We start from the raw sequence: 143,588 nt of genomic DNA, 5'->3' as shown, positions 1-143,588 counted from the left end.
CGCATTAGCTCCCCCATTCTCTTAATAAGAGACACACACGCAATGGCTCCGCCATTCTCTTAAAACACACACACACACAGCTTTATTCCAATTTGATTTTAACATTTTGAAATCAAATATCTCACTTGATTAAAGCTATTCAACATTTCTACTGCCTTCTATTACTACTACTACTACTACTCCTACCACCACTACTACTACCATTACTACTACTCCTACCAATGCAACTACTACAATTACTACTACTTCAGCTACTACCTACTACTTCAGCTATTACTACTTCAGCTACTACCACCTACTACTTCAGCTACTACCTACTACTTCAGCTACTACCTACTACTTCAGCTACTACCTACTATTTCATCTACTACTACTACTACTTCAGCTTATACTACTACTTCAGCTACTAAAACTTCTTCAGCTACTACTACTACTTCAGCTACTAAAACCTATTCAGCTACTACTACTTATACTTCAGCTATTACTACTACTACTTCAGCTACTACTACTTCAGCTACTACTACTTCTTCAGCTACTACCTACTACTTCAGCTTATAATACTTATTCAGCTACTACTACTATATTTCAGCTTCTACTACTACTACTTCAGCTTCTACTACTACTTCAGCTACTACTACTTCAGCTACTACTACCTACTACTTCAGCTACTACCTACTATTTCAGCTACTACCTACTACTTCAGCTACTTCAGCTTCTACTACTATTTCAGCTACTACTACTACTTCAGCTACTACTACTACTACTTCAGCTACTACTACTACTACTACTTCAGCTACTACTACTACTACTACTTCAGCTACTAAAACTTCTTCAGCTACTACTAGTACTTCAGCTACTATTACTTATACTTCAGCTACTACCTACTACTTCAGCTTATAATACTTCTTCAGCTTCTACTACTATATTTCAGCTTCTACTACTACTACTTCAGCTTCTACTACTACTTCAGCTACTACTACTTCTTCAGCTACTACTACTACTTCAGCTACTACTACTTCAGCTTCTACTACTTATACTTTCATATTCTGTTAATTTTACATTTCTTCATTTTCAGCAATGCTTTGCGCTTTTCATTCAGCCGTCAGCATTCACACGCTTTTTCTGCAGGAAATGTAATTTCTAGTTCTCTTATTCTTCTCCTGCCTGTTTTTTGGTCTTCAACTCCTCCGCCATACTTTCAGCTACAGAAACAGCTAGCAGAAATTCAGCTTGTTCTACTTTTTTTTACTTTTTTTTTTCAAGCCCATTTCCTCTGAAACTTCAACTGTTTAAGACGTAACTAAATCGATTTTCAACCGTTTACCTTTGTTCAAACCATTTAACAAATCTACACACTTACCTCTTCAATAATATCTGACTAATACTTCAGCTACTTCTACTACTACTCCAGCTTCTACTACTACTTCAGCTACTACTACTACTTCAGCTACTACTATTACTTCAGTTTCTACTACTTCTTCAGCTACTACTACTTCTTCAGCTACTACTACTACTTCAGCTACTACTACTTCTTCAGCTACTACAAATACTTCAGCTACTACTACTACTACTACTCCAGCTTCTACTACTACTTCAGCTACTACTACTACTTCAGCTACTACTACTTCAGCTACTACTACTACTACTACTACTTCAGCTACTACTTCTACTTCAGCTTCTTCTATTTATACTTCAGCTGCTACTACTACTACTACTACTTCAGCTACTAACTACTACTTCAGCTACTAACTACTACTTCAGCTACTAACTACTACTTCAGCTACTACTACTACTTCAGCTACTACTACTTCTTCAGCTACTACTACTTCTTCAGCTACTACCTACTTCTTCAGCTACTACCTACTACTTCAGCTACTACTATTTTTCAGCTACTACTACTACTACTTTAGCTACTACTACTTCTTCAGCTACTACTACTACTTCAGCTACTACTACTTATACTTCAGCTACTACTACTTCTACTTTCATATTCTATTAATTTTACATTTCTTCATTTTCAGCAATGCTTTGCACTTTTCATTCAGCCGTCAGCATTCACACACGTTTTCTGCAGGAAATCAATTTTTAGTTCTTTCTTTCTTTCTTTCTTTCTTTCTTTCTTTCTTTCTTTCTTTCTTTCTTTCTTTCTTTCTTTATTATTTTCTACAAACTTTGGGACCTATCTCCTTCCTCAATCTTTCACCTAGAGACTCCATTCAAATTTTAAAATATTCAGAATTGCTTGGAATCGCGCGCTTCTTTTCAGATTCTGTAAATATTTTATTCTTTTTAAGATATTCTACTTGTAAAATATTATCTTTTTTGTAACGTGGGAGTCAATGGGAGGACGGCAGAGCCGTTTACCTTCGTTCAAACCATTTAACAAAGCTACACACTTGTATCTTCAATAATATCTAAACGGAATTTCGATTTATTTAAACTTTATTCAGAATCACAGTTTTAGTTTCAAACCGTCATATTCTACAGTTGGTCCCATTAAAGCCGTCTGCCCATTCTGACACTTAAATTACTTAAGACATCATAACTTGGTCAAATTTCAACTGTTTAACATCGTTCAAACCATTAAACAAACCCACACACTTGTATCTTCAATAATATCCAAACAGAATTTCGATATAATTTAAACTTTATTCAGAAGAACAGTTTTAGTTTCATACCGGCTTCGTTTTCAGTTGGTCTCATTGATTAATGTTGACGCTGGAGCGTGAGGACGTTCAGCAGTGTTGCCAGATTGGGCGTTTTTTCCCGCTGATTGGGCTACTTTTGGAGGACATTCAGGCAGTGTTGCCAGATTGGGTTTTTTTTCCCGCTCCATTGGGCTACTGTTAATCACACACCGGCTCGCTATTCTCTTAAACGCACGCACGCACGCACACACACACACACACACACACACACACACACACACACACACACACACACACACACACACACACACACACACACACACACACACACACACACACACACACACACACACACACCAGCAGTTCAGGGCAATACATTTGACCTTTTACATTTCTGCATTTTTAGCAATGCTTTGCGCTTTTCATTCAGCTGTCACTTTTTTTGTTTCCAACCATTTACTTTTTCTTAAATGGTGTGCATGTTTACATTGTTTACTCCATTTAGACTTTTGAACTTTTGTTCATATCCCTTCACTTGATTTAAGCCATTTAACGTTTCTTTATGTCTTAATCTATGTGGCTTTATTAAAGAATATTTTCAACCTCACTTTGTACTACAGCACTGACCGCATTTTCTGCAGGAAATGCATTTTCTAGTTGAAATAACTCTAGTGTGTGTTGTTCTTGCGTCCATAGTAATCTGGGATGGTTATATTATGGAATGTTGAAGAACGACGGGACGGTAATCCTGGTGAACGTCATCGGAGCCTGCCTCCAGGTCCTGTACATCATCTCCTACTGCCACTACACCAAAGAAAAGGTTTGTCTTCACCACAGCTGAACTCACTGCAAATCACAAAACACACACTCAGTATTACAAACTCACTCATCCCTAATCTTCAACCGCTAATCAGGGTTTGGGTCGCAAACATACTAGTATTACAAATGTACTCTTAGTTACATCTTCGTTAATTTATATATATATACGAAAACACGGCTAGGTATGCCAATTAACCCTAACCGAGAAGGAACAAACAAGATTTGCTTACTCAAATAATACCCTAAAGCAGATCTGCAGGTAAGCGTGGAGCAACATGTCCTACCTCCTGTCAACGGTGCTTTGTGTCTGTGTGTGTGTGTGTGTGTGTGTGTGTGTGTGTGTGTGTGTGTGTGTGTGTGTGTGTGTGTGTGTTGTTCTATCAGCGCCGCGTGATGGGTCAGAGTTCAGTGGCGGCAGGGGTGCTGGCCGCAGGCTGGCTGTACTTCTGCATGCTGCTGTCCCCGGGAGAGGACCAGCTAGCCCAGCTCGGCCTCACTTGCAGCGTGGTCACTGTGTGCATGTATGCCTCGCCCCTCATCGACCTGGTAAGGAGCCTGGGAGCCTCCCTACGGCCATAGTGTGGTTTACTATGTCGCTAATCAGTTTCTGAACAGCTACATCGCAATATTTGATGTCAAATATCAAACAAACATGTTTGAGGAAAGTGATCAAATATGATGGAGTACCTGTCGTATTTCAAGTATGTAAATCATAGGTTTATGGTAAAATAGGTCTTGGCATATGATCATTTGATCTCAACAATTTATTGATTGAATTTCCATGCAAATTACTATATTGTGATATATTGTTATCATAATATGAAGCTACCTATGTTGTGATAGATGATTTGGGCCATCTAGCCCACCCCTACTCCATGAAATATGCAGCACTCTATAACCTATGGTCGCTGTAGGATACTGGAGGGGCCTGGGTGTGGTGTTGACTCCTAGTCCCTGCTGAAATGTTGGGAGTTCTCTTCCCCCACGTCTGCAGTCTACTTGTAGGGATAGTGTACTGGCTAGTGTGTTCCCAGACCTGAAACGTGCTATGGTTCGATTCCCCCAAGTCCACAACCTACCTGTAGGCACACTTTAGATTATATTTTCCTGATGACTGACCCTACCTGCTCCTTCATGATTTGTATCTGATTCAGTGTGAGTTGCTCTGGATACGATCATCTGATAAGGGCTCTGTCATTTGTTGGTAATTGTGAATTAGCAATTGTGTGAATGTTTCCTAAACTCCTATCTTATTGTGATTTTCAGACGGTATCTTTCAAAAGAATGAGAGTTTAGTACAAATTACCTTCCATTCGTCAAATCTTTGGACTCTTTTTAATGTTCCAGATGTCTTATGCTTATCGTCCTGATTTACTGTCCGTTGAGCCCGGATGACAATAGACCCCTCCTAGTGAGGCCCTGGAGGCATGAGGAAGGACAGTATCTCTTCCACATGTTGGGTCTCTTCTCCTGTTCCCAGGGACACTAGACCGGCTGGAAGGGCAGTCAGTCTCTATGATACACTGAACAGATGGTGCTATCTAGTTCTTTTCAAAATATTTTTATTGAGTTTTTCTTATTTCAACAAACGTTCCCGGGGTTGAGTAGATATATCACATTGATGTGGGTTGTACAACAGTAAAGTAACAGTGGCAGTTCAAATGACAAATGCAACCCTCTCCTCCCACCCGTCCCTCCCCTCCCACCCGTCCCAGCCTCTGATTATTAAAACTAGGTTTTAATAATTATATTAAAACCTAGGCACAATATGTATAAATACTTAGGCACAATATGTATAAATGGTAAAGATGAAATTTTGGGCTTTGCTATTTACATGACGTTTGGTGAAGTTTTCGTGTCAAGGGTAAAGTTACCCCGTTATGCCACTTGGTTGTTATTAAAGTATTTCAAAAAGGGTCCCCAAATGTTGTAGAATTTCTTCTCAGAATCTGGGATTGAGGCTAGGTACTAATATGTCTCGGTACTATCTATTTCTAAGGTGAGATTTAGAGGTGGATATGTTCAGGGGACCGGCTAGTAATCCATTTTGGAGTGGGTTCGCGGCAGGACTGTGCAATGCTCTCATTACTTCCTGGAAACGTTGGCGAAGAACTACTGTGATTGTGAAATGTAACATTTCTTAGTGGTGAGTATTGTATGCAGACTCTCAGTGATCAGAGGTGAACATTTAGCAAAGCCTTTCTCAAATCTAAAGTGCCAGAGGATCAGAATACAAAGCAGGAAGCGCCTCCCTGTGGGGAAGACCTTCAGAGGTACGCGTTGCCCAATCAGTTAACATGAAGCCCAGCATGCTTACTGTAAAACAATAATGATGGCTGCAGGCTGTGGGAGCAACCACCACCTCAGGAGAGTTACAATCATACCCAAACCCATCTGCTGATTGAGTCCTGTTTCTCTTCTTTCCTAGTACCGACACACAGCAGCATTAATGTGTGTCTAGCAAACCCTGGTAACTGCCCAAAGGAGCCTGTCAGCAGTGTAGAAACAAATGGCAACATCCATTCTCTGATTTGTCTCCCTCTGTGTCATCTCATGGCTCCATCTACCTTCCTGTTTGTCCTCTCCTCGTCCTCCCGCTCTCCATCTGCCTGACTCTCTGGAATGACCCCCCATGTTCATTTCCTCCCTTTCTTTCCCCCCATCGGTGTCTTCCTGTTGTTGTCTGTCTTGTGTGGGTGTGTGCGCGTGTGTATTGTTAGCCAATCCCTGTGGTTATATTTTGTACATTTTGGGTTCTCACTATAGGGTTCATGTATCTTATGTTGACACTTTGCTTACCCAAAGCACATGGAAGATGGATGGATTCTGTCTGAGAGCATAGATCCTGACAAAGCAAAATACCGGCCTTGTAACACATTTATTTACTGTATATGTTGTGTTCAATGTTTGTTTGTTTGTTTGTTTACTGACTTTTTCTTCTGTCTTTCTTTGTTGCCTTCTTCCTTCCTGTACCGTCTCCATCTCCTCCCTGCTGCCAGGTGGGGATAGTGCGCAGCCGCAACCTTGAGTGTCTGTCCTTCCCTCTGACCGTGGCCACCTTCTTCACCTCCACCTCCTGGGTGCTGTACGGCCTGCAGCTCCACGACAACTACATCATGGTGGGAGAGAGCACCACCTAATGCATGCACATGGCAAAGACACACCGTGGGATTTTACCTTGCTTTAACGTGTGTGTGTGTGTGTGTGCGTGTGCGTGTGCGTATGTGTGTGTGTGTGTGTGTGTGTGTGTGTGTGTGTGTGTGTGTGTGTGTGTGTGTGTGTGTGTGTGTGTGTGTGTGTGTGTGTGTGTGTGTGTGTGTCCTAGGTCCCAAACACACCGGGCATCTTCACCAGCCTCATCCGGCTGTTCCTGTTCTGGAGGTTCTCCTCTGTCGCCGAGTCGTCTTCAGGCTACAAGCCCCTCAAACAGTGAAAAGGTGTCTCTCTCATGCTCGATGGAAATGGCCTCAACAAGCGGACCCCTATCATGAGCGACGGGTTATGCTCTGTGAGCACACTGTTGTTTGATGAGAATCATCCTGTGCCACAATTTCTAACCGGCTGATGCCTCTGGGTGGATAAGGGTGTAACACAATGTGTTGTGTTGTTAGACCCTCTCTTGTTGGATTGTGTTGTTCTACCTCAGCAGAGAGATGCGGTATGCATCCATGAAATTGGGATTCAATTCAATGTATATGGTAATGCATGCGACCCATAACCCCATTTTGAATTGTAAGTCAACTTGAGGCATTCATATACAATGAAGGGACATATGTGCATACACTTGACATACTGAGTTGATCTACAGATGAGAGACCATTGTGTCTCCTTTCTGCAGTGGCCTCCTCAGTGTCTTCTGTTATGTCTTAAGTCACCAGGGATCGTTGCACATCCTGTTTACTGCTCTGCCATCTGATCTCTGCCAGCCCATTTCTCCCCAATGCCTTGTAGTGCCAAAAGACAAAGCTTTCTGTACATCCTCGTATCCTGTGTTTTGACAAGAGCACTAGATCATGACACTCGCTCAGAGAGAGTATTGGAGGTGTCTATTCAGACCTGCCATGTATACATTCAGTATATAGATAAATCATTTCTGAGGCAAAAAGATGTTACATAAATTATATCAGTTTATAAATGGATGTGGCTTTTTCTACATACACACATTGTGGATGTTATTTTTACATAACTGCTCTGAAAAAATGAACCATACTTCTTTATTGATTTTGTCTTGCTTAAGGACTGGTTTGCTGGTAGCTGGTTGTGTTTTTATAATTAATATAAACAATTCATGTGTTTGTGTTTCAGCTTTAACAGGAACAAAACCGCTAGATTTGGCAATAAAAGAAACAACTGCATTTTACTATTTAAATGATCTATTAGTGGATGGTGGTGTTTTTTTTGCATGTAGTAATGAGTTGACATTGGAATGTGTGGAAAGAAGAGGGTGAGAGGAATCCAGGCTAAAACTACAAGGGCAATATGGGACGAGAGAGCTTTTGTGTGTGTGTGTGTGAGAGAGAATGAGTACACTGGGGCAGTGGTGGGAAAGCCCATATCAGGGGTTCTCAGTGTGTGTGTGTGTGTGTGTACACACAGTGTCCTTCTAATCTCTAAAGTGTTGTGACAGGCAAACCAGTGCTGTGATGAAGTGGTATAAAAAATGTACATGTGTGTGTGTGTGATAGTATTAAAATATGCAGAGGGTATGTAAATGTATGTGTGCATGTTAATTGGTGTATACAGTGTGTGTTTTCTTTAAAACAAAGCTACTGTGTGTGTCCTTGCATATCTGTGTGCGTCCATGGTTGTGTGAGTTGTTAGTGTAAAAAGGTATTAAGGGAGAGAAAGAGAATGGGGACGGGGAGTATACAGGAAGGATGAAAGGAAGGAATAAAATAAAGACTTTAAAAGAATTGGACAGGATGGCCCCACACACAGCATAATAAAGCGTGGGCTGTGGAGCTGTGGTCCACAGGGATGGTGGGCCACAGGTGTGTCTGAGTTAGTCACCTAATCTCTTCTCTCTTGCTACATGTACAGACTACCAGCACAATTAGAGAGAAACTGTTCCAGTGAAAGCCCCGATCCATTCAGTGATGGCGTGCAGACGAGGGAGCGAGGCGGGAACAGGTTGGTCCTGACAGGTAAACAGGAAGAAAGGATAATTATGCTTTTTTAATTCAGTAAATAGAATAATGGACCCAACGAGCTGTAGGGGAGATCAGAGGGATTAATAGACATTAAAAGAGTCTATGGAACCACTTTGTATGGAGTCAGCCACGTGGGTGTGTATGCGTGTGGCGTGTGTACGCCTGTGTGAGTGGAGTGTGTGTGTTCGTGAGCGTAGCGTGTGTGCATCTGTGTGAGTGTGTGTATGTGCATGCGCATGCGTGTGTTAAAGGTCATGGAGAGATGGTGTTGTGAACTGGGTGTGGAATAACAGCAACATCACAATGTGTGTGTGTGTGGCTGTCTTTGGAAGAAAGCCAAACTTTTACGATATTTGTTTTTCTTCTGCGAAGGCATTTTGTACGGAGACATTCATGGCTGGTGTCACAATGTTGTGGGGGGGGGGGGGGGGGGGGGGGGGGGGGTAGGAGGGGGGTACCAGCTGAACAATGGACTGGAGTGCACAAACAGGATCCCTCTGTTTCCCGGACCACGGACTGTCCCCTTACAACACACACACACACACACACACACACACACCAAGCTAATGTACACACACAAATTCTAACTCGGATGGACAAACACACACACATACTCTCTCAGACTCATACACACAACATTAGTGTACACAGCGCATTTGAAGACACGCAGACACATTCAATGTGTTTGGGGCTTTGTTGTTATAATCCTTCATGATAAGGAATCCTTAAGCATGCCTTCTCCAAAGATGGCAGCTTGCACATGATGCCTACTGAAGCTGTCCCTGAAACCGTGGCAACCATGGCCAAATCAAATGATATACGGCCTTTGTTTCCTCGGTAATAACAATAATTTCAAAGTTTTCTCAAATAGCCTGTTCTGATGTTAAACACTGTGCAAACTCAGCATTAACACACGCACACATACACTCACACACAGACATACACACACAAACACACACACACACACACACACACACAGCACGCAGCGAAGGAGTCAGCAGTAAATATACTTTCTATCGTCAGTAAAAGCACACCTGTCCCAGCTGCTGTTTTGAAGAGACCATTGGGGAGAAAGAATGTGCTTCTCTGTGTTTCTGACAGTCCCTCCCCCATGTGACACACACTAGCACTTTACACACACACACACACACTCACATGCACACTCAAATGTGAACAACACACACACACACACAAACATGCACACACATACTACACACAAGCACACACACACACATATTTACATGCACACTCACATGTGAACACACACACACTTACACTCACACTCACATGTGAACACATACTACACTCACACACACACGCGCACACACTTACATGCACACTCACATGATAACACACACAAACACACACTCTAAGACACATGAACTCATACTTACACACACTCACAAACATACACACATGTGTTCCTGTTAACCATAAAATAGACGCTTTGTCTCCCTTGTCCCGTGCCTCTCTAATCCTGTCCTCTGTACTGCACAGGCCTCACATCTCGCTTCATGATTAGAAATAATTTATTTGATTTCCCTCCAGGTCCTTTATGTATATTGGAGAACCTTCCCCTATGTGACCACAAATCATTCCAATTGAATGATAGCCGTGCCCAGGACCTTAAAGCTTTCATTGAGATATCTGTAAGATATACGTGTGTTTTTCCCAAAGCGACACAGTTTAATTTAGATGCAGAGACAGTAGCAACCTGTGACAAAACACACGTCCAAACCGGTTTCCCTTTTCTAGGAAAAATGTAACATCATGAAGATCCAACCTTCGAAATAGATTCAGATGCTTTGTTTCTTGGGGATAATTTTTCTATACTGTGTGATGGGAATCTTTCCATTAAGCAGTTAAAAGTCACACATGTTAAAACAGAATAGATTAGATTGTATAAAATCTCAAAACCTTATTGTACATTAATAAGGACGGAAAATAGTATTTGATTTCAAACAGGATGACACTAAAATACATAATGGCATCAAGTCACAACAACCATTGAGAAACTACAAAAACACTATACTACTGTACTATTTTGGGATGATTCCTAAAATGCCAATCAAATATGTTTAAATGTAAATTTAAATTTGAATAAACTTAAATTAAACGAACGTGGAATGAAGTTTGATTCAGAGAATTTGTCCGATGTTTTGTGGAGGATCCTAAAAGCAGAGGGACTGAAGGTCGGGAGATGTGTCCACACACCAACAGCTCATAAAGAAAGATCATCCGCCACGTCCTCCTCCTCATGGCCTCGTGTGTTTACATGTTTTTCTCAATAGTAGTGCAGTTAGGGCAAAAGATATTTATGGACAACAATTTGCAAAGAGCAGCACACAATTGTCGGCCTATTCAAAGCTGAACTAGCTCACCCAGGAATACCAGTTCCTCCACCTCTCCTGGCCCAACCTTACTATGAGCCTTAGGAGGGGGACCTACCAGGCCTGGTTTTGCTCTACTTCAGTACCCCTACACACACACACACACACACACACATACAAACACACACAAACACACATATACACACACAACTACACAAACGTGCACACACATTCTCAGAAAACACATGCACAGACATAATTATGCTCACACATATACACCCCCCCCCCCCCACAAACACACACACAGACACACACACAAACATAAACACACACACACAATTTCACAAATGCAGCACTCAGCCAGTGGTTTAATTTTGAAATAGCTCACAGAGGTTTTTCTTGACCTATTAATATGCCGTGTGCTGAGCATTAAGCACCAAATGTAGACGCAGCAGGCCGGTCCAGCAACCTGTGTCTCCTGGAGGGCTTGTATGTTCTCATAGATCTATCCTGTCTCAGTATAACGCCTTCGCCCTCCTCATCCCTTCCATCTCCTGCTGCCCTTAATAATGGGAGCAGCTGGTGGAGTGACAAGTGGAAGAGACAGCCAGTCATTAAGCTGTCAGAGAGAGGAGCCTGCACTCCAAAAACACCTTGCCTCTCTCCTGTAAACCACATCTCAGGTATCTCGCTCCTGTGTTATGACCAGCACAACATATCACTTAGAAAGATGAATAATATTGAAAACCTGGTGAGTCTTAACCTCTAGCCAACCTTTGACGTCGTCCCTGTAGAGTAGACACTTTGGGAAGGCAGCAAATGTTCCACAATGTTGTTGTTGGGACTGTTAACTTGTTTGATATCTGATCTGTTTAAATCAACTCTATTATATGTACATCGCCTGGGGTTTAAGACCCTTAAATAACACTGGTGGGAGCCCTGCCAGGAATAACAAAAGGGGCAAAGCCACAGGTGGTGGGGTTTAGAGCAACAGAAAAACAGTGATGGATCTCTAATGTTTTTCCTGTCTGGGGACACTCATGGCCTGGGGGTGGCGGCCATGTTAGGACCTGCCTCCGTTCTTGGGCATCTATCCACAATGTGTGCGTGTGACAGTTACATCAGCTAAGGTGTTTCTTGTGCGTGTGCTTGTGGGTGCATGGGTGTGTGCGTTTGTGTGTGGGATTTGAATGACAACCAGAGAAAGTAGATTAGGATCATGTGACTGTGACGGCCAATGGGATTGCCTTAAATGCTGTTCGGAATAGGAACTAAAAGACTTGTCTGCCAGCTGATCTATTGAGTCTGACAGCTAGACAGAGATGGAGTTTGAAAGATTAAGAAGGAAAACGTATAAAAAAAGAGAGCGTTAACTGTTGGAACCTGCAGAGTTGCTCGGTCTCACAAGTTATGAGGGCAGCATGTGTGTGTGTGTGTGAGTGTGTATGTGTGCTATTGCATGTGCAATGTGTGTGTGTATGTGCGTGCATGTATGCCTGTATGTGCACGCTCATGTTCATTTGTCTGTGTGTGTGTGTGTGTGTGCCTCCGTGCATGTGTGTGTGTGTGTGCGTGCGCGCGTGTGTTTCTGCCATCCGAGTGTGATGAGCACAGGGACCAGAGAGGGGCGAGGAGACACAGCTGTTGGTGGGACAAGGCTTCTGTGCCTGCATTAGCAAACATTTCCACAGCATGGCCCTGCTCCGTGTGCACATTTCAAAGTTCACAACATCTCATGGGCATGTGTAGGGGGGGAGGAGAGGACTTTTATAATACAAGATCTAATCTACTGCCCTCCAGAAAAATAACTAATGCAGTATATTTAGTTCAATGTTAATATTAAGTATTTAAGTAACTCATCACACCTCATAAGCTACACTATATACTTCACATATATCATGACAGTTTAAAGTCCCTTACATCTGGATAACATGTAGTTTACTTTCATAAGCAAAGTAATATGGAATAAGTTATGTGCACAAGTAGTTCAATTGTAAAGAGCTTGAGGAGTTGAGGTAATGTGTTCTTCTGCATAGATCTGCAAGTGTTTAACCTTGCTTGTAATGAAACGGAAACTGCTTTTTATTGGCTTAGAAGGTTCCTTCTCCATTCGATCTTCCTCTTTATTCCTCTGGCTCGTCCCAGGGATACTGAATGGATCCCAGCCAGGTCAGCTGCGCCATACACCCATCTAGCAACTCTTCCTCCAGCTCCTGCAGAACATAGAACACACACACAGTCACACATACACACTATATACAGCACATATAGACACGTCGATGTACACATATAGACATATACATTTACACTTGGAGACATAAAGATTTAAACATATTAGACATATATATTTACACTTAGAGACATGTTGTTACGATGCTGACCGTAGACAGCCAGTAACCTAAGTCTATCCCTACGTGATGTGCTGAACTTGAGTAGTGTTCCTAATCTTTGCCTGGGCTAGTGCAATCTAACCTATCTAGGGGGTTAGGTGCGAGGTACTCAACACAGATCCGTCTCTCACACTCCGCACCGGCTCCTCGTCCCGGTTGAATGAACCTTCAGTCCCGCTGACCAGCCCGCGCCTAATCCAGTCTTTAATTCACCATGTATATATATCTAACCCAAAAGTGTTCCCTTCATGGAATGTCCGAGCAGCGTGAGTCCCTCGGGTTATTCTCCCTCTCCCGACTCTCACCTCAGTCTTAAACTCCCCGCCACCTGTCCACTCAGCTGTTGCTACTTACCTGTGATGAGCCCCTCAACACCGCCCCCTCTGTGTGAAGTCAGTACTGACCCTAACCCTAAGCCCATGCTACCCTATCATAACACTCTTCCCCTCATAGAGAAGGGAAAAAACATAACTGTGAACCAGCAAACCCATGTCTGTATATATATTTTTTCCCTTCCTCTTTTTCTATTTTTTATTTATTTTTTTAACTAACATTCCTCCCCAAAGCACGTTTATACTTTAGTACAAGCTAACCACAAATAACCTGTTCTAGTGTGATCAGGTCGGCTCCCCGACCGGCATACGGGACAGTGCATCTGCCAGGATGTTGTTTTTCCCTGACACCTGCTGCAACATAGATGCACCAGGCTTGTTTTGAAGCAACTGCTCTCTAAACAACTTCAGGGGACCCCTAACCTCATGGCCAATTACGAGTTCAAATGGAGTGAAACCCGTAGACTCATTCAATGAATCCCTCTGTCATGGCCTAGGGTAACCAGACAATGAAGGAGGACGGAGGCGTGATTCCACTTTAACAATAATCAAGGTTTATTTGATAAACAATAACGAAAAGAGACAAAACAACAGTTGCAGCGCAGCAAGCAGGTGAAGGTGCCAAAAAGGAAAGGGGCTGGCTTGGAGGAACAGGGCGCCCCATATAGGCCACAAACAAGGCGACTCCACCTTGTTTGTGTTTGTTGCTGGTGTGCCTTGAAACAGGCACACCAGTCCTAATTGGGAGATAGGAAAATCATAGGCAAGGCCTTGCGGCCATCACATCTCCCCCCATTAAAGAAATCCACCGGATTTCTTTTATGCAACAATTCAACAATTCTACCACCTACTGCTCTTAAATCAAACTCATTAACCAACTTTTTTTAGAAATACAAATATTCTACATCAAACAGTCAACAATACATCAACAATAACCCACACATGTGGTTACTCAATACAGTTCCATTTATTCTTTAAAAGAGAATAAGAGTAACCCTTTTTCTTTCAAAATACAGTACCCCGGATATCTATGATATCAAATATCATCGAAATGACACGTAATAGGTTATTTACCCATCCACAAACTGAAACCCATCACCAATAACATAATTACAGTTAGGCCTAAATCGCTTTCGCTTTCGGTTTCTACAGTCAATATCCATATATTACAACCTGACCAACAGCTCCTGGTCTAATACTGACCCCCATATTCCGGCACCTGGAATAATTAAGGACAATACAAAACGGGAGAATCATAGAAATGACTACAATTGCATGTTAGACACACTAAATGGCAGGAGCGCATGACAGCATGTCCGCAATCACGTTCTCTTTGCCCCTGATATGTTTAATGTGCAGATTGTATGGCTGGATGAAAATACTTCAGCGCATCAATCTCTGGTTCGGGTTTTGAAGCGAGTGAGGGAAAGTTAACGGGTTGTGATCACTATAGATGACGATGGACGTTGGGCTACCCCCAATGTTCAACTTCAACATTTTGCAAAGCACCAATTAATGCCAATGCTTCCTTTTCTATGGTTGAGTAATTCAGCTGATACAAATTGTATTTTCTCGAGTAATAGCATATGGGACGCTCAACGGAATCCTCATCATCTTGAAGCAAGACGGCTCCAGCTCCCACATTGCTCGCATCTACGTGCAACTTGAATGGCTTATTAATTTTTGGCGCCAACAGAAGGGGCGCAGATTAGAGAAGATCTTTCGCTCTCTCAAACGCCGCTTGACAAGTGGACGTCCAAATGAAAGGCTTGTTCTTTCTTAACAAAGTTGTCAAAGGCACAACGACTGAAGAAAAGTTCTCGCAAAAACTGCGATAGTATCCGATCATTCCGAGAAATCTCATTAGCTCTCACTTAGTGGTGGGTGGTGGGTAACCGTCTATGGCCAGGACCTTTGTGCGCACTGGGCGCACAAAGCCCTGACCAACCACTTTACCCAGGTATGTCACTGTCGCCCTGGCAAACTCACACTTTGCCAGGTTGACGGTGAGGTTGGCGTGTGCAAGTCGAGTGAAGAAGTGATGAAGTCGTTCCAAATGTGAACACCAGGTGTCGCTATATACCGCCAAAAATCGTCCAAATAGACTGCACAACCGTCCAAATTTGCCACTACCTGATCATAAGTGTTCGGCATAACCTTGTACTCATACAACCCACTAGAAGTAACAAAGGTGGATAGCTCTCGTGCCCGATCGGTCAACGGAACTTGCCAATATCCTTTCAATAAGTCCAATTTAGTGACAAATTTAGCTGACCCCACTGGGTCCACACAGTCCTCCATTCTAGGGAGGAGGAATGAATCGGGTTTTGTGACATTATTCAATTTCCTATAGTCGTGCAGAACCGATGCGTTCTATTTGCATTTTTACCTAGCAAACAAGGACTTGTCCAGCTAGAATATGACTTTCCTGCCAAATCATTCTTCATTAAATAATTCACTTCACCCTCTAAGATTTGCTGTCTCTCCCCACAGACTCTATAGAAGTGTTGCCGAATTGGGATGGCCTCCCCAACGTCAATATCGTGACTAATAAGATTAGTCTGAGTGGGTGTGTCGGAAAAAAGACACGGAAACTCCTTAATCAGTGCACCTAACTCAGATGCTTGATCAGGAGTCAAATGGCCCAACAGCAACGGTAAATTAGCCAAAGATTCAGTATTGTTGAGTTTTCCCAACAATGCTGCATCGTCAGGCTCACAGGCGTCCACCTCTTCCAGCGCTGCCAACACTAGCATGGAGGGGATGGAAGTTGCGATACAAGTCTGAACGCAGTTTGCACCGTCCTCATCCGGTGCTTCCACCACCAGACTGTGAACAGCGTTCAAATCAGGCCACACAGACTGCAACTCCACTTCCTCACCGTCTCGGTTAAAGTAGGGCTTCAGCAGGTTTGCATGACACAGCTGTGCCGTCTTTTCTTATCAGGTGTGGCCAACATAATTTTCATTTTTCTCTTGTCTAATCACTTTGTATGGCCCTGCAAATTTAGCCTGAAATGGAGAGTGTATGACAGGTAGAATGACCATCACCTGGTCTCCAGGTTTGAAAGAGCGACATAAAGCTTTCATGTCATACCTTGCTTAATTTTCACTTGCGCTTTTTGCAGTTTCAACATTGCAAATCCCCCAAGGGCATATAATCGTCGCCTGAATCCATTAACGTAATCTGTCAAAGACTGCGGTGGCTAGCTGCTTGCACTATCCAATAGTGATGCTACTGGCCCACACACTGTGTGGCCAAACACAAGTTCATTAAACTCGGTGCTTGCCTTAGTCACCTCCCTAACCGCCAGCAGCAGCCAGGGGAGAACGTCCTCCCAATCGCTGTCTAGTTGTACACAATAGGCTCTCAGCATTGACTTGTACGTTTGATGGAAACGTTCCAAGACACCTTGACTCTGGGGGTGCCGAGCCGACGCCTTATTGTGTCCGATCTTTAACAAGCACAATATTTGAGAGAACGTTTTGGATGTGAAATTCGTACCACGATCTGACTGTATCACTGTAGGCAGTCCGAATATGGAAATGAATTGGGACAGCGCTTTAACAACTGGCTTGACCTTGATTGAACGCAGAGCATATGCTGCAGGGTAACGGGTTGTTGGACACATCACTGTCAGCAGATAAATACAACCTGATTTCGAGCGAGGCAGTGGTCCGACACAGTCAATCACAAGATGATCAAAAGGTTTAGGTGTAGGAGTTATCAGCCGAAGAGGGACGGGCTTAATCCCCTGGTTTGGCTTACCAGTTAATTGACAGACGTGACTTGGTTTTCACGTGAGAAGAGATGTTTCGTTTTACTCGAGGCCAATAACAGTAGCGCAGGATTCGGTCATATGCCTTTATAACTCCCATATGACCCGCATCATCATGGGCCGTTTCCAACACTATTTTGCCCAGTGACGATGGCACTACCACCTGCCAGCCATATACTCCTGGAAGTCCGCTGCGTGCTGGACATCTGCGCATTAGGACATCCTCTCTAACCAAATAACCATGTACGGTATCGCTGTCCTTCACTCTAGTGCATAGAGGCTGTAACAAAGTCGTTGTGCATCGATCAGCTGTTCTCGCGGGATTGAATCAGGCAAACCAGGCAACAGTGCCAGCATAGGACGCAGTCTCTTTTTGGTTGAGCAATTCAAGAATTTTCTCCCCGAGGAGATGGCGATGTATATAACGGAACACCATGTGGCTACGCTGTCTGAAGCAGCAGTTTTAGCGGACGACTATGCGTTGGTCCACAAAACTAGGTTTTTTGGTGCGTAACTCGTCATACGACTCCACTTCCGATGACGAACACCAGCGATCCAACTGAATAGACAATTTGTCTACGAACACCCCATTAGTCTGACGAAAACGTCAGACTTATGGGGAAGCGCATTCCACAAATCGTTTGACGGTATGCTTCTGGCACGAGTTTGTAGGTTTTTAACAATGCTTTTTTCACGCACGAATAAGAAGACTCTCGGGCACACCGGGTGCTGCATAAGCTTCGGCCGCACGGCCACTCAAAACACACTGAAGCAGTAAACAGCGTGTCGAATCAGGCCAATCGTGCAGATCAGCCACACGCTCAAATAAAGTAAAAAAGGTATCTACGTTCGATTCTTCAAATATGGGTAGAAGTCTTATGTTCCCCGTAACATCCATATTGCCAGCATTAACAAGCGTAATAGGAGTCAACTTACCCTCCTCAATTCTTTAATTGAGGAGGGTTCAAGCGCTTGTGCTCAAGCGCCAGTTTTTCGCGTTCAAGCTCCTCAACTGACGCGTCTCTAATAATCGTTTGCATTATCCCTTTAGTTCTCTTTGCAGAGCTAGACAATGACACCTCATTATGTCCCGCAAGTAACACAAGCTGTTCCTTGGTAAATACCTCGAAAGCATCCACTGTGGGAGTTGCCACGAAATGATCAATCTCAGCCATGGCTGTGGCAGATGGCAAGATCGATCCACTCTTCTTAAAATAGATCAAACGGGAACCCGCAACGCGCAATCCTACCCATGTAACAAGACAACACAGAGCTCCCCCTAAACATTTACCCCCCGACTAATCGTACCTATTTTCTGACTGCGTCCGAGAGCCGGGGATTAGCAAGAAGAATCTGCCCACCAATACCGCTGGAGTTCCAGCCATCCCAACTAGGTCGATTCAGCCTTCCTTCCACGGCGGCCCAGCCCAGACGCAGTCGCTGGAACCTAGGCTTAAACGCCGGAGCATTCTAACTAGGGAAAACGTTGCTCCAGAATTATAATCTTGTCACACGAGCGCCAACAGCCACATGCAAACAAAATAAACGATGTATCCGAAAACACATCCCAATGCTAGAAAGTTGGTAGGATATTGAACAGTTATCGCAGACCACTCATGATCAGACCTACCGCGCCCGAAAATTACATTTTATGTTACAAAAAATCCCTTATAATAACCAATATCGCACACCTCTCGCCCCCCTAAAAAAGTAACGCTCTCGGCTCATTTACTACATAACCAACGTAAACAATCACTGGAGTTACTCATGTGATATGTCCATTCATTCACAAAATGGAACCAAACAAATCACCAAAAACGCGGAGCATGATTATAGTTTGACGAGCCCCCACATTGTCATGGCCTAGGGTAACCAGACAATGAGGGAGGACGGAGGCGTGATTCCATTTTAACAATAATCAAGGTTTATCTGATAACCAATAACGAAAAGAGACAAAACAACATTTGCAGTGTGGCAAGCAGGTGAAGGTGCCAAAAAGGAAAGGGGCTGGCTTGGAGGAACAGGGCGCCCCATATAGGCCACGCCGCCCCTCTTCGTCAGTCCTAATTGGGAAACAGGCACACCAGTCCTAATTGGGCGAAGGGAAAATCATAGGCAAGGCCTTGCGGCCATCACACCCTCATTGCAAAAAGTATGAACGGAAGGGCTACATCCCAATCCCTCGGAAACTGTATGCTGTAGGTCTTTAGCATGGTCTTCAATGTCTGATGAGCCCGTTCAAGAACACCCTTGGACTGGGGATGATAAGCAGGTGAAACTGCTTGTGAGATACCCAGCTCACACATGACCTCCTGGAAATCTCCAGACACAAAATTAGATCCCCGGTCATGCTGAACTTGCTTTGGCAACCCGAACCGTGAAAAGAAACCAATTAGCACTTCTATGACAGTCCTAGCCTTTATGTTCCTCAAAGGAATCGCCTCAGGGAAGTGGGTAGTTGTATCCATCACAGTCAACAGAAACTCATTACCCTTCTTAGTTTTAGGTAGGGGGCCAACACAGTCAATGACTACCCTAGAAAAGGGCTCCTCAACCACAGGCACAAGGCTCAGCGGAGCTACAGGGACTTTCTGGTTAGGTTTACCTACGACCTGACAGGAGCGACACAACATGACCACATCTTGATGGAGCTTAGGCCGATAGAAGTGTCTCATGACCTTAGCTTGGGTCTTACGAATGCCAAGATGGCCCGCCAATGGAGTCTCATGGGCCAAACGTAACACATCTCCCCGATAACCCTGCCACTCGTCAGTGGCAGGGCGCTCCGGGGGACTCCACTTTCTCATGAGTACTTCATCCCTAAGATAGAATCCCTCAGCCATAGTACCAATCTCCTCAAGAGTGACCGCAGCCTCCCTGAGGGAGCTCAGAGTGGGATCCTTGCTCTGCTCTACCACCAAGGTGTGGTGACTTAACGGCAGCTGGTCGACCCTACACCATTTAGCGAAAACTGAGTCTGCCAAGTCAACTGCAGGCCTCAACCCTGTCCTCAACATCAACAGTGGGAAGACTCCGAACTTTGGACTTAGACCGGGTGACCACGCAGACTGGAAACACTTCGGGGTACTCTTTCTCCAGAGCCCTGTTCTCTTCCACTTCACATGGCGTGGCTGACAAATGAGGAGTCAACACTACCTGCTTACGAGCCAAGTCATTCCCTAAAAGAACTGCAACGCCCTTCACAGGCCACCCTGATACCACTCCTACCTGTGCACATCCCACAAAAACGTTAGTTCGCACTAGAACAATAAGAGGTGTTTCAGCCATCCCTTCCTCAACAGCAACCATTCTACCAGACAAGAAATCGTCAAACATTCTCAAGTCGGTTTCCCCAACAACCTCAACCGGTCCTTGGAGTGGGCTCACCCCAAGAAGACATGGGACAAAGGGTCCCATGTCTGCCCTGTATTCCTCTCCCCTCTGTAGTGCCGGACACTGTAATTTTATGTGACCCGATCTACGGCAGTATTGACAGATTATATCACCTGGGGTAGGGGAAAGCCTGAACTGTCGCTCACCATTCTGGGAGTTCATGAATTGCCTCCGACCGCCACTGTTCCCCTCTCCCTGATTTCCCTCAAATTCCCGGGCCCTTGTGGTCGGGCCATTTGGTCTGTCACGACAGGAATCCCGATGAGTGAGGGCATAGTTATCAGCGGCCACTGCAGCGTCAAACACAGCCTTGACATCCAGATCATTCAGGTGGGTCTGCATGACCCTTGGCAAACTCTGCTTGAACTGCTCCAAAACCATTAACTCACGAAGTTGTTTGAAATCGTATACATCACTAGCTTTAAGCCATTTATCAAACGCTGCTTTCTGCTGTCGGGCAAAGTCCAAATACGTTTGTCCTTGCTTTACTTTCTCTGTGCTGAAGCTCTGCCGGTATGCCTCCGGAACCAAATCATAGGCTGTTAGCACCGTTTGATGGACCAGATCATAGTCACCGATCTGACTGAGATCGAGAGCAACATAAGCTGCTTGGGCCTTACCTATAAGAGAGCCCTGAATAAGGGTCAGCCACTCTTCCTTTGGCCACTGTCGCGGCAGAGCATTTTCTCAAACATCTCGAAGAACAGCTCACAATTGTCCGGATCGAACTTGGGCACAAAAGAGAAACACTTACTAACATCAAAAGTTTCTCGTCGTTCCTGACGTTGGCCATCTACAGAAAGCTTAGCTTTCTCAAAATCCAGTTTCACCCTCTCATGCTGTCGCTCCCTATCTCTCTCTTCCAGTCTATCCTGCCGTTCTCGCTCCTCGGTGTTACAGCCGACCAGAATAGAGTGTACGAGGGCTAGTATTTTTTCATCCTCTGGGGCCTCCAACTCGAGATACTCCATCAGGTTCCATAATCAGAGTTTGTCCAGTCTAGCCAACCGCAGCCTGGTCACCTCAGTGCCCAAAAACTGTTCCGGATCAAACTCCGCCGTTTCTCAAAACAACCCATTCAAAACACACACAAACCAAGTTAATTAGCCGACCACTAGCTGATGCCCCAGTAGCATGTATGCCTAGCCCCCTCCAAGCTAATAACATGTGCAACATATACTAATTACCCTCCACCAGCTACCGCACGAACCAAACACTCACGCCGAATCAGTCTCGGTATACCATCACACCGCTACAACCTGCTTCCTCTCTACTCCCTATTGAACATCCCGGACGAGCCTCCAATTGTAACGATGCCGACCGTAGACAGCCCGTAACCTAAGTCTATCCCTACGTGGTTTGCTGAACTTGAGTAGTGTTCCTAATCTTTCCCTGGGTGAGTGTAATCTAACCTATCTAGGGGGTTAGGTGTGAGGTACTCCCCACAGGTCCGTCTCTCACACTCCGCACCAGCTCCTCGTCCCGGTTGGATGAACCTTCAGTCCCGCTGACCAGCCCGCGCCTTGATCCAGTCTTTAATTCACCATGTATATATATCTAACCCAAAAGTGTTCCCTTCATGGAATGTCCGAGCAGCGTGAGTCCCCCGGGGTATTCTCCCTCTCCCGACTCTCACCTCAGTCTCAAACATCCACCTGTCCACTCAGCTGTTGCTACTTACCTGTGATGAGCCCCTCAACACCGCCCCCTCTCTGTGACGTCAGTACTGACCCTAACCCTAAGCCCATGCTACCCTACCATAACACATGTACATTTACACATATAGACATATGCATTTACACTTACAGAGATGTACATTTTCACATATAGACATATACATTTACATTTAGAGAAATGTACATTTACACATATAGACATAAACATTTACACATATAGACATGTACATTTACACTTAGGCCTCGTCCACACGAAGCCGAAACGGGCGAAAATGATCCGGTTTCGTTTTATGCGGTTCAGGAATATCTCCGTAAAGACGGAGTCATTGCGAAACCGCATCGAGCTGTAGAAACGCTGTAGTAAATATTCAAGGCGCTGATTCTCCACAGAAAAAGTGGAGCGCATCAAGCCTGCGCGCATACAGCCTTTGCGCTGTATACAAACATTCAGTCACGAGGAGATTCAACCTTTTAAATTGAGCAGAAATACGTTTTAATGTACAGTTAGTCCTTAAATTTATCAAGGGGCTTGATTTAAAGCTACAAAAATAATACAAATAAAACAAATAAAAAATTCTACGCAACTCTGACGTCCCCCAGCTGGTGGGGGGCTAATGACGTAATCGTTTGCGTTTCAGGCGTCCACACGAATCCTAACACGAAACCGCATAGGTCCGGATAGATTTGAAACCACTTCCGAGGGTGGTTTCGGAAATGTGCGGTTTTGGGGACCGGATTCGCCGGCTATCTGGACGGTCGGCCGAAACGCACTAGACTTATGTGGTTTCACGGAAAAAATCGGCTTCGTGTGGACGGCACCATACAGACATCATCACACACAGACAGACACACAATCACTTTGAAACGTCACATTAATACACACGCAGACGTGCACACACACACACACACACACACACACACACACACACACACACACTAATACAAACAGAAGACACATTGCTATTATAAGGACATACGCACACACCTGGACGTGAACTCTTCTTTGAGTTTCAATCTCATGTTTAGTATGGTCAAGTTGATCAGAGCTATAGCAAAGAAAGGTGAGTAGAGGGTAGAGGGAGATCTCACTCGAAACCCAACAACGCAAAATGCTTCAAGAAACAGTGATTCTACGTGCTTTAGTTGTATTCAAGTATGAAATTAAACCTTCCTGCGTAGTACTATGGACACTAGAGAAAGCACAGCCAATACCGCCCCCACGTGGTGACACTTCATCATTGCAACATCCTGAAGGAAAACAAAATGTATTACAGTCCATGAGGTCCTGCTTTTGTATTCATCACAATCCAGTTGTTTTATTGAAAATGTGAACCTCTTATTTAGCGTCTCAGCAGAAACTTTAAATATTGCATAACCGTGCGAAGTAGCCACTTGTTCAAATGAAATATGGGAATGAATCTGGGCCTATTGAACAAAACTATGACTAAACAAATATCCAAATTAAAGCAAATATCTGACTTGATGCAAAAGTCAATAAAAGTCAACGTGTCTATTTTGTCTGTGCCCATTGCCAAGCTGTCTATTCTACACAACAAAGGACGTCAGCCAGGCCTGTGATCAGCCTTTGTCCCTTCACTAAGGTAAATACTGTGTTCTCTGGCGTCACACGCCTCGCTAATGGCTTGATAACGTTGTGTCAAAACAATGTACAGCCCACCTACAGTAAGCCAACCAGATCTACTGGTTTGGTTCCTGCAATTGTCAATCGGATTCGTCGCCGTCCATTCGTCGCCGCTCTCTCTCTCTCTCTGTCTCTCTGTGTGTCTCTCTGTCTCTCTCTCTCTCTCACACACACACACATGTGTGTGAACATGTCGAAGTACTTATGCTGATCAATATTTACTCAAAGAATCCATTTTACTTGATCTCAGTCTATATTGTTAGTTCCTTTAGATAAGTGTCTGTCTAATTTCTAAACGTAAATGTAAATGAATACAGAGAAAAGTAAAAACACCAGCATAGAATGCAACGGAACAAGAAACTGCTCAATGTCGCCGGGATCACGCCATTCTACAATGTAGAAACTGTACAATTATTAGGCCATTTTAAAAGGGGATGTGGGGATAGGCTGGGTCTCTTACCTGTTCAAGGTGAGGAAAGGCGTGGGTGTGGGGTGGAGTCCAAGAGGGGGCTTGGTCTGTATTTCATATATCCACGGTCTACACAGCCCTCCTTAGTGCTATGGTTACAGCCCCCATCCCATCAGGGTAGGAGGGGGACCTCCACATCTCTGCAACCGCCACAGTGTCTGACATGTTACTTCTAATCAGTAATGGATCCTGGAGACGTTGTTTGACATGACCCCCCCCCCCCCCCCCCACACACACACACACACACATATATCTTTTCATTTAAATTATGCATTTATTGTTTTTTTGTTTGAAATGATCTGCCAGCGTTTTTCCTGAGTCGCTACAGTCAAAGATCCTTCATGTTTGGGTTTACCGCCACGGTTGAGACACATTCAACGGGACAGAAGAGAGAGACACACACATACATACACACACACACACACACACACATACACACACTCTCTAACACAGATACAAACACACACACCCACACACAAACACATACACAAACTCTCTAACAGATACAAACACACACAACCACACACATACACAAACTCTCTAACACAGATACAAACATACACAAACACACTCTCTAACACACTTACAAACACGTGCACGCACACACACACAGACCATCATACCACATATTGAAATAGAGTCAGAGTCTAGGTATTACAATATAAACAATCTCTTATAGATTGATAGGGCTTTGCATTTACATTCATCAGTGACATCTAAATAAAGTGATCATCCACGATAAATAAACCCATAACCTCCGGTCATTACCTCCACTATTTGCTTTGCTTTACGACCACACCGGTAAAATATTAATTGATCTAAAAGGTCTGGAAGACGGATGGAACATAAGCAGGATGGAGACTGTGTAAGATTCTGACTGTCCTACAACGTTAGAACGACCGATAGGTGTGAAGATGTTCTATTCTAGTGGCTCACACTCAGCAGAGTAAATTTCATGTGATCTTAAAATATAAAGGGAGAAATGAATTGCAATTAAACCTGTGTGACCATGATGAAAGCTGGAGCTATCATTATCAACATACTTTCAAGTGTATATTTGACTTTGGTTACAACGTCTCTCTTCCCGGTCCTACATGCAGCTGGCTAGTTTGCCAATGTTTTCTATATCTTTCCACAGTACTTCCACGTGTGTTGGTGTGGGATCCCAAAGCACCAGCTCTATGGCTGGGAGCTCCCAGTGTCTCTGGCGCTGACCGGCCAGCCTCATTCTTCTGGATGCTGCCTTCTCACTCAGACCTTGTTGCCCTCCATACTGACGCTTGTTGGTAACATACTCATTGTGGTCGATGTTTAGTACGGCACGCTGCATTCTGGTGTAGCACCCGTCCAGAGATGTCTGTAGAGAGGGCTTCAGGGTCTGGGTTTCACAGCCATATACTTTGTTGTGCCATGAGATAGAGCACTCGACTAAAATGTCACAAGTCCTTTGAAATGGCCACCAGACAGAAAGACACTGAGACACACCAATCCTGAGCAGACAGCAACATCTCCCCTCAGACATCGTCCCACTCTTCTGCACTGTGCACACCACAGGCCCATCGTTAACAGCTGTAATTAAAATGTAAGATATAAAAAGTGCACATGTATGCAATACATTTAAGGTGCTTTAATAAGAAAGAATCTGCTATCTGTTCATATATATATATATATATATATATATATATATATAAAATTCTGATAAGAGTAAGACTAGTTGCATGTGGCAAAAACCATGCAACTATTTATCATCTGACAATTCCAAGAGATCCTCAGTAGTTTTAAGAAGCAGAGACACACTCTAGTTTATATAATCTGCTTCAATTGTGTTAAGCATCCCAGTTGGTTTGGAGGTAAAAGGGATTTGTGTATAGTCTTAGATCAGCCCGTGCAAGCAACAGAGGAATGACAAGGGGGGCACGGGAAGATTGCGGTCACCTCAATTGAGTGCGGCCACAGGAGACGTATAAGGACAGGGTTTTCAGGCCATGTGCGGATGCATAATAATCACTTTCTATTATCAAATCCCCCCACATCCCAGTACTATACAAGCGGTTCTAGTGATGATTCAATCAAGTATCAAAACAATGATTTCAAGTGAGAACCTAAAGGTGACAAACACACTTGAAAAAAGATCAAAACTGTCCGCTGCTCTCACACAAACAGCTCGAGGCAACACAACTCCTCCCATCGTCCACAAAGCACGACGCTCACAAACCGCGCCAACCGGCTCCTCCCCCCCAAGCCGTCAGTCACTTCACTTCCCGTTGCGCGTAGCCTGCGATTGGATGGTGACCCTCCGCTGGGGGGGCTCCTCTATGCTCCGTTCAGCCACCAGGTCCTGAACCTGTAAGGCCCCCCCGCCTATGAAGCAGAAGGCCGGACACACGGGGGCGGAGCAATCCACATGGCCCTCCCACAGGACCCTGAGCGAGTGGGCGTCGTAGAAAGTGACCCGCCCCCTGTCAAAGTCGAGACACACCCCCAGGCGGGGGGGCAGCGGGGCAGTGTACTGGTGGGAGGGATTGCTGTGGCTGCTGAGTAGGGAGTTGTCACAGGCCTGGCTATGGCCCCCTGCCTGGCCTTGGCTGTGGGCTTTGGGCAGCAGGATCTTGCCCATGCCCATGGTGAGGAAGCAAAAGGGAGGGGCGTCCTGGCCGTCCTCTGCCCCGCTGTCGTGGCCACTGTCTGGGTCACACCTGCAGACAGAGAGCCTCCGTTGGATGAGCAAAGAAGGTTCTACAGTATGTTCTTGAGTTAATGTACTTGAGTATTTCAACTACATTGAAATTCTCTCTAATCAAACCTGTCTTTCATGCAATTTTAATGCAGGAGGTTGTCACAACATTTAAAGTAAAAACATATAAAGATGCATTAAGGTGTTCAACTTTCTAAACAACAAACAGCAGGTTCAGAGCCTTGAATTTACCTGGGGCTGGCCATGTCCTGGGGAAGATGGAACCATTCCTGGAGCTTGGCCTCCTGTCCTACGCCTACCTGTCATTCACACGGGGGGGGGGGGGGGGGGCAGTGGTTAGGGAGCAAGGTTCAATAAAACACAGGTCAAGCTCCATTTAATGTCATGAAACGATTCAGCATAAGAGTCTCCCCCCTGTACCTTGACAAGGTAGGAGCCCGGCTCCACGGAGCACGCCCAGTAGTGCCTCCCCTGAGTGACAGCCAGGTCAGCCACCAGCAGGTCAGAGGTCAGATGGCAGGAAGTGAGGGCGCGATCGGCGGCCTGCAGCAGAGAGAGGCCCGGCACACTGCGGGCATAGGTCTGCCCCTTCCCCAGAGCCAGCCTATCAGCATGGAGCCCCCAGCGGGAGTCCAATGAGAAGCTCAGGACTGAGGGGGAGGGAGGAGGAAGGAAGGGAGGAGAGAGAGGAGATAGAGGTTGGAGGACAATGAGATAGAGAGAGGAGATAGGAGAAAGGAGAGGAGGAAGAGGAGATAGAGGGAGGAGGAAGAGGAGATAAAGGAAGGAGAAAGGAGAGGGAGCAGGGGGACAGCAAAGGGGGGAAGGGGGAGAGGGAAAGCAAAGGTGTCCAGAAGGAGGAGGGATTTTAGATGCAGAAGCAGAAATAAATCCAGCAAGGAGTAGTTCCTTATAGGGAAGAACTGAGGCAAAGGGTTTAAACAACTAGAGCGATAGCAATGCGGTAAAGAAGAGATGAAGGGAGGCTACAACTTGTAAAATATCAACGCACATGTCTACATGGGTCGTGGATGAAACACACACCATGTTTCTCTAAAGCTACCACACTTTAATGGGAGAAGTAGATAGCTGAGTTCATGTGGACATTTACCTAGTCAACATGTTAAAACAGAGTCTTGGAGAGAGAAGATACAACCACTATTGTTTTGGAGCGTAAAAGGAAGGCAGAGTTGAACAGGGGTTGAGTTAGATGGGGTAAAATAGGAATTGGTGCAAGAGATCAGAAAGAAACATGAGCAAACAGAGCAAATGCTCAAGGATGGAGGGAATGGAGGAATTAAGTACAATTCTGCAGCCCTTTCTAAATGTATTATTGTTTATTGATCCAGTGCCCATTTTACGTGATTGCAAGATATAATCGAAATCTTACTTCAAACGTGGGAAGAAGTATCTGAGCACGCTTTTTATTTCATAATCAATAGCTACAAAATACATTTGTTTGCAGTACAGAAAATTCAAGCATATATAAACCTAATGTTAAACTCACCGGGCGCGGGAGGGGTGTGCAGGTAAACCTCCTCACTGTGATCCCCAAAGCCTGCCTTGTTGAAGCCCCGCACCCTCAGCACGTACACACTGTCCATCTCCAGCCTGTCAATCACCGCACTGGTCCCACCCACATCGTCCAGATGCTGCCACGCATTGGCCACGTTGGGCGACCTGGTCCCACCCCACATGGTCCCTACCACGCCCGTTCTCCGCTGGTACTCCACGGAGAAGTGCCATGCCGGGGCGGAGTCCAGGGGGAGGCGCCAGCAAAGAAACAGCTGGTCGTAGGCCAGCGTCTTCTGGGTGTCAATCACGGGAGCCAGGGGAGCTGGGAAGAGGAAGAAAGAGAATATCATCACTGTGCTTTAGAGGACATGCAGAGACACAGGATGAAAGTGTAGAAGCCCACCACAGATGAACTCCAGGCCGTTGAGGAGCTTCAGTTCTTTGGAAGGGTCCATGTGGAAGTTCCTGAAGGAGGGTTCGGCAGAGAGGGAGAATGACTGCATGTGCTCTATGGATTTCACTAGTCTAGGGAGAGGGAGAGAGAGAGAGGAGAGAGAGGTTTTAAAGCAGTGTTGACAAACTTTGAAAGAAAGTAAAACTATCGTAATTTCAAAAATATCTTTTAATATTTAAGGTCCAGTGTGTAGAATGAAACCCCTTCCTTACCATTGGCTATGGTGGCCTGTACTGGACTGCATTGTGAAAGGTGCCACCATTTTGCAAAAAAGCAACATTTCTGTCACGGTCTCTCCCACCAGATCCTAGTTTCCACTAGTACCGCTCTCTGTCAGTCTTGTCTGTCCCTGTTTGTTGCTGTCTCAGTATTTCATGTGCGGGGGCATTGCCTGCGCATTCCAGCACAGTTCCCCGATCCAGCCACGTTGATCACCCGCACCTGACAGTCATCTCCAATCAGGATCACCAGTATATCTACCCCAGCCTTCCAACCATTCCTCGCCAGATCGTCAGTAGTACTTACCCTGTTGAGTAGTTTCCTGATTCTTCATACCTGTATTCCTAGTGTTCTAGTTCATTCGTGTTCAAGTCTGCGCATCCCTAGTGCCTCTGTCTCTCTACCAGTCATCACCATCACAACCATAATTCAACCCTGCTCTACTGCCGGAGTTACCATCATCACCGAATCGTCGGGTGTGGCTGTCGGTTCAGCTGCCAGCCGACTCATCCAACCCCGGTTCAGACTACCTGGTCCGTGGATTCAGGATAACCCCTAACGGACGCAACCACCAGCACCAACCTTGATCAACCGTGGACTAATAAACTGTTCAACCGTTTCCGCTCTCGCCTGTGGTAATTTGTGCCGTGCGTTTTGGTCCACCCCGTCTTGAATTGTAACAGTACGATCTGGCCAAACATGGACCCAGCCGACACAGATGATGCAGCCGTTTCCTTGGCCACTCGCGTAGCGAGTTTAACCTTGGAGGTACACCGCCAGGGCGCCCTCGGGGAAGAACATTCCCGGAACCTGAGGGAGGTTTCTGTGAGCCTAAGCCGGTTTGCCACTGCCTTGTCCCTCGAATCCCGGGTGGCACTTTTGAGTCCGTCCTCTGGCTCGTTCACTGGTTCTCCCCCCCTACAGTTCCTGTCGTTCGCCGGGAGCCCTACGTTCCAACTCCGGCACCATATGAGGGCGACCCTGGGGCTTGTCATGGCTTTCTTCTCCAGGTAGGAGGGGTTTTCCAGCATCAGCTGCTCACCTACCTACCTACGCCACCGAAACCTCCCGCATCGTCTACCTCATCGCCTGCCTTCTGGGGGTAGCACTTACCTGGGCTTCGGCAGAGATGGACCGCGGGGGTTCCAAGGCCTCTAACTACCTGGCCTTTACGAGGGCGATGCGGCAGACTTTCGACCATCCAGTTTGGGGACGAGAGGCCGTTCAGCGTCTTCTGGATCTACGCCAGGGTTGCCGCAGCGTGGCGGAGCTTGTGATTGATTTCCGGATCTACGCGGCAGAGAGTGGTTGGCGTGACGACACACTGAGGGACGTTTTTCAGCGATCTCTGGCCGACCACCTACGGGATGAGTTTGCGTTGCGGGACGAGCCGTCCGGTTTAGAGTCATAACTCTTGCTATGCAAATAGACAATCGCATTCGGGAGCGAAGGAGGGAGAGTTCCGTCCGGACCCCGCCATCCATCCCTTTCAAGTCCACGACAGCGAGACCTCCGCCGCGGATCACCGACACCTTCCGAGAGTCTCCGAGTCATCCCGAGCCTGAGCCCATGCAGCTGGTGCGCGCACATCTAACCACGGAGGAGTGCGAACAGCGGCTTCGGACGGGTTTCTGCATGTATTGCGGGAGGGTGGGTCATATCCGCCTCCACTGCCCCATGCGTCCGGGAGTTTACCGATCGAGCTGCGTTCCCAATTACGCTAACTCCCGTACCTTGCTCAAGGCCACACTATCGTGGCAGAACCGCTCATTACACCTCTCCGCCCTCGTCGATTCCGGAGCAGACAAGAGTTTTTTGGACCGAGAGGTGGCAAGACAGCTAGGAGTAGACATCATTCCACTCGACGTGTCAATGAAGGTGAGCGCTCTCAACGGAATGCACATGGCCAGGATAGAGCATAAGACCGCTCCCTTGTCCCTGCTGCTTTCCAGGAACCATCAGGAGCAAATTTCGTTTCACCTCATTGATTCACCCCAGACTCCTTTGGTACTGAGTCATCCCTGGCTTCGTCTTCATAACCCCAGTTAAGAGTGGACCTCCGGTAAGATCTCTGCTTGGAGTACCCATTGCTTATTGAACTGCCTACGTTCCGCCTCAGCACCTGCGGCAGTCGCTCCACAGCCCGTTCCGGAACCCCGAAACCTCACGTTGGTTTCCCAGGATTATCATGATTTGGGTCCGGTATTCAGTAAACAACACGCACTATCTCTGCCACCACATCGCCCGTACGATTGTGCTATTGACTTCCTAGTTCCTCTCTCCCTAGCAGCCGCCTGTTTAACCTCTCGCATCCTGAACGAGAGGCCATGGAGGTATATATCCAGGACTCTCTTGCTGCGGGGCTTATTCGTCCCTCATCCTCACCGGTAGGGGCAGGTTTTTTTTTCGTGGCAAAGAAGGACAAAACCCTTTGTCCCTGCATTGACTGTAGGGGACTCAACGACATTAGGATAACGAACAAATATTCATTTCCTCTCATGGACTCTGCCTTTGTTCCTCTGCGGGGTGCTACCGTTTTCACTAAATTGGACCTCCGTAACGCCTACCACTTGGTTCGCATCCGCGAAGGGGGTGAGTGGAAGACGGGCTTCACTACTCCGTTAGGTCACTTTAAAAATCTGGTGATGCCTTTTGGACTTACCAATGCCCCTGCAGTATTTCAGGCCCTGGTCAATGACATTTTGAGAGACATGCTCCATCAGTTTGTGTTTGTGTACATTGATGACATTCTGATTTTCTCTCGGTCCCTCGCAGAATACAAGCTGCATGTCCGTCAGGTCCTGCAGCGTCTCTTGGGGAATCGACTGTTTGTCAAGTTTGAATTCCATGTGCCATCAGTGGCCTTCCTGGGATTCATCATCGGCCAGGGGAGGCTAGAGATGGATCCAGGGAAGGTAACTGCTGTGACAGATTGGCCGGCTCCTACCAATCGTAAGCAGCTCCAGCGTTTCCTGGGATTTTCCAATTTCTACAGAAGGTTGATCAGGAACTACAGCCACATCGCCGCACCTCTCACAGCGCTCACCTCCGTCAAGGTGGCATTCAGATGGACCCCAGAGGCCGAAGTGGCCTTTGGGGTGTTGAAGCGTCGCTTCGTCTCTGCCCCGGTTCTAACGCAGCCTGATGGCAAGCTGCAATTCATGGTCGAGGTTGACGCATCGGACATCGGGGTTGGAGCAGTTTTGTCCCAGCGCTCAGCCATGGATGGTAAGCTTCACCCTTGTGTCTTCCTCTCTTGAGGGCTAACTCCCCCAGAGCGGAACTACGACGTGGGAAACCGGGAGCTCCTCGCCGTCCAGCTCGCGCTGGAGGAGTGGCGTCACTGGCTGAAGGGAGCAGAGCTGCCGTTCATCGTGTGGACGAACCATAAGAACTTAAGTTACATCCAATTCGCAAAGCGTCTCAACTCTCGCCAGGCCAGGTGGGCGTTATTTTTTGGTCGTTTTAAGTTCTCCCTTTCTTATCGCCCAGGTTCCCACAACATCAAGCCGGACACCTTGTCCAGTTTGCCCTCCGTGGACGAGGGGTGTTCCGAGTTGGACTCCATCCTACCGCCCACCTGCGTAGTGGCCTCGTCTGGAAGATCGAGTCCCTGGTGACCCAGGCCCAGGCTCACCAGGCCGATCCGGGTACTGGCCCTCCCGGTCGGTTGTTCATCCCGGATGCAGTTCGTTCGGACGTTCTGCAGTGGGGTCATTCGTCGAGGCTGGCTTGTCATCCTGGGATCAACCACACCCTGGCTTTTCTGCACCACAGGTTCTGGTGGCCTACCATGGACAGAGACACCCGGTCTTTCGTCGCCGCATGTGCCACCTCAGCACGCAGCAAGACATCCAACAAACCTCGGTCTGGACTGCTTCGCCTGCTGCCTATCCCCAGTCGCCCGTGGTCCAACATCGCTCTTGATTTCGTTACCATCCAGAGGTAACACCACCATACTCACCATTATAGATCGGTTTTCGAAGGCAGCCCACTTCGTCGCACTGCCCGGACTTCCCTCCGCGAGAGAGACCGCAGAGCTCATGGTATCCCAGGTTTTCCGCATACACGGCATCCCCGCTGACATCGTCTCTGACCGGGGTCCCCAGTTCATCTCCCAGGTGTTGCGAGTATTCTGTTTGGCTCTGGGAACCACGGCCAGCCTCTCTTCTGGTTATCATCCACAGACCAACGGCCAGGCGGAGCGGGCAAACCAGAAATTGGAAGGCATGCTGCGCTGTGTCACAGCCGCCAATCCCGCCTCAAGGTGCTTGCACACCGCCGCGCGGCAACCGCCCTTATAACCGCCTCGCTGCCGGAAGGTTCAGTGCGGCGGTGTGAGGGCCAGGCGTTTTCAAAAGCGGCTGCTGCTGCTGCTGCTGCTGCTGCTGGGCCCGGGCAGCATGGTTTGTGTGGACCAGTGGAGCTGGAGAGAAAGTTCAGCTTCGGTGTGTGTGGCACATTTCTTACACAACATCGCTCATTATAGCATTATTAGCCGTGGTTCGCAACCCTTCCAAGAACGCTCAGCCAAATAAAAAATTAATTAAATATCAGTGTTCGAATCGCACTGAAACAGTGGGTTCACTGGCTTTTTAAACTGTAATGGTATTATTAAGAACTCGTATCGGTACTATGCATCGGCAAGTACCCAAATGTAAGTACTTGTACTTGGTCTAAGAAAAAGTGGAACAGGTGCATCCCTACTCAGGACCTATAAGTGAGTCAGGGAACCAAGTGGGTCTCTGACTGTGGGTGGACACAATCTGCATAGTTCAATCATTATACTATGATAAATAGATCGTTCAATGTAACAGTATGTATGATGGATGATGAAACGATAAATGCCTGTAGTGAGTGACTCTGGTCCAGACTATAGACTACGTGGTCCAGACTATAGACTACCTGATCCAGACTATAGTCCACCTGTTGTGAGTGACACTGTTCCAGACTCTAGACTACCTGGTCCTCACTATACCTGTTGTGAGTGACCCTGGCGGCCTGTACAAAGCAGGGAGCGTCGGTCTCCTTGAGCAGCTCCTGGGTGTAAAGCATCAGACCCATGTCCTCCACCAGACCCCTCTTCTCTGACACCTGGCCCAGCAGGGCCTCGATCCTCTTGGCCCGGGACACCTCCAGGGCCGATGCCAGGGCTCCCTTTCTTTCCATCAACGCGGCCCCCAGCTCCCGGATACACTGGCTGAGCTGCTCCTGGGCCACATCACTGTTTAACTATGAGAGAGAGAGAGAGAGAGAGAAAGAGAGAGAGAGAGAGAGAGAGAGAGAGAGAGAGAGAACAATATTGTAGATTAAAAGGGAAGGTTAGTTGAAGAAATCCATTTCAAATAGAGAAAGGAGGCCTACCTCCATCTGTGAGACAATGTCCTCCAGCTGAGTGGTCTGGTCGTGCACTGTCTTCTGATTGGCTAGGATGTAGCAGATCTCCTTTGAAATCTTGTCCTATGTTGAACAACCAATACATTGAGAGAAGAAAGAGGGAGGAGGACACATCAACAATTAAAATCGTGTATACATTTAAAATCTAAAACAAGATACATGTACAAGATAAAAAAAGATGTGTATCAAAGGTTAGTAAAAAACAAAAGAAAAGATTTTAAAAATGTGTGAATAATATAAAAGCATACTAACCTATATCAAAGAATGGTGTGACTGAGTGTGAGCCTGAACGTGTCTCAGAGCGTACCCACCTTGAGGGCCTGGTAGGCCTGAGTGATGGGCAGAACCTTGTGCCCGTGGTGCATCCGGCGTGGCTTACACAGCTGGCACAGCAGGCGCTGACAGTTCCGGCAGTAGAACTGCAGCTTCTCCTGATCGTGCTCCGGACACGTCAACACCTGAGACAGTCACACACATACTTCATATAGATGCAATAGAGCTGAGGGGTTATTTTTATTAATCTATTATTACAAGTAGTGGTATTAGTATTAGTATTAGTGGTGGAGTATTTTTGCAGTAACACAAACCTTGGGCCTGAAGCTGCTGGTGGTGGTAGTAGTACTAGTTGTAGTACTGATATAGTATGATATAAGTATTGGTATTATTGCGGTAACACAGACCTTGGGCCTGAAGCTGTTGGTGGGCAGGATGTGTTCGTGCTGGGCCCGGGGGGTCCCCCAGGGGTGGTACAGCTTGAAACACTCGTTGCAGAAGTTGGACTTGCAGTCTGCACAGCCCTTGGTGGCCTCCAGGGCCTGGGGGGGCTTACAGAAGCCACACAGGATGGCCACACTGCCCAGGCTGACCGTGTGGCGGTACCTGCAGTGCAGTGGGCAGGCGGATCAATTTAGATACCATAAAGGTGCGTTCACACCAAACGCAAATGGGCGACAGGACTCCATACAAAGTCAACGTAGAGACGCGAATCGGGCAAATTTTTCGCTAGAAAACACCTGCGACAAGATTTGATTTGTAGCGCGAAACTTGAGTTGAGGCAAATTACCAAGGAAAGTCATATGCAAGCGATTTTTTTCACGAAATTGGACCCTCACAAACTATATATTATATGAAAGCTGAGCCTCCACTTATTGCAATAGTCCAAACCATATCATTCTGAAACTAAAACTCGCAAATTACAACTGAAGAAGAAACGTCCCCTTTTCTTTCAACAACCAAAAATGAAGTTTTACCTTTGTGATTTTTGTCCACAAAGTTGATTCTGATCGCATAAAACCACCATAAACAGATAATCCAGTGTCTGGGCAAAATTTTGCAACTAAACATGGTGTTTACAATCAATGACTAAGAGAAGGTTTCTTAGGAAAAAGGTAAATTGCCTTCAATCAGAAAACATGTTCTTCAGCGCAATCTAGTGGCCATATGTGTATTTGCGAGTGTTTGGCTTGGTGCATTCGATTATATTTGCCCTGAACTTCAGGTGTCAAGTGTCAAAATTGTAAGATATCTACCTCTATTTGTGTCTCATAGTAAGACAGCACTCCCAACTGAACGACCAACTGATAATTATTTCAGGTGGAAATGTTATCTTCCACTTATGCTGTGTTCCACGGCTTTATTCACTTTAACCAAGTATTACCCCATTAAATATTTCACTTGCACAACAATCTTTCTTTTGGCACAAAGATGACATTATCGCCCTTGCAGTTGTGGAGATATACTCTATTTACTTTGGGTACGTTCTTTCCTGAAAAAAACTTTTCCACTGATATCGAAAATGGTATAGAAAATCGATATTTTTCCAGGTATAATATCGAAGTTAGAAAATCCAGTATCGTGACTGACAACACTACTAGAAACGCGATTGTGATTATTCAGTTACAAGAAACGTGAAAGTTAAAAAAGACATATCATTGCTACTACCTCTGACATTTAGTTATGTACATTTGCATAAAATCATGCAGGTCTACATATAACTGGGCGATAGCTTTAATAGATTGCAACGGTGGACTGAAATCACTTCATGGCACGATGTGAGCGTTCGATAAATACAGCGCCTTGCAAAAGTATTCACCCCCCTTGGCTTTTTACCTATTTTGTTACATGACAGCCTTTAGTTCAATATTTTTTTAATCTGAATTTTATGTGATGGATCAGAAGACAATAGTCTAAGTTGGTGAAGTGAAATGAGAAAAATAGCAAAAATAGCAAAAATAGCAAAGTCACAACTTTTCTCTGTTTTGGGACCTCAGTGGTGGAACGAGCTCCCTACCGATGTCAGGACCGCAGAGTCGCTCACCAGCTTCCGCAAAAGACTCAAAACTCACCTGTTCAGAGGTCATCTCGACTCTGCATAGAAACCAATGCACAGCCACCATTGAATGTTGTACGTCCTGGCAATTGTACATTGCACTTATTCAAGGTACTTAATTGTGTAGCATCTACAGGAGCTGCTATCGCTGCTTTACACGGGGAATGGGTTAGCCTAGCGATTGTAATACTTGCACTTGGTTCTATGAACGTCTTTACTGTACCGACAGCGATATATTGTTTCACTTCTTATGACAAATGTACTTATTGTAACAAATGCACTTATTGTAAGTCGCTTTGGATAAAAGCGTCTGCTAAATGCCCTAAATGTAAATCTAAATGTAAATGTAAAAATATATACATAAAACTATTTTTTAGAAATAAAAAACTGAAATTTGGCATGTGCATGTGTATTCACCCCCTTTGTTATGACGCCCATAAAAAGCTCTGGTGCAACCAATTACCTTCAGAAGTCACATAATTAGTGAAATGATGTCTACCTGTGTGCAATCTAAGTGTCACATGATCTGTCAGTACATATACACACATTTTTTGAAAGGCCCCAGAGGCTGCAACACCTAAACAAGAGGCACCACTAACCAAACACTGCCATGAAGACCAAGGAACTCTCCAAACAAGTCAGGGACAATGTTGTTGAGAAGTACTAGTCAGGGTTAGGTTATAAAAAAATATCCAAATCTTTGATGATCCCCAGGAGCACCAACAAATCTATCATAACCAAATGGAAAGAACATGGCACAACAGCAAACCTGCCAAGAGACGGCCGCCCACCAAAACTCACGGACAGGGCAAGGAGGGCATTAATAAGAGAGGCAGCACAGAGACCTAAGGTAACCCTGGAGGAGCTGCAGAGTTCGACAGCAGAGACTGGAGTATCTGTACATAGGACGACAATAAGCCGTACGCTCCATAGAGTTGGGCTTTATGGCAGAGTGGCCAGAAGAAAGCCATTACTATCAGCAAAAAACAAAATGGCACGTTTTGAGTTTGCGAAAAGGCATGTGGGAGACTCCCAAAATGTATGGAGGAAGGTGCTCTGGTCTGATGAGGCTAAAATTGAACTTTTTGGCCATCAAAGAAAACGCTATATCTGGCGCAAACCCAACACATCGCATCACCCAAAGAACACCATCCCCACAGTGAAACATGGTGGTGGCAGCGTCATGCTGTGGGGATGTTTTTCAGCAGCCGGGACTGGGAAACTGGTCAGAGTTGAGGGAAAGCTGGATGGTGCCAAATACAGGGATGTTCTTGAGCAAAACCTGTACCACTCTGTGCGTGATTTGAGGCTAGGACGGAGGTTCACCTTCCAGCAGGACAATGACCCCAAACACACTGCAAAAGCAACACTTGAGTGGTTAAAGGGGAAACATGTAAATGTGTTGGAATGGCCTAGTCAAAGCCCAGACCTCAATCCAATCTGTGGTCAGACTTAAAGATTGCTGTTCACAAGCGCAAACCATCCAACTTGAAGGAGCTGGAGCAGTTTTGCAAGGAGGAATGGGCAAAAATCCCAGTGGTAAGATGTGGCAAGCTCATAGAGACTTATCCAAAGCGACTTGGAGCTGTGATCGCCGCAAAAGGTGGCTCTACAAAGTATTGACTTTAGGGGGGTGAATAGTTATGCACATTGACTTTTTCTTTCATTTTGTCCTATTTGTTTGCTTCACAATAAAAAAAAAAAAAACATCTTCAAAGTTGTAGGCATGTTCTGTAAATTAAATTATGCAAACCTCAAACAATCCATGTTAATTCCAGGTTGTGAGGCAACAAAACACGAAAAATGCCAAGGGGGGTGAATACTTTTTCAAGGCACTGTAAGTCAACAGAGAGAAGTTTGTTATTTTTTAAACACAACATGTGTGGAAGCTAACATTCAGCTTAGGGGGGGTGCCTGGCAAAAAGAGGCCCGGCCGTATGTCTGGGACAACGCCTGTGCCACGGCCTTCGCCCGACTCCAGGGGGTCCTCATCAAGGCCCCGGTCCTGGCTTACCCCGACACTGGTCGTCCTTTCATCGTCGACACCGATGCTAGTAACGTGGGGGTCGGTGCGGTCCTCTCCCAGGGGGTGGGAGAAGGGGAACGTCTCGTGGCCTACTTCAGCCGCACCCTCAGTCGGGCGGAGCGCAATTACTGCGTGACCCGACGGGAGCTTTTGGCTGTGGTCCTGGCCAGGCGGCATTTCAGGCCATACCTGCATGGCAAGCGCTTCCTGATCTGCACCAACCATTCGTCCCTCACATGGCTCCTCAGTTTTAAGAACCCTGAGGGCCAGGTGGCTCGATGGCTGGAGGTTTTGCAGGAGTATGACTTTGAGATCCAGCATCGGGCGGGCGTCTCCACAGCAACGCTGACGCACTCTCCCGACGGCCCTGTGCAGTCCTGGAGTGTCGCTACTGCCTGCGGCAGGAGGAGCGGGCCCACGAGTCTCCGATGTTGGCGGCTCTCCAGACCACCACGGCGAGTCAGTTGGAGCAGCAGCAGCGGGCCGACGAGACCCTGGCGTTGGTGAGGGACTGGCTTGAGGCGGGCAGCACCCCAGCTGGCCAGAGGTGTCGGCACGAGGGCCTGAGGTGAAGGCCTACCACTCCCAGTGGGGATACTTCCGGCTCCACGACGGGGTGGTCCACCGCAGCTGGCAGGACCCTAGGGGTAAGGACAACATTCTACAGCTGTTGGTGCCCCGTGTGCTTCGTCCCCAGCTGCTGCAGCTGGTCCACGGCTCAGTGGGAGTGGGGCACTACGGGAATGCCAAGACCCTGCATCGCCTACGGGTGTGGTTCTACTGGCCGGGCTGTCGACGGGACGTTGAGCTGCACGTCCACTGCTGCGACACCTGTACAGCGCAGAAAGGGCCTGCCCAGCGTTCCCACGCCCGCTCCAGCAGTACCTGGTGGGAGCACCGATGGAGCGGGTGGGGGTCGACGTCCTGGGGCCGTTTCCAGTCACCGACTCTGGCAACCGCTACGTCCTCGTGGCCATGGACTACTTCACCAAATGGCCTGAGGCGTATGCAGTGCCAGATCAGAGCGCCGCTAACACCGTGGAGAGGCTGGTGGAGGAGATGTTTACCTGTTTCGGGGTCCCTGCCGAGCTCCACAGCGACCAGGGGCGGAACTTGTCCCAGGTTTTTGGGGAGGTCTGCCGGCGGCTGGGGGTGCACAAGACGAGGACAACGCCGCTCCATCCCCAGAGTGAAGGATTGGTGGAGCGGTTTAACCGCACCCTGGCCACTCAGCTCGCCATCCTCACCAGCCAGCACCAGCGAGACTGGGACCGCCACCTGCCCCTGGTCCTGTGGTCCTATGCAGTGCAGGAGTCCAGTCACTGCACGCCGGCTGCCCTCATGTTCGGGCGGGAGCTCCGGACACCGGTGGACTTGGTGTTTGGGACCCCACCCGAGCCTGAGATCGCTGGGGTAGCGGCTATGGACTATTTCTGCAGGCTGAGGGATCGCCTGCTGGTGGTCCATGACTACACCCGCCAGGCTCAGGCTGTCTCAGGGGTGAGGCAGAAGAGGGGCTATGACACTCGCTGCCGGGGATGAGCGTTCACACCCGGGGACAGGGTGTGGGTGTACTGCCCCGTCAGAAAGAGAGGGGTCTGCCCTAAACTGTGGAGCCACTGGCTGGGGCCTGGGGAAATCATAGACAGAGTGTCCGAGGTGGTGGACCACCTGCGGATCCCGGGCGCCCGGGGGTGTGTGGTGGTATTGCACCAGAACAGACTCTCGCCGTACCGCCCTCTCGCCCCGGTTGTGGCTGGCGAGGGAGGCAGAACTCCTCGTGGTTCCCCGGGCTGCTCCCCTGCCCCTGCCGGCTCCCCTGACGGGGCCGTTGGTCTTGCGGTTGCCGCCCCTGGGGGGGGTTTAGCGGCTTAGCGGTCCCTGGACACTTGAGGGACTATGTATCTGGTGATGGGGTCGTCGGGGACGACGGACCCCTCAGGTGGGAGCTGTGTGGCGACTCCTCCGAGGTCGCGCAGGGGATCCTGGGAGTTGGTGTTGTCAGTTGACAAAAGGGGCTTTTGTCGTCCTTGTTTTGTTATTAGGTTAAGTGGGGTTAATGGGTTCGGGGTGTCATTTGGTTGTTTGTAGTTCTGTGTTGTTCAATGTTAACATGTGTGTTTTTCGTTGCCGCCACCGTCACTGACTATGACATATTTGTTCGTTGGGTGTGCTGTTTCCTTATAAGTTGTTGGTGTTGAATAAAAGTAGCCTGCAGTCGTGCGGTGTATGGGACGCAGTGCTACAGTTGACTTAAGCCTGACTCTGTGTACTTCTTGGCCGCCGCTGCAATATATAATATCACGGCCAAAAACTGTGTGAGCTTCCGGATGGCCGTAGCGGGGGGAGCTCTCGTGGGGATTTGGCTTTGCGGGTTTGTTGTAGTTACAGGCGTTGCTGTGGTTACCGGTCTTGTGTGTTCCAACAGTTTATTAGCGGTGGTATCTAATAAATCGCTGTCTAATCAATACTTCATTCACTGCCTCTTTCGTGGTCATTACAATATTATGAATAGACTGCGTTGGGTTCTCCGCCGTCTCCCTCTTCCACAACAGGTAAGACATGCAATGGTGTTTATCTTGGCCATGGTTGAGATTGAATTGGCATGAAGCACCGTTGGCGGGTAAAAGATGTGGCGAGACAAATTTGCCTGATAAAACTTGCACAAAACTTGCACAGCGACGGATTATGATTTGTTGCGCGACAAAACTTGGGCGACAACGTGAACGGGCAACAGATGTGTCTTTTGGTGTCAACGCAGCTTAAAGAAAGGAAGGAAGGACGTAAGGAATAAAGAAAGAAAGAAAGAAAAATACATCTAAAAAAGATTACAAAATAACGAAAAAAAGAAAAGAAGAAACAAACAAACAAAAGAACCACAAAACCACCAGAGCCCTCCCTGTGGTCTCTTTCCAAGAAGTTCGTAATGAACAGCAGGTGTGTGGCCTGGATAAAGCAGCAGCAGCTGACTGCGAGGATGCAGGCTGAGCAGTAAAACCAGCATTGTCACCCTTTCCTCCCCGGCCCTAGAGAGCCAGCCTGCTGCAGCTCTCACTCCACTGCTGCGTGGGGAACAGCCTAGACACTATCTCTCCCTATCTCTCTTCCTACGTAGTCCCAGTTGTTGTCGTTTTAGGCAGTAACGGGTGTTTTTCTAACGCCATTCGGCGATGACATCAGGTTGGGGAGACGTGGTGGAAGGTAGCCTCAGCCTAGTACTAGAACTATGGCATCCAAGAGGTGGCACGAACCACAAATAACATGTATGATGGCCCACAGCAGTATAATTTCGAACCTGTCAGACGTGAGAGGTCGAATGAGGAATTTCCGAGAACTGATGGCGCTCAAGGCCAATTAAATGCATGGTCAGAGGAGAATGAGGGGAGAGTTGCTGTCATTTAGCAATGCAGCAACGAGCGCTGGGAGCTAGTCAATGAACAGCAGTGGATACAATAACGACACTTTTATTTATTTTTACTGTCAGTGAATAGCACCGAGTGAAAGTCAACGTTTTCTTTGTATCTAGTGACAGCGATTATGTCGTAAGTACCGCTAAACTTAGTCAGAAGATCTAGAAATAGAAGGCATAATGCTAGCTATGGGCTAACTTAGCCTATCGGACACGCAATCAGTGCACTTGCAAATGAGTGCCTGCAAGTATAACCGATCGTGGTGTGAAATTATTTAACCATCAATCTACCGCAAATACGACCAGACAGATGTACATTGAACACATACACAAAGCACATTGTCCAACCCGGCGGATGCTGCCAGACAGCCCACAACAAGCCAAACATCACCACCGCTGGTGTGCTCTCTCTCTCACTCTCGCACGCCCGTACACAATCACTCCAACTTATCCAACTCCAAGGCTAGGCTGCTTCACTAAGACCACAACTAACCACAAGGCCTTCATAACCATGCAGTATGCCAAAGCCGGAAAGGACACACGCACAGTCACACACACTCATGTTATGCAAAACAATCCGTTTTATCATCAAAATTCAGTCACTGCAAAGATTTAAACACAAGCCTCTTACTATAAGTTAGAATGGACCCAAAGTATGTGATTGATACAGTCTGGTTTAGTTTTCGCTTGCTATCCGTTTTTAGTATGACTTCTCAACATTAGTCTTTCTTGTGTTAGGCGCACATGGCTAATTTGCATACGTGCACAGGATTGGCTGGCGCCGCAAGGCAAATAACAGAACATATTTAATTATCTTTCTATCTGTCCATCTATCTATCAACGCATGTGTCTAGTTTTAATGTGATGTATTTTGTGTATGTCCAGTCAGACTTGTTGTCTCCCTTGGTCTGTGTGGTCTTGTAGGCTATACTTTCTGAGCCGAATCACCTAAATGAATTCCCGACGATTTGTGTAGTTTGGTATTAATAAAGACTTGACAAGGCTATCTATCTAGCTAGGCTATTAATCAACAATTATTCGCCGTAGGCGTAGTGAACAGTGGGGAATAGCCCCCGAGACCGAAGGTTTATTTGTTGTTATTAGCGGACATTTTGCGATGAAAACAATATCGAGTTTGAGATGTCAATCATGGGATATTGCCCAATATCCCGAGATAGCGAACCAATCAAATTGCGCCATCTTAGGAGGTTCACGTGTAGCATATACTAACTATGCATAATATCTATGTATTTATCTATGTATCTGTATATCTGCTGAACACTCTCTTACTAGTCTCTACTCTCAAGGGTCTCAATGCGGCTTTGGTCCGTGTCTCCCCAACGTGACGTCATGCAATGCATTCTGGGGGAAATGAGAATCAATAGCAAACCGCTAAAATAGTACCTACTTTTTCGTATTACCTTCCGTTTTGTGATACCTAACAACATTAAATACAATAAATAACAGTTTAAATCTTTACTACCAACAAGCAAATTGCACAAATTCGTTGGAAAATAAACCCTGCAACACAGTCTTTAAATAACTCTCTCTCTCTCATTATCTCACACCTATCTCTCTCCCTCTCTCTCTCTCTCTCTCTCTTTATCTCTCCTTCTCCATCTCTAACTTGTTCTCTTTGTCTTTTTGTGTCTCCAAAAGCCACTCTCATTATTTTCTTCTCTTTCTATCTCTCCCAAATGTCCATCCTTCCCTTTCTGTTAAGCTTAGCACTCTCTAGCCTCACTTTAGAATTGCAAATAATATAGCATCAAAATAGATTGTAACGTGGAGCCCTTGACCTGTGAGCCGTATTATTGGATCTGATGATTGGACACTTCTCTCCCAGACACCTCGCTGCTTGTTCTTGACTGTGCTTGCGTGTGTGTATATTTGTTTGTGTGTGTGTGTGTTTAAGAGTTTGTTTGTGAGTGTGTGTGTGTGTGTGTGTGTGTGTGTTTGTGCATGATTGTGCATTTGCACTTCTGTATTCACGAGTGTGTGTGTGTGTGTGTGGGGGTGTGTGTGCCTGGGTATGCATGCGTTTATGTGTGTGTGTGCATGTATGCCGTCCTGTACGTGTTTGCGCAGCTGCATGTGTGTGTGTGTGACCGTGTGTGTATGTACCGCTCAACGATGCGCTCCAGGGTGAGGTTGCGCAGGCACTCCGTCAGGCCTGTCTCTCCCAGCTCCACGTCCTGCCGACAGGAAGGGCAGGGGAAGAGCATGGGGGCCGGCGCAGGGTCCTTGCGTCTCCGCCCGGGGTAGGTCCCACAGGCTGGGCCAAGGACACGGGACAAGGGCCGCACAAGAACAAACAGGAGACACATGACAGATGTGTGTGTGTGTGTGTGTGTGTGTGTGTGTGTGTGTGTGTGTGTGTGTGTGTGTGTGTGTGTGTGTGTGTGTGTGTTGGGATTTAAGGCATAGGGGTGTATCGATTGATAAAACCCTGGCTGTCCACACACAACTACAAATTGCAACACTGCATACAACAATGCTGCACATGTAGGCTATATGCATTGGGTTTACAGTAATGTAAGGTTTGCACTGTTATTCCTATTCCATTCTATTCTACTCTATTCATCTATTGGCCATTAATATATTATTGATAAATAGGTCAACAGGCAAACATACTGATAGAGATATGGCCCTTTTCCATTTGCATTAGAGCTGTTCCATCTTTAGACTGGGATCAATCTCAGTGACAGAACTAGTACTATAAAGAGGTGCATAAGAAGACGTTAAGGAAACACAACAAATGGTCTCTCCCAGCTCCCCACCTGCTCTGAGGACGCGCTCCAGGCGGTCGGGGGTCCGCGGCGTGGGTCTTCGTGCCTGACGAGGGGAGCGCATGTTGGGGGTGGAGGCTGGGGAGAGGGGCTCCGGGGGCAGGTCTGGTGGAGGGTAGCCCTTCTGCACCAGCACCTCAGCCGCACACAGCAGACACACACTGTGCTGGCAGGGCAGCAGGATGGGCTGCTTGACCATCCCGTCGCACACGGGGCAATGCAGCTCATGCTCCATGCTCTTCATGGAGGAGAGGAGAGGAGAGGAGAGGAGAGGGGGAGAGGAGAGGGGGAGAGAGCAGGGTGGGGAGAGGATAGAGGAGAGGAGAGGAGAGAGGAGGAAAGAAGTAGAGTGCGAGGAGGAGAGGAGAGAGGAGGAAAGAAGTAGGGTTTGGGGAGGGGAGAAGAGAGGAGGAGAGTGGGGACAGAGAGGAGAGCAGGAGAGAGGAGGAGAGAGGAGGAAAGAAGTGTTGGGGGAGAGAGGAGAGGAGACAAGAGGATAATTATATACTATATATATATCTTCATCATATCATAGCTACTAAAATATCTTGAATAAATATATAAAATATCTGACACAGGCCAAAACATCAGATGATGTAGGAGCTGCATCCCGTTTCTATGGCTACGCACATCATCAACCCTTGCCTTTTTCTAGTATTTTGCATGGTGCCAGTTAAACACCATTTATTATTTTTTTTGCTGATTGCTTGAGATTGAAATTATACACAACCCTGCGTGCATCTGTCCAGTAGCCTATTCGCCAATAGTTGGCACTTGCCGTGCAATCCGTTTCCGCTGTTGAACTGAACAGCGGAATCAACCTTGTATTTCATTTTAAAGGGTCAAATCATCACAGAAAAGTCATGCATATCGTATTAACATGTAAGACGATGATTTTTTGGCAATATACACGAAGGCTGTTAAATTGTTTATGGATGGAGATGAGGGAAGGGGAGGGGAAATATTTAAACACGTTTTTCAATCATTATTTAAAATATATGATTGCATTTTAAGTAGACTTATCCTAAATTAAGATATTGAGGATATTCTCTTTGAGTCTCCCAAAGCAGGGTAAGGAGAGACATTAAACATATTTTGTTCAGGCCTCTGAAAATGAAATGATATTGAGAGAATAAAATGCACAATGTGCGTCACACTCACAGTAATGCGAACCAACGCGTCCATTATCGAGGTAAAGGTTTGTAATTCCTCTTCTGCCATGCCTTGAAAAAAATACAATATCGTGCTTCTTTCGGCAATAGACAGAACCCGATTTTGAGCACGGTGAAGGCCTGCAGTAAAATAATAGGTATTACACGAGGTGGACCGAGCCCATGTCTATATAGTCATAACTAATTAGGATCTTAATTTTAAGGATTGCTGAAATGCGCTGTGGCGCACTCGATGTCCTCGTTGTAGTAAAGATGCTGGTCCGTATGTCCGTTCATTCGCGCAGAATTGTAGTGAGGGAGAGGGTGGTGGAGGTGTCTGTCTCCCACCCCGGCCGCATTGGATTATTCTGGATTTTATAGGCCTACCAAACTATTGCCCAATTCCAGAAGATTTCTTTAATTTATTCTGATTTAAGATTGTCTGCATCACGTCATCATTAGAAACACAACTGTTAATGTCAGAGTGTAAATAACCACCTGGCAAAAATTAATTGCATTGTCTGTCTCTAGCCCGGTTAACATTTCTCCATCGGAGGGCAGTATAATCCAGGCAGCCAGAAGCAGTCAAAGCAATAGTGGTCCGTGTCCGGAACCTTCCTCACTTGTTCAAAGATTAAGCCGGTTTATAAATGGGGTTGCACCTTGCCGTCAAGTTGTTGTAGCAACAATCTATCTATTTGGCTTTGCAAGCTCGTAGCATATCTTGATACTTGTATAACACTTTAAAGGTTTTAACGCCATGGCCCTTCATTGGTTTGAACATCATTGTGATTAAATGCAATAGCTCCCGAGCGTTAGCAGCTAGATCGGCTAACCAGTTGTTCCGGTGAGACGGCCGATGATAAATAAGTACTACTACTACTACTACTACTAATAATAATAATAATAATAATAATACTAATACTAATAATACTACAATATATTACTGAAGCAATACATAGCACGCGCACCACTCCAGCTATGGCGGTGATCAGCAGCCTGGTTCCAGCCAGGTTCCTCACCATCACCTCTCATCTGGTGATCGTCATCACCATCTTCTGGTCAAGGGTAATCATTTTCCCTTATTTTTTATTGTTCTATATATTTTTTAGATTGTCGTCGAATCATTTTCATTGTCAAATCTGAATTTCTCTATTCTTGTTTTGTAATTCTTACCGATTTACCATAACCCTATAATCAGATACAAACTGTAAATGTTTCCCACTTTTCTATACTAGGATGGTGTATATCCGATAATGCCATGCTCATACCTTATTACATTTTTTTCAAAGGACAACAATGTCAAGGCAGGCTTACCTTTGGATTTCACTCAGGAACAATATGACAAAGAAGACACCAAGTAAGAACATAATGTGATCTGCCCACATTCAAATGAATAAACAAACAAATGCATACAACTATATATAATGACCGATGTAACATCTGTCTTCTCTTGCCAGCTTGGTAGTTGGATTGTCGGTCACCTTGGGCCTGTTTGCGATAGAGTTGGGAGGCTTCTTCTCCGGGGTGTCCATGTTCAACTGCAGCCAGGGACTTCTGTGTATCCTTTACGACATGCAGCTTTCACAAGGTTGGATGGATTGGCTGCCATCTGGGAGTAGTGACCGCAAAACTAGCTAATTAAGGATAGCTAAAAGTTATTGCAGGAAGGAGTTTTAATAATGAATCCTCACGTTACTCCTTTAACAAGACTTTGGTTAAGGAGTAGCAGGTTTCAGGGAGAGATGATTGGTGTACCGTCAAACTAGGTGGATACAAATAGTTAGACTTAACCAGCACAAGTAATTTGGAATGCAAATTTTGCTCTAAGAACTGCTGAGTGATTACGTGCTGAGCAAATCTTCTGCTATAATTCCATGACTACAATGCCTACCATAGCCACAGCGGCCCATGCCAGTGCATCTGTGGCCCTACTATTCTTTCTGTTTGAGCAATGGGACTATGACATCTGCTGGTGGATCCTAGCCATTTGCAGGTCAGTACATACAGATGTCCTTCCAGGCTTGTTCTTCCCTAACAGAGTCTTCATCCAGCCCTGGCCGTCCACTGCAGTGCATCCGTCTCCTTGTCATTCTTTGTCTTTCAACAGTGGGAATGCCAGACATATTGGGTTATATTTTCCATCTGCAGGTCGGTGTGTTTGTGTGTGCGTGTGAATGCATGTGTGTGTTTCTTTATTCCCATTGCTTTCTCATCTTTTCACCACCATCTCTGATGCTCCATACTCAAATATTAACGTTTCCCAACCTTATGTAAACATAACCATAACCCAGAAGTCAAACATATCTATCTCTCTCTATATATATATATATAAAAAACGGCACCATTTTGTTAACCAATTGTAGGTCAAGTCAAAATTAACATGCTAGTATTTGACCTGATATCACCTATGTTGGTAACTAAAGTGGAGTTCAGGAGCAAGACCTACTTGATTTAATTTGTAGAGTGCAATCAGGTTATGGCAATATAGAAGATGTACTAAATTACATTTGCTATACCCTACACAGGGCTGTACAATAATGAAAATAATAAATATAAAACACTGGTTTTATTGCTATCACCGTTGCATAACAAACTCAATCTCTCTCCATTTGTCCACAGCGTGCTTCCTGCATTAGTGGAGATAATGCTGTGCATTGCAGTATTTGGAATGAAGAAGAAGCCACTATAGCAGTTATTTAAAAAATGACTGCATGGTATGATACAGTTGAACATGATGCATCCCATTAGCCGGCAGGTATCCCACTGTGTGGATGAACATTTAGTTAGCAATGGGAAGGCAACTACGATGTAAAAGATAGATTATATATTTTTACTAGGGTATGTAGTATGTATATGCTGAGAAAAATTTGTGACTTCTTTGTAGTTTTGTGTTTTGTCGTTAAGTGAGTTTATTTGTATAATCTTTTGACAGTATAATCTCAAATCTGGTGTCCCCTGAAATAAAATTTTGTATCTAGGCTCATTCAATGAAATGGTCAGTCTTTTATTTAGACTAAAGCATGGCAGCTATTAACTGGCATTGGTGCCTCTTTGTAAACCCTGCTGATTTATATTTGTTTAATCGTTATTTACCAAGGGAGGTATAGGCTTGTTGAGCATCAGTGTTTTGCTTTCAGCAGTACCCTGCTTAAATGTGTGACTTTTGAGGTGGGGAGGAATTCTCTGTGAACAAATGCAATTTCTACACAAGTTGAGTTTGCTCCGGCTGCAGATTATGTGGAGAAATAATTAATTGAAGTTTACCTTGCAAAGAATGCACTTTTTTTTCTCTATATTTATGTAAGATAGTGTATCTTACATGATCAATAGAAACAATAACAAATATTTATGGGAATACATACAATATGAGATGCTTTACAGGGAAATTAGTTGCTAAATAAATCATGTACAAATGTGATTTATTTTTTTATTGTGACTTATAACCTTATTTGAACGATCATATGAATTATAACAATGTGTAATGGGGTGTTCTAATTATGTAAAACATGTAGATCTAAATTGAACCCATCTTTGTTCATGAGCTCTTAGCCCCGCCCATAGGTGTCACACGTAGGTCGGTCCGGAAGTCCCTCCCTCCTAGGTTCCTATTTCCTACAGCCGTATGAATACATTCCTCAACACATTTAAACACCTTTAAAATTCTCCACCTTAAATCGTCATTCATAATGGGTATGTATTATATGGCAACTGTTTCTTAAGACTGCAACTACAATGCATGATCAATTATAAGAGTTGATTTAAGAAGCTAAGTGGCTAACCGGTAGCTTTACGTAGACAACCGATGCTAGCGTAGCCCTACAACATCACATATCTCCTTTTATTCAGGAACACATAGAAAACCGAGTTGAGTCATTTTGATTGCTCCCCAGACAAAAGCTATGCACAGATTTTGGTTTATACTCGTGTAACTCCGTTCTTGCTGCCTTTTAGTCCCAGCATGCTAACCTGTATGATAGTTGACGTGTATGTGTGTGTTCTCTGACGTGGCCTAAAGTGGAAGTGATGCATGCACACTACACACATTCAGCACTCAGAAATCAGGGGCATTTAGTGTAATTATTACACGATGCATTCACTCTATGTTTCTGTAATCGTCTATGTTGTATGCAATGCTGCATATCTTCTATTAATGCACCCTGATAACATCCACATGCATTCTGTTCTCTGCAGCGGTGAACACGGGGACGTCCTTGGTGCTGTCCAGTCTTTTGTCAGTACTGGTGTTTGCTGGCATGCAGATGTTCAGTAAGCAGCTGGGTTCCACCGAGTGGCTCACCATCGTTGGTGGTTTCCTGGGTTCTGTGCTCTTCATATGTTCCCTCACTGTATCCTCTTTTGAAAGCTGCATCTCGTCGTTGATAACTGATAACTGGCCGGGTTGCTTTCACTCTGGATCATCATTCTATATTTGCCTTGAGAAACTGTTGCATTCCTTAATTTGTTATCCAGGCATTCAATAACCTGGAAAATGTGGTCTTTGGAAAGGGGTTTCAAGCCAAGATATTTCCAGAGAGTAAGTTGGTTTGGATGTTCGTATGCTGGAGTTGATATAGAAGTGCTTTTATTATTTGAACACCTTGGTAGAATACTTGAGGAGAAAAACATTCTCATATTTTCCATGCATCTTAAACAAGTTATACTGATAGTTTGCATGTTTTTTTTATTTATCTTTCATTATGTTTTAATCGTATTTCCAACTTCTAAGTATAAACATAATTAAATCAACACCTTTTTCTAGATTGCTAATTGCTCGAATAGCATTGACTATTCTCCTTTTACTTCGTGCTAGCAAATAAACAGATATATTGGTGTCCTTCAGAGATGAAGAACTAGGCACCTGCTGTGCATAAAGATCAGGCATTGGCTAGCTTGTGTGCACACAGCCTGTGGCACAGACTTACAACAACTCTGTTCATTGTATGGTCCTCTTTCTCTCTTCCAGTCCTGGTGTGCCTGTGTCTGTCTTTGTTTGCTTCTGGTTTGGTCCACCGTGTGTGTGTGACAACATGGTGAGTAGGGTTGAGATATAACAAATATCCAATGCTGACTGAAGCTCACTTGAATGTACCCTTCAACCATCATGTTGGTTTTTGGCTTATATGGGGTCTTGAGACAATTGTGTTCATTTTTCCTTTCCAGCCTGATCTTCTCACTCTTCGCCCTCTACTACATCAACAAGGTGTCCTCGGCTCTCTACCAAGGGGTGGTTCCCGCCGTAACCCCGGCCAAGGCTACAAGCAAGGGCAAGAGAAAGAACTAGGAGCATCTGTCTGATGTTAACATTCCCTAAGTGCCGCAGAAGTCCCGATACGATGCCATTATTTACGTAGATTTCAATAAAGATTTCAATTAGAATATCAAACATGTCCATTACACAAGGTTTTTATCGTGATGGTGCCATTGTTTTTTTGTCTTATGGTGTCTTTTTTTTTGCAAAAACTTAAAATGGTAGCTTAACATTTGTAATGGGACAGAGTGCCACAATGAAATGGACCACCCATAAGCTAATTGAAGAGTTGTAAGAAAAGAAATTGTTCAGCACTGGTTCATCAAAATAATTATGTTGGGCCAAGATTCCAGCATCATTTTCGTAAACACATTTTTCAATTAAAAGAATCTGAAAGACAGTGTACCATTGTTTGACTGGTTTATGCAAAGTTAAGGCCACCAAGGTAGTCAATTAGATGGTCCTATTTTAATCTTAGGGGTACTCTGACAATATTTAAGACGGCCCCCCCAGATAGGAATAGCTGGCTAAAGACTAATTTTATTTACTCATATCAAATTGTAAATACTTGTTATGAGTCCCAATCCCTTGAGGATTGCCTATACACATTTCCACATATGGAATGATAAAGACGGATTGGTTGTATTATGTGTTGTGTAGGCTAAAGTTGGTAAAGATTATCATGAGTGAATACAACTTTTCGAAAATATATTGTTTAGTGACGTTAATGGGCGGGTATGGCAAGAATTTCAGGAATACAAGTTTCTTCATGCACCCCTCCCTTCATTATGGGCGTGGCGGGGCCAGCTATAAAGGGCTTATAGAAAGTTTACAGAGCTCACGGCCGTCCGCTGTTCCCTGAGGCAAAATCACCGCCCATCATTCGCTCGGTATGTATTAGACATATTTTTAACTTGAATTATATTTGTATTTATGATGTTTCAGCTCCTTCACATTTCCTTATGCCGTTATAAGAACTGCGCATGATCTTATTAGTTTCATGTCTCAAGAATCTACCGTTTTCGTTAGTCGTGCGCCTATGTAGGCCTACGTTGCTAAAACCTTTTAACAAAAACAATTTGGTGGAAGGAAAGTATTTTGTATCGTCTGTCGGGGACATGTTTTAGAAATGCTACACTGAAAACGTGGAGCATGGCTCAATACCATTTATGGTGTTTAACAGGCAAGAATCCCATTCTAAAAAACATTCAAAAGACATAGGCCTAATAGACAACATAAGACATTGTTATATTATTATTACATATTGTCCAAAAAAAAGCATAATAAGTGTCAAATAAAAGTTGCCTATTGTGAAGACTATAGAGGCTATACAGATAAGCCAAGCAATAAATTGGTTATACCAAAAATGATGTGGATGAAAAAATCCTTAAAAGGCCTATCCCACACTCCTACAAACCTAATCCCACATCCTCACACTATTTACACACAAATAAAATCTTCCCTCTCAGGAGACGCAACCAGCCACAATGTCTGAACTTGAGAAGTGCATGGAGTCTCTGATCTCTGTCTTCCACCGCTATGCTGCCGGCGATGGTGACAAGGCCACCCTAACAAAAAAGGAGCTTAAGCAGCTGTTGGAGAAAGAGCTTTCCACGTTCCTCTCTGTAAGAAAAATAGTTTTCTCCATCATTCACACTGTTTTATAATTAAACCATTAATCCCATGTACGCCTAACTAGATGCCTTCTGGTTGTTTTGGTTTGTTTACAGGCCCAGAAAAGCCCTGACGCAGTAGATAAAATAATGAAGGACCTGGATCAGAGCAAGGATAAGAAGGTGGATTTTGGAGAGTTTATGGTCTTTGTCGTCGGCCTCTCCACCGCATGTGAAGCATTTCATCGGGCACAGGAAAATAAAGGGAAAAAACTGTGAGATCAACGCAGAGCCAGAATACTTCGACCGGAATGTTTGAAATGCCCCTGAAACATCTTTAAGTTTACCAATAAAGATTTGACATAATCGCATTGTCTTTCTTTCAAAGTAGTTATACTCATATATATCGTCATGAATCAAATCAAAATATATAGGCCTCAAACAACTACAGTTAATATTATATGACTATGACTTGCCCTGACACAAAATATGTATTGGACTGAAACGGGGAACAATTTTCATACAGAAGGGTGAGTCGCCCCCTGCTGGCCTTCGCTGCAGACTTCAAAATAGTGCATGTGCTAATTGTCTATCTTGTGCGTAACATTTGTATCCAATGTCCAATCCAACATAGATAGAATGTACATTGCAGTTACACATCATCTGCATAATATATATTGATTCTAGTGTGTTTTAATAACTATTCTGTAGACCAGGCTTCACAACTTACTGTGTAGAATACAGATGTTGAAGAAACCTGTGCAACATGTGTTCACAAATCTTGGTTGTTCATAAATCATGAAGTAACAGCCTGCAGAGCACATTTAAATATGAGCCAGATGCCCTCTGGCGTAGTCAGCACATATCAGTGCAGGTAGAGGGCCATTTTTGGGATTATTATATATTTTCGAAGGATGCGATACCTCTGGTTCTCTCACAGAGCATCTCCAGCACAAACTATCTGCACTCTTTTCTTGACAGTATCATGTGTTTGGGTGTAACTAACGACATGAGACTTATTGAAATTGTATATACTTTGTGTGTTCTATGGTGTGTGGTTTAAAATCAATACTTAAGGTTGTGATTGATCATCTTGTATATCTTTGTGAATTTGAGACAAAATAATTGACAGGCGTACAGTAACCACTAGAGGTCAGTAGTTCTCCAAAGGCCAGACGTATTTTAGTTTTGTAGGATATTTTATGTTTTCTGGTGTATCTAATAATAAAAGGCCTTTCAAATCAGCAAAAAATAGAACCGCAAAATACCGGCAAGAAGAGAAGTGTTATGATGCAGCTCCACGCAGCGGTCAGTTGTGTGACAGCAGCAATCATCAACACACCCACTATCACTTGGTGAATTCTGCAACTCGGATTATCCGGACTTTGGACGAGGGGCATTGTCGATTTATTTTTCTTTTCATATTATGAGACACTTATGAGTTAAATTGTTAAGTCTGTAAAATGATTAGTCTGATTTAAGTACCCTTTTTGCTTTAAAATTATTTTATGATTTGAGGCCAACATTTTCTTAGTGCAGACAGTGTCTATTATATTTCTTTTACAAATTGTTTCTATGTAGAAGCAGTGAATCATGCACAATCCAATCATACTAAAAATTTAGCAACTAATCAAAATGAAACATTGTTGTACACTGCTGATAAATTAACATGTAAAGCTGATAATGACCTGAACTTTTGATATGGACAAAATATCAATCTCATGTACACTATATTTTTGTAAATAAAGAATATGAGGTCACATTTTATCTTACTCATGGAGTGCTTTTATTTAATGTGTGTGTGTGTGTGTGTGTGTGTGTGTGTGTGTGTGTGTGAGTGTGTGTGTGTGTGTGTGTGTGTGTGTGTGTGTGTGGGTAGGTGGGAGAGAGAGAGAGAGAGAGAGAGAGAGAACAATAAAGCTATTAATAGCCTGGTATGTTCCCTGCAAAGATTGTCGCCCCAGTGCACCTATTCTATTCCAGTGTCTCCACATTGATCAGCGCAAGGCTGGCATTAGAAATGATTTTGTAAATGCAAATTTTACATATTCCTTCAGCTGGGGAGGCAATCTTTGCAGGGAAGGAATCAGGCTTCTGAAGAAATGCTCATCCTCTGAGGGAGGCGCTGAGGCAGTTGGGGGCTCTGGAGAAGGGGGCTCTGGAGCAGGTGGGGGCGGCCTTTTAAACACTTCCAACAGCCGCCTCTGGAACTCCCTCCCCTCCACCAGGTCCTCTTCCGTATCCTCCTCGTCACTGTAGGAAATGGAAACAACAATTTGTAAGTACTTATACCATAAATGCAATAATTTGTAAACGTAATATTTGTTAAAATATTGAAATTGGGTAACAGACCAAAATACATGAATGAAACATGAAAAGCTATGAATGCATTACTAGTCAGGCTCTGGCAATATGTATGCATAAGGACCGCAATGACCACGTAAACCAAGTGTAGCATGAAATAAATGCAATCTAACTTCTCCCATGTAAAGTTACATACCTGGGATACTTGCAGGAGCAGAAGCAGGTGTTGTTGGTGGTGGTATTGGTTCAGAAGCAGCAGCATCGGACTCTCCCACACTTGAATCAGGCAACCTTTCTAAGGTGACAACATAACAAAGATGTAGTTATCAATCTATACCACAAATCACGAGTTGATCATGTCGGGTAAGTGCGTAATGGCGCGTTCACATCGCTGGAAATTATGGGGAAAACATTCTCGCGACGTCGGAAAGTTCGCGTGAACGACATCTCATGACGCTGTTATGATTCTACTTCTGTTTGGCAAATAACAGTTTCCGAGTTGGTGACGTATGGTTTACGTGCATGAACATGGCGGAACATTAACGTTTTAGTCAATATAAAAGAATCAACCATCATATCACATACTTTACTATTGATTGACGTTGTAACCGTCTGTTGGCATCGACTTAGCTCAGTTTTAAATGTTGTGTAATGGTAAACCAGCTGTAGATAAGGGCAAGTGTAGCCTTCCATACAGTGGCAATGCTTCTCATAAATTAAAGCTTAAGGATAGTAGGTGATAGGCTACAAGGAAATAAATGCGTTCGAACTTGAAACTGATCCTACTAAGTTCTTTTTAGTTCAGAGTTTTTTTTATCGGATAAAAAAAAAAAACTTTTAGATTCCCAACGCAGTGCACATGAACGGTAGCTGTCGGGAACACGCGTAAGCGTGAGCGTCGTCACTGGCGAGCCGCCTCGTTATCACCAGGACCGAGAGCGCCTTTCGTGCGTAAGTGCGTAAGTTAGTAGATACTTTATTCATCCACTAAGGGAAATCCAGGTATCCAGTAGAAATAGACAGTACAGTACAGTTGACAAACAACAAAATGGACAAACAGTAAAAGTCAACAAAATAAGTCAATAAGAGTCAATTGAAAGAAAGTGAGCCATATTGCACATAATTAATGTGCAATATGATATGATAATTAATGTGCATAAGCGTCCGGTCCTCCTCGACCCCCAGACCAACGGTACTGCTGCGGTACTAGGGTTATGGTTAGGTTTAGGGTTAACCCTTAACCTGAAAGAAAGGTTCAGGTTTAGGGTTAACCCTAAACCTAACCCTAACCATAACCAATCGGAGGAGAGCCATTCTAAACAATCAGAGGAAATTCAAAGGCGAAAATAGCGGTACTTAACCCCTACCATCCTACGAATAAAATATTTGCCTCCAGGAGGCCGTAGACGGCTTGGACCTATAAAGACATAGAAAGGCTGGGACGGCTGCGATAAGCTTTCCCTCCATTTTGCAATCCAATCTGGCCTTCAGGAACTGAAAGCTGATAGGCTGTCAATTCGCGCCAAAGTTCAAATATTTGAACTCGAGGCGAATTTGCGTCGTTTGCGCGAGTAGAAGGTTGGGATTTATTTTTATTTTTTCGCGTTCACCAGGTTGCGTGCAATGCGCCGTCGGCTTGGCCAGCGAATGCTTTGACATGCTTTACTTTTGGTGGTAAACAACTTATGACATTCGAAATTTGCTTATTTTAAATAGTTAGATCATATCATAGTGTTATTAAAGCTTTAACATGGTATGCAGTTTTTCCAATGTCCCCATGTAGTTCTTTGTTATAGTTAACTTTATTTGCAACCAGATCAATTACAGCATACTATTTTCTTTGTGGTCTTGACACTTCTTCATCTCAAAAATATGAAAAAGAGTGAATACTCTCCGGGACTTTGAAAATTTCAGTGGTTTGCAATTAAATGCGTTGAAAGTAATATTTTGACGTCTTTTGCAAGTAATTGGTTTACCCGCCTGGATTACTTCAGACTATAATAAACATAATGTTTATAGAAATCGTAGATATCTCTCCACAATTTTTTCTGTAAATACAGGCAGGAGGCGGAGCGCTTCATTCAGATAGTGACTAGTGCTAGTTTAACTTTTACTGTGAGTTATAGGCCCCTTTAGGTAATTTTGGTCCCCAAAACTTTCAAGAGACACTCAAATCTATCCAGACAGACCTTATGAAAGGGCAGTTGCTTGGGTTGGCAGTCCGTGGGCCGTGAATACCTCTCGTGACTGCTTACATATCTAGTTATGTTATTCTAAATCCATTTATAGGATTGTAGGTATAGCTGTTCAGGCTTCACCCTATGGGCTTGTCCCGTATGCACTGTAACCTCTGACTCAATCTGTATAGGTTGAGTCAAGTGGCAAGGAAGAATGTGTCTCTCCCTCACCATGGGGAAAATCACATGAATCACACATAACCTTTCTCAATAAATGCGAAACGTAGAAGAAACAAGGGTAGCATTCATTATTGATGGTTAGAAGTGATTAATAACTAGGATATTAAGATAACTAGTTATTAAGATATTAATAACGTTGGTTACAATTGGTAACCAAAGCAAGACTAACCGGTAACTCTTAATCCCCCGATATGCCCGAGTACAGCCGTAGAAGCGGCCACACCCCGTGTAGAGTGAGCTCTAACACTCAGCGCTGGTGCTTATCTCTGCCCAGAGCAGACTTAGCAAAACCCCCTCACATATCCAGCGAGACAGGCGCTGCTCAGAGATCTTGGCCCATGGCAGCATCGCTATAGCACACAATCAACTGTTGTGCAGAACAGAACGTCATAGAGCGTTGCACAGACATAGCCACCTGGCACAGGAGATTCAACTCTGACTCTACCTCACTAGAATGAGGCGGGGGTTGAAAAGCCTTAAGCACAATATCCCTCGACTGAAAATAACTATTCACGCAGGATTGCATATAAGCAACGTAAAAGCTGTTACAACCTTAAGAGCTCATTAGGCTGACTGACCAACTCACCGCCACGTTGGCAGAAACCAAAGCCAATAAAAGCGCAATCTTAAAAGAAAGAGCATGGAGTGTGTGCCATTGCGTCTACCCTCAAAGGAGGGAGACCCTGCGTGTTGAGAGATAACCACATCCTGCAGTAGGTGTTCTCTCAGGACGTGAACAGGTAAGCCTGAGCCGTCCGAAAAATCTGACAGATAAGTCGGACAATGTCGGGATTGTCTCGGGGAGGACCGCTGCAAGGCACGAGGAAGTTCTGCCCCGAAGTTTTGGGCAGCCGCGATATGCAGGGCCCTTAGGCTGAGCAGGGCTTCTGAGTGATGAGCCCAAACCCAGAGCCAAACTGCTGCTTGGTGGAGGGCGGAGGAGCGACCTGTTGGTTTATGTTTATGCCGCTGCTAACACGCTGTCCGTTCCACATCTTATCAGAATGTGGCAGCTGCGCACCAGCTGATTAAAATGTAAAAGGACTTTCCTCACCGTGTAAAACTCCTGCACATTTTATGTGTGCAGTAGGGGACGTCGTCCACTTGCCTCCAGCAGACGGGGAAAGGCACGTTCCCCTCCAACCTTCACACTGTGTGTGAACCATGTGGGGCATCCCATGAAAGGGAGGAGAAAGACCATCTGCAAGCAGAGAAAGCACTGCAGAGGGCAGTGTTTTGTGTGTCACAGACTGACCCATCACACACAGCGGCGGGCTGCTTTTCAAGATGGTCAGGAGAAACCAGCCTCTTCTCAGACATACACACATGACTGTAACAGCCATATTGTTTTGAATTTCTAAACTCTTTTGAATAACTTGAATAATGAAATTCTAGGGCAGGGGACACCAACCTTTTTGAACCTTAGAGCTACTTCAAGGGCACTGAGTAATATGAAGGGCTACTTGTTTAATACAAACTTCCTGAATATCAAAGTTCTACGGACCGGCAAATTAGTCATACACACTTGTCTTGCACTGTCACAAAATATAGCTCTTCTTCCCAATCAAGTTTTCTTTCTCTTTTCCGCCATGTTTTTTTTTATTTTGGGGGTAAAACCCACATCTAGCTCCCCATTGTACCTGCACTCGTTAGCTTGTCTCAGCAAAGAGAGCGCACTATATTGAACTTCCAGACAATTTCAGAGACAATGTCGATCCGTGCCGCACCTTTGCGAACCGAACTGAACCGCACCGCTCCCTCCGGTGGTAACGCGCCATAAAAGAACCAGTGGACCAGAGATATTGCCTTTTCAAAAGTGCAACTTTGAGCTTTTGGTGGCACTAGAGATTTGTTCAAATAGAGGCAAATTTTGGGGATTTCATCGAAAGGCATCAATGTTGATAAACATGTAAATTAACATTAAAAGCGAGGCAGATGAAAAAAAGTGGAATAACAATAACACCAACCACAGGTGTTTGACACGCAATAAGACATGAGAACAATAGTTTGGATTGCTTTGCAACTGCACTAACTTGAATGTTATGTTTCCTGAACAAAATAAGTGAGAGCTATGAGCTATGGGTGCTGCAAGCTCCTCAAACAACAGCAACGGAACTAGCCATCAAGTTGTCAAAGAAAAATAGAGCTGCTAAATATGCCTGGCCAGCCCCAGGTGCAACCACTTTAGTTAGCGATCCACCCATCCCTGCTAACACTTTAGTGTAAGAAAAATAAGACTGACTATAATGTAGTAATTGGTTCTGATATGAATGCTATGCTAGATCAAACATTTGACAAAATCAAATCTCACTTTAACCTACAAACCACTCAAGCATTAACTTTCAGATTTGAATCTATATTATTAGGGTGCCAAGCACAAAGTGCGAAGGCAACCTATTGTAATTGTTAGTTTTATTATTAGGTAGCCAAGCACGAAGTGCGAAGGCAACCTATTGTAATTGTTAGTTTTATTATTAGGGGTCCTACAATTCCTTAGGAACCCTATTGTATTCGTTAGTATTATAAGGGGTCCTACGAAATCCGTAGGAACCCTATTGTAATCGTTGGTATTATTATTATTTTATTTTTTTCCTGACAAAATTGGCCATATCTCAAATACTACAGCGTCAAAAGTTCTGGTCAAAATTGGCAGGCTTGTAGAACTTGTGAAATGAGTGAGGGATAACAAGGATGGGCCAGAATGAACTATAGGTGGCGCTATAACAAGCCTTTGAAGTGCAACATACTCAACAGGCTGCCATTTCCACTAGGAAAGTGCAATATGTATGAAACTTGTTATGCATGCACCATTAGTCATGATGAACAACCTTCACATGCAACCCATACGGTCAGACCATTTGGATATAGTGCAGTGACCACAACTTGACCAAACACCCACACATTAATTCCATTGGCGCCGAAAGTGCTTAAAGCTGCAAACTCGGCACACATGTACCAGGTGTGTCGGTACATGTGTGTACTTCATTGTTAAATGCATTGCAATAAGGCGAAAGACGACAGAGATATACATTTTAAAGTGAAATACATGCATATCTCCGATGTTTAAACAGCTCTAACATTGTTGTCAAAAACAAGCTTGGCAGTCGAATATGGCTACAAAGGGTAGAATCCATAGTATACCCATGCCAAATTTGAAGTCGATATCTGAAAATAGCAATTGGATGCATTTGTTTGATGTTGTCTTTCTGAACTGCGGCCATTCTACAATGCAGGCTGGGCCTTAAAGCGATACACACGTAATAAAAAAAAACTTCTGTTTGACTGTGGATTTTGACACAATATGCTTTAGAAACATGGTTGGTGATTGTTTTGATATGTTAACTTAAAGGGTTAGGGTTAGGCCTTAAGGTAAGGGCTAGGGTTAGGGTTAGGCCTTAGGGTTAGGGTTAGGCTTTAGGGTTAGGGTTAGGCCTTAGGTTTAGGCTTTAGGGTTAGGGTTAGACCAGGGTTAGGGTTAGACCTTAGGGTTAGGCCTTAGGTTTAGGGGTAGGGTTAGACCAGGGTTAGGGTTAGGGTTAAACCAGGCATAAAAACTGCTTTATGCCTTAAACCAGTTTTTACCATACTGACCAAGCACACCATACCTCCACATACGGAAGACTTCTATTTCTCAAAATATAGAGTTAGGGTTAGGGTTAGGACCCCATCATGGTTGCTTGCAACTATATTTATTATTATTATTATTATTATTATTATTATTATTATTATTATTATTATTATTATTATTCCGCCACATTTGACTTACACAGCCTAAACCGCTCGCACACTTTTTATGAAACTTACTACAGCTGTAGAGGCTGTCATGTAGAGTCATGATACTGAGTCATGAAACTTTGTTTACACATGCATATTCTCATGTTGAACAAATAGGCCTCGAGAACCTATTACTTTATTTGGATAAATTTACGACTGTCTTGAATTTTGTTAAAAACACTCAATTCCCTAAGGATCCTAGGTTTTTAGACGCAGACAAAAATCCTTTAGCACGTATCATCTATGGACCAATTTCCTTAATCTAACATAAAGCGAAGTCTGTCCAATAAACATTAAAGCACCCAGGAGCCATTGACTTCTAAAAAGGGTGTGGTTTAAAACGCGTAAAGACTTAAATGCTTATATCAACATCAAAGTGGACTCCTATGATCTTGGGTCCAATGCAAAAGTTGTTCAGAATCAAATTCTGAACAAGATAAAGTCAACATATTTCCAATTAGGGCGTGGGATCAAAATGGGCGTGGCCTGTGACTAAAATCACCAGTTCATAGACGGAATGTTTGATTTGAGCGGGACCACCTCATTGGCTGTTGGGGACCAAAGTTCCAACGCCTTAAGTAAAATCAAGTTGATTGACAAAGCAACATGGCCTCCAGAGGCTCAAAATCGTCCAAAATTAACAAAAGGCAAGGTTAACTTAAACCAATCCTCATCAAACTTGGTGTAGTCAAAGGCACATGAATCAAGATGAACCCTTCCAAATTGTATTCATATCAGGCTAAAGGGAGCGGTAAATCAATTAACTGAATATGCAACCTCTCTAAACTGTACCCAGATCGGGCAATAGGGGGGGCTATATCAATTAACATAGCTGCAGACTTTGCAGACTTTGGACGGACATATTATCTGACCATTTTCTTCTACACTCATGAAATCCTGTAGACATTTGTATCTCCTCATGTTGAGCAAGTGTGCCTAGGAAGCCCAGAAGCTGTAACAACATGGCAGCTGGACATCCACATTAGCAATCAATGATAGGTGACAAAAGGCAGGGTTAACTTGTCAATCATCAGTCAATCATCACCAAACTTGGTGTATTTAAAGAGGCATAGGTCAAGGTTAACCAGGCTAAAGTTCATCAAAATAGGACCATAAAGCGATCAATTGCAAAAAAAATTTTTAAAGAATAATAACTCCTCAGCCTTTTGACGTACGTTCATGAAATTGTGTTCGCCCATGAACAGATCCAAGCTGATGCTATCCCAGCGTTGTCAACCGTCTGCAAACAAAAAGGAACTTAATTGTCTTCGTCAGGGTCTTAATGGTCGACTTCACAGTCTTAATGGTCTGACAGGGTCTTCATGGTCTGCGTCAGGGTCTTAATGGTCTGTTAGGGTCTTAATGGTCTGACAGGGTCTTATTGGTCGGCTTGGCACCCGTAAAATGCTGCTTGCAGCTTTAATTGGGTTGCAATTGTTTATGTAACGTTTTTGTTTTTTTCTCAAATTCTGTAAAAGTTATACTGCAGCCTATACCGTAGGTCGAAAACTCTTGAAATTTTCAGGTATGGTTGCCAATAACCCCCTCTACCCATAAACCCAAATTTGTGGTACTGCACCAAAGGTGGCGCTATTGCAAAAAATCATGAATTAGGATTATTTCTCCTCACCAGATTGACCTGGACTCAAAATTCTTTCAGAATAATAATCTCTAGAATCAGACGCATTTATAAAATCCTGGTCTTCTGCTCTCAAAATGTTTACTTTTCCCACAATTTCATAGAAAAGCCAAACGTCCACAGTCTCAACCCATTTTGCCTATATTACCATTTTGTTATTGTATAACAACCATACGGCTATCATTAGGTGGATACGATTAACAGTGCAAATTTTCAGATCTGTACTCTTTTAAGAAAGCCCTTAATTCTCTTGTGAAATGTGTGCTTGGAGTTGTCTTGATGATGTGTGCTTATCAATAGACATTTTCACCATGTGAATGAGGCTTCATGTTCAGGAATGTCAGTGGCTTAATGGGATAATGCCTTGTACTGGTGATCCTTAGGTTGAGTGTTTGAATCCCGATTAGAGCGTTATGAACAAGCTGAACATGACATTCTGTCATTGCCACTCATTTAAGAAACACAACATTGAACAGCACCTGAAATTCATTAGGCAATCAACATTCCTGCTCATTAGTTTCCAAGAATCAGACTGCCAAGACACAGTATGCCATTAGGGGAACTTCTTCGTTAACCATTTTTCCTTCATAATGAACTCATATTAATATTTCTTCTGTTAGTGTTCTTGACAACAAATGTTTAATTTCCCCAGAATTTCAAAGATTTTTCAGGTATTTGCTTTTAAGAAAGCCCTTAATTCATTTGAGAAATGTTTGCTTGGAGGTTTCTGGATGTAGTGTGCTTATCAATAGACATTTTCCATGTGAATGAGGCTACGTTTCAGCTTTGTCAGTGGCTCAATGGGATAATGCCTTGTACTGGTGATCCTTAGTTAGAGAGTTTGCATCCCGATTAGACAATTATGAAAATGCTGAACATGACATTCCGACATCTATCCTTCATAATTATATGTCATATTTATATATCTTCCATTAGTGTGTTCTTGACTTTTCATTTTGCTCGGCCCCCGTTAATCACCTCTTGCGGTTATATTTATTATTATCGGTTGTTGCAGTAAAGGCCTTAGACCGACTTGAGTGGCTTTGTAAAATCAGATGAGCTTGGGGTCAAATGATGAAACCATTTATGCATCCTTCTACCGTTAGCACTGTATATGCTCTGCTGCTCCCTTCTAAACAAGCAGAAGCTGTCGTCAAGGAGATCAAATCAATGTTATTTATTTTATCACTGGAGCTATAAGCAGTCAATTAGATTATTGTTGTGTATTTTGGGCTTACTATGATTCCGTAGTTACGAAGCACCGGGGTATTCTGGGTAATATTCTGGCGGGAAGTCCCTCTCGGTTGTTACCACTGTTCACGTGCCGTGGTGGCTTAATAAACAGTTAACGCAACGTCGTTGTCCGTGTTTATGTGAAGAAGTAAGGATATAACAAAACTGGTGACGAGGACGTCTGAACCGGCGCGTGTTGTCTACTAGAAGTGGAGTTTTCTGAGTTTTCTGTTTCCCGCTGATTCGCATAACTGCCGACTTCAGCGTGCGGGGTGTGCTCCAGACAAGTCAGCTGGAGGGAAGAACGGACAATCGATGACATTGTGAGTTTTATTTGAGGGGGAAGCAGCACTTATAGCAAGGGGCTTAAAATGGCTGCAATTATTGGCTCAATCGGCACCTTTGATGAGAGCATTGAGAAATGGAGCTCATATACAGAGCGTTTTGGCTACTTTGCCGTGGCTAATGGAATAACAGATGAGAAATTGGTGCCGACTTTTTTGAGTATAATGGGACCAAAAACGTTTAACCTGCTGCGAGATTTGCTACAACCAGTAAAGCCAGGCAGTAAAACATACGAGGAAATAGTGGATATACTGACAAACCACCTTTCACCCAAACCCCTGGTAATTGCAGAAAGATTCAGATTTCACAAACGTGGCCAGGAAGAGGGTGAGTCCGTCACTATGTTTATGGCAGCCCTACGCAAGTTGGCTGAACACTGTGAGTTTGGGGATGTGTTAAATGACACACTAAGGGACAGGCTGGTATGTAGACTGAGAAATGAAGCAGCACAGAAGAGATTGCTCACAGAAAGAACATTGACGCTGGAAAAAGCCATAAATGTTAGTGTGAGAATGGAAATGGCATCAAAGGAAGCCCAACAACTAAATGCTACAGGAAGAGTACACCAACTCGTCAGTGATAAAACATACGTACAAGGGCCATGTTTTCGCTGTGGTAAATCTGGACACCTTTCAGCGACATGCTGGGCTAAAGAGTTGGACCGTCATAAATGTGGAAAAAAGGGCCAGGTAGAATGGGCATGCAGAAGTAATACAAGCACAGGCACAAGCTCAAAGATAGAGAACAAAAGAGACATGTCAAATACCAACAGAAAAGACATGTGCGCACAGACCAGCATAAAAATGAGAGGAGTGATTCCTCTTCAGAAGAAGTAAATACTGTGCGGATAATGAGTGTGGATAGGAGCTCAGATGGCTACTGGGCTGAGCCACAGTTGGAAGGGCACTCAGTAAAAATGCAGATAGACACGGGTTCTAAAGCATCATTACTGTCGCACAAACTGTACAAGAAATACATGAGGCACCTTCCACTGCGGCCATCAGACACTGTGTTTAAAGCATATACCGGACACCGAGTGCACATGGAAGGGATGACAGATGTGACTGTAATCCACAATGGACAAACAAAAAAGCTCCCAGTCTATGTGACCAAGGGGAATCATCCTGCTATAATGGGACGTGCGTGGCTACGTGAAATTCGTCTTGACTGGCAGGTGGTATGGAAGCTGTCACACAGTCTCACTCCCCTACAGGAGATACTGGAGAAAAACGCAGAGGTTTTCCGTGACAACTTAGGCAGCATGAAGGATATAACTGTGAAGTTACATGTCAAAGCTGATTCCCAGCCTGTGTTCATGAAAGGTAGACCAGTGCCATATGCAATCCGAACCAAGGTGGAAGCGGACCTGGATGCCCTAGTCAAGAATGGCGTTTTGGAGCCTGTGACGATCAGTGAATGGGCCACGCCCATCGTTCCGGTACCAAAAAAAGACGGGGGAATTCGGACCTGTGGAGACTTTAAAGTAACGCTTAATCCTGTGTTACTAGCAGAACAATATCCCCTTCCCCTAATTGATGACTTGTTTTCTGGGCTGAGAGGGGATAAAAAATTCAGCAAGATAGATCTCAGTCAGGCTTACCTACAAATGCATGTGGAAGAACAGTCACGTGAAATGCTGACCATCAACACACATAAGGGACTTTTTAGATACTGCAGACTGCCTTTTGGCATCACCTCAGCCCCAGCACTCTTTCAACGGGCGATGGATCAGATCCTCAGTGGATTGCCAGGGGTACAGTGCTACCTCGACGATATCTTGTGCACCGGAACTAGTGATGATGAACATCTGCGCAACTTGGACGCTACCCTCCAAAGACTGATGGACTACGGCTTGAGAGTCCGTAAGGAGAAATGTGACTTCTTCCGACCATCAGTGGAATATCTGGGGCATGTAATTAATGCAGATGGGCTACACACTGCACCATCCAAGGTAGCAGCAGTCGTGGATGCACCTCCGCCCCAGAACGTCAGCCAGCTACGATCCTTCTTAGGACTGTTGAACTACTGTTGAGCTTCATCCTCAATTTATCTTCACTGCTACGACCGCTGCACGAACTGCTACGCCAAGATAAAAATTGGAAGTGGACGGCTGGCTGTCAGGAGGCTTTTGAAAACGCTAAAATGGTGCTGACGTCGTCCGAGGTCCTGACTCACTTTAACCCATCACTTCAGCTTCAGCTCGCCTGTGACGCCCTCCCCATACGGAGTAGGGGCTGTCCTTTCTCATGTTTTACCAAGTGGTGAGGAAAAGCCAATTGCTTTTGCATCAAGGACATTAAACAAGGCAGAGTCTAATTATGATAAGCTAGAACGGGAGGCACTGAGCATTGTGTTCAGAGATCGGAAGTTTCATCAGTGCCTATATGGGAGATGGTTTACACTCCTAACTGACCACAGACCCCTCACAACCATCCTTGGTCCACACACAGGTATACCATCGCTCGCCGCTTCCCGACTGCAGCGGTGGGCTTTGTTGTTGTCAGCACATACATATGACATCAAATATCGGAAGGCAGACTCCCACTGCAATGCGGATGGTTTATCTAGGCTGTCACTGCCTGTCACGAAGCCGGAGTCTAACACAGTGGACATATTCTACTTTAGGGAGGAAGAAAAAGAACCTGTTTCAGCTGTACAGGTTAAGAAGGAGACACGAAATGACCCGGAGTTGTCTGCTGTGATGGACATCATTGTCAAGGGTCGTCCTGCTGGTGATGACGCAAACTTGAAACCTTTCCTCTGAAGGAGGTTGGAGCTGTCTGTCCAGTCTGGGTGTTTGATGTGGGGGAGGAGGGTCGTCATTCCCTTGTCAATTCGCACAAAAGTGCTGCAACAGCTACATTCGGGACACAGTGGAATAGTACGTATGAAAGAAATAGCAAGAAGCTACTTTTGGTGGCCTAAGATGGATAGCCAAATTGAGGAGCTTGCCAAAAGCTGTTCATCATGCCAAAAAGTCAGAAACAACCCTCCCCCCGCACCTCTTCACCCCTGGGAGTTTCCACAAGGACCATGGCAGCGTGTGCATATTGATTTTGCGGGACCATTTTAGGACAGAATGTTTCTTATCGCTGTTGATGCACACAGTAAATGGCCGGAGGTGGCTATTGAGAAGTTGGGGGAAATGTTTAGTCGATTTGGATCTCCTGCACAGCTTGAGTTCAACACATTAAGTCAGCTCCTTACCACCCCACAACGAATGGTCTCGCTGAAAGGTTCGTTCAGACCATGAAGCATGCTTTGAAATCATCACAGGGACAAGGAACACTACATCAGAGACTCCATATCTTCCTGCTGACCTACCGCAACAGTGCACATGCAACCACCAAGACTTCTCCTGCTAGCCTAATGCTAAAGAGAGACCTGCGCACCACCTTTGACCTCTTAAAACCCTCATCGGTGAAGGACGTTGTCCAAAGTCAACAAGAGAAACAGGTTGGGTACAGAGAACAGAAGGGCAAAGAAAGAGTTTTCACCGCAGGAGAATCTGTGCTGGTAAGGAACTACCGTGGCGAACCTAAATGGATTCCCGCCACTGTTATTGCACAAACTGGTCCGGTGTCTTACACGGTCCAAACAGCTGATAGTGTTTGGAGAAGACACGTTGATCAAGTCCTGCAGACTCTGTCAGTGCCGGCGGTGCCGATACTGGGGAATTTTCCAGATGCACCTGTCACTACACCGGTTCATCTACCCTCACAAGTGCAGGACCCAACTGCACCAGAGACAACTGTTCCAGTGGAGGATACGGCTGTAGCACACGCTGAGAGACCGCCCCTTACAGTAGCACCTGCATCAAGCTCACCTTTGGAAGACCAAGAGATTAATGTGTCTTCGGAGAATAGATACCCTACCAGAGAGCGACGGCCTCCTGCTCGCATGGACTTGTAGAGATTTAGTTAGTGACTGACCCAAGTTGCTGGGGCAGAATAATCCCCGTGGGTACGGTCAGGGGACTGAGGTAGTTCACCCTCGCCCCTAGGTAGCTATGTAGAGAATGCTGACCTGTATTGTAAATTTTACGTTATCCATAACTGTTTAATGGTTGATGTGTTACACATCTGCAATGTTATATAATTTATGGTTGTTTCACAAAAGTATGTTTTTTGTAAGAGGGGAGGAGATGTTGTGTATTTTGGGCTCACTATGATTCCGTAGTTACGAAGCACCAGGGTATTCTGGGTAATATTCTGGCGGGAAGTCCCTCTCGGTTGTTACCACTGTTCACGTGCCGTGGTGGCTTAATAAACAGTTAACGCAACGTCGTTGTCCGTGTTTATGTAAAGAAGTAAGGATATAACAATTATCACTGCATATTGCACCAATAACAATAAAATTTATCCAGCACCGTCCTTCATTTGCTAATGACATTTTTTTTCCTGATATATAGAACTATCTTTCATACATTCTAAATATCTTTGAACCGTTTAGCTATGTCTCTAGTTACAAAATAAACTTCATTTTTTTAAAAAGTCCTTTATATTACCTTTAAACCCTATAAGTAAAGACAAATGTGCAAATTGTAATATCCTAGAAGTCTCTTACTTTAAATACTTAGGAATAAATGTGTTTGCATATTGAACAAAAAACATCTCAAAGAACTACAGTAGTACCCTTAACATGATCAAACTTGATTCAGAAAGATGGCATATAGATTTTTTTGTTGCTAAATGGAGGTCTGATTGTCAGATATGCATGTTGAAGGGGTAGGGTGTAGGTCTTGGAAGAACTGCACTTCACAATCTTGCAAGTGAGCTGCTGGGTGAGGCGCCACGAGAGGGAGCTTTGTGAGACACTTCTTGTAGGGCTGGAGCCCCTAAACTAAGAATGGTTTATGTTCTTTGAGACCCTCCTTGATATAAAAGAGACTCCAGCTCTGTAACTCCCTTGTTCACCCCTAAGTGATCTACTCATGGCATAATTTCCTTTAGGGCTTCGGCCTCCTAATTGATCATTGTAGTATATTTTAAAGCCCTCTTTCATATATATGACACCAACACCACTGGGGCGTGGCAACAATTCTCCATCTCCATAAGGGGGAGGTGGGGGGTGCTTGTGGACAGTAGGGGTACACCCTACATCAATAGGAAGCTTGCAACAAGCATTTCACTCAACAACAGAAATAGTCAATACACAATAAGGATGCCAATGATCTCTCACACATGATAAATTAATGAGTTAATTAAAGGTCCCATGGCATGAAAATTTCACTTTCTGAGGTTTTCTACCATGAATATGAGTTCCCCTAGCCTACCTATGCGCCCGAAGTAGCTAGAAATTTTGTTGGGAGTAAATCGAGCACTAGGCATTCTGCTCCGCCTTTGAAAAAACGAAGCTCAGATGTGCCGTTTTGGAATTTTCCCCGTATTTCGTCATAAGGGGAGATGCCACCTCCCCTTTCTCTGCCTTGCCAGCCCAGAGAATTTGGCCCACCAATGAGATACGACCGTGCGAGCGCCACGTGTGTGTGTGTGTGTGTGTGTGTGTGTGTGTGTGTGTGTGTGTGTGTGTGTGTGTGTTTGTGTGTGTGTGTGTGTGTGATTACACACACTGTAACGCAAGTGTTGTACACTTCTTTGTTATTTGGATAACCGTTCTGCTGTTGGTGTTATGGCGCATACCACGTCGGTTCTTTGACGAGACTGTAGTTGGGGTTATCTCAGTCATGGTTGAGAAGGAATTGGGGGAAAGGAACTTTGGCTTTGACTCCCTGAAGAACATGAACTGCGACATGGAGGAGAAAGGGATTGTCTCCCGCCGGAGCCCCGTTGCCCACCGCCCGCTGCCGCGAGGCACCACCACCGCAGAGCACCACCGCCCGGCAGCGGGCAGCCAACGGGGCAGCGGGCAGCGAGTGGTTCAGTCTACTTCATTGATATGAAAGTGGAAGAACCAGAGACGTCGGAAAACCCAACTCAGTCGTTGGTGATTCATAATATTGTCTGGAGGCGCACACAGCTTTTGGCCGTAATAATATATATTATATGATATAGATATCTATGTATTATATGATATAATTTAGATATAGAGCTCCTGGACTGTAACGCAAGTGTTGTAAACTTCTTTGTTATTCAGATAACCGTTCTGCTGTTGGTGTTATGGCGCGTAACATATCGGACTCTCGTCTCTGGTATTTCCACCATGAGACTCGTAGTGGGGGTTATCTCAGCCATGGTTGAGAAGGAATTGGGGGAAAGGAACTTTGGCTTTAACTCCCTGAAGTACATGAACCACGAATTGGAGGAGAATTGGATTGTTGCCCGCGAATGTCTCCCTCTTGAGCCCCGCTTCCCGATGGCGAAGACCACCGCCTCGGCGCTGCCCGCTGCAGGAGGCGGTGGTGCCTAAGCTCTGCCCGCTGCCGAGGCGGTGGTCCCTCAACAGCGAGGCTCCGGCGGGACCCAACCGCGGATTGATGTGGACGTGGAAGAACCAGAAACGTCGGAGAATACGACGCAGTCGTTTGAGATTCGTAAGATCGTCTGGAGGCTCACACAGCTTTTGGCCGTGATAGTATATATATTATATGATATAGATATTGATGTATAATATGATATTATTTAGATATAGAGCTCCAGGACTCCCGCCGGAGCACCCGGAGTGTTCTAGAATATTAACAGAACAAGGCCAAAGGCTGTGCGCGCCTCGCCATTGCGATGCAACCACTGTAAACAGAGCGCATGGTACCGACTGTGGCCGCAAGCTGCTCAAGGCCACACCCCCACCCTCCTCCTTGACCCACCTCTCTCCTCCTCGTTTGCATTAAAGCTACAGACACCGAAATGGCGCGTTTAGGGAAAGGTCAATGTGCGACTGGCTCGTAGTGCCTGTAATTCTGCACCACGGCTGAATTTCTTCAAATACATGCATTCAAGTAGCGTGCCATGGGACCTTTAATGTGTTACATAAACTTGCCTTGTTAAATCAATGAGCTTGGTGTTTTGGTAGGTTATAGGTTGTGTCACTACCAAATCTGCTCTCACCAACACATCTCTTCGAGTAACGTAACTGGCCCTTGATTTGAAAGACATTGATTTGAAAAAAAAACGAGTCATGTTGATCAAAAAAGTAATTTATAAATTAAAATTGAACTGGATTATGGACTACTAAAAGCCATGCGTTCTTACCATCTTTCATCAAATATAAACATGGACAACCGGTGACCAATAACTAAATTACCACGGCTGGAATTTAAATTAAATAAGGAAAATAGGCTCAGAGTCAAAATAGCCAAACTAAATGGTTGACACATTGGGAATGGTTGCTTGCACTCTTGTCCACTCATATTATCAACATTAATCACAATTAGTATGATTGTATGCAAATTTGTCATGTTGATTGTTTGTTTTCGTGAACGATGGTGGTGCGTCGCTTCAAATGATACTGCCGAAATGAATTGTCTACGACGTTATTATCTCATTTTCTTTCGTAAAGGATGAGCCAGTGTACCCAGAGAGAGAACAGAGAGATGAACAGCATTTATTGTACTGATACAACACTTGATCCGCGCACCTCCCACACCGCCAGGCACTCCCCTGCAATGAGAACCCGATCGCAACGGAAGGCAAATAACAAAGACTAAATGGGTCTTGGTGGGGGAGGGGAGGGGAGGGGAGGGTAGAGGGGTAGCCATGGAAAAAAACCAGCGTATGTTTATGTAATATAAAGGCTGGAGGATCAGTGTGGTTTTGCTGGCTGGAAGCATGGGTGTGTTTAAACATAGAAATAGCCTAGGTATGTCTGTGCTAGAGGGTGCATCCTTGTCTGAAACATGTTTCTCCACAAAGGTTGACACAATGCTTTTTCACCTAGTATTACCCTGCAGTACGCAGGAGTTATCCCTTTTGCACTGAAATAACTGGTTGACTGAACTGAAGGAAACGAGCCTTTGACTCCCACCCTCTACTGTGGGCTTGAATGGAACTCTTAATAACCTATGTTTCCACAAAGTTCGTTTTTTCCACATTAAACCAAACTGAAGAGGTGGGGTTTTGTAGTTTTGTAGTTTTATGTCGTTTATTTGTTGGTTAAGTCCAAGCCCCTTGCTATTACTATTATTTCCTCTAACTGCAGTTGTATACTTATAAATACACTCATTCAGAATGCTCTGGTGCAGGGGTTTCTTCACACACAAACACAACAGTCAGACAAGACCAGGCTGGCTGGTTTGGGTGGAGCCTGTGGGGACATTTCCATGACTCACGATTGGTGCGAATCTATGTTGACATATATTTGTGTTTGTGTGCAACTGGGAGTGTGTGCGCCTGTCTTTAAGAAGACGTTTTTCCCATTAGGTTCACACCAGTCCAGGACCTCAACGCAAGAAGCTCTCTCTCTTCTTGCTTGGTTGATCCTTCACTCAGTGGTAAGTAGAACATGAGAAGGCAGATTCCATAAATATAAGTTGACAAGAGGTGGAAGTATAGACTCATTAATTCTAAATGGAAAGAATAACATTGTTAAACATTGAATTTGTCAGCTGTTCAGTGAGTGCCGTAGATTGTTTTGCTATAATACATTTGCAAATAAATCAACAATACTGTATGTCAGTTTTTACCTTTTCAAACTTTATCCACTGGGTGTAGATTGAGATCATTTTCTTACCTGTCATAACATTGCTTTTGCTTTGAATAAACCAAACAGCACTTGCATGCAGAAATGACAATGCTCATCCTTAGTTTCCTCTCCTCCAGCTGCAGCCATGTCTCACCTAGAGCAGCTGATCGTTTCCATGGTGGACGTGTTTGAGGAGTATGCCGGACAGGAGGGCAAGAAAAACCAGATTAGTATGGATGAGCTCAAGACGCTGATCGATAACGAAGTGTCCAAGCCTGAGTTCCAGGTAGGAGGCTACCCACTAAAGCAGAAGACACAGCCACACTACTGCAAATACACTCACAATATTAACAGGAACATTCAGAACTTTTCATTCAGTTAATGCGGTGACACATATGTATTTGTACGTAAATAATTTGTGTGTATTGATGGATGGAGGCAAATATTAGATGGTAAATCCTGCTACGTGTTCTTCAGAAAAAGATCCATGCAGATGATGTGACCAAGGCCATGGATTTTCTGGACAAGAACCATGATGGAGTGGTGAACTTCAACGAGTTCTCTAGGTGTGTGGCCACCCTGGCCAGGGGATACTACAAGCAGAAGCAAGGCAAGGGAGGCAAGAAGGGCAAAGGCAGAGAAGAGGACGAACAGGAGGACCAATAGGAGCACTCCTCAACTGACCTGCATATGCTTTCCAGAAGACATATTCAGTTTATTATTCATAATGCTAGTATCTGGGTGTCTATTTTCTGTCTTGGAAAGATGTGAGAAAATGTAGAACAAGCTAATAGTTTAAGATTTCTTTAACCCTGCGGACATTAGTCCTTTGCACACCTCTATAAGCTACTGACAGAATGTTTTTGGTGACCAATGTGCAGAAGGTTATATGAAGTATAATAGAATACCTTGTACTATATTGGTCTTTGATTTGAAATGTGAGACAATATAAGGACCAAATAAGAATAACAATCAATAGAAGAATCTAGTTTGGGGTGGGGGGCATTTAAAAGCATTAAATGAAACCAGAATCAAGTCATTAAAAATTGATCAGTCACTCAGGTATCTGGTATGCACATCACTGTTAATAGCTTCTCAACAGCGTCTTGCCTAAACAAAAGGTTACGGACCAATTAAAGGTTGTCCCTCTCTGGTGGAAAGCTCTCTTCCTAGTTAAAAGTCTTCAACAAGTTTAAGACTTTTAACTAGTCTTTCCTAGTTGGACTAGGGAGGGTCTTTTAACTCTCCAGAGTTAAAAGTATTTAACCTAGTCTTTATAGCCTAGTAAAAAATGTTTAACTAGGGAGCTAGTCTGAATTGCCTATGTTATGGTACAATGGAACATTTAAATTGGGAGCAGTTGGACTTAGTTGCATATAGCTAGTTGAACCTGCCTCTGTAACAAGTCACAACATGTAGGCCAGTGTTAAAGAAAATAGGTAAAAAGTATGTTGATGTTCTAGCCACCACGCCCAGTTAGGCTAAACACATAATTTCAAAGTAACAAAGCAATGTTTTATTCTCCACACACCCTGCTGTTTGAGAACAGGAGAATGCATTGTGTTCATTAATGTGATCAAAATGGGTGAAGGCTATTGCACCGTTGTCACTGTCCGCCAGGTGGAGCTAGCGTCTCGTAAATGTGACAAGGACAGAGATATGAGTCGGTATGATCCACCTTTTCTTCTGCTAGTAGGCAACATGTAGGTCTACGCTTCATTATGCAGTTTACTGCAATTTCGAAATAATGCATACAAGATGCCCTAGCATGAAAAAAAAATACACAAATATAGAGCATACTCATAAACAGATCACATACTAAATACTTAAACTGTATGATAATGCAGTAAAATAAGCTCCACCCCGTCACCTCAAGAGAAACCTTTTAGAACAGTGTACTTGGGCGTTCCAAGGCTTTGTATATAATCGGAAGGACTCGGTCCCAGGCTCTGTATATTATCGGAAGGACTCGGCCCCAGGCTTTGTATATCATCGGAAGGACTCGGTCCCAGGCTCTGTATATCATTGGAAGGACTCGGCATTTTCCGCCACATCGGGATCACCTAGCCAAACAGTTAGCTTGCAACGAGCTAATGTTTGGGGGTATTTTTTATATCCTTAGCGTTGTACTGGTCACGGAAGACATAACTATTGTAGAAAATGGCGGATGTCAAAGGAGAAGAAATTAGTTCTCCTTTTCCTCCGTTGCCCCAGTCCTTCTCTCGTAACGGCTCCGGTGGAAGTACACCGGCTGGCACCGGCGGCGGTCCCTGCCAGACGGCCACCACTGTCACGTCGGGCCCGCGGCTGGTCCGGATAGTGAAGTCTGACTCGGGCTACGGCTTCAATGTCCGCGGACAGGTCAGTGAAGGGGGACAGCTGCGGAGCATCAACGGGGAGCTGTACGCGCCGCTGCAGCACGTCAGTGCGGTGCTACCCGGAGGGGCGGCGGACAGAGCCGGGATCTCCAAGGGGGACAGGATCCTGGAAGTGTAAGTGCCCATCGGAGCTCCTGTATGGGCTTCATATTTTGAACGCCCTCCCCACCTAGACGCTTGATGATAATGTACAGTGTGCAGTCGGCAACTAGTTTTCTGCAAGGAAATACTCGTTAGTGGTCACATACATTGGTGACTTGTGTATTCTAGAGCTTCAGTTATAAATCTGGGTCGCTGATGTAGAGCAGATAGCTCATCCTAATTTCAATCACCATTTAGTTCAATCACATTGAAAGTACAGATTGCAAATCGATGAAATTATCTAAGCATCTGGTGTACAATGTGCAGGTCTAATGATTGCACAATCGTGGCATCGCATGGTGAGTTTTTTTGAGGCTCCGCTATGGGATTGAGATATCTCTTGTGGTTGCTGATAAACAGGTTAGAGTTCGACGTCTTTAAATTGCAAGCATGTTAGACTAGTATGCATAGAGATTGCTCGCCGATGTTAGGCTCTGTTGCCATGGAGAGGCACCGGATTTGTGTGCGTGAGTTAGATGGATGGGAGGTATGGAGGGGGATTGCAGAACAAGTGAAGCTCAATTCTGATTGGCGTTGTGCTCTTTGTGTGTTTATCCGATTGGTTAGTTAATGGTGTGTCCTGCATTGTAATTGGATGGCAGCTGGTAACTTGGCAGTTTGTTGACCCCAATATGTGTTCAAGAGTATGTCGTTGCATGCAAATGTAGAAATGCATTGGCACTTTATTGGTACACTGCAAACATTAAAATTGTTCCACTCATGGTTTTTTTGTTAACCAAAATTGACTATTCTCTCCCTACTCAAAATGCATTTGCCCAACATTTAGCTCTACCAATAAATATGTGCCATTTCCAGTTAACTTATCTTGACATTGGCCCTGGTATTTAAATATGGCTTCATGTATATATCTTAAATGTTAACCAGGGTAGTATCAGGAATATTGGGATCCATGTGAAATCCTGAATTGCTGTTAAACAAATAAATGAAATGCAGCCTAAACCGTTCTGAGGTCTACATATAGTATTTATACCTACATAAACCCATAATAGTGTGTTTAGAGGTTTATGAGACTACATGCTGACAAGGGCGGCTGCAAGCTTTATCCTACATGGCTTTATCCTCAAGTCTATAACTAGTGCAGCAGTGACATAATGGAACAGGTCACAACTCTCTGCCGTCCTCCTCACCGGTAACAACAATGCAACAACATCCCCTGCTGCTGCTGCCAGTGTCCTCTGAGCTTTACTGGTGCGTTCAATTCCATTTAAACCTACAGTACAATAATGCCTGTGCTGCCATGGGTATGCAGGAGAATTACACAGACACAAGCAGCAGCCCTTTGATATTCAAAGTTATTACATTATTGAAGTAAATGTTGATATCACTGTTGGCTAGGTTGATTAACCGCTGAGCTATATTCATACAGTTTTGTTTAGTTCAGCGGTAGACGTGGGACATTGGAAGAACTAGATGAATGGGTGAAGGGAGCAGACGTTGTGGTAAATGGCCTTAGTGGACACAATTTCAAGGTGTATGAGCTCATCATAGATGAAACTGCTTCACCTCATGGTATTACCTCATCGGATGAAACCGGTTCACATTATCAAACGTCCTCATTGTTGACTCAAGCTGTGTTTGCAGTGAAAGGCCATGCAGGCAACCACTCTGGATGGTATGTTTATGTGTTTTTGGTTGGGCACAAATAGGCACTAGCTCACGTGGATGCAGTGCATAAACGATTGGCCCTCAGCAAAGAACATTGTTCTGCTCTCGTCTCACAGGTCATTCTCCTGATCCGTTTGAATTCTAGTGGACTGCAAAGTTAATTATTGGCTTATAATTAAAATGTGTCGCAGGATGGCTTGTGTCTGTGTCGGTTGGTTGGGACTGCTCTTCTCTCTGTGTACAGAGAAGTTTCTATGGTTGGGGGAAATTATACACTCCAACAATAGTGCTCTGAATCACTATTGTCAGCAGGCACAGCTGATGCATCGCTGTACGATGGAGTACATGCCCTGACCTGCTCATGTGCCACCATTTGGACATAACCCCATAGTCCTCCTGTCAGCTTTGGGATCCTGCATTATGATGAAGATAGACATTGCATTCATTTCTGTTCAGCTCCTGGACAAACGCAGAGGTACAGCATTGTTTGACTCTATCAGTCCCACTTTCCTATCTATGCAGGATTTCTTATTTTGATTGGAATCTTTGGGAATTAGGCATTTATTGTTCTAATTTATTGTATTTATATCTGTGGGAAGAGCTGCAAGGAGTTTTGGTAATATCACTCACAAGGGTGCGGAGCCTATTGATGATGTATCTACCACCACTCACACCCCATCCCCTTACTTTGTCCCTCCGCCGGTCTGCCCACCCTGCCCCCTGCTGATCTCCCATCTCCACCCAACAGAAATGGGGTGAACGTGGAGGGAGCGACCCATAAGCAGGTGGTGGACCTGATCCGGGCCGGGGAGAAGGAGCTGGTGCTGGCGGTGCTGTCCGTCCCACCCCAGGAAGCGGACTGCCTGGACCCCGGGGACGACGGTTCGGCCCAGTCCTGCTACGACTACTCTGACAAGCAGGCCGTGCCCATCTCCGTGCCTACCTACAAACACACCGAGCTCAGCCAGGAGAAGTTTGTGGTGAGCAGGGGGATTTGTCCTGTGGGATGGATAGATGTATGCATTGAGATTAGGGAGCTTGGTTTAGATCAGCCTGTGCAAAACGTACTATTTGAAGTAATAATAGTGTTATGCTAAGATTTCTCTCTTGGCCTCCCCTGTAGGTCTATTTTGGATAAAGTGTCTAAAATGCTAAATGTGAATGTAAACAGATGGGTTGTTTGTTAAACTGAAAGGTGGATGAGTATTGTAAAGTTGTATTGATCTGCAGATGGGATAAGCATGTTGTCATCACTTCACATTTGATGCAGAACAAGGCTATGGCTCATGGGTTTTTCCACCCCCCCATCCTTCCAGGTGTACAGCGTGTACATGGCCGGCCGGCAGCTGTGCTCCAAGCGCTACCGGGAGTTCTCCATCCTGCACCAGAACCTGAAGAGAGAGTTCTCCAACTACATGTTCCCCAAGCTGCCGGGGAAGTGGCCCTTCACCCTGTCTGAGCAGCAGCTAGACGCCCGCCGCCGGGGGCTGGAGGAGTACCTGGAGAAGGGTGAGGGAGACTGCATAGGGAGGAGTTAAAGGGGCTGGAGGTTACCTGGAGAACGCAGAGGGAGGAGTTAAAATGGCTGGAGGTTACCTGGAGAACGCAGAGAGAGGAGTTAAAGGGGCTGGAGGAGTACCTGGAGAACGCAGAGAGAGGAGTTAAAGGGGCTGGAGGAGTACCTGGAGAACGCAGAGGGAGGAGTTAAAGGGGCTGGAGGAGTACCTGGAGAACGCAGAGGGAGGAGTTAAAGGGGCTGGAGGAGTACCTGGAGAACGCAGAGGGAGGAGTTAAAGGGGCTGGAGGTTACCTGGAGAAGTGTGAGAGAGACCGCAGAGGGAGGAGTTAAAGGGCTGGAGGTTACCTGGAAAAGGGTGAGGTAGACCGCAGAGGGAGGAGTTAAAAGGGCTGAGGTTACCTTTAGGAGTTAAAGAGAGATGAGCGAGAAGGATATGAAAAGAGATGCCCTGATTGGTCAGAAATGAGCTGGAGGTCTAGGTCTAAAATCTTAGGCCACGTTTATACATAGCACGGTATTTAGAGAAACAAATATTTCCCCCCCTCCGTTTTCAAAAATGACATTGTGCACACAACAATTGTTTTCAAAAAAGATGTCATTTACATCAACCCGCATAAATACACCGTTGAGCGCCATTATAACTATGACAAACCTATGGGCGGCAGTGTAGGGAGAAGAATAAAGCCATGTAAGCCAATCAGAATCCTCAGAATCAACAACAACGAATAACACAAGCGACTTCCTGTTCCTTTCAAAACAACTAATATGGCGCATGATAGCCAAACAAACTGTAAACATAGGGCGCTCACATGACGTTAAGCATTTTCTGGCACATAATGTGACACTTGAGAACCTAAAACCCTGTTTCTCCCGGTTATGTGTTGTCGTATGAGACAACACATAACTGGGAGAAACCGGGAGAAACATGTGTAACCGGCGTTATCAGAAATCTCCACTTTGGCCGAAGTTTTTAGAAATAATAGTTTTCTGTGATTAAAAACAGGGTTTTCGTGTAAATAAGAGGCCAAACCGTGTGGAAATATCTGCGTTTTCCCTTTGTGTAAACAGGGCCTTAATTGGCTCATGCAGAGGCAGGTGCAGTCAACTAGAAAACTGATATTCTCACAGCGTATTTCACTCAAATAAATAACACTTAAATAAAAGCTCTTTGATGTTACCTTTCAACGCGTTAAATCTTTACAAATCACTCAAGATTTCTTGTATTTTGTACCTGAGTTGAGATAAGTTTCTCTCAAAAACGTGTGTGTGTGTGTGTGTGTGTGTGTGTGTGTGTGTGTGTGTGTGTGTGTGTGTGTGTGTGTGTGTGTGTGTGTGTGTGTGTGTGTGTGTGTGTGTGTGTGTGTGTGTGTGTGTGTGTGTGTGTGTGTGTGTCCTTTGAGATTGTCACCCACAAAGGCTTTCTCAAGGATGAATTAAAGGAAATCAGTTGTCAGTATAGCTGAGTGCGGTGAGGAGCTGTGGGTCTGACTCTGTTTATTCAAAGTTTTCTGTTGCTAGTTTTCTGATGGCCTCCCTGGTGTGTGCGTGTTTTCCCGCAGTGTGCTCCGTGCGTGTCATCGGTGAGAGTGACATCATGCAAGAGTTCCTGTCAGATTCGGATGAGGTAAGTTAACATTTCTATAAAAATAACTGGCCTTTGGTTGTTGAACAATACTTTTTCTTTAGAAGGAAATGGAGTGCCTCCGCGGCCTCTCTCTCTTGTGTCGTGTGTGTGTGTCCACCATTCGTTACCATTCATTTTCTGCTCTCATTGTCTGTACTAATCTATCCTTCTCTCCTTACTTCCTAGAACTACAACGGGGTGTCTGATGTGGAGCTAAGGATAGCAATGCCAGATAAGACGACAGTCACAGTCAGAGTACGCAAAAACTCCACCACAGACCACGTCTACCAGGTACACACACACACACACACACACACACACACACACACCCACACACACTTTGTATGAGAGAGACTCTCAGACTTTCTCTCTTCCATTATTTTCAATGTCTCTGGACCTTTTCCTTCTTTGTCTGTCCAGGCTGTGGTGGTGAAGGTGGGCATGGACAGCGTGACCGCCAGCTACTTTGCCCTCTTTGAGGTCATCAACCACACCTTCGGTAGGTCAGAGCCATATCCGCCTGTCTGTGGGCTTTTGAGGTTCATGTACAAATGTGTGTACGGTATAAAGGTGGTTTAATGGTGTAAGCTGCTGTGGAAGCCCTAGTCGCACAAATCAGACTTTAGATTTATATCTGAAGTCTGATGGCAGACAAGCAATTCTTTCGCTTAATATTTGTTTCGACCAATCATCTGACTAGAGGGAATCTGTCAGCGCGTAACTGGAGAACACAAACTGGGCCGGGAATAGCAAGATGTAAGAACGTGTCTGTAAAGCTTTCAGACGAACCTAGTGCGTTTACATGACACTTAAGAAAATCAAATTATTGGGTCCAATAGTCCAACTATGATTGGATTATTAAGATGCATGTATACACCTTAGTCACCTTTGACTAAAATCTAATCTAATTGGGTTTCTCATAGTCGGATTAAAAACCCTAGACTATGCGATTGATAGTTGCATTAGGCGTGCATGTTTACGGTGAATCAAATGGGATTTTGCGTTCTGCGCATGCTCAAGATCTTTTTTCTGGGGGCCGTGAGCCGGAAGCAAAATTACGAATCCTACTATGATCACGCCAATATCCCAAAAGACACGCCCGCCTCTATTTCTGATTGGTCCATCACGAACGTCACCCATATAGTTAATTCTACTGTCTATGGATTAGACTACTGCGATTTTACTGGCTTGATATTAGCTGCTATGGTTAGGATTAGTGGTTAGGGTTAGGGGTTAGAGTTAGGGTTAGGATTCTTTTGTTGTGTTTCATCATCAACATGCATTCAGTACACACTACTCTTTGATTTTACCTAAGGCTGAATTAAAAGTACATGTTTTTCTAAATGTTGGTCATCAACAAGCTTGTAAAGTAGTAACTTCGGGCACGTCTGTCAAAATAAATGTTTTTTTCTTCTGACGATTTTTTCTTCACGATCTTTATTCATTCATTGCGCCGCGGCCAAACTGACAGAGATATTCTCTGATATTATGAATCTTAAAGACTGCGTCGGGTTCTCCGACTCTCAGGTACTTCCACAACAAGTAAAGACTCTTAGTGGGGGTTATCTCGCCCATGGTGGAGAACGAACCAGGGGAAAGGAACTTTGGATTTCACTCTCTGAAGTCCAGATTGAACCGCGACATGGAGGAGAAAGGGATTGTTGCCGTATGCACCACCAAGGGGCTGCTCCGATGCCGGAGGACCTGCTCCGGTGGGATTCCGCATACGGCAACAATCCCTTTCTCCTCCATGTCGCGGTTCAATCTGGACTCCAGAGAGTCGGAGAAATGACATTGACCCGAAGTGAACTGACAGCTGTCTGCTGAAAACCTCTTTCTCAAATGCCGCCTGAGCTTGTTGTTGCTGGTGACGTAAAGAGTTCAGCCGCTGGCTCTATTACCACTAGATGAAATGGGTACAGCGCCACCTATCGTACCGGGGTATGACATGCTTCGGCCAATGAATCGATTTTCTCACCGCCATTTATATCTGACAATTGCAGTTGTCAAATTGAGGAGCATAGTCGAACTATGGCTTTAATCGGATTAAGTTGTGCATGTTAATGTACGGACTGTTTAGACCAGCCCCTGTAGAAATACACGCGTTAAAATCCCCTTCTGCAAGCTTCAGCCACTTATGTAGATGATGTTTTACGTTGGTTGAATATCTCTTGAATACCCTTGCATTTGTTGGTGTCTGGCCTGGGCTCTTTGCCCTCTCCCCCAAAGGTTTTGCTATAACATGGTGCGGGAGCATAGGAATGAGTTTAACATTGGGGGGGACACATATCGGAAACCTGACAGATCCGTTAATGGTTTGAACCGAAATATGTCATAAATTAACTACACTGAAAAAATTCACAAATATATTTTATTCTACTAAAAAGATACATTTGTAAATGTAAAGGAAAACACATTTTGAATGGCGGTAATGAACTGATAAATATCAAATCAATTCTTTAATTGCACGCTCAATCATCCAGTTTTTTAGAATAAGAAGCGGCAACAAGATGCTGTGTTGCGCTTTCAAAATAAAATAAAACATTTTTCTCCCCCCTGTATAATATTTAGGTGGGACAAATGCGCCTGTCTCCAATATTGGAGGGGACATGTCCCCTCCGTCCCCCCCGGTTCCTACGCCCTTGCATGGTGGGACTTCTGTGTCCCAGATGGTGGACGCTCCATCGGACCCTTTCCCCTGGTCCATTAATACACTGGTCACGTGGTCGTGCAGAGTGGATCTGTGAGAGGCCTTAGAGTGTGGACAAACCACATGCAATGTCAGACCAAGCAGATGTGTTCACACATATTGGAAATACTCTATACGTTAGGCAAGGGGTGGCACCTGGGTAGAGCGTTTAGGAGGCGGGACTTGACGCAGAAGGTATACCGCGGAAGTGGCTGTGTTTTATTTAAAACATCTAAAATGGCGGGAGAGGCTACCACCTCCGTGATGAGGACTGTTTTTGCGGTGATAGAAGAGCAGAAATCAGACTCATTGTCTTCGTTCTTCTTCACTCTTTGGTTTGTCCCGGTTTCATGCCGGTCTCATGATAGAAACGGCAGCAACACGTCAGCAACACGTCAGCAACACGTTAGCAACACGTCAGCAACACGCCGGTAACACGCACTGTCACCCGTTGTGAGTTCTCCGGCTCTCAGATACTCTGGACTTGACACTAGGGGCCTGGTAGGTTAAACTTTGTAGGGGCGAAGTCTGACACATTTCACACATACAGCACCACCGGGGATTTTCGGGAGAATGTCCGACTTTCAGTGCCTGTTTGAGAGGCCTTCCAGATTGGCCGTTTTCTTAGTTATGACATCATCATCATGAATGAGCAGTTCTTTCCATCTAACTAAAACTTATAAAGGAAACTCATGCAGAACTCCTTAGTCTGTAGAACTGTACATGTACAGGTTTAGGGTTCTGCACTGAGCACAATCCGCCATCCTCCGGTTCCCCCTCTGCATCTCTCCTTTAATACAGGTTGTATTATGGTACTGTATATGTTATGCTTATTTCCATGCAAGTTGTCAGACTGTTGCCCTACAGCCTGATCTTTACACAGAGTAAATGGAGTTTAAATAATTTTATACTTTAGTATATTATTTACAATAAACGAAAAGAAAAAATCGTATCTTTTTACTTCGTAGTTAAGGCGGCAGCCTTGTGGTGCTTAGGCAACGGCCTAAGCTGTAAAGTGCTGTGGGAAACCCTGAGCGGTTAAAGCATGTACCAATGAACTCTGAGCTTTTACTGTCATGGGTTTCAGTGGCAGAAAGTAGAATAGTTGATCTGCAACTGGAGTACTGCTGGTCCAAACCTATTCCTCCCTGTGCTTGGATATCCCAGTCCCACAGACACCCAGAGACACCCAACCCCCAACCAAACCCGGCCTCTGAGCTGCTCTGGACACCGGCGTGTTGATTTCTGCATCCCTACAGAGCGGCCATAGTTATATTTAAAGTATTCCATTAGGGCTGTGAGCAGGAGGGGGTGGGGCGGAAAACAAAGTGTTTCCACTCTTTAGCAACCCTCCGTTAATCAAAATCAAATGTATTCTATTTCTATCCAATATTTAGTTTTGTATATGAATAGGGCCAGGTTGCTGATGTCACCACATCTCCCCCTCTGAGGCCGTAGTATGGTGCTAGTCATCCACCCTGGCCTGATGGAGAGCCGCACACAGGATCCCAGTGTCAGTGACACAGACACAGAGAGAGCTCTCTTCAGCGCCATTGAACAAAGTTCCCTCTCTTTGCTAGCACACATTTAAATGCCAATATCTTCCATCGCTCGCTCTCTCTCTCTGGGCCCCCACTTACCCATCTCTCTTCATGGCTCTCTAGCTCTCTCACCCAGGTAATTCAATCACAAATGATAGGTGTGTGTGTGTGTGTGCGTGTGTGCGTGTGCGCGTGTGCGTGTTCGTGCGTGCGCATGTGTCCAAATTAACCTTCTTAGTATTTAAGAAAATTCCTCGATTTTAAGCTAAATCTTTGCTTCCTTCAACTCTCTTTTTCTCTCTCTCCCTCTCTCTCAGTGAGGAAGCTGGCGCCCAATGAGTTCCCCCACAAGCTGTACGTCCAGAACTACACGTCAGCGGTGCCCGGGACCTGCCTCACGCTGCGCAAGTGGCTGTTCACCACCCAGGAGGAGATCCTGCTCAACGACAACCAGCTGGCCATCCACTACTGCTTCCACCAGGTGTGCTGGCTGGGGGGGTGGCGGTGTGTGTGTGTGTGTGTGTGTGTGTGTGTCTTTTGGCAGAATCCAAAATGCAACTTTGGCATTTCCGTGTGAAGCGTGTTTGTGTCTCTTGGTCTTTTTTGGGGCATTGGTTTGTAGCCCAATATCTGTGGATGATTGACCTTGGAATATTTATTGGTTGAATACATTTGTCCAGTAGGTAAATAAGCCTTGGGCTCATCCACTGGCTAACTCAGATCCAGGTGTTGGGTGTTTATTGAGACAACATCAAGACACTGGCAGGCTTTAGTGCGCGTCTCGCTTTTATTATCAGTGGTGCCGATTCAGATTATGTTCCAGCCCTTAAGGAGATTTGCAGTGATAAAGTGTTTTACTATTGAACAAGTGAAGATAAGTAAGTAGGCGGTGGCCTGTCTTTTTCCAAATTTTAAGTGAATCCTGTTCCACTCTGTGGCGGTAAGCTGGCGCCCCACTGCAGACTCTGCTTTTGAGTTCCCTTCTCGTCTCCAGCCCATCCCATCGTGCAACTAAAAGATGGATTCATCATGAGCCACATATTTATGTTCCTGAGCCTTTCAACTATTATGATATACAGAAATTATTCAATCAATCAATTCATAGCCTAAAATGTTTTTAAGATTTTGCATCTTTTGAATACTGTGTGTGTGTGTGTGTGTGTGTGTGTGTGTGTGTGTGTGTGTGTGTGTGTGTGTGTGTGTGTGTGTGTGTGTGTGTGTGTGTGTGTGTTGACTCCCATGTACCGTGCTCCCCAGGCGCTGGACGACGTGAAGAAGGGCTTCATCAAGGTGGAGCAGAAGTCCTACCAGCTGCAGAAGCTGGCGGAGCAGCAGAAGCTGGCCATGGTCGGTCACGTGCACACACAAACTTCCTAGTGCAGCCGTGGGTCTTATTGCCACCGACCATCAAGTTGTTATTATCCTATTCATATTTAGTAATTCTTTGAGATTCACTCTAAACTTATGAAAAATCTTGTGGACTGATTTGCGATACAGTTACCATTGAGGAATATCTCTACTTCATATTGAAGTGTAGCTGACCCCACCCTGTTTCTACTTTAAATTAAACAACCTTTTTTTTTATGTGTTTTGGGCTTGGAGTTCTAGGAATGCGGGTGGGATATGTTATTCCCATGGTTACGGCCATCCTAACCCTAACCCTAAACACATAAAACCTGCTAACCACATACAAGTGTGGGGAGCAAGCATCCCACTGCTCTGTAGGTGACACACATTGTACTCAAACATCAAGTGTTGATGTGGCTTTGGGCCTTGCTGCATTGGCCCTAACGTAATAAGCACATCCCAACTGCAGTAATGGCTGCTCTATTTCAGCCCAGATGATGCAGTGTCCCATCTAGCCAGTGTAGTGCCTTACTCTAAACTGACAGCAGCGCTGTGTATTAAGATGGATCTACTCGCCTCTCCTGCACTTAAACAACTGCTACGACTTTTTTTAAACTCAATCATAAACTCCTCTGGTTCTCTGTACATTAACATTGATGTATGTACACACACATTTTATGAACATGTAGCACAGGAGTGTATTCCGGTACAGCAGAGTGAATGAAGGCATCTAATTCACAATCTATCAATCAAATTTTGGCAATACGTTAGTAAATACTGTAATTATTCTGTCAAGTTTCCCGGATTGTAATGACACCGTGTAGCAACGGAATGATCCGGTGGCCTCACTGGGAGCAAGGATGGGCTGGAGTCGCAGCCTCGGCTCCGGACTTTACAGGCCACTTCTCAAGACTGTCTAATTATATAATGGCTGCCTTCGGAAATAAGTGCAGACCAAGACTCTGGCTCAGACGAGGTGAGGAGGCTGGTAGTGGGAGGGGTGGAGGGTAGACAGAGAGGGAGGGAGAGGCCTGTGGGAAATAGAAGGGCTGAGAATAAATATAAAGGACTGGCTTGTTGAGGTAGGACTGACTCATGTGGAAGTCTGGAGGCCGCGGGAACCTTAGGGCGTAATAACCAGGCGGGGACGCTGGGGAACACAGACAATGTCAACAGTGGTGCTAGTCCTGTGCTGCTTCCAGCACTCCAAAACATTGGTATTATGTGTATTCGTATTACTCAGTGGGGCATTTATACCTATTTGGGTCAGACTCAGATTGAGAATAATTGCACCCATAACATGCAAATAAATACAATTATTTATTTTAATTCTGTTCTGTTATCTCTCTCTGCTTCTCTCTCGTCCTCTCTCTCTCTCGCTCTCTCTCCCTCAGTATCTGAGTCTGTTGCGGGGCTGCGAGGGATACAACGAGGTCATCTTCCCCCACTGCTCGTGTGACTCCCGGCGCAAGGGCCATGTGCTTACTGCCATCAGCATCCAGCACTTCAAGCTGCACGCATGCACGGAAAACGGCACGCTGGAGGCAAGGAGGGCCCCTCCCACCCCTGACCTCTTAAGCCATGTTCCTGCTTTCAAGCCAGGGTTACAAACTACAAATATCTGTTTGCAAATCAATTGAAAGGATTTGAAGGCAGAAACCTCTGGATGTGATCCAAGTGGACACAGATGATGGTACCGTCTTCCAGAGGCACTAGAGTGTAGTGAATCCACCATGTTGTGTTCTGTACGTCCATGTTCTCGTGAACAATGGCGGACCAGTAGAACCCCACTGTTAAACCTGCACGTTTAACCACACAATAGATTAAATCACACAAAAAAAAACGAAATATCATTTTGGCAGTATTTACACAAAATGTACAGGATCACAATACTTATCGTGTCACCAGTCAAAAACAGGACAAACGATTGTTCCAATAAGCTACGACGACATAGAACAGGTTGTAACCTGGCACTGTGGGTTCCTGCTGTGTGCTCCAGAACCAGGTGATCGCCTTCGAGTGGGCCGAGATGCAGCGGTGGGACACAGACGAGGAGGGCATGGCCTTCTGCTTCGAGTACGCTCGCGGGGAGAAGAAGCCACGCTGGGTGAAGATCTTCACACCATACGTGAGTAGGAGGGCTGTCTGTCTGTCAGTCTGTTTGTGGTGCTTTCTACTGGTCAGTTGTTATTTTTTCTGGTTTGAAATGAAAATATTGACAGCCAAAACGAGATAATTGTATTTGGTGCTCAAACGGAAGGGCTTAAAGTAACACACCACGCACCTTCAACCCAGCTGGCCCTGAAAACCTCAATCAAAGCCAGAAATCTACGGGTTATCCTGGATTCAGATTACAATTTCGACAGACACATCCAATCAGTTACAAAATCGGCCTATTATCACCTTAAAAACATGGCAAGACTTTACTGCAATGTTCTCTTCACAGTTCTTTCAAAAAAAAACTCCAAGGCAACTACAGCTTGTTCAGAATGCTGTTGCTAGATTTCTAACAAAGACCAAAATTGAACATATTACACCAATTCTTATATCATTACACTGGCTCCCTGTATGTCAGAGAATTGATTTTAAAATCATGCTGCTCACCTATAAATCCCTACATGGTTTAGGGCCAAAGTATATCACTGATATGTTTCTACTACATAAGCCTTCTAGACCATTAACATCCTCTGAGACCAAACAGTTTATTATCCCCAGAGTAAACATGAAACATGGGAAAGCAGTATTTAGTTAATAAGCAAAAAATAGCTAGAATAAACTCTGAAAGGATTTCAGACTTTCCCCAATTCTGACCACTTTTAAAACAAGACTGAAGAATTTTATGTTTGCTTTAGCTTTCTACTAAATCTTAAATACAATCCACTTTCTACAATGCATTTCTTAAGTTTGCTATTTTATTTTATTATTTCATGTTAATGTGTGCATTTTTTTTACTTTGCCTTTGTTTTCTTTTACTTATCTATTTTATTTAATTTCATTTTATTGGATGTGAAGCACTTTGAATCTGTCTCGTGTATGAAAAGTGCACCTTGTGTAACTTATTTCACTTTAACCTGAAAGAAGGAACGCAACGGAGGGCTTTTATTGTCGACATCCAGAAGAAGCTGTGTCATCCTGTCCTCTGTGCGCTCTCTCTGTGTGTCCTCTCAGTTCAACTACATGCACGAGTGCTTCGAGAGGGTCTTCTGTGAGCTCAAGTGGAGGAGGGAGGTGAGGACCTGTCACTCATTTCAGACCATGTGGATGGGTGGGCGGTGTCCTGGCAGTACAATAACATCTCCGCTGTTCACAGGTGGAGGAGGAGGTGACAGACAACGACAACAAGAACTGCAGCAAAGATGGTATGTGTGGCGAGGTAAGGCTCTGCCTGCCTCGCTGTGTGTGTGTGTGTGTGTGTGTGTGTGTGTGTGTGTGTGTGTGTGTGTGTGTGTGTGTGTGTGTGTGTGTGTGTGTGTGTGTGTGCGCGCATCACTGATCACACATCAGAGTGCTGTGTTTACATGATTTGTGTGTGTATGTGAGTCTCTGCTCTGATAGTGTTTACGTTGTGCAGAATATCTTCCAGCTGTTGAGGCACAGAAGGGATGGAAGCACCTAGGAGGAGCTGGACTCATCGCCTCCTAGCTCCTCCTCCTCCTCAGCAGCGTTCCTCAGCTCCATCTCGGCTCTTCATCTCCCCGCCCTAAGACAAACCCCTGCCCCCCCCCCCACCATGCCCTCAACAGCACCTCACCCATTAAGGACATTTCAGCAACCACGCTGCAAGATGCTGAACCATCATATGCAACGGAAATAGGAAAAAATCTCTTTTGACGCAAACGACCACCCCCCCCCCCCCACCTCCCCATCCAGCCTCTCTCCTACTCTATGAACACTGGGCCCCCGTGGCCAGGGCCCCTGAGGTGTACGTTTGTGACCCGGTTAGCTAGGACTGTGTGCCCGGGCCCCCGTCTCTTCTCGGGCAACCAACAAAATGGTGGAAGAACACCGTGAAACGACAGGCCAGTAGATGTCAGGACACGGAGAGAGAGTGACACGAGAGACAAAAGAGCCTGCCAATGGTGGGACAGGTTTGGGGGGGGACGGAGAGACTTAAAGCGTTGTAGTCGATGGAGGAGAGTGGCGGTGCCCGCCTGTGCCCGGGGTCCGGGTGTGTTTTGGACGTGTTTGCTGTACTGAATGTTCTCAAATTTTTGACCCCCAGTGTTCAGCCATGGCAGGGGCCAGTCCAGAAAGAGGCCTTTGCTTTTTAATGGAATCCTGTGCGTGCATACACCCCCCATCTCTCCAGTTTTGGCCCTTAGACTGAATTTTTAAATAGGGGGAGTACATAAATATGGCATATCAGGAACAGAGAAAGAAATAAGGGAAAGGCCCAGACCTCTTTGGGTCGATCTCACATTCAATAAGCAGTGTTGTTAGTGAATGCTTTTTATTGGGGGTGTACAAATAGCAGAATGTTTTATTCACGAGCAGGCACTGTCCTGCAAAGTTTGCACTTTAAACAACAGTATTAATGACCTCCAAACACGCTGGCGACTTCTGTCAAGGAAACAGGTATTAGAATGCAAAAAAAAATTCAGTTTTATGCTATTTTGGACTGAAAAGACGTATAATACAGCAACGTGTATATTCAAGATGTATTATCCAGGGATTTTGCCATAATATAGACTTTTATTAGCGAATAGTATATTGGGAGCAATGCTGCGCAGCAAAAGGCCCTTGTGTGAAAGCACAGTACAGATACTGTGTGTGTGTGTGTGTGTGTGTGTGTGTGTGTGTGTGTGTGTGTGTGTGTGTGTGTGTGTGTGTGTGTGTGTGTGTGTGTGTGTGTGTGTGTGTGTGTGTGTGTGTGGTGAGGTTGTTGTGAGGTTGTTGTGAGGTTGCATTTCTCACTGAGGACAGTAGGGGTCCTTCTCTCCCTGTCCAGTCTTTCTATTTTGTCATCACAGCTGCTGATGAATCATCAACCATTAGTTTGCCACCTAGACCCCCACCGGCCCCCCCCCCCCCCCTGCATATTTACGGCAGGTCTATTATTCAGACGGCCTATCGCAGGATGCCATCTATCTCCCAGTAGTCCATGGCGTTACCTTGTTATGTAGGGGGATGCACTCCAATTAGCCCAATCCATCAGCTGACACCCGGCCCGGGCGGCCCGGGGACGGGACACCCTGCGCTGCCCACCCTGCTCCGCAGTAACCTTGACATGATCAACAATAGGACACCTTCACATTGACTTCTCCAGTCATCCATCAACACGAGTTACACATAGGTTGTCATAGGTACTTATCAGATGCTTTCCCAGTCCCGGTCGTGTGGCTCGGCTCTCTGTGGACAGAGGAGTGATCAGGGTACATGGTCCTGGTTCCTGTCAGAGGACATAGGTTGAGCGTCTGGATGTGTTCTGTCCTCTGTGGTTCTCAAGCCGTCATGAGTCTCCTGGTACCTTTTCTACACCTTGTCCTTGAGAGCCGACGTGGACCTCGGGGTGGAATGTAAAACGGGTTTGGTCGAGCTTGTTAAACCCTAAAGGCTAACTGTGTTTCGGGACGAAGTCTGTTTACCGGACACTGGCCGACCCCACTTTACCCTGGTGGGTTGTTTTGACTCGGGCTAAGCTGCCTTGTCAATGCGGTCCACATTCTCTCAGTGAGTCCCCTCTCTTTTAGACCAAGATGGCCATCTTCTGTCGGCTACATTTTATTTATTTTAATAAGATAACACTGTAACACATCTCCAGTACTATGGTATTTGATCTGATATGGTTTTGCTTTTGAAGACGTATGTATGCTAAGGTAAAAGATTGTGATGTTTAAAATTCAAAGACAAAGTTGTTTGGGTAAGTTGCTAACTGTAATAAAATGTATCATATTCTTTTAAATAAAACTGTTTATTGATGCTGAGTATTAATGGGCTTGTCATTTGTGTTTTCCCCTCTCCTCCTCGGTCAAATAAGATCTTCAAGTCAAGCATTTATCCTTTTATAATCTGTACTCTAGATTGAGATCCCACCGGGGAATGTCCACTCAGATGTATGACTGATGGATGAACTAGCCTACCCAGTGGACTGAGCTACCACCTGTCTGATCCATCGATCATGCATCACAGACTATTCACTTACTATTCAAACTCAATCACCTCTGCAACAGCTCTGTTTATTTTGGTACCTTATTACAAAACACCACAGTTTTAGTCTGCCTCTCCTTTTTTCTGGCCACCCTATTGCTCTCTGCTCCCTAACTCCCAGAGTCTCCTAATGGGATTTGGGAGGCAATTATCCATTAGATAGAATAGCTTTTTCCATATCGACCCACCGATCAGAATTCCCACTCCAAGTAATGAATTGCTATCGGCGTACGGATGTGTGGCCATCAGCTCTGGAGCGTGCGGGAAATTGGAGGAACAAATATATTAAATGTGGACATGGTGGAAACCAGCTTGATAATGCATAAAAAGTTATTATGAATCCATGAGAACGATTCTTTTGTTCCCAATGGGCTAATGTGATCACATAATCTAATGTGCCCTGGAATATTGGTAAATGATTACCTTGATTTGTAATATATTGTGGCAACCCCGCGCCGGCGGACCTGGAGGAAACTCACCAACTCTCTGAACAGTGCCCCCACTACGGACAAGTAGTCCAAGGGGATACATCCCCTTCAACACGGCTGTAACCGCCAATTAAGCAGTCACAGACAGTCATGGGGATTGAGATCACCTGGGGGTAGGTGGCGGCAGAGGGGTATTAAAGGCCGAGCACACAGCAGTCAAAGGGAGGAGACGCGTAGGCGAGACCAGACCAGACCAGACCAGCCCAGACCAGCCCAGACCAGCCCAGACCAGACCAGACCAGACCAGACCAGACCAGACCAGACCAGACCAGACCAGACCAGACCAGTGGACTATATCGCCCTAACGTTTGGAACACTTTCCCGTAGGAATAACCAAGGGCGCTGGGAGCGACATTCATGCCGGACACCAAGACGGACCTGGCCGGAGAACCCACACCTCTTTTCCCCATAGTGGAAGTAGCTTTAGTTATTTTATGATTTTCCTTATTCTCCTGAGCGGCCAGAAATGTAAGCTTTAGCACAAGTTCTACCAGGAGGACTCAAATCACACACACCAGTTTGCCAATTACCAATCACCAATCACCTGCCTACACCTGCATTATAAAGAGTAGTCTAACCTATGTTCTTTGCTGCTTAGGTTTTTCGTTCATTGCTTGCCAATCTCGATCTTCTCAGCAGCTCACTATGTCTCTAAGTACTCACCTGGAGTTTGTGTTCTCCGACTCCGACGAGGATGTTATCCCTCCATCTCCTACTACATCGCGCCGAAGTTCAAGGATCCAATTAAGATCCAATTACAGCTTCTTGGGCGTCATGGCCAACCAAAAAACTCCTCGAACTCCTAGACCAACAAGGCGTCCCGGTGGAAGTTGGCTTATCGAGGGGTGAAATCCTGCAGATCGCAGACACAGCGCTGGGGAACCCCCATCATGTACCCCTCTCTCTACTGTCCACTCCGGATACAGCTGCCGCTGCCACTGCTGCCGCTGCCGTCACAGCCGCGGCCAAAAATAAACAACCCGGTAAGAGGAGTGCTATTCGGCCTACCACTTCTTGTCCGGCCAAGCGTGCGAGGAAGAACGTCGATCATCCCGGTCCTTGGTATCCTCAACCATCTCAACCGTTTCCCATCTAACTAAAAACAATATACTCCAGGGTAAAGATGTCAATCTTGCAGGTTTACTGTTACCTTCCCCTGCCATAGAGTGCCAATGGGTCGATTGTGGTGATGTGTCTGTTCTTTTAAAAACTACAAATCCCAGACTAACGTGTAATTTATCTTTTGGCGAGTTTGTTATTACTTTTGCTATTTATAGAGACATCATGTGCCAAGTTTATCCTGAGGGGATGATCGAACTTGACGCTTACCTGGCTATCATCGCTGACCTCAACCAGCGCTATGGGGGAACTTTATTTTATGAATATCACAAAGCATTCTCTGCCAAGTCAGCCCAATGCATAACCATGTTCAACACTAGAATAGACTGGTCTATCACGGACACCGAGCTCCTGCTCTGCCATTTCGGTGGCCTCAAGTCGCTATCATACACCATATGTAGTTCTCACGGGCACACAACAGTGTTATGTCCAAAGAACGCTACTATCTCTCCAGTTCCGTTTCCCGTCCAGGGTGGTGAACATGCAAGCCAAATTGGCGATCGCCTCGGCCGCCCTATTGTTCTATTTAATGGGAGGAGTATTTGCAATAATTTCAATGAATCCGTCTGTTCTTATAATAACTGTAGATTCTCCCACATCTGCAGTATTTGCAAGGACCTGCACCCGAAATCCACCTGCCCCCACCGTCAAAGGCCAGCAAACCGAGGGAGGTCCCCTCCCTTCAAGAGATTCTAAAATCTCATCCATCTACCCCAATTAACATTCCTTCATTATCATCATTTCTCTCATCTCACCCCAACCCCTATTTCGTAGACCACCTCATCACAGGCCTTTCACAGGAGTTTTGAGTGGGAGTCCTTTCTCCGCTGTCCACTAGATACGTGACAAAAAATCTCCAGTCAGCTCTGGCTGAACCATAAATAGTGTCTGCTCTTCTGGCTAAAGAGGTCCATAAAAAATACGTTATTGGCCCATTTAGTTCTCCCCCCTTCTCTTTTTTCCGTATCAGCGGCGTCTCTCTCGGCGTCGCTACTCGGACATATTCAGGGAAAAAACGTCTTATTTTCGACATGTCCTCTCCTCACTCTGACACCATCGCTAGCGTCAACGAATGTATCCCACCAGCACCATTTTCTGGGTGTAGGAGCAGTCCCCACCTCTTTAATTTGTTATCCGAGGCATTGTGCTGGATCATGTTAAACGTATGTCGGTTGCCATTTGTTTTACATTTGCTGGACGATTTCTTGCTAATTGACTTTCCATCAAATCAAACCAGCGTTCTGGACACTCTAAAGGGAGTATTCCGTGAAATTGGTGTCCCCCTATCCGAAGAGAAAATGGAAGGCCCACTTACCTCAATCGAATTCCTAGGGATTCGCTTGGACTCCGATAGCATGCAAGCATCCCTCCCCGACGAGAAATTACAGAGTGTGGCATCCCGCCCCTTAAACCTCGGCCCGGGCGGGTCCGAGGATCAGTGGTGGACGGAGTATACCGCCGCCACCCACTAACCGGCGACAGAGAGCATCACTTCTCTCCTCCCAATCAGCGAGATAGGGGACACCTGGCCGGAGGGAGGAAAAAGCCCAGGAGCCATTTTAACAGGACGGGAGAGGGGACACGAGTGACATAGGGGAACAGCTGGAGACCCCAATGGAATAGAGGCTCTCGGAGACCCTATATAGAGTACTTGTGTTCTCCGTCTTGAAGGAACGTGATAATAAATGCTGTGTGTGGCTTAACCCCCGACTTCGCAGTGTGATCTATCCTTGACCCCGAGACATCGGGGAGCGGGTACCACATATGGTGGAGAATGCAGGCAGCCTGAAGGACCCCACTACAACACCAATCCGGCATGCAGAACCCAGACGGAACCGCAGCTACGGCCGTCCAGCAACAACAGCGGGAGACCACGGAGAGCATTGCCCTGCTCCGCGAAGCCGTACTGCGGCTCACCCAACACGCCGTCCGTGCCGCCCTGACCACCGCCCCAACCAGCCGGCTCACCAAGCTTGGGCCCGACAACGACGTGGAGGCATACCTGGAAGTCTTCGAGCGGACCGCCCAGAGGGAGAACTGGCCAGAGGAGCAGTGGGCCCATATCGTGGCACCGTTCCTCACCGGTCCCACCCAGCAGACGAGCCAAGACCTACCGGCGGAGACCGCCCGACAGTACCCCGCCCTCAAGCAGGCGATCCTGGCCTACTACGGTCATAACCTCGTGGCCCGCGCTCAACGCTTCCACGACTGGCGATTCGACGTCCGGGGCGCTGTACGGACGCAGATCGCCCAGCACGGTCGGTTGGTGAAGAGGTGGCTAGCGACTGGAGAAGGACCCAGCCCTATCGACAGGGTGCTAATAGACCATACCATCCGACAGCTCCCGCCGGGCGCCCGACGGGTACTGGCCCACCACCATCCCGACACAGTGGATGACCTGGTCAGACAGCTGGAGAACTGAAATGTGGCCCAGCACCTGAGCGCCAGTACCGGAACCACCACACGACCCGTTGAAATCCGCCGAGACCGACGGGGACCCACGACCGGGGCCTCGGCCCCCACCCCCGACCCACTGATCGTGAACCAGGAGAGTCGCGAGGGGAGGCGGTGCTACGAGTGCGGCCAGCCCGGCCACATCGCCCGCTACTCACGTGGCCCAAGCAACCCAATCCCCCGGAGGAGCTGGAGAGTTCCCCCCTCACCGAGTTCTCATACTTCTTACCGGGGAGGGGGGAAGGCTCGACCTGACCCGGCCAGTTCGCCACCGCCCAGCTCCAAGACGAGGCCCTGAAACATGCCTGGAGCCACGTTTTGGTCCACGACGGACAGACCCGGGACTCGGTGAGTCACCTGCCGCACCCACACTTTAGCACTAAGGGGGGACTACTATACAGAGTAGTGGCAGGAGAGGGGGGAGTAAGGGAACAGTTAGTGGTGCCCCGAGCGTACGTCAGCAAGGTGCTGTTCATGGCCCACCTCCTGGGAGCCCATCTGGGCATGGACAAGACCCGGGAACGGGTCCTCGCGAGATTCTATTGGCCGGGGGTAAAGAGGGATGTCGAGCGTCACTGTCAGGGGTGTCCAGACTGCCAGAGGGTAGCGCCTTGGGTCACAGTCAGAAACCCCCTTGTCTCCATGCCGATCATAGAAACTTCCTTTGACCGTATAGCACTGGACATTGTGGGGCCCCTTCCCAAGACCAGCCAGGGACACGATACATCCTGGTACTGGTGGACTACGCCACCCGGTACCCCGAGGCTCTACCCCTGCGCGCAGCCACCGCGAAGGCGGTCGCACGGGAGCTAATGCTACTATTTAGCCGGGTAGGGATAGCAAAAGAGGTGCTAACTGATCAGGGCTCCTGCTTCATGTCCCGCGTAATGAAAGAAGTACTTAGACTCCTGCAGGTTAAGCAGCTCCGGACATTAGTCTACCATCCCCAGACAGATGGCCTGGTGGAGCGGTTCAACAAAACCCTAAAGCAGATGCTGAAAAAGGCCATGGACCTGGACGGTAAGGACTGGGACCAGCTGTTACCACATGTATTGTTTGCCGTACAGGAGGTCCCCCAGGCGTCCACCAGATTCTCCCCCTTCGAGCTGCTGTATGAACGAAGGCCCCGCGGCATCCTGGACATAGCCAAGGAGGCATAGGAGAGCCAGCCGTCCCCCCACCTCACCACCCTGGACCATGTGGAACAGGTGAGGGACCGCATGGCCCTGGTGTGGTCCATCATCCGGGAACACCTCCGGCAAGCCCAGCATGCCCAGGCGAGGGTCTACAACCGGGGAGCCCAGCTGCGAACCTTCCAGCCTGGTGACCTGGTCCTGGTCCAGGTCCCCACGGCGGAATGTAGGTTCCTTGCCAAGTGGCAGGGACCTTATGAGGTGGTTGAACGTGCGGGGGAGGTAAATTACCGGGTTAGACAACCAGGGAGGCAAAAGCCTACCCAAATATACCACATTAACATTTTGAAGCAGTGGAGAGGGGGGGGGGGACCCCCTGACCCTGCTCCCCTGGCGCTGGCGGCCCGACGCGAGATCCCGGAGGTCCCGGTGGGGGAGGACCTCAGCCCGGCCCAGAAGCACAACCTTGACGAGATTGTCATGCAGCACCGGGACGTGTTTTCTGAGCTTCCAGGGAGGACCACGATCGCCCATCATGATATCCGGACAGCGCCGGGAGTGAAGGTGAGAGTCCACCCCTATAGGATCCCGGAGGCCCGGAGGGAGGCCATACAGGCCGAGGTACGCCAGATGCGGCAGCTCGGGGTCATCGAGGAGTCGCGCAGTGCCTGGTCCAGCCCGGTAGTCCTCGCATCAAAGCCAGATGGGACCTATCGCTTCTGTAATGACTTCTGGAGGCTGAACGAGGCGTCCGAGTTTGACGCCTACCCCATGCCTCGGGTGGACGAGCTAATCGAACGCCTTGGTCCTGTCCGTTACCTCACGACCTTGGACCTGACCAAGGGGTATTGGCAGGTACCGTTGACCCGGGCTGCCCGGGAGAAGACGGCGTTCTCAACTCCAGGGGGCTTGTAGCAGTACACTGTCCTCCCCTTCAGAGTACATGGCTCTCCGGCCACCTTCCAGCGCATGATGGACCAGCTCCTGAGGCCCCACCAGGCCTACGCAGCGGCCTACATATATGATATCATCATCTACAGCCACAGCTGGGATGTCCACGTCCGCCAGCTGAGGGCGGTGCTGGGGGAGTTGTGGAAGGCGGGCCTCACCGCCAACCGGCCAAATGTCGTCCCGGGCTGGAGGAGACGGCGTACCTGGGGTACCAGGTAGGGCGGGGAACCGTTCAGCCACAAGAGAGCAAGGTGGCCGCCATCTGGCCCCAACCCCGCACCAAAAAGCAGGTGAAGTCGTTCTTAGGACTAGTCGGGTATTAACAGCGGTTTATACCCGGGTTTGCCACACTGGCCAGCCCACTGAACGACCTGATCCGGAAGGCCCTGCTGGACCGGATCACCTGGTCCGAGGCAGCCAACCAGGCCTTCGGGACGCTCCGCGAGGCCCTGTGCTCGGAGCCAGTGGTCACCCCCGACTTTGCTTTCCCCCTGATAGTGCACACGGATTTCTCTGAGGTGGGGCTGGGGGAGTCCTGTCCCAGGTCCGGGCCGGAGAGGAACACCCCATCATGTACATCAGCCGAAAACTACTACCCAACGAGCGAAACTACTCAACGGTAGAGAAGGAGGGCCTGGCCATCAAGTGGAGCCTGGATAAACTCAGGTATTATCTCCTAGGGAGGGAGTTCACCCTGGTCACCGACCACGCCCCCCTGAAGTGGATGGCCGGTGCCAAGGACACGAACGCCCGGGTGATGCGATGGTTCTTGGCCCTCCAGGCCTTCCGCTTCAAGGTGGACCACCGACCGGGCAGGGAGCACGCCAACGCCGACGCCCTGTCACGTCGGGATACCTGCCTGGGTGGGTTCACCGTCTACCAGAGGCCTGAGCAAGCGGTGGAGGAGTGTGGCATCCCGCCCCTTAAACCTCAGCCCGGGCAGGTCCGAGTATCAGCGGTGGTATACCGCCGTCACCCACTAACCGGCGACAGAGAGCATCACTTCTCTCCCCCCAATCAGCGAGATAGGGGACACCTGGCCGGAGAGAGGAAAAAGCCCAGGAGCCATTTTAAAAGGGACACCAGGACGGGAGAGGGGACACGAGGGGAAGAGCTGGAGACCCCAACAGAATAGAGGCTCTCGGAGACCCTATATAGAGTACTTGTGGGTTCCGTCTTGAAGGAACGTGATAATAAACGCCTTGTGTGGCTTAACCCCCGACTTCGCATTGTGATCTATCCTTGACCCCGAGACATCGGGGAGCGGGTACCACAAGAGAATCAGATCTTTTTCAGATTCATTTCAAACTACCGCTGGAGTTACTAAAAGCGAAATGCTCTCCCTCCTAGGCCACCTCAATTTCGCCATTGCATCATACCGCAAGGCCGCTCGTTCATCTCTCGCCTCCTAACGCTTGCCCATTCGGTCCCAAAACTGAACGATACAATATACCTCAACGAAGGCTGCAGGTCTGATCTTAAATTCTGGTCGTTCCTTCTTGCTCATTGGAACGGTATATCTTTCTTCTATAATGACATGCCCGAATCATCCGACTCTCTCAAACTATTTACTGATAGAGCACCCTCGGTCGGGTTCGGGTTTTTTTCCAAGGTCAATGGCTTGCCGAAAGGTGGCCAGCCGAATTTCGCACATTCGCCCTCGGGTCCGACTCATCTGCGTTGTTCGAACTTTACCCAATTGTGGCTGCTAGCGTTCTGTGGGGGCAAGCATGGCGCCGTAAACGCATAACCATGTTCTGCGATAACGAAGCAGTGGTGGCAATTATTAACAAAAAGCGTTGCTGCATGCTCTACCATTATGTCTCTGCTCAGACGTTTAACATGGCAGTCCGTTACTCTCAATTTCATTGTAAATGCTGAGCATGTACCCGGTCACTACAATGTTCTAGCTGATTCTCTCTCTCGTTTCCATCCCCAGGAATTCAGACGCCTATGCCCCGCAGCGAAGACGGACCCAATACTCTGCCCACCCTTCCACGAACTCCGGTTGGATTAGGCTTAAATTCGCTGTTAGACTCCGCTCGTATCTTCATGGCAAAAGCTCTAGCGCCGTCTACCCTTAAAGCTTATTGCTATGCTTGGTCTTTGGTTAATTAATTCTGCATTTCCATGCACATATCAGTTTTCCCAGTGTCCCGTTGGGCTTCCCTGACCAGGGAAGCCCAACGGGCCTACCGGAATCTTCCTCCACTTCAGGCGGGGCATTATCCCACGCTCAAGTGGGCCATCCTGGCCCACTATGGACACAGTCTCCCGGCCCAGGCGCAACGTTACCATGATTGGACATATGACCCGCTCGGCTCAGTGAGAAGCCAGATCTCACACCTCATCCACCTAGCCGATGGCTCGTTGAAGGAGATGGACCCCCTTGGCTGGACCGGCTCGTAATAGATCGATGCATCCAATCTCTGCCTCCCGGAGCCAACGGCTGGGCCTCAGGGAACCAACCCCGAACAGTGAATGACCTCATCGAGCTGCTAGAAAACCACCAAGTAACACAGCGGCTATGCGGAGGAACAGATCCACCTTCCAGAGGAGGCGAGACGCGGGTCGAGCGACGCGGACAGGCGAAGGAGGCCACACGTTACCACGCACCACCGTTCCGTACCCCAGCTTACCCGGCACAGACCACCGCGGACCGCAGAAGCCTCGCCCCTCCGACTCTGAGGGACGAATGGAGGTGCTGCACCTGCGGCCAGAGGGGCCACCTTGTGCGCCACTATCCCGGAGCAGGGGACGTCACAATGCCCACCGCCAGTATGTCAGATCGGAGAGGAGGAGCCTGCCTCCGTACTACCTGCGTGTCCCAAGAGAAAACGGTATCCCCAAGCCTGCCGGTATGGGTGGGGCGGCACGACACCCACGCCCTCCTCGACTCAGGGAGCGTGGTTACCCTGATCCAACCCGGACTGACAGACGGAACCCTCGGACATGAGGTTGAGGTGGGCTGCATCCACAGCCAAACAGAGACCTATCCCACAAACCGCATTACAGTATAAACCCCGAAGGGAACCTTCACGGTTCAGGCCGGGGTGATACCGAACCTCCCCATGCCTCTTTTAATTGGACGGAACTGTCCCATCTTTGGAAGACTGTTAGAGGCTGAGCTCCGGACACCCCAACCCCGACGTCTCCGGATAAGACCACGTCTGTTGCGTAGCCGGCCCTTCTACATGGCAGCCCAACCACCGCCATCTCAGTCCGACTCCGACGCCAACCCCACGCCTCGTCCACGGACTCCATTCCCCGGGGGACCCCAGACACGATGACTGCCTCTGAACAGACTCCCTCACCGGAGGAGAGAGAGAGCCCAGACCTCATCGATATCTCTGACTTCCCCCTCGCCGTCGAGGGACGTACGGACAGGGGTGGACAGTTTGCCACCGCCCAACTGGAGGACGACGCTCTTAAACATACCTGGGGACACGTGCAGGTCCACGAGGGCGTATCCAGGGACTCGGTGAGTGGCCGGCACTACCCACTCTTCAGCACACGGGGGGGATTACTGTATAGGGTAGTGCAGAGGAGAGGAGAGGCGACGGAACAATTGGTAGTGCCAAGGGCATATATGAGCAAAATTCTGTATATGGCCCACAAGCACCTCCTTGGGGGCTCATCTGGGGATCGATAAAATGAGGGATAGGATCCTGAATAGGTTTTATTGGCCCGGGGTGAAAAGGGACGTCGAGGACTACTGCCGAGCCTGCCCCGATTGTCAATGCACCGCCCCGAGACCCACAGTACGGAATCCCTTCATCCCCATGCCACTGATAGAAGTCCCATTCGATAGACTAGCGCTAGATATTGTAGGCCCCCTTCCCAGGACGAGCCGAGGTCACCGCTACATACTAGTCATGGTTGACTACGCAACGTGCTACCCGGAGGCAGTTCCTCTCCACGCTGCCACGGCCAAGGCAGTGGCAAAGGAATTGATGCTTCTATTTAGCAGGGTGGGGATAGTAAGGGAGATTCTGACAGACCAAGGCACCTGTTTTATATCTATAGTAATAAAAGACCTACTCAGCATGTTGCAGGTCCACCACCTCCGGACATCCGTCTACCACCCCCAGACCGACGGTCTTGTGGAGAGGTTCAATCAGACCTTAAAAAACATGTTGAAAAAAGTGATGGAAGTGGCCGGAAAAAACTGGGACCAGCTACTTCCACACGTATTATTCGCTATCCGGGAAGTACCCCAGGCTTCCACTGGCTTCTCTCCCTTTGAGTTACTCTACGGCAGATGACCGAGAGGGCTACTCGACATCGCCAGGGACGCCTAGGAGAATCAACTCTCCCCACACCGCACCGTCATCGAGCACGTGGAGCAGGTGCGAGGCCAGATGGCACAGATCTGGCCCCTGGTCCAGGAACACTTCAGACAAGCCCAACAAGCCCAGGCCCGGGTGTACAACCGGGGAGCCCAAATGCGCACCTTCAACCAAGGTGACCAGGTCCTCGTTTGTACCGACCTCCGAGTGCAAGTTCCTGGCTAAACGGCAAGGGCCATATGAAACCATCGACTTGGTCGGCGACGTCAATTATCGGGTCTGACAACCAGGAAGACGCAAGTCCGTCCAGTTGTACCACATCAACCTGCTAAAACGATGGCAACCACTGACTGGCCCCCGGGATCCGGCTCTCCTGACACTGTCCGCTCATCTACACATTCTCGAGGTTCCAGTGGGGGAGTTGCTGAGACCGAGCCAAACCCAGGACATGCGGGAGATGGTGATCCAGCATCTCGATGTATTCTCAGAGCGACCCGGGAGGACTACCATCACCAGCCACGACATCCGGACAGAACCGGGAGTCAGAGTCCGGCTTCGCACCTACAGGGTTCCAGAGGCACGCCGCGCCGCCATCAGGGCAGAGGTTGCCAGCATGCTGCAGATGGGGGTCATCGAGGAGTCCCACAGCGCTTGGTCCAGCCCTGGTACCCAAGCCAGACGGGACTTATAGGTTTTGCAACGACTTCCGCAAACTGAATGCCCCGGGTGGATGAATTGATAGAGCGACTTGGTCCGGCCAGGTTCATATCCACCCTTGACCTTACCAAGGGATATTGGCAGGTCCCCCTCAACCAGAGGGCCCGGGAGAAGACGGCGTTCGCCACACCCGACGGGCTCTACCAATATACCGTCCTTCCGTTCGGGGTGCATGGAGCGCCCGCGACCTTCCAGAGGATGATGGACCGGGTCCTACGGCCCCACAGAAAGTACGCTGCCACATACATCGATGACATCGTGATACATAGCAGCATCTGGGCCCTACATCTGCACCACCTCCGAGCCATTTTGAGAGCGCTCCGAACAGCCGGCCTCACAGCCAACCCTAAAAAGTGCCATCTGGGCCTGGAAGAGGCCTCTTATCTGGGCTATCGAGTAGGGAGGGGCAGTGTAAAACCCCAAGATGGAAAGGTTCAGACCATCCAGACCTGGCCCAGACCGCAAACCAAGAAAGTTTGCGTTTGTAAGTTTGCAAGTGAAGTCGTTTCTGGGACTCGTTGGCTACTACCAACGATTCATCCCCAACTTTGCAATACTGGCCAGCCCCCTCCATGAGCTGACACGGAGGGCTCTACCCAACCGAGTGGCCTGGACAGACGAGATCGAGGACTCCTTCTCGGGCCTACGACAAGCCCTATGCACCGAGCCACTGCTAATCACCCCCGACTTTAATCTCCCCTTCGTGGTCCAGACTGACGCGTCTGAGGTGGGACTGGGAGCTGTTCTGTCCCAGGTCCGGTCAGGAGAGGAGCATCCGGTAACCTTCATCAGCCGGAAACTCCTGGCCAGCGAGAGGGCGTACTCAACTGTAGAGAAGGAGGTGCTGGCGATCAGGTGGGCCCTGGAGAAACGTTATTATCTCCTCAGACATAACTTTACCCTCATCACCACGCCCCCCTGAAATGGATGGCGACGGCCAAAGACACCAACGCCAGTCTGACGTGCTGGTTCCTGGCCCTACAAGACTACCACTTCCAGGTGGTCTATCGACCAGGACGGGCCTAGGTCTTACCAGAGGAACCCCCAGCTTGCTGCTGAGGGTGGGGGTATTTGGCAACCCCGCGCCGGCGGACCTGGAGGAAACTCGCCAACTCTCTGAACAGCGCCCCCTCCACGGACAAGTAGTCCAAGGGAGATACAGCCCCTTCAACATGGCTGTAACCGCTCACCAATTAAGCAGTCACAGACAATCATGGGGATTGAGATCACCTGGGGGAAGGTGGCGGCAGAGGGGTATTAAACGCCAAGCACACAGCAGTCAAAGGGAGGAGACGCGTAGGCGAGACAGGCACGCGACCAGACGAGACTGACGGACTATATCGCCCTAACGTTGGAACGCTTTCCCGTAGATATAACCGAAGGGCGCCGGGAGCGACATTCACGCCGGAAAACAAAGACGGACCTGGCCGGAGAACCCACACCTCTTTTCCCAATAGTGGAAGTAGCCTTAGGCATTTTATGATTTTCCTTATTCTCCTGAGCGGTTCAGAAATAAAACCCTTGTTTCGACACCTGACTTGAGCAATCTTTATTGGGAATCCCAGCCGCTGACGACCGGGGTTGCCACAATATATATATACACATAGTATATATTTTTTGTTTTGGTTGATGGTTGATTCCTTTTGTGCAACTATTCCTCCTCCCATCAGTGTAATTGATTCAGAGGATTGAGAATCCTCTTTTGGCCACTTTGCACTGCTCTCACTCTGTCCCTTTTTTTTCTCCACATGAGCAACCGTACTACAGGGCGTACAGCAAATCAACTACTCTCCCAGCCAATGATGTGTGTCTTTAGAGAGAGAGAGAGAGAGAGAGAGAGAGAGAGAGAGAGAGAGAGAGAGAGAGATCTGCAGCAGTGTCCTCACTTTAGATGAGAGTGTGTGTGTGTGTGCGTGCGCATGTGTGGAAACAGTCAATGTTTTGCAAGTCTTCACAGAATGTGTATGTGTATGCAGATTATGTAAAGAGTGCGTGTGTGTACACTGTGGAAGGCAGTGCAGCCCGGCTGTGTTCACCTCTTGAAATCAAAGGAACCTCTGTCCGTTGTTCCCCTGTTAAAACAAAACAAATACACCCTACTCCTTAGCAGTTGGGGTACAGAGATTCATGCCCAGGAGTCAGACAGATAGAGTTGGCACACATAGTGCAATGAGGAATGACACGATTTGGGTATGGACGGTGTAGAACAGTATGTGTATAGGTCACTGCCAAACCCTGCTCTATTCATTATGTTAAAAACAGCAATCACTGCAAATCAAAACAGATTTCAAAGTAGTAAGCAATTTCGTTCACAAAAGCCTACAAGTGCATCATTTAGAAGGACATGCTTTAGAGGCTGGCTCAATATCCAAAACCTCTTGCAAGACAAAATAGATGTTCCAATACTGCAGATAAGAGGCTGAACCACAAAACGGTCTGGCAGCCCCTGCATCTCATACGAGGAGAAGGGGGAAGAGAAGGAGGAGAAGGAGGGGGGTCACGCCCCCTCCACCACCCACACCCCCAGTAATGACCAATCAGTCAAAAAACTTTATTGGTTGGCGTTTGCTCTGTCAGCGAATCTTCCCCTCCCCCTCCCCGGCCGTCGGATGCTGTTCTGCACTGCAGCGACTCTGCCTTTCCTTGTTTCTCTGTCTTCATCTCGTACCCTCTGCATTCCTCTCCCTCCGTCTCAGACCCATTATTTCTTTCCTTCTCTCCCTCTCTCTCTCTCTCAATCCTCCTGCTCCGTCCTCCACTGCATCACACCCGCATCCTTTATAGCGGCATGTTTTTAGCGCTGTCGGTTACCACATGTTTTACAGGACTGACCTTCCAGGAATCGGGGATGAGGTCGTGGAGGTGTGGCTTAAAGTGGGCTTTTGTGTTTTATTCGTTACATTATTTTAAACAGTATATGCATTTGTTTTCTTTAATTGTTAACCATGTGTTGAACGACCATCCCTTCACAGCAATCAATCTGAAGGCAATATACTCTTTTACTTTATGAATCAAAACCCTGAATTGAATAGAAGCATGTTTTTCATCAACATAATAGGTTAATCAGCTATAATGTTTCCACATAAAATAATATATAAAAAATAAAAGAACATTGTACAACCTGTGATTGACAGATTTCATGCTTCAACACTAACAACAAAAACTAAAAAAAGATTGTTGGCTGCACAGTAATTCTGCAAATAAATGCTGCATTAAAATTGCTACACAATACATTTTGAAATGTAACAAACGAAGGTAAGAAGGTAAGAACAGTAGAAATGGCCCAGGTAAAACCAGTCTTCTAGATAATTTGTCCTTCAAGCCCCAAATAAACCTACTGCTCAAATATCTATGAAATAATCAGCAGTAACTGCTGCAGCATGAAGGACATAAGGCAGAGGTCAGGGTGATAAATACCAAAACGTAGGAGTTTCTGAAACAAAACCAGCTTTTGTCAACAAGGCATGTAAGCAAATCACATACAGTTGGCTCTCTTTTGGTGGACCTGGTTATTCTAGTCCTCAGTACCTTTTTAGCAGGGTCTTATAATAACACATGGAGCTTCTTCTACTGTTAAATTAAAAATTCAACCCATGGATGTTGAATAAAATGGTTTCGGTGAGAACTGAGAAATGTGCAAAAATGCTGAATGCATGGCTGTATACGATGTATTCATATCAGGCAACAGGAATTGCACAGATTGCCCTTGTGATGGTACCATGTCATGCATATAACAATCAACCATTTAAAATGACTTCAATGTTTTTAACACAGTACACACACAAAGATATACAGTACGTGTGAGACTAAACGGAACTTTAAAAACCTCCGCAATTCTCTGTGTTTTCCAAGGTCTTTCTAACTGTGGCACAGTGCTTCCCATGTCTGTGAAAAATGAACATGTGCAGTTATGAGGTCAGTGTCAGTAAAAGCGTGTGTGCTTTTGTATTTTATTGATTAGCATTCCTTTAGCCCTTCTTCAAACCCCCTCCCATCCCGTGTGTCATCTCTCCACAGACTTGTCTCGGCAACAGTTACGGCTCACAGAAAGTCTTTGGATGCTGCTTCTGCAAAGTTGGGCGCGGCCATGAGGATGGATATGGTGCAGATGACGTTGAACACGCTGAACCCGATGAAGCACAGGCGGTCGATGACAGCTGAGGCAAACTGCCATTGTTCCGCCACACTCAGCTGCCGGTCCTGCTCCCGGATGTGCTCCACGATGTAGCGCACCTCCTCCAGCAGGGCCTGCAGCTGTCCGTCCACAGAGTCTGGCTGGAGCGCGCAGCACTGGCCGTGCATCCCCCCAATGCTCCCCTCACCTCCCACCTCCAGGCAGCCCCCGGGGCAAATGGAGGACTCGAAGGGGGGGGACACGGGGGGCAGGTGTAAGGAGCCCTCGAACCCCGGGGGGACTGGGTGGTGGGGGTGGTGGTGAAGGGTTGGTGGTGTGTCTCCATTCGCTCCACCACCTTCTCCTTCTCCTCCTCCTCCTCCTCCTCCTCCTCCTCCTCTCCCTCCCATGGCGTCTCCTTCCCCAGTAGCAGCCCTCCCCCGGCTGATGCTGCAATTCCTCAGCTCTGGCTCAGGCTCTGCGGGGGCGGGGTATGGCTGGAAGCCCATGTAGGGCAGGTGTCCGTTGGGCTGCGGTGGCTGGGAGCTGGGGCTGACGTCTCTCTGGGCGGCCTGCTGGGTGCTGGGCCGGCCGGGGGGCGGGGGGTGGCTCGGGGGGCTCAGCTGGGCCAGCCGGGCCTGCAGGAAGCTGAGGGTCTGCGGGAAGATGGTGGGGGCCGGGTTGGGGGTGGTGGCGGTGGTGGCGGTGGTGGTGGGCGAGGACAGGCCCTTGACCTGGGAGCTGACGTGAGTGGGAATGGGTGGAGGGAGGTCCGCCGTCTCACCCGGCCGCTTCATGCGCAGGAACCAGGGAACCCACTGGAGCAGAACCAACTGCGCCTGAACACAGAGTACAAGGCCAGCTGAAGACGAGTACACAACACCCATAGATCAACAACAACGCACACTCAAACAAGGCAGACTCACTCACCCACTTGGGCATGTCCCCGCTGTTGGGGTCGTGATGGTTGAAGCAAAGCACGAAGACGGTCGCCACGACGGACATTCCTACGATCACCATGGTGCTGACAAAGTACTGGCCTGCAGCAGGGGAGGAGATGGGGAGGAAGGAAGGAGGATAGCTTTTGACTCAACAAGGTCACTGTCCATACTCTATTATAGATTAGCACAGCTGCAGCAGCAGCATCAATTCAGCACGCAGCAACAACAAAGACTGACCGATGAGGGGAACTGAATCGGAGGTAGCAGGCATTATCTCAGCCACCATCAGCATGAAGACAGTCAGGGAGAGGAGAACGGTGATGCCTGAGGGGAAACACACACAGACAGCATTCAAATACATAAGGGAAAACACTCTAGAGGACACTTTCATATCGACAAGCACAGTTTTCAGCATTGCAATAGGTGTACAAATCATGAATTTAAATAAACTCTTCATGATTTAAACACACTCTGACTAATCTCTGATGTAACTATGATGCACTCGGTCTACCACTCATAAGAAAATGACTCTACTCATTCTACTTGTGCTATGATTCCAAAAGCTACTCTGTCCAGTTTGGCAGCCCTATATCATGCTACACATTTAGCTGGAATAAACTTTAAGACTTGCCCCAACCCTGACCACATTTAAAACAAGGCCGAAGACTGTTATGTTTGCTTTAACTTTCTGTAAAATCTTAAATACATTGCAATTTTAAACTTTGCCTTTGTTTTCTTTTATATGTCTATTTTATTTTATTATTTCATTTTATTGTTTGACAATATTTGTATGTGAAGCACTTTGCCTCGTGTATGAAAAGTGCTATATAACTAAAGTTGCCTTGCCTACAATGGATGTTCATGCTCCGTTTTTTGTTGCAATTCATAATAAAAGAAACCAAAGGACCCCATGGAGATTGTGGTGCTGCTTCTCACCCAGGCTGATCTTCTCCCCGGAGTTGGCAGGCAGCAGGAACCCAAGCAGGGTCATGGAGGAGAGCAGCACACAGGGGATGAGCAGGTTGAGGGCGTAGTACAGGGTCCGCCTCCTCAGGGTCACCACAAAGGTCACGTCCGGGTAGGGCGCCGCACAGCAGTCGTAGAAGTTCTCGTTACGAGTCCCGGGTACCTCTGGGAGACAGGGAAGGAGAGAGAGAGCAGGGGAAGAGAGAGAGAGAGAGAGAGAGAGAGAGAGAGAGCAGGGGAGACAGGAAGGGAGAGAGAGAGAGCAGGGGAGACAGGGAGGGAGAGAAAGAGAGCAGGGGGAGACAGGGAGGGAGAGAGAGAGAGAGCAGTGGGAGAGACATGAAGAGAGTAAAGGAGACCTGGAAATGGAAGGTATAAAAACAACAGGATAGTGTAGTGGATGAAAGAAAGGCCACAGGTTCTGCATTAGTGGTTTCATTATAAACCAGCTAATGTGAAAGAGAAAGCAAGAAACGGAAAGTAAAATAATATAAATAAACATAGTAATAATAAAAATAAATAATAAAAAAAACAGAAAGAGAGATTCCTATGAGAGATATATAGGTTATATTGATGATCCAGTCGCTGGTTATGTGTCTCATGATAGCTGGTTTGAAATAGAATGGCAAGGTATGATCTGTCTATGCACATTGAGGTATTGTCATTACACGGACTGAAAAGGCTACGGATAACAGCCAAGTCTGTCAACCCTCTGGGAGGTGAAGGTGGCGTCTCTTACCCAGCAGGTCCCACTCCCCGTTGGGCATGAAGCCTGAGATGTCGGCCTCCTTCATCTGCATGTCCAGGTGCCAGCCGTCAAAGGTCCACGAGCCGAACTTCATCTCGCAGCGCTGGATGTCGAACGGAAACCAGGTCACGTCCACGGAACACGTGCTGACGAAGATCCCTGTGGGACAGGCAGGGAAAACCGAAACACCTGATAATACATCACACAACGGGACGTTACACAGTCCTGTGTGTGTCTGATGACACGTTAAGCGATGTTTAAGTGTGCAGACAGCCATACCTGGAGGCAGGAACTCACAGAAGCCACTGGAGTTCACCAACACATTGGTCTTGAAGGAGGCGTCAAATTTATCGTGAGCACTGCAGAGGAGGGGGGGATGGGTAAAGGGAAGGAGAGGGGGATGTTTCATGATGTGTGTGTGTGTGTGTGTGTGTGTGTATTTGTGTGTGTGTGTGTGTGTGTGTGTGTGTGTGTTGGTCTTTGTTTATCTATGTGCATGTACGTGTACATGTTAGCCTAGGTGTGTGTGTATGTGTGTGTGTGTGCGTGTGCGTGTGCGTGTGTGTGTGTGTGTGTGTGTACCTGTTGTACATCAGGATGTCGGGGGTCCAGACCTGGTCAGAAGAAAAGCGAAGGTTCTTGACTCCAGGATACTCAGACTGGTTCCACTGGAGGTAGTGGTCATACCATTGCTGTATAATCCAATCACAATAATGGGGTCAGATCAAAGACACCCCCATACAAGATCCACCATGAAGACCTCTTGACAAGTACATGCTTACATACTTACCATTTGCAGCCAGGCATTTGTGGTCAAAATCTGGTTCTTCTCATCCTAAAAACATTTGATAGACTTCATCATTTTGTACTAGGACATGCAGTTGTATGTATATATGGAGGAATACTGTTTAATATAATCACTATTAGAGCTACAATTTAAGGATCTTCGGTTTCAAGATAGCCTAGTCTAAACATGTCTGCTTTTAGCGGGCATGTCATTTCAATCTACATGTCATGGATGAGCAGGTAGCGGTTGTGCAGGGATTCCTTCAGGAAACCTGTGTATGCAGAGAGGATTCAAAGCCCCTTATGGTTAAGTTATCCGATGTGCGGCATTGAGGTGACCCGGGATGAGTCTAGGATCCATACCACATCCATAACCTGCATCAGGATGAAGGAGAACTTCACGATGAGTGGGTTGGAGTCATTGGCCACCGGCCGCTCCATGGGATTGTAGTCCCTCAGAAGCTCCCTCAACAGATTCCTCTGGTGAGGGCCCTGCTTTGACACTGTCGATTGATTGAGAGAGAGAGAGAGAGAGAGAGGGGGAGAGAGAGATGAGAGAGAGAGAGAGAGAGAGAGAGAGAGAGAGAGAATGTGCAGCATTTATTCTACAGTGACAACCCATGATCCCTGCATCCACCTCGCTGCCAGTCAGTTCCCTGCAAAGAGAACCTGAAGGCACCAGATGGCCGAGCAAAAGAGAGGCTGTTAAAACCAAAGAACCATGAGCGTTTAGGGGTGATGAAGAGGCGTGGCAGAGCAAGGTGATTACAATGAGTAACATATCTAGCAATTGCAAAAACCGAAGCAGGTAAAATAAAGAAAAATCCACCAGGCAAGTAGTATGATGTTCATGGTATGATAACAACTAAAATACTTGTGTATTTAAATGACGACATGAAAACCCCAGGGCATGAAGGCACAACATGTTCAAAGTAGCAGGAGGATGTGACACGATATGGGCAGAGATCAGTGTCCAAACGTGCTCCTAGTGCTGGTGGGTTGAATACAGAGATCTCATTTGGTTTATAGTACTTTTAATTGTGCAATGACTACTGAAGAATCCTCTTCTTCATAGACAGACTGGCGTGCCAGGACATAGCACGAGGTGAGCTAGGCCAGTGAAGGGATTCCTCGTCACTACATCCTGGATGGATCGCCAACACAGTCTCTCTGTAGCCCTTAAAGCACACACTCATTCCATGCAGGAGTATGCAAGGCTTAACAATGACACACACTGAGTAAAACGGCAACAGTATGCTACTCCCTTGCTTTTATTCCACCATTGATGATTGGTAGAATGTATGTCTTGCTCTGTATCATCTATATAATACCCCTGAAAACCCTGTGAATATTATATGACTGTACGAGTGACCACACAATTCCTATACAGCCCCTGCAACAACACAACACTACAAAAAAAAACAGATTTTAACTATGGTCAGTGAATGACACATTTTGAGCAGCAGCATATGTATGTTTACTGTCGTGATACAGTAAACAAACATGTGTGTAATTTTACTATATTAATACAGTGTATTATGTAGTATCTATTATCTGTGCATATTTCTATCCATCATGCATAGACGTGCAGGTTATATTTCAGATTGACACATTATTTAGAGTAACATTATGCAAACTGCAACCCAGTGCATAAGTAGGTCATTAATGTCCATGTACCAAAAACACATTTATAAGAACTTGCAGGCACATTCTCCCTTACGACAAGCACATTGTCACTTAAAGCGTGAACAATATTCACTCACCCTGGAGCAGTGCTGCAAGTGTAAGGAGCCAGAGATCCGGAGCCTGCCTCATACTGGACTTCCCTACAGCAATGGATAAAAGGGGAGGAGATACGAAGGAAGAGGCGAGGGAGAGGGAGGGAAAAAAACAAAAAGAAAACAGCGGAGGTATCAGGGATGGAGAGGAGGCGGTAAAGAATGAGGAGGCAGAAACGACACGGGGTGGAACCGAGAGGAAAGTTCGATTTTTTAACAGCGAAACATGTCTGCATGAAAATTATCCATTTATTTTTTCTCACTAATACATTGTTTTTAACACGTTCTGCCAAGTAGTTAATCTCCAACGATTTTTCTTCTTTTAATCTTAGGATACATTTAATTAAGAACCTCAATCAAGCAAACAAATTGCTTGCTTTATTAAATATACGTAGGATGACGTAGGAACAATTATAAGCCTTTGAGTAATTAGTGCACTGGTACAACTACGTATGAAACCTCATCCAATCATTCTTCACGTGTTCTCTGTTTGTGATATAAATATATTTTTTATTTGATGAATAAATTGCTGTCATGTTCTTGGTTGACCTCGGCGGATTAACTGCGCGCTGCCGCCCCCTGCTGGACACAACAGTGCAGTGCGCCTCTCAATCCATATGAACAGGCGTTATATTGAAAATGCAACTTGGTCATCGAGAATTTACCAAAGGAGCCTTAAAAAATCTGAAGCGATCAAAACACCGTGTTTTTTTCCCCCAAAATTTCAACATCAACCATAATTTACATCAGATATCGTTGTAAATCAATGACAATCAATGTTTTGCAAAATATCCTACGACATTCCCAAAGATCAAAGATCAAACCAGTCAGAGTCAAAGATCAAACCAGAGGACATGTGCTGACATGTGACATCACTCCAGCGGAGTAAACAAAACGGGCGCCCCACACATTAATTCCGCCTTCTAAACGGCTCGGAGGTTCCGAAACTCTTGTATCTTTTCGTAGACCTCCCCTTCTTCCGAAATAAGAGCGTTCAGGAAACGCCCCTCAGAAGTTCGTTGGCTATTACATGAAACCGGAAAAACAAATCGTTCTTGAGACTAGACACTTTAATAGGTCCATGGACTACACTTCATAACAACCACAAGTATGGATGCCCACAGGGACCCTTTTGCACTTCTTTGCTGAATCAGATGAATCAGTTATAAGAACTGCTTGCGACGGTTGAACATAAGCGAGAATTTATCAGGTGATGTTTATAATTGTAAGGTATAATGTATCGTAATGCAAATGTTAGAATGGGTGTTAAGTTCGCCTCTAGTGCTTGATGCAATTTCACAGTCTATCAATGAAATGGGCAGCCATTGTTGTGACATGCTCTCGGAGTACTTGGGTTGCTTACTTCCGACCGTTTTGAAGGCGGCATAAATCAGACGCGTTTGGCTCCTCGTCATCTTAAAGCGCCGCCGCCTTCTTCCGTCCCACTCGTCGCAGACGACAGACGTCACCGTCTTAGCCACCGCTAGGCTCCCATTTGTTTGTGGTCACACACTGCTTTACAAACATTGCACATTGTCCATCAGCAATTGGGAACAAAGCACTGGGATTGAAGGTAATTTGAATTACATTGTTTGGGACCGTCATCTTCTGTTACGATAGGGGATGTACAATATCTATTGCAATTTTGCAAAAAACAGCCCATAAAAAGGTCCTTAATGCAGGAAGCACTGGGAAATGGTGCAGTGCCAATGCGGTGTGTTGCTGGGGGACATGTAGGCTGGCCTCATCGACGCTTTAACTGCGGCCCATCGCTGCCTGTTGCCCGGTTACCTCCCCAGGTGAAGCCTGCTGATGGGTGCTTGTTGCCCGGGTACTTCTCCAGATAAAGCCCGATGATTGGTGCTTGTTGCCCGGATACTTCTCCAGATAAAGCTCGCTGATGGTTGCTTGTTTCCCGGGTACTTCTCCAGATGAAGCCCGCTGATGGGTGCTTGTTGTGCGGGTACTTCTCCAGATGAAGCCCGCTGATTGGTGCTTGTTGCGCGGGTACTTCTCCTGATGAAGCCCGCTGATGGGTGCTTGTTGCGCGGGTTCTTCTCCAGATGAAGCCCGCTGATGGTCTCTTGATGCGGTGGTTACATGGCAGACCACCGGGGTTGTTGACCAGGTTAACATAATTGTTTGCATATAATGAAATATGGGTCCTTGGATAAATAAGTTACTGACGTCTGTGTTAACTTTTTGTCAACTTTTTGCCAATGGTTCAATGACTAATATCTTTCAAATGCAGAGAGTGAATCTTCCTGCAGGCGTGATCAGTGTGAAGTTTGTTAAACAATATAAAAAGTGAAATATTGTCAATGAAAAATAAGTTCAAGGTTTTTATTACAAACATTTGCTTGTGTTAATACATTTCCTCTTGCTTGCTCATGTGACATGATGTCATTTATAGAAGTGTAAAAATAAAGAAAGCTACAAAGCAAACTAATACAAAGCCATCCAATAGCCATGCTTTGTCTTGTCTAAGCACCCCCCATCCCTGGTCAGGCGTGCAGCGGATCGCATGACTCCGTCCAGCCTCTGCTGACGAGGAAGGGAAAACGAAACTTAGTGTGTTGTTAGGGATTGTTTTCCTTCACGTTTTGATAGGCGATCCTTGCTGGGACAGCTGAGGCAATTTATGGTAACTGGCATCAATAGAGCAGCATAAAGTTTAGATCTGGGCAGTGTATATTAAAGTAAGAAAACATCGGACCACGTTTACCACTTGCGAAAGAAAGCAAGGAATAGACTGCTTGCTATACTCACTTTGGACCTCTCGGAGAAATTTTATCATAACCTCTTGCTTGAATATATTGGAATTGTTTCTCGTCATTTGATACACATCTTTAGTGAAACCGACGTAATAACCCTCCAACTTCTCAATGCCTCAAGAAATAGGTGAGAGAAAGCATGCAATACTCTGATATAAGACTAGCAGTGAAATATATGGACTATTTATCAATCTGATCTCTTTGGAGTCCATTGTTGGCCTATGTCCAGATTCTGAAATGGGGCCTATGAAGGGGAATAACCAAAACATACGCTTGGTATCTGGCAGATAACAACTATTTCCATCATGCATTATGGCCATCCTGATGCATGGGTCCAGTCCAGAGAACCACATTGAGGTGTTGTCGATAATTATTTGCCAGGTGTGTAAGTCCTCGTGTGACAGACGGGACCCTGCTGACTGGATCAGAAGGTGTGCAACTGGACACTATCTCCTGTTGTTGTCAGACACAGCGATACGGACATGATTGAGTGTTAAGAACTGGATCTTGTACTACACTATTGTTTTAAAACGTGACACTCTCGGATAATCAATGTAGTGTTTGCTCCACAGTGGGCCGATTCCTTTATTTAGAATCATGTGTTGTTTGGAGCATTGTAATTGTATAGTCTGATAGGTAAGCATGCATATAATGGTTCTATTTTCCTCAGATTGTCCTCCATACTAGCTTATGTCTGTTGTGACTGATGGTGTCCTTCATGGTATCCTTGTCACTGTCCACCCTCTCTGCATCGGGTTCTCTCCTTTCACTGTTATAGATCCAGATCCAGCGATTATTAGGCCAGAAATAAAACTGAATAGTCGAGGAATGAATAATTTATCTGTAGCCTTCTACCCTGGGATTATATTTCATTGTGGTAGAGGGCTTATGTCAGCCTTTTGGAGACCTCGTAACTTCATGGACACTTCTGAAGATGTTGGTCATGTTATCAAGATAACATGGCCTTAGCCCCTACATTTCTATTCATAAACTTTATGAATATGCAAAGGTTTATTGTTTTGTTTACTTGGTAGGGAGAATAGCGTTGGATCAGGTAACATTGTCTCCCAAGGCAGTGGCGAGTCAGTGACCTGCTTGAGGACAGTTTGACAGGGTGTATGCATGGTGGCTGGTGGATGACCTATTGACTGACTGAGTGACTGCCCCCTAAAGGAGATTTCCACAGTCTTGCTTCTTATCTCTTTATAACGTTACTATCATAACTGGAAACAGAGCTCTCGGGGGCAAAGAAAAGTGAAAGTAAAATGCCCTTGAAACTCAAATGGCGATGAGAATGATGTTGGTGATGATGATGATGATGGTGTTTGGATATTGGAATGTTGACTTGTATAAAACAGCCGTGGAAAGAGTTTAGGATGTTAATGATTAATGGAGGATGCAAGCAATCTTTAAAGAAGGCAAAAATCAGTGATGAATGGCCAAGAAATTGAAATGGCTTGATATCAAAGATAAAGCCGCATTATTAAAATCAATCAACAAAGTGATTATTTAAAATATGATTGATGGGTTGATTGAGTCGGAATAGTAAGTGACAGCAGGTTAACCGGAAGTTTTGATTAATGGTATAAAGCACTCAAAATATTTATATAATTTATAAAATGTCTCCAAAATAGTGTTAAAGTCCAGACGGAGCCGGCGAATCCGATGCCCGAAACCGCACATTTCTGAAACCACCCTCGGAGGTTTCAAATCTATCCGGACCTATGCGGTTTCGTGTTAGGATTTGTGTGGACGCCTGAAACGCTTGCGTTGAATTTTTTATTTGTATTCTTTTTGTAGCTTTAAATAAAGCCCCTTGATAAATTTAATTACTAACTGTACATCAAAAAGTATTTCTGCTCAATTTAAAAGGTTGAATCTCCTCGTGACTGAATGCTTGTATACAGCGCGTAGGCTGTATGTATGGAAGTAAATCTGTGCCATTGGGTTTTGAAAATAAAAACCCATTGAATTATAAGCATTGAATATTTATTAATTGAAATAACGTATCTGAATTGTTTGCCTCTGAATTTAACTCTTTACATTTTCAATAAATCATATTCACCTTTATTTTTCAATGTTAAAAAATTCAACGTTAAAAATTCAACTCAAATATTTTCAACGTCCCAAAATTCAACCCGCCAAAGTCACCATCAAAATTCAATGTACCAAATTCAGTGTTAACATCGGGGGACCCAGGAAGAGCAATCGATCCTAGATGCTAGTTCGCGGTCAAGCAAGGAGAGCGAGTGGGCGCGTCATTCTCGTTGGATACCTGACTCTCACGCGGGAGGGCTAGGCAGATTTACTTAGCCATGTCCAACGGCAACGGCAGCAATAATGGTGCTTCGGTGAGTACATTTTTCTATATATATATGCCATTAGTGTGGTTTGTTTCTGTAAGATTCAGCATTGGACAATACTACTTCTACGACCCACCGAAAAGTGTGAACCCAGGGGGCCCTGTTGCATATTTTCTGCAATATGCACGAGTTTGAAGCGTAGACAGGCATGACAAAAACATACATAAAACATAAGATCTCCCCCCAACCAATTACCTTTTTATTAAAGGTGCTTAATAAATACATTTGATTGATTTGATTAGCATTTTACAGACCCATACAATGGATAGGGCGTTTAGTACGGTCCTCCACTGTTGCTTCTTTACCCATAAAAAGCTACAGTCAGTGTTAAATTACGCTGATTTACCTTTGAGCATTTCCTATTATAGGCTATTGTGTAAAATCATTTTTAGAATTAATGTAAGTATCAAGAAAAGAAAGACCCACCGGTGGGGGGAGGTCTTATGTTTTATTTATGTTTTTGTTATAATGCACTCGTGCATGTTGCAGAAAATGTGCAACAGCGCCCCCTGGGGTCACACTTTTCGGTGGGTCGCAGAATTCAGTGTAACACCGGATCTGGCCCGCTACCGTAGTGCGACACGATAGCATAGTCTATCAAATCATGCTACACTATCAGAAGGGTATCCTATACCCGATTCTGTTCCGACTGCAGAATCACGTTATTTTACACCACTACTCACCCTATGTACACCGTAAGAATATGGGGAGCATATTTTGATGCTGGTTTATAACGTCTTTATTGAAGATTTCAGGGGTACAGTATGTGGATAGACCAATTGCCTCTATCAAATAATGCTCCCACTGCAGAATCACGTTATTGTACACCACTACTCATCCCATGTACACTGTTGATGCTGTTTTATAACGTATATATTGAAGATTTCAGGGGTACAGTATGTGCAATATATGTAATGTAAAAAAAATAGCACTTAAAGAAAAAACATGGATAATCAATTAATCTAAATAAATAACTTCAACAAGAAAAGTGTAGCAAAGTATTGTTAAAACTTGTATATATTTGTGAATGGGATTATGTATGTGTGGGTTTATATATGCAATAGCTAATAATTATTCAAAAGATCCAATAATAAAAACATTTTATTTTGAGTTACGTTATTTCCATGCATAAATATTCAGTGCTTAGAATTCAATGGGTTTTTATTTTCAAAATCTGATGGCACAGATTTACTTCCATAACTTTTATTGATTAATATTTAGGTCTATGACTGCAGCAGATTTTGAGCTGTAGATGCAGCAATTGAATTATAGACTGTTCTTATAGTCATGAGTTTTTTATCTATTGCTGGTTTACATTACATATATTTTTTTCTCCTTCTCCTAGGAAATACTGCTTAATCACCTGTTTGAAAGACTTCGTTCTCGAATGGAGCATATTCTGGGTCGCATGCCTCTGGATCTGGACAATTTAGAGTTCACTTGCACACAAGAAATTGTGTTTTTAAATGCTGCATTCTCTCAAATTGCTGTTTGTCCATCAATTGTAGATGCACTAACACAGCTATACAGTCAAATCAATTTAGAAAAAGAAAAAAGGAAGCAACATGTTTCAGTTTTGCAGTTTGAGGAAGGGCCAACTGGGCGCCAGCGAATGGTCATATCCCCAGACTACCTTCGTCAACTTCTCGAACTTAATCTGTCTGTCCCTTGTATTGCTGAACTCTTAGGGATGTCAAGAAAGACAGTTTACCGGCGCATGGCTGAGTATGATCTCTCAGTAAAGGCACTATACTGCACCATGACAGATGAAGAGCTGGACCAGTGTGTGTGTGTGTGAGAGAAATTAAATCCCGACAGCCTCACTCTGGATACCGAATGGTGAAGGGACTTCTGCAAGCCAGAGGACTGAGGGTGCAGTATAACCATGTCCGAGCGTCCATGCACCGTGTTGACACCACTGGTGTCATCTCCCGAATGGTCCATTTAGGATGTATTGCTCGACGGACCTATTCAGTTCCAGGTCCCCAGTCGTTGATTCATATCGACACAAACCATAAATTGATTCGTAATTATTTTTAAACAAATGCAAGTGAATTAAGATGTGTTTGACCTTAAGCAAAGTAAGCAACTGTTCTGTTCTTTGTGTTAATACTTTTTCATACTTGCCGAATGTACAGTTGACAAATTCTGCCTTTTACCTTTCAGCTACAACATTGTTATCTTTGGCGGCATTGATGGATTTTCCCGTAAGGTAAACACAGTTGTCAGGAAAAAGTGTACACATTTTTATAATCATTAAATAGTTGAGTCTCTCATAGGATGTAATTGCATTTGTGCTGCAGATAATGTATCTTGGTGCAGCCTCCAACAACCTAGCATCAACTACCCTGGCTTTCTTCCAACAATCTGTTGAGAAGTTTGGGTTTCCTCTCAGGTAAATGTTTACTTTAAATTTTACTTTTTTAATTTAATTTTTACAGTACAGTACAACCAGTGGAAGAAAGTAGCTAAGTCCATTTACTCAAGTGCTGTACTTAAGTACAATTTTAGTTGTACCCTGATTTTTCCTCTACTCTTTCACTTTTCTCTTCCTCACCATCTCCTATTGTGCCCTGTAATCGGTTTATGGGCCCTACATGTTTTAAATTTAATGAAGTCATGGAACATGACAGAACATATTTGAAATTTCATTGAAAGTGTGTAAGAACCTTATATAAAAACTCTGTTAGAGGGAACAAACCACTACTTTTACTGCAATACTTTTAACTACATAAATCTCAATACTAATTTTTACTGTAGTAGTTCTGAATACTTATTCAACCTGAGTACAACAGTGCCCAACACTATAATATCCCACAACAATAATTTTAGACTTGAACAGTTTGTTTTATTCAGATGCTCAACCACTCTTGTTGCCCTGTTTTAATAACCAACCAATATACTGTAATCAATAGTACAGGAACTGTATATGTTTTTGTATGTTGGTGGTGATCATGGGGTGGAAAATATGGATGTTGCACGACTCATGTTTAAAGTCCGTGGCACTGGGAGGAGCATTTTTATATCTGGGAAGAGTGTTCACAACCAAAGGTTTGTTCAACAGAATAAATAATGCTAATTAACAGCTGCCACCCCACTGATGTCACATTTGGGTACAAACACAGTATGTAACTAATTAAAGTGTATGTATAAACACAGTATAAAAGGTCACATCAGGACTATATTTAAAAAATGAATAGATTTGTTACTTGTAGAAAAAGAATCAATCAATGATGTTTCCTGTTGATTTGGGGATGCAAAAAGTTGCGTGGAAGGTCATTTTTTATATGACATTAATAGTAGTCAATTTAATAATTTTACAGGATTGAGCGGCTGTGGAGAGACCTTTGGGTAGCTGTAACCAACATTTACTACGATGCTCTCCACTACCTTGAAGAGGAGGGCTTCCTCAGCATTGACAATGCTACACACCTCTTCTGCTGCCACTTTGTGTACCTTCCATGCCTGCAGGATGACCTTCACACTTTTCGCAGTGGTTGGACATCATCCTATTAAAACAGAGAGCCAGATGAGCCCTAACCAGCTGTGGGTGCTGGGTCATGCATATCACCCGATTCCTGGCCCAGATAACACAAAGGTACGTACAAAATATGTAATTTTAATAAGTAGACTGGTCCTCGTGTTTAAGCAATTAAATTAGAATCCAAGAAGACATATGTGAAAATGTGCCCACTGTTTATCCAGATAATACTGCATGAAATTCAAAATTATTCTGTTTTTAGGGTATGGACATTCCAGAAATTGAGTGGGAAAACAGTGGACTTCCCCGTGATGATCACTCAGGCATCATTGTCCCAGAAACAGATTGCCCACTGACTGATGACCAAATGACATCTTTGAGACATGCAGTTAACCCAAGAGCTGCATCCCATTACATTGCCACTGGTACAGTTTTGTGAACAATTTCTTTCTCTGTAAAATAACTGAATTGAGATTTGCATAGAGAGACATAAACCAACTCACACTGGCTTAAATAGGCCATGTCTGTCATGTAACTGTCAGTTTTTTGTGTCGGAGCAAATCGTTGATCTCTGGACTGCCCACATTAATGAGGCCTGTTTGTTTTGTTAGCAGGCTCCAAAAGATGAAGGTCGTCATTACGTCTGGACTGTGGAATGATCTTGATGTGGAGCGGGGAAAAAACAACATTTCAAACCATCTCCCAGGCCCTCTTGACTTACCTCATTTCAACAGTTGTGATAACTTGCCATGCAAATCAAATAACATTTATAAAAGGTGAAAATAATGTAAATATTTTGATTTTTATTAACACCTTTGTTAACCCTTATTAACAATTAACACAATTTTAAACTGGCTTCTTTTTTGCACTCTCTAATTTATAGATGAAGGCTGTTGAAACATTTAACAGTTTACGTCCACTCTTTTTTTAAAAGCCAAATTGTGTAAAACCTAATGGATGTTGTCAAAGCTTTGATGTGAACACTGATTTAGGAGAAACTGTACATACTTTGTGTGCGCTGAATAAAACAATTCCAGATTTACTACACAGCCTAGGCTCTGTAAACAGGCATGTTGCTAGCTATGGTGGGCCCCTGTTTACATACCAGTTTACAGAGCCTAGGCTGTGTAGTAACACTGGATATAACAGAGGAAGATCTATTGCATTTTTTGTGTTTGCCAGTGGTCATAAAATTAGGAAAAGTAATAATTATAAAGCAAAAAAATGATGTCAACCATTTATTTATAGATGTTATGCTTCAAACGGGGTCAAACTGACTTTCTGACTGTCAAACTTATCTGTTTGACAGTCTAACCATAGGGCTCAACATTCAATATTTCCAACAGCCATATTACAACGTGAAACGTAACTATCTGAAATGTTAAAACAAAACTCAAAAAAGCATAACTGGTGGACAATGTAACATCCAAAATCTAATAATATCTTTTTGCCCAAAATTTAACAACTTTACATTATAGAGGGAGTCAATAATTGGAAAAATTATTAAGCTAATGCCTTCAATGTAGAGAGTAGTATCATACACAAACCCTATAATGTAATACAAAGAAAAAGGTCAAATTTAAAAAAGGCTGTAAGTATCAGCAAATATTAAAGGGATAATCCAAAAGCTCCTTGTGAAAGCTTTTGGTCACATCAGACCAAATCCTGTTTGGCATGATGAAATGCTGGCCAGAACATCAGTTTTGAAAGATGTATAATCTTTGTAATGCCCTGGCACCCGCAAGGCCTGAAAGCAGGTGGAGGCTGTGGGGTATCTGCCAGTGACTAATTCTACAGAGAGGCTCCTTGGAAGGATCTCCCATCCAGTCCAAAATTTGACCAGATCAGTCAATTCGGTTGGTGTTGCTATGGAGGAGATTAAACAATGAAATTCACCAAAAATATATAAATGAGCTCAAAACAGAAAAAGAAAAATAATTCACCTAAATGTGAAGTAAATACTAAACATTTATGTAGCCAAATAACATTTTAATAGTACTTTCAAATGCATTGTGTAAACCTACCATGATCAATGTACTGGACAACAAACGACGTGACACTATGTACAAGTGTCCGTTAGTATTGTCCATTGCTGAATCTTACAGAAACAAACCACCCTAATGGCATATATATATATAGAAAAATGTACTCACCGAAGCACCATTATTGCTGCCGTTGGACATGGCTAAGTAAATCTGCGTAGCCCTCCCGCGTGAGAGTCAGGTATCCAACGAGAATGACGCGCCCACTCGCTCTCCTTGCCGCGATCTAGCATCTAGGATCGATTGCTCTTCCGTGCGTCCCCAGATGTTAACACTGAATTTGGTACATTGAATTTTAGTGGTGACTTTGGCGGGTTGAATTTTGGGACGTTGAAAATATTTGAGTTGATTTTTTTTAACGTTGAATTTTTTAACATTGAAAAATAAAGGTGAATATGATTTATTGAAAATGTAGAGTTCAATTCAGAGGCAAACAATTCAGATACGTTATTTCAATGCATAAATATTCAGTGCTTATAATTCAATGGGTTTTTATTTTCAAAACCTGATGGGACAGATTTACTTCCATAGTATGTGCACAGGCTTGATGCGCTCCACTTTTTTCTGTGGAGAACCAGCGCCTTGAATATTTACTACAGCGTTTCTACAGCTCGATCAGTTTCGCAATGACTCCTTCTGTACGGAGATATTCCTGAACCGCATAAAACTAAACCATTGTTTTCGCCCGTTTCGGCTCCGTGTGGACGGGGCCTTAATCTTTCCCCGGACGTTAACAGATTTCCGATTAGTTGTCCCACGTTTTGATGGTAGCCTACTAGCTCCAGTAACAACATCTTTGCCTACTGTTTTTTTTTAAGCTTTATTTTACCCAATAAATACCCATCAATATTCAGGGGTCCCCATCTCTGATTGTTGCGCAATACCGATATACATTTTGCAGTAGGCCTATAACATTACAATATTTCATGGATGCAAGCCAAGACATGTTTAGCCAACATGATCACACACACACACACACACACACACACACACTTAACAATTTTTATAATCCGATATGCTATAATATTGTAAAGCAACACTGACATAGGAGGCTGCATTGGCTAAAGTTGTTTGGATGCACGTTGATAACAAGGAGAGGCAAAGTTGTGCATTACAATGCAAACACGACAATAATTGGCACCAATCTGGCGCACTAGAAGAGTAATTAACTGTAATAATAAATAAATAATAAATGCCAGGTATAGCCTATACCAGGCCTATTCGACTAGCGGCCCGCGGGCCGGATACGGCCCGTTTGAAAAAATTTCTGGCCCGCGAGACTGCCAGTAAATAACAGTGATGAAAATTATTACAAAATATATAAAAAAAAAATTTTAAAAATTAAAATATTTAATTTTTTTTTTTTTTTTTTAATTTTCTTAAAATTATTACATCAACAACGGCTCTGATCTGGATCTAACCGGATCTAACTCATAAATATCTATGTCACGCACGTGAACTAGGCGTGTGATGCGTAGCCAATCACGCAGCCAAATGCAGCCAATCGCACCAATCACAGCGCTGCTCTGCAGTTGCCGCGCTGCTCTGCAGTTGCCTGAGCTCATGGGTGACAGGGTTCGGCACCAGCATGGCGCTCTCTAAACCGAAGAAACGGAAAATTGACTCGGAAAACCGCCAGTTCCAGAGCGAATGGACGGACAAATATTTATTTATTTTGCCTGCCGTGACCAGTACGGAACCGGTCTGTTTACTGTGCAACGAATGCATGTCTGTGATGAAAGAATACAACTTGAAGCGGCACTACAAGTCAAACCACGGCTCGTTTTCGGCTCGTTTCCCGGAGGGCTCGGATGAACGGCGAAGCAAAATACAGTGTCTGCTAACATCATTTCAACACGGTCAGGCCGCCCTTGGTCGCTTTTGCACAGAGCAGGAGAGGGCTATGATAGCATCCCTTCGTGTAGCCTGGACACTAACCAGACAGAAGAGGCCTTTTACCGAGGCGGAGACGGTTAAAGATTGTATGCTGGCTGTCATTGACGAAGTGGTTGTTGATGAAAAAGTGCGGGAAAGCGTCACCTCATCCATTAAAAAAGTGCCTCTCTCGGATACATCAACTCTTCGCAGAGTGGAATTACTCGCAAAGGATGTATCAAGGCAGCTTTTGGATAACCTAAAAAAAACTGATGTTATGAGCATCGCTGTGGATGAATCAACCGACTGTACTGACATGGCTCAGCTATGCATTTATGTCAGATTTCATGATGGAGTGCGCTTTAGAGAAGAACCTGTGGGGCTTATTCCGATGGAGGGACACACCACAGGTGAGGCGATATTTCAAAAGATTGTCGCATTTTTTGACGAGCGTGAACTGGATTTACAGAAAGTTTGCCTTTTGGTCACCGATGGCGCTCCAGCAATGATTGGTAGATTACAAGGGCTGACAGCGAGGCTATCAACCATAGCTCCACACATGCAGTTTTTACACTGCATCGTTCATCAGTCTGTGTTGTGTGCAAAGTTGAGCGGTGATCTGAAAAACACCATGGACACTGTCATGAATATTGTGAATTTCATCCGCTCAACCTCCAGCCTACAACACCGCCTTTTCCGTATGATGCTTGCCGACATGTTTGCGGAACACAAGGACATGCTTGTTCATAACGATGTCAGGTGGCTTAGCAAGGGGAATGTTTTGGACCGTTTCTGTGAGCTCCACCAGGAGATTGTGTCTTTCCTTCGCGTGTGTAAACACAAACGGGCAGCAAACCTCCTGGAGCGCATGCTGGATGAACAGTTCATGGCAGAAGTGTACTTTCTGTGTGACATTTTCAAACACTTGAACACCCTGAATCTTGAACTGCAGGGACGAGAAAAGTCTATTGCTGATTTGGTTGAGAGGCTTTGTGCTTTCAAAACAAAGCTAACCATTTTCACAACAGACTTATCAGCAACAGGACTGCTGCACTTTCCAAGACTGCGTGGATTCATGAACACAGCACCGGAGGCAGGGATAACGCCCGTCATGACAGATTTCATGACAAAACTGACTGAGAACTTTACTGAGAGATTCAAAGGGTTCAACATTCCCATTGAGGTATTGCACTTTGCTCGTGACCCCTTTTCTATCAAACCTGAGGCAGACTTTTGTGCAAAAGTAAAAGAGGTAATGTCTTCTATTGATGAGAGCATCTTTCAGTTGGAAATGGTTGATGTGCAATCCTCCTTTGCTTCAAAACAGTACTTGCAGTCTGAGGGTGCAGAGAGCTTTTAGTCTAACCATGTGAACCAATACCAGTACCCCACAATGAGGAAAGTGGCCTTGCTAATACTGACAATGTTTGGGTCCACTTATACATGCGAGTCAAGTTTTTCACATATGAATGCCATAAAAACAAGGGCACGTTGCTCCATGACCAATGAAAAGTTGCACGAGTGTCTGAGGATTGCCCTGACTACATATGAGCCAAACTATGTTGAAATAGCAAGGTCAAGGCAGTGCAATTTTTCACATTAACCTGAAAAGGCTCAGAATGACAGCAGTGTGATGCTAATGGTAATGTCTTCTATGACAGCATCTCTCAGACTTAAAGGGGACATATTATACCACCAGGTGTGAGTGTGATTAGCCTTACAAGCCGTTTCTAAAATCTGCCCCATGTGACATCACTAGGGGGCGTGTCCACCTAGATCTGTGCTGGATAGATGAGCAACATTTACTTCAGTCCACTGGGTAGGCTGGTAGACTGATCTATCCAGCACTAAACATTATCAAACTAACAGTTTGATAATGTTAGGTTTTTTCCAAGGGAAGGATAAAAGCATCAAAAGAGGTGAAAACCATTATAAGTTGGGGCATGTGGAGAGTTTCAGTTATGCCGATGGGGAGATTGTCGGCCTTGTCCATGCCAGTCGCAGGGAGAGTGACGGCACATACGAGACATGTAGTCTTTCTCATTGTGTTTTCTCTACAGCCTTTAACTGAACAATTGCACAATAAACCGTCAAACTCTTGACATGAAAAATTATCATTTAAATCCACAAACAACATATGTGTAATCCGGGGCATACAAAGACTTGGACCAGAAGATGGAGAGAGTTAATTTCTCTCCATTGAAACCCATTCATATTTTTCGATCTCATAGGTCCCATGGGCTCTACCGGAAATGCCGTGACTTCGCCACTCTATTGCTCCCGTGACCGAAAATTGTTAATTAAATGTTTAAGTAGCATATACTACACGTGAACACTCCTAAAATAAACAAGATAACTTTTTGCTGGGATTTATTTGTTTTTATTAGGGGTTTCTTTGTTTTTATTAGCGGACATTTTGCGATGAAAACAATATCGAGTTTGAGATGTCAATCATGGGATATTGCCCAATATCCCGAGATAGCGAACCAATCAAATTGCGCCATCTTGGGAAGTTCACGTGTAGCATATACTAACTATATATCTATGTATTTATCTATGTATCTGTATAATCTGCTGAACACTCTCTTACTAGTCTCTACTCTCAAGGGTCTCAATGCGGCTTTGGTCTGTGTCTCCCGAATGTGACGTCATGCAATGCATTCTGGGGGAAATGAGAATAAATAGCAAACCACTAAAATAGTACCTACTTTTTCATATTACATTCCGATTTGTGATACCTAATGACATTAAATACAATGGATAAGTTTAAATCTTTATTACCAACAAGCAAATTGCACAAATTCGTTGGAAAACGTACCCTGCCACACAGCCTTTAAAACCGTCTCATTGTGCTAGTTTAACTGATGATGCTGGTTCTGCCTGCTATTTGTGTCTGTAAACCTGGTTCATGCATCATGCCACCCCTCTTTCTGTTTTCATTGCTTTTCAGGTGCTGTCAAAAGGTTGCAATCATCACCTGGCTTGCCAAATCACTAGAAACGTGGCTGCATTGCTGAATTTACCGGCGCACAGGAGCTGCATAGTTATCACAGAGGGCCCCCCTATTCACTCCACCCCTGCGATATGAGCAGAGGTAGAGGAGGGCCTTCCAAAGAACAATACAGTAGACCTCTGCCGGCCCACCTCAAGGCCAAGCAATATTCCTCCTGGACTGATCCATCCACCCCTCACCCAAGGGCCCCGCCTCCTTTGCAGGTCCCACGTACCAATGGCTTATCCTGCTCCGGTTACCCTGTAGGACCCTTCCGATCTCCAGAACATTCTCGTTTTTCTTTGACCCCACCCGTGCCCTACAACAATCAAGTCTCCTCTGTGAAAGTAGGGGACCCTACTGCATCATTTAATCAGAACCTGAGGTCCGGACCTGAACCCAACAGCTTTCTGTACCTTCAGGCAAAATTCCTAAGGGGACAAAGCTCCGAGGCACCACAGTTTAGAGGCAGCCCCAGGCAACAAGGCTGGACACCTAACAGGGCACCTTTCGCCTCCCACCAGCCAGTGTATGGTCGATACCCCCGCAGCAGTCCTCGAGGGAGGGGCAACAACCGTTGGAACCAGGGATTTACTAACTTCTCTGTTGACGGAGCCCCCAGAACACCCTCAGCTTCTCAATCCTGGAACCACAACCAGACCCACACTGCTGCCTATAGCCAGCACTCCAACAGACACTGGGGCTCCCAATCAGACGCTCTAGCTGAAGGTTTCCAGGATCTTTCCCTTCACAACGACCGGTCGAATACAAGTTTGTGCAGTTTTTATAGCACATCCCTGTCGGGCACCTCAATCAGCAAAAGCTGTACTAAAGTTAATCTCACTGTTTCGTCAGACATCCAGGAGTTGCTCCTTAGCGCATTAGCTGCACTGAGTCCCAGTGAGAGCATCGCCGCAAGACCCCTGGCCAAAAGGCTTAAGCTGCCCAAGAAGATAGTCAACTCTGTTCTTTACTCTCTGGAGGGTTTAGGAAAAGTGTTCAAAAAGGGAACAACCCCTCCACTGTGGTCGCTATACAGAGAACTCGGTGGAGAGCAGGTCCTTGTAAACGACAAGCGGGGAGGCCATCTCGCCCAGCAGTGGAATTGTTCGGAACATTCTCCTCAACCAACAATTCAACTTGAACAAAATGTAGAGACCGTAGAAGCCCTTGAAGAACCAGAAGAACGCTGTTCTGTCAGAGAAGACTGCTCTGACGCAGAATCCACTTCTTCCTGCTGCTCCTCATTCGAGTCCTCTGACTCTGACCATAACAACACTCCCACTGTCAGCTCCTCTCTCCAGGAAGTGCATCTTCCAGCGATGGCCAACCAAAAGGACCAAATCTTCCGATACCTTCTTCAGAACCCCGATGCGTCAGCTCTTGTCATCGCCAAGAATGTGGGCCTCAGAAACGCCCAGCAGATCAACTCCACCCTGCACAACATGGAGAAGCAGGGCGAGCTCAAAAAGAACAGCGAGGTCAACCCGCCCACCTGGGAGCTGTCCAACCGCCGCCGGGAGAAGATGGAGAGGAGCCTCAAGGCCTTGCAGTGCGCCCCCCCGGCCGAGCAGCTCATGGAGGTGGGAGACGCAGCGGGCAACGGAGCCGGCACGGCCACGTTACTTCCTCCTCCTGCACAAGGCCTCAAACCCAGTCCGTTCCAGGAGAGCTGGCAGCCTCTCCAGGGCATGAAGGAGGAGGCAGGGAGGCTTGCCATCGGCAGCGCAGGTTTTCCCCCGGCTGAGGACCAGTCTATGGGCCGGCCCCCAGCCGTCGGTGTGAAGCCGGACCCGGAGCAAGAGAGGCCCCCTGCTCCCTCGGCGGCCCAACCCTTCCACCCTCGGGACGACGAGGCCAACGGGGAGCAGTGGGCCACCGACGAGATTCCAGAGTTCCTCAACGCTATCCGGCGGCAGACCGACGCCCACAAGCGCACCGGAGACGGCGCCGACAACATGGGGACGGTGGCGGTTTCACTGGCTGCCCCACCGCCCCAGAACCAGTGGGCCAAGCTGCAGGAGGTGCGGCTCAAGAACCCGGTGAGCGGCCTCATGGAGTACGCCCAGTACCTCGGCCAGTCCTGTGAGTTTGTGCTCCTTGACCAATCAGGTCCCTCGCACGACCCTAGGTGAGTCGCGTCTTGCGTTTGTGGCGATTCATTGTTCAGCTGGTGTGAATGAATATATTCTTGAAATTGTTTACATTTGCTATGCTGTGACTCATTAAGAATTGGAAACCCATTTGAAGTCTTATTTTGGTCTTATTTTATTGTTGTACATTTTCATATTGGCGAAGTTTAGGATGGGAGACACTAAAGGGTTGTGGGTTCTCCCCCTCCGCCCACTCCTAGGTTCCGCATGCAGGTGATTCTGGATGGACGGTCGTTCCCTGTCGCCGAGGCGTCCAGCAAGAAGGTGGCCAAGAAGGACGCGGCGGCCGCCACCCTGCGCTGCCTGATCGGGGAGGGGCAGGGCGGGGCGGGCACCGGGGAGGACCGCACGCCGGCACCCCTGGACCAGGTCATGGACCCCGTCCCCAACACTACCGTGAGGAACCCCCATCCGATTCCAGAAAGGCCATAGGGACCTGAAAGAAATAGGGACCTGAGTTACTGATGTTGCACATGTCTCCTTCCTGTTGTCTCCAAGGCGCCGGTCGGGGGCATGGACGAGGCGTTTGGGACGGTGGGCGAGGAAGGGACAGGGTTGGTAGAGGGCCCTCGCCAGCCCCTGTCCCGCTCTCTCCCGGGCGGGAAGAACCCGGTGTCGGTGCTGATGGAGTTCAGCCAGCGCACCGGAAGCTCCATCGAGTTCATCAACACCGGCCAGGAAGGCCCGCCGCATGACCCACGGTACTGCTTCCTAGGGCTGTAACGATATGCGTATCGAAACCGAAATCGCGAAACTCAAAGCCACAAACCTGTCTTGCGGTGTGAGATGGCAGAAGCGCGACACGCCCTTTCTAACTCCCATTATCCTTCCAGTCCAGATCCAGCCACGTGATATGAGCTGTTAGTGCCAGGGTTTCCATTGTCCGGTAATGGAACAATTAAATGTCAGACAAAATTGTATCTCTCCGGTCAAATTGTCAGATTGAAATTTGCTAATAATCTGTCTAAAAAATAGTCTGCTGACACCGCTCCTCTTATCGATGCCGTAAGTCTGCGACAAGATGCCCTTGATGTGATGACAGCGCTCCGTGGCTACGGAGGATTGCATTTCCCTACAGCCTGTGAAGTCCTCATATGCGATATGAACAGCATTTATCGAGAGTGGGCCAAACGCTCAAAAATAGCCTGTGTGATCTCTGTCTCTAGTGTTTTGTGTGCTTTGACAGGCAGTTGGTCTGCTTATAGGTCGGAATGAAGCGGCCTCCGATTATTGACAGGCTGGGTACTTCATTCTACCGGACTCGTTCGTTTCTTCACTAAACACACACACACACACGCTAAGGCTCGCTCTCCTCGCTCGTCCACTCACTCGCTGACGTCACTCGCACACACACACACGCTACTCGTAACACTGTCTGGTTATTGCGAATCAGACATTCATGTTTTTTCTTATTTATTTGAAAGTTAGGCTTCTAAACATGTTGCATACTATACAGCCTGATTATGTCATTATTTAAGCTACATAGCCTAATAAGAAGCGATAATAGGATATTTGACCGAAAACGAAACCTATGAAGGTCACTTTGACCGGCACCGTTTTTTCTAGCGGGAACTCTGGTTAGTGCTACCAAACTATTCAAATTACTATTATTTATTTGACATTAATATTTTCAAATACGTAAGCCTAAACCACAAAACTAGTTGAGGGTTTTTGCCTACCTGCAAGCATCCTCCAACTGCAATCTTTGGTTATTTATTTATTCCTTTTGCTATACTTTAATAGTATTCTTTCTGTTCAAATCTGTTCAGTGTTCCAAATTATTTGTTATTAAATGTTCAATTAAGTTAATTGTTATTTAAGTGTTTAAATAAAATGCTTTTTAAATTTAAAAAAGCGTTTTTTAAAGGCTTTTTTTAAAAAGCATTTAAAAAAAAAAAGCAGGGGTTTCAAAAAGCTGTTGAAACCCCTGCTCCTAGCCGTGCTCTACTGAGCACGGTCTGTTGTTGCCCTTATCTGGTGCTCCAGGTTCATGTACCGAGTGAAGGTCGGGGAGAGCCTGTGTGCCGAGGCCTCCGCCCCAAGTAAGAAGGCGGCCCGCCAGCTCGCCGCAGAGGAGGCTGTAAAGGAGCTGATGGCAGACGGGAGGCTGCAGCTCAACAAGGTCAGGAGGTTCAGAGGCCCACTCAGCAGCACATTCTAATAAGCATAGACATTGTGTTATTGCTTTACTTTAGAACGGTTTGGTGCCAGGGTTCCAGACTAACCTTTTTCACTAGGGTAACTGTGGCCCCTAACTAAAAAATGTTTGGGCCACAACCAGAAGTTTTAGGGGCACACACCATAAATCAACATGCCAATGTGATTTTCCAATTTCTTTCACTCCATTACTAATAAATATTTTGATAATAGATGCAGAAATTACAATGTGTGGTTTCATATTCAGTGTCACATTTTATTGTGATTCTCATCCATACCAACTGTTTCCACTTGTGCGCGCATGCGTTCGACGAGCACACTGCGCCTCCTCTTTGCCCGCTCGCCTCTCCATTGAGAATGCATTAGCAAGCGCGACAAACGCCTCCCGTGTGAAGAGCCCTTCATGGCACATGAAGTCCTGACCGGGTTCGGTACCCGACGGGTGACCCGCACAATTTGGATGAAACGGGTGAAAAACAATGTACTGTGTCGGACACGATTGCGGGTCAGACGCCTGAACAGCTGAACTTGTTGAGTCTGTTGCACCGACGTATCAATGGTACCAACTGTTTGCAATATTTGTGCACTGCGTGTGCGCAAAGGATTGGGAAAAGCCCAGCCTCCACGCCCCTCGCCTCCCCCAGCGTCTAACGTCCCTCCCTCTGTCCTCAGCCCCAGTTGCCGCTGGGCTCCGGGGACAGCGAGGAGGGCGGCTCCGGGTCGACCTGCCCCTCGCTGCCCCCCCTGACGGCGGACGAACTGCGGGCGGCCCACGAGGCCGGGGTGGGCGACCTCATCAACCACCTCAACAATAACGCCGTGTCCGGGCTGCTGGAGTACGCCCGGGCCCGCGGCTTCGCTGCCGAGATCCGCCTGGTGGGCCAGACCGGGCCGCCCCACGAGCCCAAGTAGGGACACCAGCTACACCTCATGTGAAAGATAAACGTGGAGCATAAACGGGGGACTCGGCTCATGGCCGAGTGATGAGACGTGAGTGATGTGACGTGCATGCGAGGCATCTGACAGCCCTGTGCTCCCCCCCCTCAGGTTCACCTACCAGGCCAAGCTGGGCGGCCGCTGGTTCCCCCCGGTCTGCGCGTCCAATAAGAAGCAGGGCAAGCAGGAGGCAGCAGACGCTGCTCTGAGGGTTCTGATCGGTGAGGCGGAGAGGGCGGCCCGCACGGGGGAGCTGATACCTGCAGAGGTAACCGCTCTGTCTCACGACGCTGTTCACCTTGTTCCCTCCTCTGAAACCTAGAGGTTATTCAATTATGACATGGATTTAATGTATGTGCTGTGGCACACAGTACTTTCCAAGCATGGTAATCGCCTCTTTTTTTTTTCTCATTTCGACCGTTTCCCCCCCTTCCCTTCTGTTCGTCTGTCCGTCCATCTGTCCGTCCAGCTCCCTGTCAGTGGCAGCACGTTGCATGACCAGATCGCCATGTTGAGCCACCAGCGCTTCAACGCGCTGACCACGCGCATCCAGCACAGCCTCTTGGGCCGCAAGATTCTGGCCACCATCGTGATGCGGCGCGGGGAGGGGCTGGGCACGGTCGTCAGCCTGGGCACTGGTATAACACCGCCGCGCCGTTCTTTATAGCACAGTGAGGAGGAGAAGGTGACTGTGGGAAGAAGGTCGTTGTTAAAAAGCACATGTGAACACACTGTGTGTGGCGCGGTGTTGGGTGTGTCGCCTGCTGCTGGGACACAAATACGCCGGTGGAGAGACAGTCGGGAACAGAGCTGGGTCACCTCCTGTATTAGTAGAGCCTGTGGGTTTACCCTTGACATTGGTCGTCTCTTATGTGTGACGGTGTGTGTTTGGTCTGTCTGTGTGTGTCTGTGTAAATGTGTGTGTGTGTGCATGTTTTTTTTTTCTCTTCTTTCCATCAGGGAATCGGTGTGTTAAAGGCGAGGAGCTGAGCCTTAAAGGGGACACGGTTAATGACTGCCACGCCGAAATCATTTCCAGAAGGGGATTTCTTCGGTATAAATAGCCTCTTTTTAGCTCATTCTTTGAGCTCATCTATCAGCCACCCCCCTCCCTCCTCCCCACCGACCCTGCCCCACTGTTCTAAAAATGTCCCTACTCGGCTGTCAGTGGCAATCTGCGGGACATTTTAACGAGTCTAACCGGACCTTATCCTGGCTGCTGCTCCCAGCTTCCTGTACAGCGAGCTGCTCAAGTACCATGAGGGAGACGAGGGCAGCATCTTCGAGGCGGCCGAGGAGAACCGACTGAGGGTCAAATCTGACATCACCTTTCACCTCTACATCAGGTGAGTGTGTCAGCTGTCCATCACTCTTCTTTTCACCTCTCTCTCACTCCGACATGTCTTTCTCTCAAATTCAAATCCATTCAAATTCTCTCTCACTCTCTCTCCCCTGGCTTGTTCTCTCCTGACTGCCTGTCTCTCTCCAGCTCTCTCCTTCGTTCAGTAGGTCCTCTATGACCTGTAGCTCAGACCATGGTCATGTGTGACTGTTTGTTTATTTCTTCAGAAGTGAATGTAAAACGCCTGTACTTTAGTTTAATCTGGTTCCTTCTCTCTCTCCCCCTCCTCCCCTCTCTCTCTCCCCAAGCACGGCGCCCTGTGGGGACGGGGCCCTGTTCGACAAGTCCTGCAGTGAGACGGGGGACGAGGTGGAGGGCCACCAGCCTCTGTTTGAGAACTCCAAGCAGGGCAAGCTCCGCACCAAAGTGGAGAATGGTACACACGCACATTCGCACAAACACACCATCACTCGCTGTACACACACACACACACGCACACCATCCCAGACACACACCATCACACACCATCACACTAGAGCTGTAATCGGGCCTTAAAAGTTAGCGCCGACCCGGTCCGAGCCATCGAACCCGAATGAACTCGTTTTTTTGTAAAGCCCGATCCCGTTTACAGCCCGACATATTCAAATATGCACGCACACAGCAAATTAACAAATTAAATCAAAATAAAATCTAAACCAATACCAAATCTACCGCATACCTAAGATAGGTATTTGGCAATAACAACATACAACGAAAAATTACATAAAATTAAGATTAGATCTAAGACTAACAAAAAAGGGACTTGCTTGCGGCTGCCTCTCCACAACCACCAATACTAACATTAAATGGCCAATGCGCCTGATAAACATTAGTCTTTCTTAAAAAATAAAATTCTAATTCTAAATGAAGATGGGTATTTGGCATAAATAACAAATAATAATAACGAAATTAAGATAAAGGCTCCGCAGGATTTGCTTCGCCATTTCTCTCCACAATCCGGCCTCACGCGACGGTGAACAGCAGCTGAAATTTAATAAAATAATGCAAACATTAGCCTATGTAGGCTACTCTGTCTTCCGCTGCAGGCATGGGTTTTGATGCTGTAACAAATAATGTGATAGCAGGTTGTTAGGCACTCGTGGCAGGTGTTGAACAGCTTCGATCAGCATGCCTTATCATTGATGAATTCCCTCTTTTGCTGTCGTACTTTAACAGAACGCCACATTTTTTGCATTTCACCTTTTCCACGCCTCAGACTTTGCTTTCTGTGATGGTGCAACCAAAACGTAATCGCCAGAGGCCAGCCTTTGATTAACCTCCTCAGCATCCATTTCCATCTTTCTCGCGCTAATAAAAATGCATCACCTGACCGCTCATTTACCGCGCAAGCCCAAGCCCGTGTAAAATGACACAAAATCACACACATCATCACACACACCATCACATGCACGCACGCACACCATCAGACACGAGCATACACCGTCAGACACGTGCGGGCGTACACCATCAGACACGCACGGGCGTACACGTCACACACCATCACAAGCACACCAACGGGACCTGAACACGAGTGCGGGCGCATTGTAATCAGTCCCCCACGTGCGTGACTCCGCTCCAGGCCGCCTGAATCTTATTCAGAATACATTTTTCTACTCTACCCCCTCTCGTCATCATGCCCCTGATGATGTGTGTTTGTGTGCCCTGCCCCAGGCGAGGGCACCATCCCAGTGGAGTCCAGCGCCATCGTGCCCACCTGGGACGGCATCCAGCACGGGGAGCGCCTCCGCACCATGAGCTGCAGCGACAAGATCCTGCGCTGGAACGTAGTGGGCCTGCAGGGGGCGCTACTCAGCCACTTCCTGCACCCCATCTACCTCAAGTCCATCACACTAGGTCACTACTGTGGGGACTCCTCCAGGGACAGCCCCATTGGGTCATCTTATCATTAAATGTAGAGCAGGGGTTCACAACCTCTAGTCATCTGACATATTACTTTGTCATATTACTTCTTATTTTTTTATATACTTCTTAAAAGGTCACACAAAGGTCGTGTGTGTGTGTGTGTATATGCAAACAACTTCTGACACACAACTTGTGTGTCAGATTTAAGAATGGGGTCATGGGCTAAATAGCTCAGGAAGCAACTAAAGCGTGTTAGCATATTGGATAATGTGTGTGTGTAATTTTTTTTAGGTTCTCATTGTCAGTGACTCAGTGTTTGCTATTAGCGATCCTTTGGCTAATTACTGATGCAACGTTTGTGCCGCCTCATCCACCAGGCTATCTGTACAGCCACGGCCACCTGACCCGGGCCGTGTGCTGCCGGCTGGCCAGGGACGGGGAGGGCTTTTCCAAGAGTCTTCCTTCTCCCTTCAGACTCAACCACCCCGAGGTACAGACGCAGGCTAGCTACCATCATTCTCTCTTAAAAAACGTGTGTGTGTGTGTGTGTGTGTGTGTGTGTGTGTGTGTGTGTGTGTGTCTCTGTGTGTGGTTGGTTGGTTGGTTGGTTGGTTGGTTCTTTGGCAAGGACTAAAATGTTTCATTAAAGCACAGATGAAAGATTGCCGGAAGCTGTACCAGTGATGTTTGAGAAACGGACGTCAGTACTACTGTTGCGGTGGTAGAATAACCTTTATTAGTGCTTGATATCTTTCACGTCAACATATGGTTAGTATTGGGATGAAAGAACAGACTGAGGCCATAAGCCATCTCATTGGGGCCCTGAGCCATCTCACTGGGGCCCTGAGCCATCTCACTAGGGCCCTGAGCCATCTCACTGGGGCCCTGAGGCCATCACACTGGGGCGTCATGTGAGGGGGCCCACTGACTCACCGCGGGCACCCAGGCGCAACCCTGACGATCTCCCTGCTCACCCCCCGGTGGGCCGGCTCTCTGCTGCAGGTTGGCCGGGTGAGTGTGTACGACTCCACGCGGCACACGGGGAAGACCAAGGAGTCCAGTGTGAACTGGAGCTTCCCGGACCAGCTGAGCGTGGAGGTGTTGGACGGGACCAAGGGGATACTGGATGGGTACGGAGCGCGCCTGAACCCTAAGAATGTCCCTAGTGTCAGGGAAACTGGTCCACTAATACATGACAATTGTTATCAAAGGGGTTTAACACTAAGAATGAGTTACCAAAGCCTTAGTGTTGGGGAAGCTGGTCCACTAATGCATGACTATTGTTATCAAGAGGGTTTAACCGTTTTCTCTCCCCCTTTTCAAATTGTATAGGACCCGATGTCAGATGCAGAAATAGTGCAATAATCAGGAGGACTCCTATTTATTGCACTTTTGCTGCATCTGACATTAGGTCCTGACGTTGCTTGTTTCTAATATGTGTGATGAAGGTAAGCAAATACAATTCTGCAGAGAAATTCTGGACAGATTCCCCCTCTCGTTCCTCACCCCCTCCACGTGGTGGTAGAGCCCTAGCCCTGCTGTAACCAGTCCCCCATCTCTCTCCCGCTCTCCCTCCCTCCTCAGGCCGAGAGACGACGTGTCCCGGGTGTCCAAGTCCAATCTATTCCGCCAGTTCCGCCTGGTGTGCGAGCTGTGCGGCCGGCAGGACCTGCTCTCACTGCCCTCCTACTCCCAGGCCAAGGTGTCGGCACTGACCTTCCAGCTGGCCAAGCAGAACTTCTTCCAGGCCCTCCATGTCCACGGCTATGGGGCGTGGATTGGCAAGCCGCTGGAGGAGAAGAGCTTTGAGTCGGCAGAGTCGGTGTTCATCCTAGGGGGAGGCGGGCCCGCCGTGGTCTATGGGGGAACCACCACCACCAACAACAACAGCAGCAGTAACAACAACAGCAGCAGTAACAACAACGGAGGGATGTCTGAGATAAAGCTAGAACAGGCATAAGGGGTGAGGAGGAGGAGAACATGAGGAGGCGGTGTCTGAGAAGGTGGTGACAGGAGAGAGCTGGACGGATGGTGGAGGAGAGAAGTTAAACTGGCCCGCCTTGTCAGTTGATGGTGTATAGTCTCAATAAGTGGCATTGGGGATGGCAGTCTGGGTGTTGGGTTTACAGAGGTGAAGCCACATGACAGGTGGTGTAAGAGCAATAGGATAGCTAATCAAAAAACAAAGCCTGTTGAATCCACCAACTTCTGGGCTGTATTGTGTGTCAGTTACACCTCAGATTGATTTAATGAGTCAAAAGGCCAAGTCTACATGTACAGAGGAAGCATGCTGATGGCCACTTCGTCTCATTTAACATGATGATTAACTGGAGCTTCTCACGCCCTTCATGTGTGGAGCGTTGGTGTGTGGTGCGTCGGTTCAGACTGTGCCCTCCACCCTGCCTACCCGCCGATCAACCAGCTCTGTACAACTAGCCCCCATGCAATCATATATCTGTATGACTACTATCGTACTGTGTGTGCCCCGCTCCCTCCATTGGTCGACGTGCCCCTCCCAACCACACCTCACATTCTCCTGCTCTCTGGAGCCAGGGTCCATAGCACCGTGAGCGAGTCGCTCTGTTTTCTGTGTTTGCGTCCATTTTATTTCCCCCTTCGTATCGGAAGGTTTGTGCCGTTTCTTTGGTCCCCGTGTTCTGGTTGTTCTGCCCTGTCAGATTGTATTTCTAAATGTTTTACGTGTGTGTGTGTGACGCTACCAGACAAAAGATTAACACTCGCTTGTTACGCTCTGATTTGACGAGTTCACAACGAACACATGGCACAGCAAAGTAGCTTTATTAGTCGTGTTTTATTTTTTTTTAACAGTTAAGTGGATGATGCGATATATACATCATTTACATACAAATACATGAACACACAGATGTATATGCAACGAGGGACAGTTGGTCCTGCATATATGTCTGTGTGTGTATGTATATGTATATATTTAATGTATATATTTTGTAAATCTTGAAATTGATTTTTCTATTTTCTTTTAAAATGTTTAATAATCACAATGGAACAGCTGTTTTTACAAATTGAGTGTACAAAGTTTCAAAATAAAAAGAAATACAACCATGTTCAAATGAGCAATGTATTCATGCAGATTCCTTCTCATCAGATGAGGTTTCATCTTATGAATGGCTGTGAAACGGAGCCTATTCTAGAGCCAGTACCACCAAACATGCATTAATCAGAACAGTTTGTCTCGGTATGCACAAAGCAAGCCTGCTCTGCCATCCAACTCATCCAACTTTTTTTATTTTTTGCTATTTGTCATTTGTTGGGATAAGGGTCTATGTTTGCCCATGTATGCATATTTTTTTGTTGTGAAGTGCGGAGTGACATTTAGCCAGTATACTCTCAGTACTCTATACCATAGGTCGATGGTTCTCTTCGTTGAGCTGAGATCAATTTTGAAGACATCTGCACTACCAACGCAAACCAGCAGGTGCTGCTGTGTGAGCACCTAGTGTCGGTGTCGGCCTCACTATTGTAGACTGCACTATCTTAGCCCCTCTAAATACGTTACAATGATACAATGGGGTGGGTTAATGGAAAACCTGTTTGTACTATTTGTCGCAAGCAAAGTTAATTAGTGAGCACTGTGGGACTAGGAAGGATCATTGTTGCATTTTTAATTGCCTCCGAATGTTTTGTTTTGTGTGTTTGTACGTGTGCGGGGCGAGAGGATGTGTTAGAGAATGTGAGCCGAAATGTGTGCAAGAGCGTGTGGGCCAACCTCAATCAACATCTCTTGACTTGTCAGTTGGATTCATTCTGTCAATCAATCACTCTGATCCAATCGCGCATCTTTAGAAAGGAGGTGGGTGGGACTAATGGTCCAGGGAAAAGGGAAAAGTGTGATGGAGAGAATGCCGGAGGAGTCAAACAAAGGGAGATTGGGACTGTGAGGGGAAGTAGCGTGAAATATTAGTTCAGACCAAAGAGCTTAAAGCAAATCGAAGCTTTTCGATTGAAATAAATGAGCGAAGGGAAGGGGGAGCCCGTGCAAAGGCGGGCCGGGTGGAGGCGGTGTGTCGCGGAAATATACCCGCGTTTACCACTAAGAGACTCAGAAGTAAAAAAAAAAATTAAAAAAAAATCGCACGTTTATAATAGTCTTCAGCAAAGATGGAGTTGATAACGAGATTGAACTATCCGTGGGAAAATAAAGAGCACAGCTGGGTTGGAAATCTGGTGGGGCCACTTAGCTGAACGCTCAACGATAAGATCATTGCTATAGTCCAAATAACTGCTACATACTCCCCTCCCTTATCTCACCTCCCGCCCTGAGGCCCACCGACCCTCAGATTCCCACTGCAGACAGGTCACTGCCCGCCATGAAGTGACACTGCGCGCCTCAATGACCTGATGTGAATGGCTATGCATATGGATACACACATGATTATCTATGTTGCAAAGATATTGTGTGGATTTATTCAAAACTCGTTTTATCAACAAAAATGCATTTGATCATCTTTATTTGATCATCTTGCATGCATTTTTCCTAATTAGCAAATGGGGATCGTAGACGAAAACAATCGACCCCTTTACACTGAAGAAAGATCCAAAACAAACTAATCAAGGTTATGTTTCTGCTGTTCTGGATGTAGTGCATATGTGAAATTGTAGGCTCTGCACTGTGATTGGTCGTTAGCTGCTTCACCCCATTCTGTACCGCGACAGCCATGTGTGGATGTGTATTTAGCCGGTCTATATAATGTGATCCAGATGCCTCGGACACCAGCCTTCCGAGTTGCAAATGGGGAAATCTCCCAGCTTTGTGGCGGCATTTCACGGAGGCACGCCCCCTTCTGGCCGGGCCCCCTCGGAATTCTGAGAGCATAGCCGCATTCAAAGCAGCTCGGAGGTTCGGAAGCTCTTACGTGATTTTACGTTAATCTTCCCTTCTTCCGAAGTAAGAGTATTCAGGAAACACCCCTCAGAAGTTCGTAGGCCATGACATATTGTGACGAGCAGCACGGGAAGGACGAGACGGGAGCCCAGGTACAGCAGTTATACAATTCTCGCGCCCCTTACACCGCACGACTACGAGAGTTGCCTTTATTTGACGCACCAACAACGTACAAGGAAAACAGCACAGCCAACGAACAAACATGTCATAGTCAGTGACGGTGGCGGCAAAGATACACACACGTTAACATTAAACAACATACAACTACACACAATCCCGAACCCATTAACCCCACTTATCCTCGGACGCCAGCCTTCCGAGTTGGAAGTCGGGAAATCTCCCAGCTTTCTTGCGGCATTTCAATGAGGCACGCCCCCTTTTTGTCTTCATCTCTCGGAATTCTGAGAGTTGACCGAGAGCAGTGATGATGCTCTCAACAAAAATGGCTGCGCCCTTATTTTTTTTTATTTTCTTTGTATTTGTACCACGTTGGTCATTTGTCGATTTTAAATGCTCTTACACACTTGATTACATTGCTACTTTATTCCGGTCACCAATTTATACATTGCACGGTCTTGCTGTGCATGCAATACAATGTAAAGTTGTGTTGTTTGTTTTCGAGCTGGTTTGCTAAAGAGGCTAATGTAGCTAACAATTAACAACGACTAGCCAATTTCATGACACAATCACAAAGACGAACGGGAACGCTCTAAGTGCTCCAAGACCGGAGATGACGTCACAAGTCACAACTCGGAAGGCTTGTGTCCGAGGCATCTGGATCACACCATAACTGTATCTGCTCTATAGGCGCGTACATGGTCCTGCTGATAACGAGATGTCTCATCAGTGATGACGCTCATGCTTACGCGGGTTCCCGACAGCAACCGTTCATGTGCACTGCGTGGGAATCTAAAAGTTCTTCACAGCAGGGGTTTTTTGTCAGATAAAAAACTGTCAGAACTAAACAGAACTTATAGTAGGATCAGTTTCAAGATCGAACGCCTTTATTTCCTTGTAGCCTATCACGTACTTTTGCTTTATTTATAAGAAGCACATTGTATTGCCACTGTATATAAGGGTACACTTGCCCTTATCTAGACCTGGTTTACCAGTACATTACGTTTAAAACTGAACAAAGTCGATGCCAACAGACGGTTACAATGTCAATCAATAGTAAAGTTTGTGATATGATGGTTGATTCTTTTATATTGAGTAAAACTTTCATGTTCCGCCATGTTCATGTGCGTCACTAGTAAACCACACGTCACCAACTGGGCAACTAATGCCGCTGTCACATCAAATTTGTACCGGGTGCCAAATTTGTACCGGGTACGTAATCCATACGTAATCCATTCCAAACCTGCCTGGCAACAGATGATCGCGGACGATC

At 46.0% G+C, this 143,588-nt stretch overlaps 8 protein-coding genes and 1 long non-coding RNA gene across 18 annotated transcripts in view; 6 read left to right on the top strand and 3 right to left on the bottom strand.

Moving 5' to 3' along the window:
* Positions 1-8,183, top strand: part of slc50a1 (solute carrier family 50 member 1) — a 9,846-nt gene extending 1,663 nt beyond the window's left edge. Inside the window, exons 3-6 of the mRNA XM_079752027.1 lie at positions 3,345-3,468; positions 3,852-4,013; positions 6,467-6,586; positions 6,793-8,183. Coding sequence (XP_079608153.1) covers positions 3,345-3,468; positions 3,852-4,013; positions 6,467-6,586; positions 6,793-6,900 — 514 coding nt within the window. The 3' untranslated portion in view covers positions 6,901-8,183. The remainder of the gene's footprint in view (positions 1-3,344; positions 3,469-3,851; positions 4,014-6,466; positions 6,587-6,792) is intronic.
* An 18,698-nt stretch (positions 8,184-26,881) lies between these two features.
* On the bottom strand, positions 26,882-46,681 carry trim46a (tripartite motif containing 46a; the record flags this gene model as incomplete). Its single annotated transcript, XM_079748961.1, has 12 exons — positions 26,882-27,323; positions 27,554-27,621; positions 27,743-27,972; positions 28,830-29,159; positions 29,241-29,362; positions 34,489-34,742; positions 34,875-34,970; positions 35,219-35,365; positions 35,588-35,786; positions 44,796-44,946; positions 45,452-45,698; positions 46,622-46,681. 12 exons carry the CDS (start codon positions 46,679-46,681, stop codon positions 26,882-26,884), a joined length of 2,346 nt encoding a protein of 781 aa, XP_079605087.1.
* A 586-nt stretch (positions 46,682-47,267) lies between these two features.
* LOC307082812 (transmembrane protein 107-like) lies at positions 47,268-49,563 on the top strand. Of its 4 annotated transcripts, none has more exons than XM_079746528.1 (6): positions 47,268-47,458; positions 47,564-47,679; positions 47,904-47,971; positions 48,072-48,172; positions 48,511-48,607; positions 49,234-49,563. In XM_079746528.1, the coding sequence occupies exons 2-6, from the start codon at positions 47,593-47,595 to the stop codon at positions 49,301-49,303; spliced, it is 423 nt and encodes a 140-aa protein (XP_079602654.1). In that variant the 5' UTR covers positions 47,268-47,458; positions 47,564-47,592; the 3' UTR covers positions 49,304-49,563. The 4 variants fall into 4 exon arrangements, with proteins under 4 accessions (XP_079602654.1, XP_079602655.1, XP_079602656.1 ...); XM_079746529.1 differs by having other exon boundaries at positions 47,268-47,481; XM_079746530.1 differs by lacking the exon at positions 48,511-48,607 and adding an exon at positions 48,666-48,762 and having other exon boundaries at positions 47,268-47,679.
* A 626-nt stretch (positions 49,564-50,189) lies between these two features.
* Positions 50,190-52,265, top strand: krtcap2 (keratinocyte associated protein 2). The gene is made up of 5 exons (XM_079733551.1): positions 50,190-50,304; positions 50,806-50,960; positions 51,085-51,148; positions 51,578-51,644; positions 51,775-52,265. Exons 1-5 carry the CDS (start codon positions 50,301-50,303, stop codon positions 51,893-51,895), a joined length of 411 nt encoding a protein of 136 aa, XP_079589677.1. The 5' UTR covers positions 50,190-50,300; the 3' UTR covers positions 51,896-52,265.
* Positions 52,266-53,800: 1,535 nt separating this feature from the next.
* Positions 53,801-59,373, bottom strand: LOC307087940. Its single transcript, XR_013812523.1, has 3 exons — positions 59,251-59,373; positions 55,976-56,074; positions 53,801-55,728 (listed from the first exon to the last, which is right to left on the bottom strand). It is a non-coding gene; the product is annotated as an uncharacterized lncRNA (long non-coding RNA).
* On the top strand, positions 56,014-74,815 carry s100w (S100 calcium binding protein W). The gene is made up of 4 exons (XM_079753628.1): positions 56,014-56,079; positions 73,503-73,573; positions 73,902-74,050; positions 74,242-74,815. The coding sequence occupies exons 3-4, from the start codon at positions 73,910-73,912 to the stop codon at positions 74,428-74,430; spliced, it is 330 nt and encodes a 109-aa protein (XP_079609754.1). The 5' UTR covers positions 56,014-56,079; positions 73,503-73,573; positions 73,902-73,909; the 3' UTR covers positions 74,431-74,815.
* Positions 74,816-75,771: 956 nt separating this feature from the next.
* Positions 75,772-92,485, top strand: snx27b (sorting nexin 27b). The gene is made up of 13 exons (XM_079754250.1): positions 75,772-76,256; positions 78,658-78,889; positions 79,226-79,418; positions 80,988-81,052; positions 81,239-81,343; positions 81,473-81,551; positions 85,600-85,763; positions 86,540-86,629; positions 88,024-88,173; positions 88,629-88,757; positions 89,798-89,857; positions 89,940-89,988; positions 90,201-92,485. Exons 1-13 carry the CDS (start codon positions 75,925-75,927, stop codon positions 90,269-90,271), a joined length of 1,719 nt encoding a protein of 572 aa, XP_079610376.1. The 5' UTR covers positions 75,772-75,924; the 3' UTR covers positions 90,272-92,485.
* A 15,483-nt stretch (positions 92,486-107,968) lies between these two features.
* On the bottom strand, positions 107,969-113,547 carry LOC307071681 (neuronal acetylcholine receptor subunit alpha-7-like; the record flags this gene model as incomplete). The annotated part of the gene is given in 11 exon segments (XM_079730739.1): positions 107,969-108,880; positions 108,972-109,081; positions 109,220-109,306; positions 109,919-110,113; positions 110,688-110,855; positions 110,976-111,055; positions 111,279-111,388; positions 111,487-111,531; positions 111,846-111,985; positions 113,246-113,372; positions 113,374-113,547. Coding segments are annotated over 11 exon segments (2,097 nt in total). The 5' UTR covers positions 113,497-113,547.
* An 807-nt stretch (positions 113,548-114,354) lies between these two features.
* On the top strand, positions 114,355-140,352 carry adar (adenosine deaminase RNA specific). 7 transcript variants are annotated; one of them, XM_079755950.1, is made up of 20 exons: positions 116,184-118,385; positions 119,743-120,609; positions 120,701-120,792; positions 121,721-121,995; positions 122,141-122,303; positions 122,493-122,654; positions 128,746-130,918; positions 131,141-131,336; positions 131,439-131,641; positions 132,927-133,062; positions 133,770-134,005; positions 134,145-134,301; positions 134,503-134,671; positions 134,994-135,087; positions 135,263-135,379; positions 135,684-135,811; positions 137,086-137,268; positions 137,655-137,767; positions 138,280-138,407; positions 138,862-140,352. In XM_079755950.1, exons 7-20 carry the CDS (start codon positions 128,880-128,882, stop codon positions 139,235-139,237), a joined length of 4,275 nt encoding a protein of 1,424 aa, XP_079612076.1. In that variant the 5' UTR covers positions 116,184-118,385; positions 119,743-120,609; positions 120,701-120,792; positions 121,721-121,995; positions 122,141-122,303; positions 122,493-122,654; positions 128,746-128,879; the 3' UTR covers positions 139,238-140,352. The 7 variants fall into 7 exon arrangements, with proteins under 7 accessions (XP_079612081.1, XP_079612078.1, XP_079612075.1 ...); XM_079755951.1 differs by lacking the exon at positions 116,184-118,385 and having other exon boundaries at positions 119,145-120,609; positions 122,490-122,654; XM_079755955.1 differs by lacking the exons at positions 116,184-118,385; positions 119,743-120,609; positions 120,701-120,792; ... (1 more) ...; positions 122,141-122,303; positions 122,493-122,654 and adding an exon at positions 114,355-114,470.
* Positions 140,353-143,588: the final 3,236 nt, after the last annotated feature.

The sequence above is a fragment of the Pollachius pollachius genome, assembly GCF_949987615.1.
Source record: "Pollachius pollachius genome assembly, chromosome: 1".
NCBI lineage: Eukaryota > Metazoa > Chordata > Actinopteri > Gadiformes > Gadidae > Pollachius > Pollachius pollachius.
This window is presented reverse-complemented; position numbering and strand designations above follow the sequence as displayed.

Coding starts and splice junctions, on each gene's coding strand:
- LOC307082812 (XM_079746528.1), top strand. CDS start 47,593: ATGGCGGTGATCAGCAGCCTGGTTCCAGCCAGGTTCCTCACCATCACC. Junction 47,680..47,903: donor TCACCATCTTCTGGTCAAGG/GTAATCATTTTC, acceptor TTTTTTTCAAAG/GACAACAATGTCAAGGCAGG. Junction 48,608..49,233: donor TGGATCCTAGCCATTTGCAG/GTCAGTACATAC, acceptor ATTTGTCCACAG/CGTGCTTCCTGCATTAGTGG.
- krtcap2 (XM_079733551.1), top strand. Junction 50,961..51,084: donor TCTTCATATGTTCCCTCACT/GTATCCTCTTTT, acceptor TTTGTTATCCAG/GCATTCAATAACCTGGAAAA. Junction 51,149..51,577: donor AGCCAAGATATTTCCAGAGA/GTAAGTTGGTTT, acceptor TCTCTCTTCCAG/TCCTGGTGTGCCTGTGTCTG.
- s100w (XM_079753628.1), top strand. CDS start 73,910: ATGTCTCACCTAGAGCAGCTGATCGTTTCCATGGTGGACGTGTTTGAG. Junction 74,051..74,241: donor TGTCCAAGCCTGAGTTCCAG/GTAGGAGGCTAC, acceptor CGTGTTCTTCAG/AAAAAGATCCATGCAGATGA.
- snx27b (XM_079754250.1), top strand. CDS start 75,925: ATGGCGGATGTCAAAGGAGAAGAAATTAGTTCTCCTTTTCCTCCGTTG. Junction 76,257..78,657: donor GGGGACAGGATCCTGGAAGT/GTAAGTGCCCAT, acceptor TCCACCCAACAG/AAATGGGGTGAACGTGGAGG. Junction 79,419..80,987: donor GGAGGAGTACCTGGAGAAGG/GTGAGGGAGACT, acceptor GTTTTCCCGCAG/TGTGCTCCGTGCGTGTCATC.
- adar (XM_079755955.1), top strand. CDS start 128,880: ATGAGCAGAGGTAGAGGAGGGCCTTCCAAAGAACAATACAGTAGACCT. Junction 133,063..133,769: donor GGAGGCTGCAGCTCAACAAG/GTCAGGAGGTTC, acceptor CTCTGTCCTCAG/CCCCAGTTGCCGCTGGGCTC. Junction 135,380..135,683: donor ACCTTTCACCTCTACATCAG/GTGAGTGTGTCA, acceptor TCTCTCCCCAAG/CACGGCGCCCTGTGGGGACG.